Consider the following 144179-nt stretch of genomic DNA (forward strand, 5'->3'; position numbering starts at 1 on the left):
TTATTTTTTCTTTAATTCTGTGATTTTACTCTATTTTGCTGGTTTAATCTCCCTTACATGGTTCTGGTTGCAACACATTTATTTATACTTCTAGCATCTGTGACTCAGCGGCCATCACATAAATCCTACGAGCACTTCAAATGATTAGGGGATTAGTGTTAAGTAGGTAAACTCTTAAGAGTTTGATTTTATTCAAAAGTTTAATTTTGTTAAGACAGCCTAAAAGTACCGAGAAAGAGATTTAAGATGAAACAAGACACATCTGAAGTCAAAGTAAACTTAGCACATTCCTCAAAAAGACTATTTATTAGAACTAGAAGAAGTGTAACTATCAATCCATTCACCACTTTCTTTCATAAAAAAGAAATTGAAATACAGAAATTGGGAGTAATTTATCTAGCTGGTTATATACTGTAATTCATTGCAGAGCTGATTATGAAATCCAGGTCTGCTGATTCACTGTCCAGGGTTCTTTCTAGCTTCTTAAGACCTGAACATGTAGAAAGAGAGAGAAGCATTTCAAAAATGTTTTTCCTTTTATTGATCTAACATATTGCATCATTATTCTTGTTCCAATCCCTCAGGCAGAATGGCTGGAGCTGTTCCTTCATCTACATCCCTGTCTCCTTAGTGGTTTATAAACATGAAAGTCAGAGTTGTTATATCCTTAAAGCAAGTTCAGTTTTACATAATGTCCTTAAGTCAAGCATCCTTCCCTTCTTTTTCACTAACTTTTAGCTACAAAAGAGTCTCAAGGTGAGCTAAGCCTGCCCTTTGTCAGCCTTCCCACATATGATGTTAGATTAACTTCACTGAAGCACAATTCTGAAAATGCCACTCTGCTGCTCACTCGCAAACATGCAGAGGCTCCTCACTGCTTCCTCAGACTACAGGTATTTCCTAATCTTTAAGTTTTGCTTTTCTTTTTCCCTTGCCTGAAAACAAAACACAATAAAACCAAAAAATCTCTGTATCTCTCTCCCACTATTCTTGTCAAAATCCTTATATTCATTTGCTAGGACGGCCATAAGAAAGTACCACAAACTGGATGGATTAAACAACAGAAATTTATTGTCTCACAGTTCTGGAGGTTAGAAGGCTGCAATCAAACTTATCAAATTTCCGGAAGCCTGCTTGAAAGAGTTGGTTCCTTCTAAGGGCTGTGAGGGAGAATCTGATCATATCTCTCCCCAGCTCCTGGTGGTTTGATGGTGACATTTGGCATTCCTCAGCTGTGGTAGCAAAAATCCTATCTTCACATGGAGTTCTCCCTGTGTCTCTGTGTCCACATTTCCCCTTTCTATTAATATAAGAACATCAGTCATATTAGGTTAGAGTCTACCTTAATGACTTCATCTTAACTTGTCTATATCTTCGCAGGTCTACAAGTTTTGTAGACCTTATTTCTGAATAAGATCACTTTTTGAGACATGTGGAATTACAGTTTCCACATATGAATTTGGGGGAAAACACAATTCAGCCCATTATAACCCTGTTCGTATTACTAGGCCTTATACAAAAGCAATATCTTCGATGAAACATTTTCCTACCTCTAGGCTGGAGAGATGTTTTCCCCAGCTGAGGCCCTTAGTGGCAATTTTCCTTTTCCACTTTATGACAGATTTCTTGAAATGAGGGACTGTGTTTTTCTTAATTCGCCACTTTACTCTAAAGTCTATCATGCCATCTGACACGGACCAGATATCAAAAAATGTTTGCTGAGTTAAAGAGAAGGTCTTCTATCCACTTGAAGGGGTAGAAGGGATTTTAATGCAGTTGAAATCCGAGTAAAGGTTCTACACTTCTAGTACATATTTACACCATAGTTCTGAGAGACAGTATAATACTGGTTAAGAAAATGGACTTGAGTTCAAATACTTATTTTGTCACTTATGTATGTATTTATGTAACCTGATAACAATTCTCTCAAATTTCCTCATTTGTAAAGCTTGATCCCTATCTTGAAGGATTTGAATGAAAGTTGATTAAGATAATACATTCAACCTCCTAACCAATGGTGAGTAAAAATATTGTTATCTAGGATGGCTACAAGCTTAGAGTGCTGATGACATTTCTAAAGACTTGCAAGAAGTTTTTAAAGACTTTAACATGACTATAGGTCACAGAGAGTCCTCCATACACACAAAGAAAAACTATTTTTAGCCAGATTCATGAAGAGGAAAACAAAATAAGAGACACTTTGTTTAACATTAAGGAAACAGTGGTCACTACTGGTCAAGGAGAACAGAGAACAATTGTGCCGAATTAAGCTACAGATCCTACCTTTGACATTTTAGTCACGGCCACACAATTAGCCAGAAGAGCCGTTTTCAAATATCAAGGGCAATACAAATAGAGTTATTATCATCACTCACTCTTCAAAGCATTGACTTTTACTTTGGGCTGGTTTCTTTGGCAAGAAAGTTTGGCATGAAGCTGCTAAAGTAACGTTAAACAGCAAAAATCTGTCTTGTGACTATGCTATCTTAATAGCAATTTAACAAAACATCTAATTTCAGGCTTAGATGTAAAAAACGCTGAAGCAACCCACCTGAGACTCCCAGGCAGCGTATTTATCAAAAGGAGTTAAAGTCACCTTCTGAATAATTGCCATGGAGGTGTTTTCACGCAGCAGAGAGGCACATTTTCTGTGGATTGAACGATTGATCACTAGGTTCTTGTAACAGGTGCATCTTGCTTCTGGGGCCTTGAAACATGACAGACTGTAGAAAGACTATTAAAATAGCTTTGCTAACAAAGAAAAATCAATTGTTCTCCACAAGGAGGTGCCCTCTGGCACAATCGATATACAATAGTACAATGCAGAGCTGTAAAGCCTGTGAACAGATTTAAGCTTTTGATTAGGTAAAAGGTAGAGAGGGGAGCTGTTTTTCATCTCTCTGATAGACTCAGAGAGATAGAGATGTATTTTGCTGCAAGTTGTATTTAGTTCTTCACGAGTCCAACTTGTTAAAAGCAGTTTTTTTCTTTTGAACATGATCCTTTATAAAGTATCATTTTACCTGTTTTCGGCTCAAGGTATGTTGTGGAGAGTCGGAGTTGGTAAAGGGCATACTTATGAGACTAGTCCAAGAACCAGAATGGAAGGACACATGAGAACAAGAACGCTATCAGTTCCATTGTTAAGAGCGCTAGCTGAAAAGTAGATAACATTTGTGATTTTTCTGCTAAATGTAAGATATATATGAGTTAAGATGTCAGTCAGGTCTTGGTACTTTTTGTGCCTTTTTCTACCAACGAATCAATAATCATCTGTCATTTATAGACATATGTTTCAAGAATAAAAAAAATGGCATTTACAACCTCTATGTATTTTCATAAAGCTTTGCCCGTGTGCCAACAATCTTTGAAGCAGATACAAAACTCAAAATAAAACTCAATTCAGACTGTTCAGAGAGAGGGAAAGCACACTCTCAGTAACAAAGAACTTTATGCTGAGAACATGAAGTGCTTTTTTACTCAAAAGAATGTTATAGCTGAATAATGTGGACAAATCCCATTGAACAATTGTCAGTAACTTTTTATACTAAGCTAGAATGTGTATACATGAACAGATTTGGAATTCAATGTTAAAGATGTTAAATGGTCTTGATTTTATAAAACCAGCAACATAATTGAGCATTTTCATGGAAAATTAATTACGTGTATTGATTGAGTATAAAACAGAAGTAAAGATGTTTTGTAATTTACATGGTGTTGGGGAACACGCATTATTTATTGAGTAATTTTTGTTCAGTATAAATCAGCTTATAAGTATCATTCACTACAACTTCCAATCTCTTGAGTTTGAGTTTAATGAGGTTAATCTTGTCCCTGTGAGGCTCTTTTGGCCACAAAGAAGTCAAGTAAAGCAATGCAATTCTCAGTCCAGGCATCCAAAATAAAGATATGAATCCATATGCAGAATGAAACACTTATCTCTTACCACATCCAAAAATCAAATCAAAATGGATTAAAGACTTAAATGTAAGACCTGAAACTGTGAAACTACTAAAAGAAAACACTGTGGAAACACTTCAGGACATTGATCTGGGCACAGACGTCTTGAGTAATACCTCTAAAGCAGGCAACCAAAGAAAAATTTTACAAATGGGATCACATCAATCTATAAAGCTTCTGCACAGCAAAGGAAACAATAAAGTGAAGAGACAACCCACAGAATGAAAGGAAATGTTTGCAAACTACTCATCTGACAAGGGATTAATTAGAATATACAAAGAGCTCCAACAACTCAATAGGAAAAAATCAAATAATCCAATTAAAAATGGGCAAAGGATCTGAATATACATTTCTCAAAAGAAGACATATAATGGCCAATAGCTATATGAAAAAATGCTCAACAATGTTAGTCATCAGAGAAATGCAAATCAAAACTACAATGAGATATCATCTCACCCCAGTTAAAATGACTTTTATCAAAAAGAAATGCAATAATAAATGCTAGCAAGGATGTGGAGAAAGGAGAACCCTCGTACAGTGTTGGTAGGAATGTAAAGTAATGAAACTACTATGGATAAAAGTATGAAATTTTCTCAAAACCTAAATTTAGAGCTACCATATGCCCCAGCAATTCCAGCTCAGTATAAATCCAAAAAGAAGGGAAGTCAGTATATCCAGCAGATATCTGTACTTCCATATTTATTGCATCACTATTCACAATAGCCAAGATTTTGAATCAACCTAAGTGTTCATCAATGGATGAATGGATAAAGAAATTGTGGCACATACACACAATGGAATAATATATAGTCATAAAAGAATGAAATCCTGCCATTTGTAACAACGTGGATGGAACTGGAGAAAGTTATGTTAAATGAAATAAGCAAAGCACAGAAAGACCAATCTTTTATCTATTCACTCATATGTGGGAGCTAAATATTAAAACAATTGATCTCATGGAGTCAGAGTATAATAATTGATTGTTACCAGAGACTGGGAAGAGTAGCAGGACCTGGGGGATAAAGTGGGGTTAATGGGTGCAAAAATATAGTTAGTTACATAGAATGAAAAATATTTGATAGCACAAGAGAGTGGCTATAGTCAATGGTAAGTTAGTGTATACTTTAAAATAACTAAAAAAGTGGAATTGGAATGTTTCTAACACAAAGAAATGATTAATGCCTGAGATGATGGACACCCCAATTACCCTGATTAATACACATTATATGCCTGTATCAAAACATCACATGTACCATATATATATACACATTTATATATATATGTATATTTACACACACACAAATATGTACCCATAGTAATTAAAAATAAAAATTTTAAAAATAGTAAAATAAATGCCAAAAAATAAAATTTAAAAAATAACAGTCTGAAAGTTTCACAGGGATTGTTAGGGACTGAGTCCAAAATTTGAACACAACAGAATGCTAGATAGTCAAAAACCAGAAGAGAGCTATACGAGTGTTTGCCTATGTACTGCTGCCCACTTCTCAACTGGAACAGCTCAGGCATAGCTGTAAATTATCCCTGATCTGAATCTCCAGAAGAGGGCTGTGTTCATCTCCTACCAGAGATTCTCTCTCTTCATGCGTTTTCCTAAGAAAATACCAAGTTGAGTTCCTCTGGTAGAGGAAATTAATAAAAGAGGAAAGCATAGAAATGAAGGAAAAATATTTGGAAGAGCAGCAGTAAGAGTAAAGCTGTAGGCAAACTTTAATGAATATTGACAATGTAAAAGAAATATAATGTTTTAGGCTTAAAAATATATATAGTTTTAAGGTCACTGTATCATCTAGAAAATGCACTAATTTACATTAGACTTTCATCAGGACTGTCATAATCTCTAGCTTAGATGTTAATATGTCAAGAAATGTTACAGTTGTAAAAATAGTAAAACAATGTGTTACTAATAAGCTAATGGATGTGAAGTTTAAAAATTAAACAAAAGCAAAAGAAGGCTTAGAAGGAGAAAAAATGTACATAGAACACATGAAAGTAATAGAAAATTGCAAGATGGTAAATTTAAATACAGTTATATAAGTAAATACATTAAATGTAAAGGAACTAAAATCACAATTAAAAATGAATATTAAAATACTCTAAAGAAGCTAAACTCAATGCTGCTTACAAGAGACATACTTTCAATATTAAAATTCGGAAAAGTTTAAAAAAGCGTGGTGAAAAATTACTGAGCAGCATTAAAACTCTTGAAGCATTACTAATAGACAAAATAGAATCTAAGACAAGCCATATTATTAAAGATCAAAGAGATATTTCATAATGATAATGGGATCAAGCTGCTAGGAAAATAGAATGATTCTAAATTTGTACACATCTAATAACATAGCCTCAAAATACGTAATACAAAATTTCACAGAAATACAAGGAGAAATACTCAGTTTCACAATTATGTTGAGAGATTTTAAAACAAATCTCTCAGCAACTGATAGGACAGGCATATATATCAGTAGGGATATAGAAGATTTGAACAACATAATTAATTTGATATAATTGACAAATATAGTATATCAAACCCAACCATTGCAGAATACAAGCTAGATTAAGATCCAAGTAAAGGGATTTTATTTTGCTTACTATTACTTATTATAACAGGGAAGTCTGGGCTTAGATCTTTCAGATATCATTAGATCAGATATCATTGGGTTTAAAAATAAAATATTATATGAATTTAAAAATTTTTTCCTAGTTCAGTTCTGCTTCGCTTTGCATATTTGATCTCATTATCTCCTGGGCAAACATACTGTCTTTTTAAGATGTAAAAATATGGATCCCAGCAATTCTGAGTTCCTACTAATTTTTATATGTTGATTTTGGAACCTGCAACTTCACTGAATTTTTATTAGTTCTAACAGTTTAACAATGTTGGATATTTAGTTTGCTCTTTTCTTTCTATACTCATTTTGATCTTATACTTTCTGTACCTTTGTGTACCACACTAGACTATCAATTTTCTGTGTCTCCTTTGGACAGATTGTTCTCTTATTACCCTCTGCTATTTCCTTCTCTCATTCCTCCTCTGTGTTGCTGCCATCAAATCTAAACACACAGTTGGTATCACTACTTTCTCCTGCTATAGCTACACCACTGTGTCTATCCTTTTCCGATGCCAACAGTTATGGTTAGGTCTGCATGCATTTTTGGATTCTATGATTCTCTGGATATGAGATATTATTCACTCTAAAAAAAATTATTTTTTCCTCCAGGATTAGAAAGGAAACAATGGTCCTGGGACTTCACCAATGTTCTTCCTAAGTCCAGAGTGTATTTCCATTTCCCTTTATCTAGAACTAAGTCAATTACTCTAATATTCAATAAACCACCCTGAACTTCCACACTCACCTTAAGTAAAAAGATTTCATTGATTTGTTTTTGCATGATTTCCTTTTATTCAGGAATATGGCTTTGCTATTTTCTCTAAAATGACTTTGACATGGCTCACCTGCTGGTTGATTAAACTTCAACAACAGTTAAAATAATGACACAACAGCAATCCTGTGACCCAGCACGTTCACTTCTAAGAACTTAACCAAAAGGTGTGAGATAAAAATACAAAGATAAATCTATCTGTATTTTATAATAGCACAAAAGAAATAAAAACAACCCAGAAGCAACTAAATGTCCAACATTAAAAAAAATGGTTAAATAAATTGTAGAACATCTATACAGTGAAATATTACATAACTTTTAAAATTATACTGTACAACAATAATCAAGAACACAGACTGTTGTTCAGGTCAATAAATCAGATTATCAGTTGGTTATTCCAGAATTACTCCCTGGTTAGGTAGCAAAAGTTAGGACTAGATAGGATTTCTTGCTCTGAAGATAGAAGGAAAACAGAAGCAAAAGTGGAAACTAGGAATGTTCTTGTGGGAAACTGCAGATAAAGTAAATGAAATTCAAAAGACTTTTCTATTTTCTATCTTTTCTGGGCCAAAATCAATTTAACAGTGTCTTATGTATTAATAAACCTTCAATAATAATATATTTTTATAAGAAGAGCTTCCTCATGGCCACTTGACAGGTTTCGGGCTTCACCACAGTCACCTTCCCTGCGTGTCACACCGAAGATTCAACCCAGGACCTTACCAAGCTCAGGGGGAGGATCAGACGCTTTCAGCAGTGTATACAGTTTATATCCCTCTTCTCTAACCTATCACTATTGGTCAAATGTCATAAGCACGCTTGCTAACCAGTGCAAGTATAGTGGTGAAACAAAGAACACAATTCTTCCTTTAACTTCTCCAAGTCAACAGGTGAAGTTGGGATATATCTAATGTCAGAGCCAAAATGATTGAGTTCTCTTGAGGCAGCAAACAGAAGTTATATTATACCCTCTACATAAGGGCTCATAATATACCTGGGCAAGGTAAAGAAAAGCAAGTCATGTCTGAAACATCCAGTCAGCACAACACAGGATGATCTTTTTTTCTTTTTTTAAAGTTTTTTTCAATATGGCTTCACAAATTTGCAAGCCATCCTTGCACAGGGGCCATGCTAATATTCTCTGTATTATTCCAATGTCAATATATGTGCTATCAAAGCAAGAACCACCCAAGATGGTTTTGCAAATGATTTTTATGGCTTTTACCTTCTGTTTAAGGATGGTGGAGGCAGGGGACAGTAAAGAGAAGTTAGCGCCTTTCCTGGGCCACATGCAAAGGAAAGACTTGCTATAGACTGTCCAGCTCATTTATACCTGTTCCTCTTCATGCCTATATACATAGAAAATTTGGAACTCCATTATCCCACTGTCCTCTTGTGTGCTCATCAAACTAGCTCTGGAACATGATTATTCAATAATTGCTTGATACTTTATTAAAGTACATCTTGTAGATGGTCAAATTTAAATCAGTTATTATTTCGATTAGTTACAAGACACCAATGCAGAATACAGAATACAGATAGAACAAACACAGAGATATAGTTGGAAGGTGAGTCTTAGAAGTCTTCCAAAAGCTGTGTAACATTAATTTCTGCCACTGAAGATGCCTCTGCACATTTGAATGATTCCCATTATATGGCACTGGACACTGATGCTGACCTGCCAAGTTCAAAAAGAAAGTTAATGTAGGCTTAACTGTGTTGACTCATATGCTTATTCTACTAATATTCCTCAGTTGTGTTTTCCAAGGAGCTAGCTAATTTCTACAGTCTCTATTCTTTTATTCTCCATTCACATTTCTGAATGAAAATCTCTTCTGGAGCTCATCTATTATATAATTCTGTGTAATTGAATCTTTAATTTATTCTCTAACAAGGAGTTTTCAGTAGCTGAGCACAAAATGGTAACCAACACATTATAATCAACAAATTCACCTTGTGCCTTTGCCTCTGGTGATTATCTCGAAGATTATTAGTAAATTTATCTTATATTGTCCGTCTCCCCATATCCTATCAGTGGGACTCATGTGGAATTTTATTGAACTAAATAATGTAGGCATCTATGATTTTCTTCATCTGGATGGACTAGTTTTAAGATTGATGGGCTTGATGTTACTATTCAGTCACATCCCACCATTCAAGCTTCAAACACCGCAGTGAAGTAGATTCACTGTGCACAGCTAGGTTACCAGCTTGTCTGTGTCTAGTGACACAGAACACCCACACCCATAACAGCTTATATAGAGTTTGTTACTTATAAATAGGCAACAAATGACAATAGAAGCCTAGGATTCATTGTGAGCCCATCCCCCAATGCTAAGGAAAGCTGTCCGAAAAGGATGGCGTCTCATCTGCATGTGCCCTACCTAAACTGCAGCTGAGGAACCCCAGAAAGCAGCCCACCCTGGGTTTTATACCAGGGTTACAGGATTTTCTGGGCTAAAGCATTGAAGACATCCTATCCTAGAGGGGGGAGGGAGACTGGAACAGAGCCTGGGCTGTTCTGGCCAGTCCCCTGCTATCTCAAGATGTGCATTCTCGGCACATTCTAGAGTTATTCTTGAGAACTGCAAGAGAGAAAGCGGGGAGAGCTGGGTCGGTCCACAACCACTTAGAGAACTGCCCTGCAACTACCACTTACAACTGAATTTGATTTGATATATTTCTTTGTAAAAATAGATCTACTTTTTCATCTCATTCATTTCACTGCTGATGGTATTTATAACTCACATTACAGACTCCCATGATTATGAATAAAATTATTAATAGTAGTCTACTTAGCAAATTCTGTTAGTCATTAAAATTGTGGACTTTTCTGACACTATCCTCAGAGACACCATCAATACATGAATTTTTACCATATTCCTTAGAATGTATAGGTCATACTCTCCTCCTTTTAAAATTTTATGTCTAAATGAACAAACTTTGCATGGCCAAACTCAATTACTTTCCTCAATCCTAGAATTAAGCAAATGAGTTCATTTTTGTTTGTTTTACACCTTCATGTTCTTGACCATGCTCTTTTTTCCTATGAGGTGAGTTCCTACTCGCAGCTCAATTACCAGGTAGCGCGTTTTCTTCTCACTGTCAAAACAGAGGTGTTCACTCCACTTATAGTCTTATATTGGGGTAAGGTGCCTCCCCTAATGTATTATAAGCTGTGAGGACAAAGACCCTATCTTACTCAGCTCTGCATTTTGAAGATCTATTACACTGCATGCCATAGAGATGAAGATCTATAAATGTTAGAAATGATTAGACTCTCTGTCCTGAAGCCATTCAAGAACTGGGTAATTCCTGATCGAGACTAACACCCAGTTTGAAGACTTCTTAGTGTTACTAGTTCACTGAAAGGCAGTGTGAAGGATCAGGACTCAACTTCTTGGGATTTATCCTGAACTTGATGAATATGCATATTCAGCCTATGCTAATCTACTCCTGTCCTAGTCCTACATTGCAGGGTTTCCCTTTCCCAGTGGGACTCAAGGATACAGGTTTGTGGAAGAGAGTGGACTAATCAAATACAGAGACTCTAATTTCTGGCCAGGATCTGGCACAGAGTGTGTGCTGAATAAATATTTGACAATTTAATTATATTCCCTTAGGGTTATTAAGATGTCTAACAGTCCTTGATATATGACAAGAAGTTAGAACAGCAAAGTAACACAGAGACATTTGGATGCCAGATATCTGAGCCATACTTTGTTTCAAACTGCTATACTGCTACTAAATAATCCATTTTAAAAAATACTAGTTTTATAAAAGAAGAACACGAAAGTACTTTTCTCTTATGAATCAATAATACAAATAGCAGTTGTGATTTTCAGTTCCAAACTGAGCTCAGATTCTATTGTCCACTGATAAAACACTACTTAGTAGGCAATAAACTCATTGGCTAAATTTATAAACCAAGTTAATGCTAAACAAGGAGTTTATTATCTTATACTGGTATCTTACTAGTGGCTAATAGGATCTGAATTCTATTTGAAATTTTAAAATCATAACTATTTACCCCAAAAGTGTCACAACTCAAAACCAACATGTGTGCCGAGTGAACCAATTACCCACAATAGGTGAAATTTTTATGCACATGTATGAATCAAAACCTGAGGAGCTGGAAGAATCTAGAAGAGTCATTACAAAACAAAAATGACATTTTAAGATAATACAATATTTGCAGTCCACTGAACAAAATTTTAATAGGAGAAAAGGTAGAAAGATGAAATTTGTGCCTGGAGTTGATATATTACTGCATGCTGTATTAACCTACAATAACTTTAAAAGGAAGACTAAATTTTTTAAGTGTAAAACATTCAGTTCTTCCCCACTAATGAATAAAGCTTGTTTTTGATAAATTTATTCTTTTACTAACTCTTCCTCCTCCGAAGCAACAACTATGCCCTTCCTTCATCAGCACCAATAAGCAGCTCCCTGGGTTAGCAGTTGAGCTTATGTGAACATTCACTTCATTTTTTTTTTTTCTCTCCTTAAATTTGATAGACTTCCCTTACGTGGACCAGCAGAGATTTCATTCACAAATTTCTTTCTGTGTCCTCTGTGCAGAGCATAGAAGAAATTTGATGTGGCTGACCAGGAAGTGTGTTGTCCCCTTGGACTGAATGGAGAAGACATGACAAAGAGCCTGCTGACACTCAGCAAGCCCATGACCGGGAGACACTTGTATTGATTTGTGTAGGAGCTTGGAATTCAGTGAGAGATGCCAGGGTTATCTTTCTACCACATCTGAGGTTCTGAGCGGGGAAACTAAATGTTTTGGCATACAAGTGACGTTCTTGCTATTCCTTCATGTTATGGGCAGGACAGAAAAACGGGATATGGCACAGTGAAAAGATAATTGTGCAAAATAATTTTCAAGGAACAATATGTGGTTTTCTAGACAATGGACCATGAAACTGAAATGTGAGTGGAAGGAAAAAATATACAAATGAGTGTCAAAATATATAAAATCAAAAAAAAAAAGAGAGAAAAGAAAAGAAATATAGAGCACTTTTCTTAAGAAGAGTTGAGAGGAAAGAAGTAAATTAAACCAAGAAAAGCACTGGGTGAAGATAAAAGGCTATATAGGTTGGCTGCTTTTGTTGTCACTGCTACTGTATACCACAGACTTTCCAGAAAGGAAAAATCATATGGATCAGTCTTTCATCATACAAACCACAATCCTAGCAAAGGAGCCTCAGTAAGTTGTACAATTAAATCAACAGCTATGAACACATCTGCTAAATTCACAGTACAGAAAAACATCTTTTGTTTTTATCCTGAGAAAGGCTTGTCTCCAATGGATAGAAAAAGCAACAAAGGAACAACTACCCTGAATATAATAAAAAAGGAATCATAATAATAGCAGCCTCTATTATGTGTTGACCTCTTCCTGCCTAGAAGATGCTATGCTAACCACTTTGTGTACATTTTATCCTCAAATTCCTCTATAAGTCAGGCACTGGTTAAATGTATTTTACTCATGAAGAAATCAAGGCTCAAAAATAACAATTTAGGTTAGTTTGCACACAGTGTTAGATCCAGGCTATGATCCCATGTCTACCTGACTTTTAAGTCTGTGTTCTTAACCATTATGCTGTACAAAATAGGGATAAAAAGTGTTAAATGGCATGATAACAGCAGGAACATTTGGAAGAAAGTGGCAATATTATTCTAGAATTTGTTCTGGCTAAGGAACACAATAATGAGCATTCTCTCCAATGTAGAAAGGCAAACTTGATCCTCTTTGGAAGAGGTAGCTTGGTGAAGAGAGTTAAAACCACCCAATAGACATGGTTTTAACTTAATATAAGCATCATCCTATATTTATAGATAAACTTGAAGGAAAAATGGACTGTTTACAATGGGAATAAAAATGCTTTATAATGGCACAGGCCCATCTTAACCAAACTGCTATGTATCCACAATTCCAATTTTCACATAAAGGAGAAGATATTGCAGGTACCTACACAGCATGCACCACATTCACACCTTTTCCCAAGGTTTTGTAGGCAATTTGGTTAGAACTGACCAGCCTCAGTTCCAAGAATGGGCTATAATTGGAATAAGTAAATTAGAGGAATTCCACTATTCTTGTCTCAGTGATTCACTCATGGCAGAACATGTGATCCAAATTGGTCCAACTAGGGTAAAAGCAAGGATTTGTGTCTGGGGATTTAGAGGAAGAGAAGAGCTCTTTTTCTCTGGAGAGTCTGGTGAATGACAGTGAGACCTTGAACACCAGCAGCCATTTTGCTACCACAAGGAAAGCCAAATCAAGGATGAAGCTGACACAAGAAAAAGGACAGAGTTGGGAGAACTGCAGAATCAGTAGTCTTGATCAAATCATTTCTGAATCATGCACTTCCTCTTAACTTTTATAGTTACCTACACCAAAAAACTACCTTTGTTTTAACCAGTTAAAATTTTTTTATTTTTGTTTTTGTTAACTCAGTCCAATGCACCAATATATAGTGTTAAGAAATCAAACTCAATACCATTCTACATGTTGAAAAATCAAGTTTATATTTGATGATGCCAACTCTTCCCCTTTGAGTTGATATTCCTTCTTGAACTGTTTCCTAGGAAATAATAATTGAACACTTCCTACCACACAAAGTGGTGGTTGTATCAGCCTACAAATTTCAGACATTCTAGCCAAGAATAGGTTGTACCTCTACTGGATGTCTAGAAGATATCTCAAACTTAACATGCATAAAAATGAATGCCTGATCTTCCCCACTTCACATCTCAATTGTTGGCAAGTACACCTTTCCAGTTGCTCATGTGCTGCTACTCTCTCAAACCTTCTTCCTACTTCAGTCATACTGGCCTCCTCCCTGTTCTTGAATAGGGCAGGCATTCACCACCTTAGCATCTTTCCACTAGCTGTTTCATTTCCCTGATATTTGCTTACTTAATTCACTTCCTTGCTTCAAGTATTTTCTCAGATGTCATCTTCTCCATGAGGACTACTCCATCCACACTACTTAAAAATTTTTTCTGCCTCACACACACACACACACACACACACACACACTCCCAAACCCCTTCTCCCTCTATCCTTTCCCATATGATTCAACACTTTCAAATATACTATTTACTTTATACTGTTAGCTTTACTACATGTTTTCCATCTCTTTCCACTGGCATGTAAGATCCACGAGGTATGCATTTTTGTCTTTGTCTTAACTGATGTATCCCAAGTGCTAGAACATGTGGAATGAATGAACGAATCACTCTGCCCACAGCTATCTGTCATAGTTATCCAGTCCTAAGAATGGTGGGCACACCAAGCTATCAATTAAAGATATTTCCACTTAAACTGATTTGGAGGGGCTTCCTGCCATCCCAAAAAGAACCAAATTTAAGCTTAGAGATACCAAATTCCTCTAAACAGATACATGGAGAGTTGGATGACTGAGTAACCCTCATCTGTCAGTCCCTGATGGCAGGTTAACCCATATGCCCATCTTCTCTGATTGTAGTGTGCTCTCCATTCACTTTGGGTTTGCTGTAGTAAATACTCTAGGCTTTACTGTATGAGTCTCGTAGGTTATGCTAGTACACAACAAATATTGAGTAACGTATGGGGTCATCCTGGACAAGAAATCATTATCATACCATAAAGTGTTTTCAAACCAAGCTTGTTTGATATGATCTCAAGTAAATGATCTATTCATTAATTCACTCAATCTTTCACTTGTTCATTCAAGAAATATTTTTGCTGTGCATGAATGAGAGTGCTAAATTATATGATAAATAAAACAAAATATTTGGCTTCAATGATTATAATAAAGTATTTTGGATTTTGGTAAAACTAGCTACAGTATACTTTCTGAAGAAGAATAGTTCATTCATCCTGTGGACATGGTTCAAGAGAAAAATCTAAGAGTATGAAGAAAGTCTTGAATGATGAGTAGGAATTAGAGAATAAAGGAGGAAGAACTGCAAACAGAAGGAAGAACACAAACAAAAGCATAGAAGCATTAGGGGAAATAGTGTGTGTTCAGGAAGCTGCAACTTGTTCTGTAAGACTGGAGGGAAGAAGGAAGTGTGTGGATCTATGTGTGTGGGGGTGAGTGCATGTAATACAGTGAATTCCTCTAGAAAGATAGCATAGGTATGGTAATGAAGCCTTTTGACTAATATTCTAAGGAATCTGGTCTGTCTTTTGAAAATGGTAGCCATTGAAGAGTTTTAAACAGTGGAGTTACAGAATTATATGCAGATTTTAGAATACTATAGGAATGCAATTCTGAAGAACACATGGAAAGGGAATAAAACTGCTGGCAAAGAGAGCAGCTGGAAAGGAACCATCAGAGCAAGACATGATATGGACTATAGCAGAGCAGTGGCAGTAGAAATGGCTATGAAGGGATTGATTCTAGAAGCATTTGCAAATTAGCTCTTGGTAACCAACAAGATGATAGGACAAGAGATGCTCTAAAATGCTCCTTAGATACCTGAATCTGGGAAGGGCAGATTGCCTATAGGAAGAGGAATAAATGTAGGGTAAGGTATGGCACCAGCACAGTAGAACAAAGGGTTGTTCAAAGATGCTTGTTTTGTTCTGCTTTTGGACACGTGATCTTTGAGAAATTTGTGGACTATCCAGTCTGAGATGTCTAGCAGTGAGTTTGAATTAAGGTTTGGAGATAAGGGTAGGATTTAGGTTTTTAGAACACATCAGAATAAGTGGTAGTGGGACCATAGGCTTCAAAGAGATAATCCGAGGGAATGCATAAAGTGAGACTAAGAAAAAACCAAGGAGGCCACCAGAGCTAGAAGGACTCGCACAGGGAAGTGAAGGCAGTGACCCAAAAGGCAAGACAGAGTAAAACCTGGAAGCCTCATAAAGACAGAAAAAGTAGTCAAGTGAAGAAACCTTTATTTATCTCTAGATGTTACACAAGTCATCCTAGAACTGAAATTTCTATGAATGATAATTAAAAGTATTTTCATCATAACATGCCCTCTCCTCACAGAGGAGAAATTGCCCCTTTTGTTCTGGAGTATCTGGTCCATAACAAGAAGGTTCCTTTCAGTTTTCCTTGGTGTAAACTGCCCACCTGTGTTGACAGTGACGGTAGTCAATCTTTAGGTCCTGTTACTATCCTTCCTGTTCTGCTGGTTCTTGCCACCTTGGCCAGCTACACTTATGTTTTGACTGTTCCGCACTCCATCACTTCCAGACCTTAGTCCGCAACTTACCTGATTTCTATTGAATTGCTGTTGTGGAGAACTTTTTAGGGACCAGATTACTTATTCATCCCAGACCTCCATTTTAACAATTACCACACGTGATTTTTGCAATTTAGCAGTTTTAGAAAATTTTGTCCCAAGTAAGTGATTCTTTAAACGACAGTGTTCTTAAGAACCATGTCGGGGCTATTATTAATGTGTCTCAACTCCAAACATTCTAATTAAGTGCATAGTCCTTGAGAAACGTTGGCCCACAGGCTATAATCCCTTCTCTTTACCTTGCCATCAAAGGCCTTTCAAGCTCTGGTCTCAGCCTCTTTCATTAGCCTCATCCCCAGACATACTTCCCCAAATCACCAGCCCTGATCAGCAAGGTCAATGGATCACCTGTAGTAGAATTATGTGGGAATCAGATTCCTGGACATACTCAAGAACTGAATTGGAAACCCAGGGATTTCTATTTTCAAACAAATCCCTAAATGATTTGAATGTTAAAGAGCCCGGCACTAATAGTTCAAAATGTGGAGCAGTGGTGGTTTTCAAGCAGGTTGAAGGTGCATTAGAATCTTGGAAGCTTGATCAGAATGAGCAGGACACCACCAGCTTTTCTGTTGTATCTTTGGGATTGGGGAGTTGGGGTGCATAGTTTAAGAAAGTTTTCTAGAAGATTCAGATAATCCCAGATATTTTCCGTCTCTCTTTCTCCACCTGCCAGTCTGTTATCCACCTGAAATTGTCCATCAAATTTATATTCTCAGATCATATATCAACTCCTCTATAAAGATGTCTCCATATCCACATTCAAGCAAGATTAACTGCTCTCATAACTATACTAAAATACTTATTAGATATTTATAATATCAAATTCCCTACATTGAATTATAGTCAGTGGCCTCTGTGTCTTACTTGTCTACTAAATTGTAAGTTTCTCAAAAGAAGGTGCTGTGTCTTCTTCATCTTCGTTATGTCCAGAGCTTGTTTGATAAACTGTTAAAGTAATTAAGAATTACATGTTTTATAAACACAAAAGAAATCCCTCTGAAATAGTAATAGAGAAATGAATGAGACAAGTTCTAGTGTTGCAATGTTGACCCTCTTTTCTTCAGCAAACTTTGTGTGGCCAGATGCAAAGTAGTTCTATCCGTGTTTTCCTAAATTTCTCCCTATGAGTATCGGTGTGGTGACTACCATCTCCACTATGGGAAACTTTATGCTGAATTCCATTAGCATAAAGGAATGCTTTATAGGCCCAAAGGTAGATTGTTTTTATATATCAAATGCCCATTCCTGCAAAAAGATTACATATGCCCAATCACTGGAACTTAAGCACAGCCATGTGACATTCCAGTGGCCAATCACTGTGAACAGAAATGCTGAACACTTCTTCAGAGCAGAAGCTCTAGAAGCCAGCAGATGGTGATCAAATTCTTTTTCCCTATGTCATAACAGCCATCAGTGTTCTGGCTTGAGATTATACCACTAGAAGGAAGACTAAAACATGATGGCAGCTGACTCATGGTGGATATGTAGAGAAAGAATGAAATTGTGTTTTTGCAAACTCCTTAGCGTAGTTTGGTACATCTTGACTAATAAAAGTGCTCTTGTGAGCATTTGGACCCTTGAATAAGCGTAAGCATCTTAGAGTTTACTAAGCAGGTATGACAATATGCCAATATACTTGAACATGGAACATAGAGACCATTAGGTTTGCTATGGTAAGTTCAAAAATATTTTGAGCTTTTTTGGGGGGAGGACAGGGATACTTAGATATGTGTGTATTGTATGCATGTGTGTGTTTGTGTGTGCGTGTGCAGGGGCTTGGCTGTTACAGTTACTGGGGGACCTCTGGCATGTAGTGTCTAGGTGCTACAGATGCAATATATCTTATAAAACAGAAGAGAGATCTGCCAAGAAGAATTGCCGAGGCCAAATGCCCATTGCTCTGGCAGAGAGACAATGGACTATGCAAACCAATGAAAAACATGCAGATTCAATAGTTGTGTTCATAGTGGGTTTATCAAAAGTGTGTACTGGAATTTGAACCTTAATTCAAATAGGTTAATGAATTTATCAGTTTGTCAAAAATACTCTCATGTTCTTGCCAAACCCTTATTCAGAAAGTCATTACATTTCTGATTTTATGGTACATTCTCAAGGCAATTCTTTAATCAAAGGCTTTTGTCCGGACATACAGTGTTTTCCCCTTATTTAGATTTTAATTGTTACTAATGTAGGTGTAAATTTATTTATATCCAGTTTTTCCAGTTTTATGTTTTTCTTCCATTTAGGAAATATTGATTCTCTTTTGATACAAATCTTAACAGATGTTATACACCTGCAGACTGACTTTATAGCTTCTTTCCCTTTTGTTTAACAATACCATACATGTTTTGATCTTTCATCATAAGTTAATTCTGCCACTTCATCATCCTTGTTGCTATGCTCTGATTTTCCTCTGTACCTTCTTGTTATTCTAGAAAGAAATGTTTCTAGAGAGAATAAAGTCTGTTTTCCAGAAGGGAATTTAGTATTATATTCAGAAACTGATAAATCTTTTTTAACCTCATCTAATAGATCAAACATCATGTTATATCTCTTGGGTGGTACCTGGCATTGTAAACTCATATGCAAGTTGTTGTTTCCTGTCAATCTGTTGCATATTCTCGCTGCATGTTTCTCTCCCTTGTAAGTTACTCTTGTGCTTTACACTTAATGTATGCATTTCTCACTTGTGCCAGGGTGTTGGTATAATTTTACTGGCCTCACTGCTTTTAGTAGCACCTCCCAATTTGGTATCAACTGTGAATTTTATTGGAATATTTCTACTCCCTTCTATTTATTTAATTAGGTATCATATTTAACTTGCACCTTGTAGGCAGTATCTAACATGAAGTATCTACACACTTTAGTGAAATCTAAGTATCCTGAACATGAAAATGTCAGGCAACCAAGAAAACCTGTATTATCTTTTCTATGGCTTTTTAGTATGAGTCCAGACAGATTGGATGACAAAGAATTGGCTTGTCCTGAGACACAGAAAAAGATCAAATAAATGCATTCATGACAGAATTTTAGAGCATGAAGTGAATTAAATGATCTAGTGATATAAGTAACTACTTTCAAAAGCAGCAAAAATCTTTGAAGCCAAATCTATTTTCCTCTTACCCTAAATCTGAATTGATTTTATATATTGTCTGAAGTCATAGGGTGCATTCTGAGTCCTTTATTCCATTTCTTTTTATCAAGCCCAAGAAAGCTGTGTGAATGTTAATATGTTCTGAATAAACCCTGTGATCACTGTAGCACCTTATAATGATGTGTTCCCAAGCTGCCATATCACGGTTGATTATTACTTCTCTTTCTTTGCAATCCTTCATTGAATTTCCATTCCCTGCCCCAGTGTTAATATTCTTGACTATTCGAATTCATTTTAGAGTTCATGAGATGCTGTTTTGCTAAAATCCAAACGTATTGCATCTCTCACGTTGCAGTCATCCACTAACCTCATAATTCAATAATAATAAAAAAAGCAATCAGATTTGTTTGGCATGATTTGTTCTGTGTAAACCCATGCTGCTTATTGTTCAATGGTGCTTAAGTGATAAGTAGTGCTCAATGCAAATTTCCTCATCTAACTTCTCATTTTAGCTCAGAAAAGCCTATAATGTTTTTGTTCATAGATTTCCTCCTGGAACAGGTCTAGTTTCTAGATCCTAAAAAGCAGAGTACAGAAAGAGCATACTAGCTGTATTATAGTACCATTTTTTCTTTTATATTACTCCTTTTCCTATTTATTATACATACATTTTCTTTTTTAGATTTTAAATTTATTACATGATTATTCTCTTATTCTTATTTTCCTGTAAAAATTTTTAAATAAAAGTGTTGATTAGTGAAGGGAAAAGAAGACTATCAGAGTAAAATTTATTTCAAGCATTTCCATTGAGAATAAAGACCAATGCTTTGGTTATAGTTATACAAATTTCTTTCTCTATATTAGTCATGTAATATAAGAAAGATGTAATTGCAATTTATCTCTTATGCATGAATCTCACATATAACGCATGGCTATCATTTCATTTTTATGGATTCTTTCACTTTCACTTGACCATAATTTAAGAACGTGTCATAGGTTGAATTATGTTCCCCCCAAAAAGATAGGATGGAGTCTGAACCCCAGTACTTCAGAATGTGACCTTATTTTAAGATAGAGTCTTTACAGAGGTAAGTTAAAATGAGGTCATTAGGGTAGGCCCAAATTCCCATATAACTGATGTCTTTCTAAAAGGGAGAAATTTGGACAGAGACAGAAATGCATAGAAGTAAGACCATGTGCAGAGAGATGGGGAGACTATAGCTATCTATAAGTTAAGTAAAGAGGCTGGAACATATCCTGCCCTGAGAAGCTACTAACCTTGCCAACACCTTGATTTTGGACTTCTCTCTACTGGGCTCTGCATCTTAAGTGAATGATGCAAGAATGGAAAGATAGTTGGTGACCATTGACTTCAGCAATAGTGACCTGAATTTGGAATATGATTATTTTCTGCTATTAGGAATTTTTTTTTAGCTAAGTTCTTTATATTTCCATTAGTTTCGCCATCTACTCACTATGCTTCATGCTACATTCATTTTCATAAGAATATATCTAAAGTTCATAACCTTAAAATCTACCCAGTTCAGCCTTATATAAACCAAGATCCAATTGTCCTTAATTTCTATAAATTTCCACCATTCCATGACTGAGAAAATGTAAGATGTGGGAATGTGAAAAAAAATAAAATTCATGATAGCTACTGAGGGCCACCACAGATATAGAGGGGGAAAAAGGTTAATTATGTCAGGCCAAGAAGTTTCCTCATTAGGAATACTTGTTGTGGAGAGGTGGTATGATAATTCAATTGTAAACATTTCTCCTGGGAGGCAACACAAGGAGAGCATTTCAATGTACGGTGCAAGTAAAGAGTGAATTTATTTTCCAAACTTTGATAGTAAAAGTATGAATAATATGCTGGGACAATAGGTGTAAGCAGGAACTGTCCCAGGCAAACAGAGACTGTCCCAGACAAACTAGTACTTAGGTAGGTACCCAGTTATGAACTTCCTGCTGCAAAATAGTCACAGCCACGGACAAGTAGATCAAGGACTGGACTCACTCAGTGTTAGAAAGATCCATTGACTCATCTCTACTGCTCTTTCTGAGCATTAATGGTAGGGGTGGGACAGGGGGCCAGTTGTCAGGGTGTGTACCATAGCATCTACCAAACGGAGCCTCTTGGCTTTGAAAATCTCCTAATCAGTTAGTTATTTTTTTGCTTGGAATTAGCTAACACTAGCTAATGCAATGAGGATTCCTAGTCACAACACAATGAGGATTCCTAGTATGCAAATGTGCATAGCAAGTGGGCATTTGATAAATGCTTTTCATCAACATACTGAGGGTCAAGGCAGTCCTGAAGTTAACGATTCAACAGTCTGCCCTGCCTTAATTTTTAGTTAAATTTTCAACATCTTATTGAATTATGTGCCAGATAGTCTTATACTCAGCAATTTATTAAATCCTTCATTTTATAGCAACAGGCATGATTAAACTTAAACACTCATGTGGAATAAAAGTATCCAGGCTTCCCATTGGCATCAGAAATCTTAGGGATACTTCTTTACCTTACTCTTTTTACATGGGGTCTAAACTATGTTATTTGGTATTAAATGGATACCCCATTATATAATCATCCAAGTGTGTATTAGATCTGTGTGAGTTTGTCTTGTTTGAAGACAAGAATCTCTTTTTATAAATCTATTGTATCTTCCATACAATCTATCTATGAGGTGGAGCCTTTAATCTAAACCCAAAGAATATACAATCAACTGATATTTTAGCAATGTTTAATACTGATTTGTAGACGATTCATAGCTGATGATTTTGAAGGATTGAATAAATGGATTTCCCAACATAGAACAAATTGAAATAAATAATCCAGAGTCTGTTCTAGCATGAGTGAATTAATATCCATTCAGTGAATGAATCAGCGCATGATGTTTTTCTCTTTCAGGATCTAAATTATCCAAATGTTTCTTTTCAGATTTCTCCTTATTTTGGTTTTAGAAATACTGCCTCAGTTTCTACATAATCACAAATTTTTGTAAAAATAAGTAAACAATAAATTCAGGGGAAGAAGCCTTTTTCATTTGATTCTATTTCATAATTTTCTTGATATTGAATATCAAAGGTAAGCATGTGAAATAATTTGAATAAAAATTTTATGAGTTATTTGTAATATTTACCATTTACACCTGCAAATCGAGCTCTTCATAAAACAAACAAGTCAGAAATAATAAAAAATTTGGAATGTACCCCATTTGGGCTTGGTATTACAATTGTCCCTCAGTATATATGACATGATGGGTGTGGCTCTAGAACCCCCACATGTCCCCAAATCTGGGCATACTCAAGTCTTGAGTCCAGTCAGCCTTGCAAAACCCTCATATGTGAAAAGTTAGCCCTCCATATTTTATCCACGTTCAGTTGAATCCATGCAGTTCAAATTCATATTGTTCAAAGCTCAATTGTACATGTTTGAGAAAAAAAATTAAGCATAATAATATAATCTTATCTCTTAGATTCTATTAAAGATAGAATTTCAAATAAAAGATTTAATTCAATAAAATCCCAAAAGTTTAATCCAAAGTGAGTGATCCTAAACAAGAAACCTCACTCTAAATGTGATTAAATACCATACTTCAAGAAACAGAAAGAAATAGAATTTCCCTTGAAAGGAAACTATAAAATTTGAAAAGTCATGAAAATATATTCAATTTAAGAAGAAGTTCTTGGTGTTTAAACCAAAAATATGGTGAGGGGTTAGTGGAGAGAGGTGCAATTTATCTTAGTAGTCTAATTTCACATAAATACTGTTATTAGATCTAACATGTTTCGGTTTCGAAATTATTTCCTAAAAAAAAGTTATCTGAAATTATTACTGTCCTAAAAAGTTTAATCATAATCTATAGCTTCAATATGTTTGTGTCTTTATGATATGTTAATCAATCTGTCAGTTCAAACTAAAGAGACATGAGTGAAAAATATTTGTTTGTTGTTGTTTGATGTGGTTTGTTTTAAGGGGCTGTTTCTATCTGTTAAAGTATAATTTAAGAAACCAAGTGATTTCAAAATATCCAGTAAGCTGGTTATCTAAATTAACAACCCAGTAATAATTACTGAAACTATGTAAAATAGAGTTTTACACAATAGTGTTTATATACAATGTTAATCTTTTTCTCTTTAATAAAGCTATTAAACTACAATATAAAATCAAGGCCAATCTCTTAGTAAAGGAATTATAATTAATTTAAATTATTAAATAGCATAAAATTGTATTTTTAAATTTCTAATTGTAAGATATATAATAAAATATCTTCTGAAGTATTTTTAATAATGCTTTAAGAACAAAAAATGTAAATATTTTGGAACTAGACAGTGGTGATGGGCATACAACACTGTGAATGTAATAAATACCACTGAATTATATACTTAAAATGGTTAAAATGGTAAGTTTTATGTTATCTATATTTTACTACAATCTTTTTAAAAGTCTAGATAATTAAAGGAGTTGATATTGTCACATATTTTTCAGAATAAAAAGTATGTTTGTGGTCATTGAAAACATTATAGCATTTTGCATTTTGCAGTGTAAAAAGCAATGTCACATGCATAATCTTGTTTTTTTTCTTCTCACCCATCCTGCCAATTAAATTCACATTAAACTTTCTGCAGGACAAATAGTTTTACTGGTTATTTTAAAAATTAAAATGTTTATAAGAATGTCATATTTCCCTTTTGCAGAAATATGACATTGTTAAAAATTAAGATTTCTTATACAATGCTTTCTATGATTTTTGTTATACTTCCTGCTTTAAAAACCAATTTTTCCTTGTTCTGAATCATGTGACTTTGAATCTCATATGCTTTAAAAGTTTTCTTAGAACTCTTATTACTGTCAGACGTCATGTCTAATCGTGTAAATCATGAGGACAACGTTTATAACTTTCCAAAGGATTTGATGACTATATGTTTCTTTTGGGATCATTAAGCTGTACACTTTTTCAATGGAAAATAACAAAGAGGTATTTCAATCAGTTTGATTTCTAAATGCTTAAAAAGTCTTAAAAAAAAAAACAAACAGCCCAAACTTGTTTGTTGTTGCTATTGGTTAAATGGTGATTGATTTCCTTTTTAGATTTGTCTGTAAGGAATATCCAAAAATGGTAAAAAAAAAATTTTTCAAATCACTGTGTTTCAGCAAAATATGTCATGTTATAGACATTTTTGTCATTAGAAATTAAATCAGGAAAGTAGCGAGGTCCAAGTTTATACAGAAAAGTAGAGTTTATGAATTTGCCTGTGATCACATGACATCTTGACACTTTGGTTTTGCCATTAGCCTCAGCTTTTCATGGGACGAAGCCAAGCAATGTCGGAGGCAGTGACATAAGGCAGGTATCCATCCTGTCTGGCACATGAAAGGCACTGAAATAATTTAGATAGTTCCCTTCCCAAAAATTCTCCCTGATATATTTATTAAAGGGATTATGTGAAATAAAGTATTTAAAGAGATTGGAATGTAGAATTGGAAGAAGATTTATCAGGTGTCCTGGTACCTAAGTTAGCCAGCAAGAGAATAATATGTGGAAATGATAGAAGTAGTACAAAGAGATTACTCAAGTGCCTTGGTCATAAACTATTAAAAATGACAAGATGATTAGAAGGCAGTAAAAAATTTACATGACATTTATCAGTTTTAGATGTGCCACCTTTCAGAGTGATCACGACAGTCCAATATTTTCAACTTCTGGGCTTTTATTTTAGGTTTAAATTTTGAGTATTTTTAATTTGCTATAATCACATGATTTTCATAGCATGTTTTCTCAAACCGTAAGTATAATTTTAATACAACCAAGTGAATTAAAACTTTCTTCCCCTTAGAAACATAAATATAATTTTAGTATGGAATTAAATAATATTAGACTCTATATGCAAAAGAACCTCCCTTACATATGAATTCATAAACCATAACCATTGTATATACACTTTTAATTGAACATTCTAAAATCATCGGTATTTCTACAAAGGCATCCACTAGTCTAATCAAATTCTCTTCTTAAACTATACTTTTCCATAAACTGTTTTTTAAATATGTTTTTCTAAGTGAGTCTTATGTTAAATAAAAAAATCAAGCCCTAAAATTACTAGTTGAGTTCTGAATAAATTGGGTCAAATTTCTTAGTATCACGTTCAACACTAATTTTTTTTGAAACTTGGCTTTTATATAATTATCATAATTGCTTAATATGTACATTTGCCTTCTTTAATTTCTTCCCACCATTATTTTCACCCAAATTATATGTTTTTTATAACTTTCTTCTCCATACCAAATTGCGACTGGAAAATAGCTCACTCATTTCTTATATTTAAGTTTTAGTTTTTCTCTTTTACAATTCCAAGTAATAAACATGTAAATGGCCTTTTTCTCTATAATGTTTTCTCATTATAAGCTCTGAAAAGGCTACATGACAGATAAAGTGGCTCACTTTAGAAACTCCTATGATCTGGCCAAATACTATTTTAACATAACATCAGGCAATATATTTCTTTCCTTGTCACATAAAGATAAGCTGACTCATTTTTAGAATTGTTCTTTTGAGTAACAGAGATATATCCTATATAACATTGTTCTTACCTAATAAAAAATAATCACTTGCAAATGTTAAGATCGCATAGTAACAACTCATTGTAACACCAAAGGAAATTTATTAAAAAAATATAATCTGGCTTGGACCACAAATTTAATTGTTCTATTACTCTGTTATTATCACACCTTATTTTCCCCCCTCATTACATAGTATTTATCTGAGGGTGGGAGAAGGATTTAAATAATCTAAAGGCTTGATGTGATTACCAGATGCTTTAGTGGGATAGAGGAACTTTAGTACAGCAAGCTTTCAAAACTACGCAGAATAAGGGGAGAATATCTCAGTGGTAAACTGAAACATTTCTCAGTACTCTAAGTACTGAGCTCCCTCAATAGAACTTTCCTGTCTATGGGTAAATCAATCAGTATTTTTGCTACAGAACGTCTTCATCTATGTGGCAGTCTGAGTAACAGCCCTGCCTGCCATCCCCCAAGCCCTCCTCCCCATATTCATGTCCTAATCCTGGAAACCTGTGAATAATTTATCTGTCAACAGGGATGTGGCACATGTGATTAAATTAGGGATCTTGAGGTGGGGAGATTATCCCGGGTTATTTGAGTATAATCTAAATGTAATCACAAGTGTCTTTATAAGAGGCTGACAGAAGGAGATCTGACTGTAGAAGAGGAAAGGAGGTTGTGAACATGGAAGCAGAGATTGAAGTGAAGCCAAGAACCAGGGAATGCCAGTAGCCTCCAGAATTGCAAGCAAGACTCTCCCCTGGAGCCTCCAGAAGAAACCAGACCTATGGACATCTTGGTTTTAGCCCCTTAAGGCTCATTTTGGACTTCTGACCTCCAGAACTATAAGAGGATAGATTTGTTGTTGTTTTAAGTTACTGAAGTTGTGGGAATCTGTTACAGCATCCATAGGAAACCAGACCTCCAAGATCCTTCTAGGATTTGAGAAAAATCTGTACTGTCAACTTTAGGGATTTTTATTTTGAAGCATTTATAGCTATAACTTAAGAAAAATCATTTTTCACTAGGTATTTGGAATGTAACATTCTTTGCTGTAATTGATCTATTGGGTATTAGCAAGTCATCATCAAGAGGCAGCAAAAAGTACTGGAGATATTTCTTTTAGTTTCTTTTACCAAGTTGAAAGAAGACATATCATTAAGGAATGATTTCTATGTTTCAGTAGCCAATTCATTTAGAAATTCAAAACACAAGAATCTTGCAGAAATCAGCTGCCAGATTTATTAATCTACCTGAAAATAAAAACATAAAAACACAACCAAACAAAAAGTGGAATAAAAACAGAATTAAAAAAAAAACTTCAGATACATTTTTCAAAAGAGTTTATGATGCAATATTCTGAACCCTTCTGTATTGGAAATATACTTAATGTTGGCCAATTACTTATGTAGTTCAGTGAGTCACTACCTTAAACAGCAAAATATATAGTTTATCTTTAAACATTATATAGTTAGTACCATTTCTGCCTTTGATCTATTAAGATAACTCATGGTCCAATTCTTCCTCACTGACTGACTTGAACTAGACTATTTAAAAGAAGAAAAGAAAAAAGGAAAAAGACCAAAAAAAAAAAAAAAAAGAAAAATCCTCAATACAGTTTTTATTTACAACACATTTTAAAGACCCAATTAAAATTTCTCCTTCAATGTTACCAAATAATCATATATCTCAATTCTCTTTCCAATAAAACTTTCACTCAATATTTTAACATCTGTTTTTATTCTAAGCGCTGTAAATGGCCACATGAGCATAGTGGGGAAAAAAAGTTCTGATTTTTAAGGCATACTTATTAGCCCATAAAGGGCCAAATTATATATGATGTATATGTAGAACAGTCATTGAAATCACAGGTTACATACAGATTTTGAAATTAGAGTGTTTTGATTGTAGGATTAAATGCGAATAAGTATTGATTTTGGTATATAGACTTTTCAACAACTGTTCAATTTAGAGAAATGAGCTGTGACCTGTGTAGTCTTGGAACATGGGTAGCTGCAGGGGATCATCTTTAAGAAATCTTTCCTGTGCTCATCATGAAATGCTTTTATAGGTTTATTTTGGCTTTATGTTTAGGATTTTTTAAAACATTTTCCTAGACTCTTAAAAAAAGGTTGTTTCTCTAGGATATTGGTAGATTGAACAAAACTCACGTTCCTTGCTTGGCTTGAATCTTTTAACAAGCTACTTAGATACTACGATACCATTTCATTATGATTTTTCCAAAGTGAATAGAACAACATATCCTGCTTTCAATATTTTCTCCATATGCAAAACAAAAACAAAACAAAAAAAGCTTTGAAACTTTAAATGTTTAAGTCTTCTTTCAAACAATCCAATCACATTTATAGGAGGGTCCAAAACGAGATGTTGGACAGTATCAGTGCCAGCACTATGTCATACAGCAACTTCCTCAAATTCTTTGACAGTTTGTAAATAAATTTCCATTTCACCAAAAGTTACAAAAGTTTCCACAGTTTCCCTTAGCAAGCTGAAGCTTACTCTTCATTTGTCAATGTGCATAAAAGCTGTTTAGAGCATAGCATGGCATAAGCTATTTTTTAAGCAATAAATGGTTCGAGTCATCTATTTTGTCCTGAAATGCTATCTGTAGTTAACTGCATTGCTTATAAATGGTCATAGTAAATTCAGCATGAAAGAGAATATTACAGAAAAGACAGCAGCAGAAGCATTAGCATTATCTAATATTTATATATGTTATCAACATAACACAGCAGTAAAAGGTTTAAATGCATATCAATGGGTACCATGTCTAAAAATTACTATAGTACCTATTTAGTGTATTGGATATTTTTCTTAAAGAGTGCTTGCTGTAACTAGGACAGCATCATATGTGATTTAGTACAGTTAATTCTTATTGATTAAATAATGTATTTATGTACTGAAGGAAGTGAAAAGGAGACAGATATTTTTTGCTTCATTGTGATCCCAGATTTAACGTTTAAGTGAATATTTCAAAGGACCACGACATGTCATTATTTAACTGAAATGGGCTTCAAAATACTTAAAAGACAGTATGATTTGTATCTAAACAGCAAGGTGGCACCAGATACATGTAATGCTACTGGCCTGTGACTCAGTTTGGAGCCAGAGTCCAAAATTGTGCCCCTCATTTACAGTCGTGGTGATTATTCAACTTCAGAGAGAAATATCCATTTTATGGTTATCCTCTGTGAGTCATATATAAAGCAAAACAAAATAAAACAAAACAAAACAAAAAAACGGCAAATGCAATTGCTAAATACCTTTTTACAAGAGGTGCAAAAACAGTCATTTCTAACAATTAAACTGCCATTTACAGTAGATTGGGTTTTCTTTGTACACCTGCAGAGACTCAGAAATGATGGGGGAAAATGCCCAAGGCAAACAGTCTCCAAGCAGCAGATATTTACACAATGTGAAATTAACTGTACCATAGATACCCAGAGAAAATAAACATTATCTTATGTTGTTACGAAATCAAATAGACATGATATAGCTTCATCATACTTAAAACCTGTAGGACCCCATCCCAAGCCTAAGTAAAAAGTAATCCCTAAATCCCTCTGCCCGCTCACCCATTATCTTCCTGTTACACAGAATAAATGTTTAGGTTACTCCCACCCACCCTCAAATAAAGTGCGCAGTCCATGGCAGACCATAGAATAATGCAACAGGAAAAGCCCCTTTTTGTGTATTATTATTTAAAAATAAAATACAAACAACAAAAATAAAACAAAGATTGAAGAGAATTCAGCAATTCTCTGCATCTTGCAGAAAAAGGAAAAGCCCGGGGGACGCCCTGCTTGACTGTCACTTGTGTTAATACACGTAGCCTTCGTTGTAGGGGTGCGGGTTGCAGCAGCCCCCTTCTGGCATGTAGGCCATGCTCTCATCAAAGTGAGACAGAGGCACCGTGTCCTCCTCATTGATGTGACGTTCCATGTCCGTCTTCAGCAGTGGGCGCTGATTATCCGGAAAGGCCATGGAGAAAAGGGCTTCTGGGTCGCACACAAATTTGTAGACATATCTCTCTCCAGCCACCTGATGATAATACCGCAGAGATGGGGAAAGGCAAGGAACGAAAAAACAAAAGCATGGTTTACTACGTCTTTCTGGTATACTGTTACCTAATGGATAACAACAAAAAGCAACCGAGCTTTACAATAGCACATACATATAGTTTAAAAAAAAGTCCTTACATTGCGGAATAAACTATGGTTCAATTAAGGGAAATGCGAAATGTTAACCTTGAGTAATAATTAATTCATTCCAGATATAGCTGGGAAGCTCAGAAGTTTGCTTGGTTTAATTTAAAGGTAAATGTACATTGTTATTCTGGAAAAAAGAGGACAATTTAATGCAAACATTCACAATGAAATTTTTTTCTCTGTTTTGAAAGATACTATCTATGCTTGTAAAAAGCCTGTACCTTTAAGGTGTAGTGTCTCCCTTCTAAAACTACATTTCTGAAATGGTAGAAAAACTAAACTCACAAATCTTAAAAGAAAAATGTGCTTTGTTCTAAGACCAGACTAGTAATTCACTGATTCACAGAATAAACTACTTTTTTTTTTTTTTTTTTGGCATTGTGTATTCTCACCTAAAAAAGATACATGGCCTTATTTAAATGAAAGATGGATCAAGAGGAGAGCATCCTGGGTCCATCACTTTTAAAAATGAAGACATGATACATTAGACAGAAGTTAAGGATGTGTGTAAAGTGTCAAATTGAAGTAAGAGGTGTAAAACAGTGAAAGGAATTTAAAATACACAATGCATAGGGAGGAAATGAGAAAGAGAAATGTGACAACTGCCTGAAATCAAGGGGAAGTAATATAATTTGTTGGGAATGACATATCCCAAACTTAAATTCTGAAGAGTAATGCTTCTCTGGAAGATTATAAACAATTGAGTGAGACAAATATGCCTTGCGTTAATAGACAACGCTGAGATGCTCAAAACCAAAGGGGGGGCGTTGGTGGACGGATATGGTCTTTGTGTTAACTTTGATAGTCACTTTGTAGTGTGTGTAGAGTTCAGAAATTCTCAAAAGCTAAAAATTATTCAACACTTCCTGTTCCCTTGTATCAAAAGGTATTGTTAGTTGACTAGTTGACTTGTGACTTGGGGGGAACAGTGTGTTCATGCTTTACAAAGTATCTATATATGTCAGGAAAAAGAAACAACTGCCAAAGAGCACTGCTGCTCTGGACTCAAATTTACAACATTTTTTGGCCTGAATTTAAGTAAAAGGAAACACTTTAGAAAATTCAAATAATCCGAATATTCCTAACTTTGAAAGAGTCGAGTAGTTTTTATGAATATGGACACATTTCTTAAATTACCCCTCAGTTCCCTTTTTTTTGTAAAATGGTGACAGAAAGGGTTCCTTGGCAAGCCTGTTGTGAGGTTGATACGGAAAGTCTCTAGCACAGTGCACAGCAAACAGACAAGCCTGGCATAAGTTTATTTACTTCAGCCCTTCAGATGAAGGGAATTAAGTTCTTAAAAGTGAAATGGTGAAATTACCATAAAAATAAAAATAAGCAATATCAGAAATAAAGCTGAGGGAATACATTCTAGTTTTCCTTTCTTTTTTCTCTGTTCAAGATATTTTCAGAAAAAAAATAAAGTCAGTATCCTGCATATGTACGTCTGAGCTTTTTATAACCTGCTTTGTTTTGTTTGGGGCTGCTGCGGAAGAGAGATTTGCTTTAAGCACAGAACCTTTTTTGTCCAACCTGTTGCTATTGGCTATAGTTAAAAATGATGTGATTAATGAATTAAACTATATAACATGCAGTTGAGATAATAAAATCTCTTAAGGACTCTGTGTTTACTCACTGCTTCCTTCTGTTTTCCTTTTGAATAACCATTTTTAAGGCTAATACTGTATTTACTGGACTATGTTAAAAGCTGCTGAATTTAGAACAAAGGCTGATAACCAACCATGGGAAATGATGTCTTTCATTATTAGTAATACAATTGTAATGTGAAAAATGCTATACATTAAGTATGTCTAAATTACAACACTGAGATAGAAAAAACAAGAATTTTGCAGGGGAGATGAATCAGAAGTAAACAAGGATGTAGATTTTGAGCTTGCTTTTCAATGGCTGAATAAATTTTGTTTTGACTTTTAAAATTCCAGAAGTCATACAAGGAAATTGGATACTAAATTAGAAATTACAGATTAAGCAAAAAGAAATAATAGTCTATAATTATACCATTCACAATATAACCACTGCTAAAATATTGGTATATATTTTTCTAGGCATTCCTAAATTTTGAAATAGAAATACACACATGCACTACTCCACTGTTTCTTATTTCTTTCATAACTACTGACATTAATTACCAGTTTTTAATTTTTTTTACATGTTTAGGCCCACTTGGTTATTTTTATTTTATTCTCTAATCTTTTAATTTAATTTTTTACATACACCACGTATGGCTATAGATAGTTCTAAGTCAATGAACAAATGAGGCCATATAAATATGTGGCCTACATGTTGAAATATATCATTCTATATTACATATTTGTGTGTGTATATATATATATGTGTATATATATATATGTATATATATATATGTGTATATATATATATATGTATATATATATGTGTATATATATATATATGTATATATATATATATATGAAGACAGCATAGTTTTCCTTTTGAATGATTATACCAGCATTTATTTAACCATCAGAATGGCACAACATGTGAGAGGGGCAGGGCATTCTAGAAAGAATGTGACTAGCGCAGCACGGTGGAGCACCCCTGTAGACCCAGCTACTCAGGAGGCTGAGGCACGAGGATTCCTGGAGCCCAGGAGCTCAAGGCCAGCCTGCGCAACATAGTGAGATCCCTTCTCTTAAATAAATGAATTAATTAATTAATAAAATAAAAGAAGAAATAATGTGAACAGTGCACTGGAGGAATCGTGGGTGTGTCAAGGTACAGCCAGTAGAATGTGAAGAAGGGTAAAACTTGTTAGGGGCCTTGATTGCTGTGCTAGTTGCAAGTACCTACAGGCTTTTGATTTTTGAATATTTGACCATTAAATGATCTGCCCTTTCTTACATTATACAGTGACCCTGGAAAAGGTCTGTCACACACAATATTTCCTTTTTCTACATTAGCTGATGAATGGGTTGTAAATAGTCGCCTTTGGTAGGTATAGCCTAATAGGGAAAATGTGAGGAACAACAACATTTTTATCTGTAGTTCGGTGTCTATGTTGCTGTTTGATGGCATTTTGGCTTATTCATTTATTAAAATAAGGGGATATATAAATAGAATATGGGATAAGAGGATAAGTGGGAATGTGGAAGTGGTGAACACTTGAGACTATTTAATACCTGGTATGACATCCTGGAGATACACTGTCAACCACTGTGTCTAAAAGCTGAGGTGTCATTATTATCTTATAATAATTTTTAGCTCTCTGTGAATGTTCCCTTTAATAAGAGACTTAATGGTCAAGACACACAAACCAAATATGCCTTGGCTTACACTGATGTCAGGATATGAGATGCACTAAGAGTCACCATTTATTGGGGACTTATATTGTGCCAGGTACAATGCATAATATCTCAAGTACGTTATATCATTTAATAATCCCAGCAACTTTAATGAAGTAAGAATGTCACCATTTAGTAGGAGGAGAATCTGTTCAAGAAGGTGATCCAGTGAGAAGCTAGTGTGCAAATCTAAATCATGACAGCATTATCTTTTATTCCTGTTCAAAACTGCCCAGGGAAACTGCTAAGCATGTGCTGGGAGAGCACAGTTGCTGTACCCCTGCATTAAGGTGGTGGTGAAAATGAGGATTCAGCTATAAATGGGTATGTTGGTAAAGAAAGAGAGGAATTTAAAATGACCCCAGAGTTGAGGTGGAAAAGACAGGAGGAGTAGGTAGAAATAGTTAAAGGTTTTGAAAGCAAGATTCAGAAAACAGAAAGCAAGTGAAAATTTAATTCAGCCTTATCTTTGAGGATTTTAGAAGTTCTAACTTCTGAGGTGGCAAAATCTAGAACACCGATTCCCTGTGTTCTAGGAAACTCAACATTGCCATTTCCGTCTGTTCTATTAAGTTTCATGCAGCATTTAGTATAGCTTTTCTTAGTTTGTCTATGGTGATACAGAATATGCTGCAATCTATAACATGAAACTATGTTCGTAAACCCCAAAATAAACAAAGGATATATAATAAAACTGTAATGTTCCAGTGGATAAATCATAAACTTGGTTCACAGTGAAGGCAATTAGATTTGAATACACATGTGAGGCTGAAGGGTGTAATAGTATCAAATATCCAAATGTTTTATCTTTATTTATTATTTTCTTCTAAAATTTTATAAGTGTAATTCACTTGTTTGAGTTCTGCTTTTTTTTTCAATTTAAAATATTATGGAAGTTCATTTGAAATAAAATATATTGAACTTCATTTTACCAACTACATAACAGCAAATATATATTTTTTTAATAAATGGTTTAGGATGTTAAGCTGTCAGATGATACAACTAGGCAAGATTTCAGAGAAGAAAAAAAATGTTTTTACAAATGAGAACAAGAAATATCTGAATGGTTTAAGAACGAGAATAAGAAAAAAAAAGGTAAGAATTAAGTTAGTCTAAAGTTTTTTATTTTCATTGGACTCTATAAATAAAAGCACTTCAAAATTATATAATTGTGGAGAATGCAGCAGAATAACAACTTCTAGAAATATATAGATGCAATATTAATACTGAAACCACCTTTTTTTTAACCATGTACAGCATAGTAGGAACTTCCAGAAAGCCCATTATTTTGTACATATTATTACACATTTATCTACAATGTCCATGAATTTATAAATAGAAAGGCTTATAATACCAAAACCAAGAGCTAAGCATTTGTTAAAATGAGTGAAAACCTTGCTTCAGCAATGCAATGATATGTGGCTTTTAAAGTATGACGTGCAGATTAATGCGCAACATTTCAATGAATTTTAATGCTGTATTAGCTGCTCACCTTTTGCATAATTCCCTTCTCATAGTAATAGCGGAGTGAACGGCTGAGTTTATCATAGTTCATAGCTGGCCTGTTTTTCTGAATGCCCCAACGCCGGGCCACCTGCCACCAAAACAGAATTACATTGTAGTGTTAAGTATTAATTTGTCAGCATATTTCACAAAAATTAATTAATTACTTCCAAACCCACCAAAACACGTCCAAATCAAAGATATAAGTAAAGTATCAAAAGCTATTGTAATCTGAATTTCCTGTGTCCTGGTTCACTTTTTAAACCAGGCATGCAGTGATCATTATGAAACATCACAATAGAATTCTTTGTCACTATTGTTTTGGACACAAAATTAAATGGAAATAAGGGAATGTGTTTACAACAGGGACGAACAAGCTGCAATTCACCAAAATGAGGCAAGTTTTCCATTCTGAGATATGCTGTTTTTTCCTTCATTTTTCAGACAAAAACTATACATTAAAAACAGCTTAGTGATCTCTTTGTAAAGATGTTTTATTGAGGTTATGATCAATCAAAGAAAAAAGATAGCCTCCTCAATAATATATAAAAGAGTGAACAAATGGCAATGTGTGTAGCAGAGGACACAGTATACAAATTAATAAACTGAACTACAAATAATTTTTATTCCCCGAAGCAGCATCAGAATAAATTTGTAGCCAATGCTAAATGGGAGAATTAAACATTCATTTAGAGAACAGTAATTGGATGCTAAAAATAAGAAGGAAGTGGAAAAGGTCATCATGTATGTGAGTCCACAAACAAAAATCTCTAAAGCAGAATGTCTACTTTGTTGTTTAGTAAAACAATCTTAGAGCTTTTTATTATGTAGCTTTGGAGGAGCGATGTGTCTGATTAAGACAGAGTTCTTCAATAGAGCTTTTAAAAAAACCTCCTTCCTCAATGTATGTATGTGTATATACGTCCCTACCTCATCCCCACCCCGGGCTAGCTGAAGCATGATACAGGATAGCATAGCCTGCTTTTGCTACCCCAGCTAAAGTCACTTGCTCCTTAATTTCCACTTTTTTATTAGTCTGAGCAGAAACTGCAGCTGTCATGCAAACGTAGGCAACTCCAGGAGAGCATTATCTAATAGTAACCAGTGTGTTCCTTCATTTCCATGAAATTCCAAGTTGTTGCTATCTCACATACACTAAAATAGAATGCTTCTCAAACGGATCATTTTGTTTCTCTTCACTTTATTAGCAATAACCTTTCTCCAGGGTTGTTTCTTTTTGTTTTAAAAATACAGATCCTTGCTATTTTCTCCCTCACTAATTTGTATTCTCTGAATGAAGATACAACGTACTTTAGTCACATGCAGCAGTCTGCTTTCTTAAGAGTAGAAGGATGTGATGTAACAGGGACAAGATTATATATTCAAGCAGACAATCACGGTGGCAGGTACATCTTATTTTTCCAAAGATAAACTTCATTTTAATGTAAATGTTCTGAACAATAGTGAAATGAGAGGTGGGGGTGGCAATAAGAAATAGAAGCATTTTCTAAATAAAATGTCTTTCAAGAACCTAACAATGGGCATCAGTGAATCTTTTATAGACATGGTAGCTGAACAGCATGCAAACCTGGAGGGGCTATGAAAATAAATTATTAATATCTCATTAAATTAAACAATAATTTCTGAATACTTATTCATTTATAAATGATTCCTTTTTAGAAACTCAACAGGATGCACCGAAAAAATAAAATACTCTCAACAAACTTTAAGGGAATATTGTGGAGGTCTCTAGGGGAGAGAAATACGATTTTTAATGCCATAAAAGAGTCTGACACTTAGGATGCCAGTTGATTCTCAGCACCGTGGGTATTAGTAGACATTTTAAAACAATATAATGTATTTTTAGAGTTGTTTTAGTGTCATATTCTTTATCAAGTTGAGGGAAATGGGACATTCACATAGGACCCATCCATCATCACTGTATCCAGCACCACTGAAAACCAAAGCATGATTTTCAGTATGGAATGGGAGCGATGGGGGGAATACTTCCAGTGACTAAAGTGAAAACCTAGGCTGTTAGTGAGGACAGTAAAAAGGTGACGGCACTATGGCATTCACCCTTTTTATCAAATGGATAACCAGGATGATGTAATAGTTCAAGCATTATTCAACTTATTTTTAAAATTCGTGCCTGAATATGTAACAGTGAACCAGAAACCATACTCAGAGCCTGGCCATCAGACTTCCTGCTAACTCTTTGAGCTTAACAAGCTTAATATCATCAGAAGACTTAGTTTTACACTGAGTCCTATAGATGCCTTACTATGTGAAGAATTATTTCCTGGAACAATTCCCTAGGATTCATGATGAATTTGAAAACAACATCTAATTATCTCAAATATATAAAAAAAAAGAGATTTTGAAGATTATGTGTTTGCTACAGTTATCCAAACACACGGAGCAAATAATCAGTGCAGGTCTAAAGTCTCACTCAGTATCGTTTTAAACTTCAAGATGAAATATAAATAAATGGAACCCAGGAGTAATTACGACAGGGTGGCTTCAGAGACATGTTTCAAGTGTTGCACTGACAGACACCCAAGGAGCTGCTAGGCAGTAGAAGGAAGAAGATGACCACAGGGCACAAAGGCTAAACAAATTTCACAAACACTTTCCCAAGAAGAAATTTAAACAAGACACCACAGTCATTGCCTGATGGAAGTAATTGCAACAATGAGCAATGCAGCGATCAGAAATGGGATGTTTCATTTTGAACAAAAGCCTTAGGAGACATTCAGTCCTTATTGCACAATTCCCATTGAGTTAGTTATTATTTGGAAATGGTCTACTGACTCTGAATTACCCAGTCTTTTTTTCACTTTATAAGTCTGCTACAAAAAAGTTGTTTGAATGTCTGTGTATGTATTTCTTCCCTGCATGTAAAAATCACAGAAATTCAGAGTTTGGTGGAACTCAATGGTCATCTAGTCAAATCTTCTACTTATTCAAACTTGATCATCATAAAAGTCAACAGTGGCTACATAAAGAACTTAATCACTTGCAAAAGAATTTTCACTCTTCGTAGTGGTTCAAGAACTATTGACATAATTCCGTAATATTCCCTATCTTAAGAAATATTTGGCAAAAATAAAAAATTCTGTTTCTGCTCAGTTTATTTTAATCACAGGTGGAGGGAAATAACTGTTTAACTGATACAAATCCCTGTTGAATGTCCCCATTCCAGCATGAACCAACTCTTGCAGTGATTATTAACATCTTCCATGAGGTGAAGAACATACATTCCCATCATGCTAAAGGGCTTTTAGATTACTTTGTTAAAGTGTTTCTGGTTTTAATTTGTTAGTGTTTCCACATTTTTGTGGTTCTTTCACTTACATGATTTAAGTACATCTACAGAAGAACTAATTTTCTTTGACAGTTAAATTAAGCTTTAAACACACTGCAAAATTCAAACACCAAACATCATCTTAGATAATGGATATTTTCAAATTTGGATACTGAGCCCTCAGTGTGTATGTTTGGTGTGGGACAAGGGAGATACTGCAAAGCTAAACCCTAGTGCTACTCAAGTATTGATATAAACCGAAGTAGACTTAATTTTGAGTTAACCAGCTCCTCTTATTTCATACTTTTAATGCATTCCGGAGTCAGATCATCTCTTAAATTTTAATAAGTGATGTAACTTTATCTTCTGGACATCAAATTAGGGCATATTACCTGATTATGATTGAATACATGGTTTAATAAAGACAGAAAATGTAAGATGGATGGGCCCAGCAGCTTAGGTTGTGGATGTCCAGTGTATATGAAACTAATCACTTTGGGTTCAAAATTTTTTCAAACTTACTTAATCTTTCCATATTACTGAGGCTTAGATCCCATCGCTAACATAATCAGTCACAGGTATGTTAGCTAAAAATCTCCCATTGCTATTCTGGCGGATATGAGCTAAATTCAACTTTAACAGTGAGACAAAAAAATTCATATAATAGTCACCTTTCCACAGAGGTCCAAAATGCTACTGATGAGTTATGTTATAGTAACAATAGTAGCCTTAAGCCTAAAGCTAGTCCTAGGAAGATAAAAATTGAACTGAGAAATGGAAATACTCCATTTGTATGTGGGGGAGTGGGATGGAGATGATAGTTGAACTGTTGGTTCAGACTATGTTCCATTTATCCCTACAGTATTATCTGTTTGAGTCCTCTCATTTTGGTAATTTCTTACGTACTAGGGCAACATTTTAAACTTCATCCCAACCTTCCAATGAGGTGTACACAGTCCAGCTGACTCCAAACACATTGTCACTAACGAAAGGAAACCACATTTCCATCAGACCTATTGTCTCCTAAAACTGCGGCCCCCAACCCCTGGGCTGCAGATCGGTGCCAGTCTGTGGCCTGTTAGGAACCGGGCCACACAGCAGAAGGTGAGCTGCAGGCAAGCGAGCGAAGCTTCAACTGTATTTACAGCCGCTTCCCATCGCTCCCATCTCTGCCTGAGCTCCGCCTCCTGTCAGCTCAGCGCGGCATTAGTTGCTGGAAAATAAGCTCAGAGCTCCCACTGATTCTGCATTATGGTGATTTGTATAATTATTTCATCACCTATTACAATGTAATAATAATAGAAATAAAGTGTACAATAAATGTAATGCACTTGAATCATCCCCAAACCATCCCTCAACCGCCGGTCTGTGGAAAAATTGTCTTCAATGAAATTGGTCCCTGATGCCAAAAAGGTTGGGGACCGCTGTCATAAGAGACACTTAAGGACTGAGAATTTTCAGTTGTGGCCTTGGCATGCCTTTATCCCCCACAGCTGTTCCTCACCCATCTTCTCTTGCACATGACTTTGGTCCCTAAATGCTCATCTCAAACCCGCTTGACAAAATCCAGATTATCCAAATAATGACTGCTAATTTGAAAGAATAATTCCTCCATCTCCAGATGTAGTTGAACTTTAGCAGATACTCCTCCTCTCCCCTAAGGACCATAAACCCTCCTGCCTCCTGCTCTAACTTAGTTGCTCCATTAGAAACTTCTCAAGCTGGGCATTCTTGAATAAAGGCTTAAGCTAATGATGCTCTGGTTGACTTTCTTCAAAATCAATTCTGTAGGATTGTATTCAGCTGAAAAGAATATGCAGTACACTGCTGATTTCAAATGTAGACATGCTTTTTTGCTGCTTACATGCTAATTCAGAAATTTTCTTTAAAGTTTTAAAATTTAAAAAATATATTTTTGGTATATTAAACATATCAGTTTCTTTGCATTATAACAAATCTGAATTTTCTAACTAAAATCTACAAAACTAACCTCTTCAGGCTCAATCAACTTAAATTCCATTCCTCGGCCAGTCCAGGCAATGAAATGAGAATTTGAAGGGTCATCCAGAAGAGCTACCAAAAACTGCCAGAGCTGAAGCGATCCCCGCCGCTGGTACGTGGGTCCTTCCCGATACATTCCTGGTTCTTGTTTGATGTCCCCTGAATTAAAAAGTTTTAAAGTTTCTTTTATTAGAAAAATTATGTTATTTAAATAAAATTTACATGAAATCAATCACTAAAATGGTTAAACCACCACCACTTTATGGGTTTCTATGAAATATAATGCTCCCATTAAACAGGGATTTAACGTAGTTAAATGGTTGAATATAAACCAGCAATCTATACAATCTTGCAGGCAATGATATATAACACACACAGGTCAATATAAACGCACACAGGTGCAGAATAAATCCCGTGTCAATATAAAGGACACACAGATGTCATTTATTTACAAAAATTTTATATAACTATCTTTATAAAATTGATTTCTTTAGAAACCATAGTTGGCAATCACACTTCATTGCTGTTATTGTTAATGCCATTATTCACTGCTCTAAGCAACACTGAAGGCGGGTAATCAATTTTAAGTTCTGGGAATTTTATTTGTACAAATTAAATTCTATAAACTACAACCTGGAAACACCTCACTGACTTGCAAATGACAAACTATTGAAAATTTTAATGCAAATATTTCAAAGAAAATTTAATAAAATATAAGACAAATACAATAAGGAATCTGCACTTTTATAAATTAGAAAAGTCTTGTGGGTAATTCGGGGCAAACTGGATTACCGTCGTACCATCTTTCCTCTACACTACCACTTTTTCAACTGGCAACAAACGAAAAATCCCTTCTTTTTTCTTTAACTCCTGTTTGTATTTCACTCACTTGAATTTAGCTTGCTATTCTTTTTCCTGAAAGTCCAATTTAAAAATGCATACATCAGAGCTTTCTGTGAATGTATATTTTTAAGCAAGAAAAGTTTGTGTTGCATGTATTTGGTATTGATATATGGTGTAAAAATCTGTTAAATAGATTACAGCAATAAAGTTGTTAGAGTTGCAATGCTTCTGGTATAAATCTGGTCATTTATTTTGATTTTACAAATGTGTATATACATACATATGTATATATATGTATACACACACACTCAGCTTTGTGACTTTTGATTATTTACTTCTATCTCCAGCCAACCATCTTAAAAATATGTGGAACTGGTGACATTGGGGATGGAGTATATACGGTCCTACACGTATATCACTGTTAATGCATAAATCACTCCTCTTCATTTAAGAAACAATTCAGACAATATATTCAAGCTGATCTAGTCACATTAAGTGTGAATTATAAAAGAGACTAAATCACAAGCTTTCTAAAACTTTCCTCTGTTCAGTAGAGAGAAATATCGCTCTTAAAATAGTTACAGAAAGAGCAACACTTTAAAAACTGAAACCAAATTTAAAAAAGAATTGTTCAGTCAATAGCTGCTAAAAATCATTGTACTGTTTTGGTCTTAACTTGATATTGATTTCAGTGACATGTTGATTTCAATGACAGTTTTATTTATCTGTTTTTCCTTCTGAGATTCACAAATTTTTTTATGGGAGTAATTGAGAAGTTATACAGATAGAGTGAAAGACTTAAATTTTATAGTCTCTACATTGCTTCTGCCTATAAATGTGACTGATCACACTGACCGCGTAAAATGAAAAGATAACCCCCTCATTTTTCTTTCTTCTTGTTTTCCATTACCTATAAAATACAAGACAAATACTATCTTGCAGTTTTAGTATAAAATTGAAGAGTATTTAAAATTCAAAGGGAATAAATAATCAAGGCAGCTAGTTTCCTAAATATTAGTATGACTGTGGCAAGCCACACTCATCATTCTGAGACTTTTTTTCCTTTAACATGCCCTTACTAATTTTCAAGATTTCTGAAAATATGAAGCTCACCAAAAATGAAAGAAACTGATGAAGGTTATTCCAAGAAGTAGAGGCTTCCTATTTTGGCTCAAGAGAAAAAGCTGTATTTTAAGTATTGTGATGTTCTGCTAATGATGCTAAATAATATAGTTCACACCTCTGAAACATAAAGCTTAGAAATAATACCTATTGTAGAATAAGACTCAAAAAGTGACCCCCATTGAGGTTTTGACCCCTGGACCTTGAATGAATTGAGGAATTTAAAGGGAGGCTAAGGAAGTATATCTTCTCAAGACTTTCCATTCCTTCTGAGAAGTAGTAAAAAGCTCAGGACCATAGGGGAGTCTTCAAGCAACTAATTAGAGATTGAAAAGCAATCTGAGCATGTACTTTGCTGTTTAAATAATGACAATTAAAAACTTCTGAGAGCTCCCAAGTCATTACAGCCATGATCCCCAAAGTTTGTGCAATCAGCTAATCAGAGTGCCCTGCTCATTTCCTGTTAAACAATCAAAGCAGGAAATACAGAGACTTCTTGGAAGAACCACTAAATCAATTAACTGTTCACTTTTTACCCAAGCTTCCTAATAGATGCCGACTTTTGCCACCTTTGTCCAAAAACAATAAAGATTCTAATTTGATACCCTTTTCTAAGATCTGGGAACTTTCCATTGCAACATCGAGTGCTAATAAAAAGATAATGCTTTCCTAACCCCCTTTTAAGCAGTTACAAAGTAATGCTACAATAGCAATGTACAGTATCTCAGAAAAAAAAAAAAAAAAAAAGGAGGGACTAACAATCACTAACTAAATGGGCAGTTATGTTGTTCCTGTGTTCCATAATGCATCTTTTCACAAACAATAAAAGAAAGGAGGCTGCATTAGTCATCAGCGCATCCACAGTAGCATGCGTTCTGCTCTGCTTTGGATCAGCTTTCAATAAATCTCGAGTAACAAGCTGCATGTGCTCAGCAGAAAGCCCCCTCTTGTGCTACACAAAGCTCAGCAAGAATGATGCTCTTTGGCTATATTCCCCAAAATGGTCTCTCTCATAAGACAAAACAAAAAGGTTTCTTAATAGGGAAAGGGGAAAGACAAAATTTGTAATAAGTTTAGCTAGAAACAGTGCATGATAAAGGATGTGCATAGAAATCTTTAAGTAGGGGAATCCATTGTTTTCAGAAGAGGCAAGGGTAATCATTCCTTTCTACAACATCAAACCTTGAAGCACAGTGAAAAACCTACCATCGAATTTTTCTGGGACAACACAGGTGTCATCATAAAACTGCCTCGGGCCCTTTTCAAACATACAGCCTGTGGGGGAAAACAAAATACATTTATTCCTGAGAGAAATGAAGCTCACAAACACTTGAAAATACAAACATTAACACAAAAATTGTGATAGAAAATGACTCTGCCACTTTTCAGCTCTTTGACCCTGGACACATTGTTTAACCTCTCTACCTCAGTTTCTTCATCCATAAAATGGAGATGATAGCTCTTGAAGAGTTTTAATCCCTTGCAGGAATTAAATGATTTAACATATCAAATTTAGAGTGTCTTCTCATACACAGTGATATATAATAATATATTACTACTGACCCAGGCCAGAGCTCATGCAAACATTGAAAAACCTTGCATTTATAATGTATCATTTACTTCTTCAGTTTTGTCTAAGCTTCATTATTCAACAAGAAGAGAGGGAAATCAAAGTGAAATACTAATATTTATCTTGCGTTATTACCCTGAGGCTCTGAAAGAGATTCATTTTATCCCCCTTACTACCTTATAGAAATATTTAGGTAGGTTACCTTTCTTTTCTTCAATAAACAAGATAGTGAAAAACAAAACTTCCCTTTTTTTTTTTTTTTGCTGTAACATAACTAAGTCCTTAGAAAAATGTAAAATATATTCACAGCTTTTCACAATCATTTTCTATCCCAAATATCCTTGACTGTGGACTTTATTCTAATTGTTGTTAGCTTTAATTACCAGGAATAAATTTCATATAGTTTAGTCACAGTTTTATTTCTCAAATGTATAGGTCTCAATGGTGGGTGCATAATATTAACAGCAGCGACAATAATTACATTGCATTTGTGCAAGACTTTTGGTCTCACACTATGCTTTAAACTTCTATTAATATCATTTATACAAAATAACCAATATTAGACCTAGCCTAAAAGAATGTATCTAAGTCAGTCTTACTGAAGAGACATAGAGTGTTTAGGGCAGGAACAATACATATATTTCCAGAAATTCTTTAATGGGGATTATATCTAGATAAAAACCATTTTTATCGGTTACTTTGCAGGTACCAAATTCCCTTAAAGCGAAGCCTTCCCACCACGGTTACCACAAACACATCCACAATAAAAACCTCTTCTCTAGCCCTCTTATGTGAAATTTTATTCTTAACAATTACTTGTCCAAAAAATGTAAAACCCAGGAAATTTAAAGGTTAAAACTTTTAAATCTACTGTGTTTTACTTCAAAACTATTAGTTAGTTCTGAAAAAGCAAAACCGAATATTCCTTGAAGATACATTTCAGTAGAGCCCTGTGAAGGTGGGCTAATCGATAGAAAGTATAAGTTTAGGTTTAAAAGAATGTGATTGTTGGCAAAAAAGAACAGAGAAATCCACTTTTCAGCTGGTTCTATGCATATGGCTCATGTAAATACAAGATATCATGACTTGAAAAATCTTCCTTTTACTTTAAACAGATCATTTTAAAACAATGGTTTAGGGAACATAAATGATTTCTTTCAAAGAATATAATAGTTAATTAAGTGACCACAAACTTGGGATGTCTGATTATTCTAAAAGATGTGTACAAGGAATTTCAATGATGGAGAACTTAACTTCTGTTCTGCTGGGATGAGCCAGGAAGCCTTCTTGCCTCATATAAATGGAGTGGCAGCTAGGCACTTCTGAAAGAGGAAAACAACACTGGTCAAAGAAGAGTCTGGAGCTGAAACTGTGCTGTTATCAATGGACAGGGTGCAGAAGGAAACGTGACAGAAACTGACATGAGTCACCATGAAGGGAACCTGTCAACATGTAACCAATATTTCAGGCAGAGCACACAAAAGAAATGGAAAAGTGAAGAGTTTATATCATGGTGAATACCGACTCTGTTGAACAGGCATATGAAATCAAAGTTTTACCCAAATCAACTTTGCTAAATATTGGCCCAGACAGCAACCCCACATGAATATGATGGTGTCTTTGCAACAGTTTCATGAGTTACAAATATGCCTCAGAATATTTATAGAACAGATTTGTATATCCCATAGTAGTCTATGTACATAGCAAAAGCATTTAATATCAATTACATTTAAAGATGGAACATTTGGAATATTTAAAATACTATAAGTTGAAAATAGTGTAAATTATGATCAAAAGTTTTACCATATCATGCCTTCTTTACAGAAAGTATTATGCAGTACATAATTTTGACCTTACAAAAGGCAGAGTTAACGTCGTTTCCTGATACCTGCATTTATAATAGGGTTGCATTGTAGTTGATCTTTTGGGTTACCAAATAGTTAGCAATCCATTTTAGCCCACCTTTTTAATTAATGGTACTTCATATTAATTTTTAATGTTATTTTGATTTATTGCCAGGCATAAGGTCCCTCAAAGCAGCTGGGCCTGGAAGGGACAGTGCTAATAACTCTGCCATCAGCTCAGCAGCTGCGTGGAGGCTAGCATTTTGTTGTACCAGTGTTGACACCCTGCCACAAAATACTTTTATTGACTGCTGCACACCTGCAGTGTGGCTGTAAAAACAGCTGGCTGGCTCTGGAGGCAGCTAGAGGAAAACACATAGGCTAAATTCTATTACATATAAGTGTGACCAAATGCAGTCTTTTCTTCCCAGAGGGGGAAAAAGGAGGAAGGAAGGAAATACAAACATTTCAAACATTTCTGAGAAACCCGCTATTCAAATTTGAAGGAACACCTTATAAAAAGCATTTTAACATGATACAAAATTAACATAATCCTGGAAAACTAGACAGTTGACATCAAATATAAGATTTGACGGATAATTTCACTAATATGTATCTACTGAAAGAGCTGATTTGTTTGTTGCTGTATTTACTCTGTAAAATTATTCTCAATTTCTATTAATCTATGATATTTTAAAATATATCAATTTAAAATTTGCAATAAATTAATAACTTATATGAGGCTAACACCAAAATCTCCATTATAATTCCAAAGGCCTAAATTGTGATCTAAATTCTAAAAAAAACAGTGAATGCCAATTTAGAAAAAAAAAATCATATATGGGAATATAATTGTGTTTTTGCCAATTCCTGATACTATTTATTACATTACAATCTACAATAAATAAAACTAACATCTAGCTCTTAAAATTGAGACACTTGGCTAGCATTGTTTAAATCCAGTCTATCCTTAAAATTGGTGTCCTTTATACAATTCAGAGAAGCCTGAAAAAATATGGCTAAAAGGAGTTTATTCTCATAAAGTAACTAAAGTCATGTTATCCTAAAGTGATATCAGTTAATTTATGACTATCAGAGTGGGTCAGACTCTAATCAAATTGTAGAAACATTTCCAAAGTGATTATTCAATCAAATGACTAACATGGTTAATTAGGAGCCATAAACATTGCTCTGAAGTTCATCAAAGTAATGACTTGCCCAGAAAAATTACTGCTAATTAAATTGCCTGCTGCTTTCATTTCTACCTTATCTAATAAAAAATCCAACCAATGAAGTTTGGCATTACATTTTAACTTTTTCTAAATGCCCGACTAAGATCCAAACTAGCTAAGTGGCTACTTCAAAGGCCAATGTTTTGTAGCAGGGAATGGAGGCATTACATTTGTATTCCCTTGTGTTTTTTCATGAAGAAAAGTTACAAAATTCAACAACAATAATAAGCTGCAGTTTAGCCTATGCAACAATGTTAAGATGACAGCATATTTACACTGTCTCATCATGCAGCCATGGATTATAACTTTAAGATCGTTAGTACAACACAGTGGTTATATAATCATGCCCCTTGTCATCTAATAGACCTGATGTTGAATCTCAGGACTGACATTTCATGGGAGTACCCCATTGTTATTTAACATCTCAAATTCTCAACCTCATCTGTAACTTGGGAATAACAGCCATACCGTTAAAAGGTTTGCTGGGAGGACCATGTGGGGTTAGTCACGTGCAACATTTCACACAGTATATGCACACAGTAAGAATTTGATATATGGTACTTATTAAAACTAGAATCTATTTTTAAGTGATCCTCACAAGTATTTAAACTGAGTGAACCACAGTAAACCTAGAGATAATTATGTATCTAAATAAGTTATATTTGTATCTTAATTTGCTATTCTTAAATCACATAAGATGGCTGACTTATTGCTTATTAGTGTTCTTATTCTGGAATTTTCTTCACAAATCTATTAGTTTATGATAATTAAAATACACTGATTTAAAATTCATTATAAATTTATCATTTGTAAGGTTTAAGCCAGAATCTCCAGTAGATTGTTTAACTATAGGGGTGCCTCTTTTAAGCTTCTTTTTACAATATTACCCCCTAAAGTCAGGTCCTAGATGACTTTGGCTTAAAAAGTTTCAAATTCAATCTAAAAATTGAATTATGTAAATTTAATTTAAGACAAAGAATTTTATTTATTTCAAAACTTGTGGATCAAAGACCTCTATGACATGCTATTAGAACTGGCCAATTCAGCTTCCAGAACTTTAACTGCCTATAATTTGTTACAGATGAGTTTATGGTGATGAAAGCTGATCTAATATGCTGCAAAAATTCAAAGGAGCAAAGCACTGTTGTCATTTTAATGCACTGGTCAATGTAGGGGAAGTTAAGAAGAGTAAACTAACACTCCAAACTACTCGATTTGATTAGCCTTAACCTTTAGTAATATTACTAAAGCTCTTTTCAAATTAAGATATGCAGGCAAGAACCTTAAAAAAAAAATGTGGCTTTCTCTGTCTCTTGATTTGCATTTTCAAGCTGTGCTGGGAAACATAATACTGATTTGGGAAGCTTTACCAAGGGTTTGACCACTAAGTGCAGTTTGGAATTTGCACATGTAATGCTGCTAGGCACTCTGATTTGCATATTTGCTGCCCAGTAGTACAGAATGGTTTGTCTAATCTTCCAGGAGCTACAGAGACGAAAGATTAGCCATGATTGTCTGAGATAGCTCTACAGAGGTGGTTAAAATTGCTTTGCTATCAAACAGTGTGCAACCTGGAGTTATTTCATATTATAAACTCTAAATAAGCAGAGAAAACAAGTCTCTTTCATTCGAGGCTTCTGGTTAAATTCCTGTAGCAATAAGCAGTGTGTAAGTTAAGCATTGATATCTCTAAGATTAGACAAGAATTCCCAGCAAAACAGCAATAAGTTTGATGTTGTACTTTAATGTGGTTTCGCTTTCATGTAAGTATACAATGCAAAGATAGATTGACAATACACTTGACTCACTCCTTGTGGAAGTGATGTGACAAAATTCAAGTCCATATAAACTTGTATATTGATGATGGCAGAAAATGTGGCATATTAAATATCCAGTGGGAGTCAAAATGTATATGTAAACACACATCTGCAATTATTATGTACCCAGTAAAAAAGAGTGTGGGTGTGTGTACTTCAATGCATACTTCAGAGTTTCAACTAGTTTTTCGAAAACGAAAACATATATCTATTATGTAAAAAAATATTGATTCATATTAAGATCTAATGACACCAATCTCATTTAAGAAAGATGAGCATTAAGACATGTCTTGCCAATGTCTTTTCTGTTAAACTTAGTACTTTACTGTTTTTTGTTTGTTTCTTCTTATTTCCTGGTAATTTCACAGTACATGCTTAAAATCCAAAGGTTTTCTAGAGTGTATAAATAACATGAGCTTCATGAAGATGCATTTAAATGCAAATGCATCACATACATGCTTTTAGTCTGCTTTTCTACTTGTCACATATAAATTTGATGTAGTCCATCAAGAGAAATATACTTTATAAAGTTTCCTTGAAAAGATGCTAATGGGAAGAAAGTCTTTACACCCATATGATCACTCTACTATAGAATAAATCTAAGAGTAATTATAATAACTCCGAAAATAAGGCCCAGTATTAGTATACCTGAATTCACATGAGAAAGAAAACAAGTGTGATTGAAAAAAAAATTAAGTTTTATAAGACCTATTTGCTGTTAGTTATAAAACCCGATGTGAATATAACATCTTATGTTACTGAACCTCATGTGTAGAAGGCAAAAAGTTGGAGATGGTTTAAATCTTAAGAAAGGAGTGATGAATTTAGTATTACCTCATTCACACTTAGATGGGATCTTTCTCTTCAGGGTTTTCAGTAAACTGTGAATATAAATGATGTAAAATCTGCAGAGATATTTCTTTCACAATAGCTCAGATGTACTGAATTTACTGTTGATAGACTTTAAGTACAGGGAGAGAACTATGCTAGTTTTTATAAGTCTACAATAGCGTTTACAAAATCTTAAAAAAATAAAAAACAAAAGAAAAAAGATAGAAAAAGTAAAATAAGTGAATGCAGTGATCTGAATTCAGATGCTTTAAGGCTACGTAGTGTCAAATAACAGGATAGAATTTTACCTACGAAATCACACATCTGGGTTTTTTTTGAGACAGTATCCCACACAAATTATGACCAGATCCAAACAGGATTAGCCTATATGATCTACTAGGCTCACAATTTTACAAGTTTTACAAGTCTGTGATGGTTTTATTAAGCTGAAGTTAAAAATAAAGTTGAAGTGATAGGAAACATAAGCACAACTGTAACTTTGAGTATTTAACAGATATCACCAGATTTGACAACTAACAGAGGCTTAAAAGAAAATACGAGAAAGGATGCCATTAGCTGCCAAAATGGACCACAGAAAAATTCTGAGACAACAGGTTTTAATGTTAAGTTTCAGTCCTGATTTTCTCCCCTGCTGGAATCTACATAATTTGAATAAAACACACCACCAACATCCTTGCCCTCTCACTTTCTTCTCTCCTTGGATCACACAACATTCAGATGACTTGTTCTATTTGCTTTGAACATGAATAATACTAGTAAGAAGTTCAGCATGAACGTTTCCCTATGTCAGAAACAGCATAACAGTACCTCGCCAGACTTGCACAGTATGATTGCTTTAAGAGTATCTCACTTACTTTAAGTTATTCTCTAGCTTCAAATAGCATATTGTTAATTATTGGAAATAATAATGGCATCTTATTAAAGGACTAGCAGTCTTTGAAGAAATATCTAGACAAAATAAAACCGTACCGACGGAAATCCTTTATAATTGCCTACACCCCTAATATGTGCAGTCACTTTACAAACATAAGCATATTTAATCCTTGCAAAAACACTAAGAGATGGGAGCTATTAGCCCTTTTTTATAAATGAGGAAACTGAGGACAAAAGAGGTTACAAAATGTACTCAATATGGCACAACTAATACACAGATGTCAGGCCCAGGATTTAGTATGTTTCCAGTGTCTTATTTTTTAGTGCTAACAATAAATAAAAACAGATCATGCAGATGAAGCAGTGAACTGTAGTGATCCACACACTAAAAAAAAAAAAAAAAAAGTTATCAGAATGGAGAGTTCACAAACAATTCTCTAAATTAAAGAGAATATTTAAATAAATAACAGTAACACATGCTTGTCGTTCTTTTGGTTTTGTTTTTTGATTCTTTTTATATTTATCTTTGAATTACTTCTCCAGACTGTATTAGAAACCACTAAAAAGAAACTACACACACACACACACACACACACACACACAGAGGCACACCCACACAATAAAAACAATAATCATTTATGTAATCTGACTAAAATTCCTTGAAAATCATTTCAAGTTATTCATATCCTAGATGAAAATATTTTATGAAATAAAATGTCTCCCTTTTCCTCAAACCTACTAGTTAACTCACTTAAGTGCAAAAGTCCTTTTAGTGTAAAAAATTCCATAACTATATTCTAAACCTAAAAACATATACTCACGTATATACATATGCTTTAAAAATGTTATTTTCTTCCTTCTTTTGTTCACATTCCTGAAACACACAGACACACACGAAGACATCCAAACATTCACCTTTAAACTGTCTCATTTAATTTCAAATCTCCGTTCCATTTATAACAACAGTTGTATGTGCATTTCACCCACTTGCCATAAGCAGTTCTGGGCCTAAGAGTCCTGGTTGTTTTATTTAAAAATAAAAAATAAAAATCCCACACTATAAATGTACACTCCACCCCCTTCTAATTTCCTTTTTCCAAGTTAGTCCAACTCACAAGCAGATTATCCCTCCCTTCCCCCTTTCCTGCCTGTAAAATCCAAGTTAGACAAACACTGTGAGGCTGAAATGACATATTTGAATGGAATTCAGACCCACCAGTTCCTGTTTATGTTTCTGATTTGAGAATGTTGTCTTCTCATTCACTATACATTAGGAACACTGCGAAGCCATAAATAGTGTCGGGTTACAGGCAAGCAGGACCAATGAGCATTAATCATTACTTCCAGTCAACTGGCAAAAGCAGCAGCTGATGGAACACTACACCCTTCAGCTCTGTATAAATGGACATTCCAGAGAGGGAGAGTGTGTGTGTGTGTGTGTGTGTGTGTGTTTCCTTTCAGTCTCCATTTTATGAATGAAACTCTGGGCTCTATAGTGTCCATTCATGTAAGAGAAATGCTTACAGGGCTCTGCCCCTAGGGATCAATCAGTCATGGGTAAAACTGATATGATTGGTTTAAGACAGCGTTCAGCCTTCCATTAGTGACTTAAAATGCAATCCCTGTCCATTTGACCTGTGGTAATGCATAAAGAGTAAATCCAGACTCTAGTCTCAATTCTCAAATCAAATCACTAGCCAATGCCACTTACTGTAACTGTAGATTTAGGGCATATTTAAGTATTTCTTAGAAAAACTGATACAGTGGACCAGAGTACCGGTTTGGGAGATTTGCAATTTTAACTCAGAAAGAATGAGGAAAACCCATATGAGACACGCTAAGCAATAAAAAGCAAAAGTCAAATTGCGAGGGCAATCCATGACCTCTATTATCCTCTATTAGAATAACAACATCAATTAGGAAGACATCACTGTCACTTTTCACAACTGAAGCACCAAAAAATCAGAGATTAAGTGATCTACTAGTCCACAAATCACTGGCTGAGTAAAAGAAAATTATCTTTAAATGTTAGAGAAACAGATAGGATGTTAACATTTGCTAAAGAATCAATAGCTCATTCTTTAAAGTTCCCAAGTGATTCTCCACTTGAATTTCTTTAAGCAACAGTTGTAGAGTTAGGAGGGGAAAAATGAGCTGCCATGTTCCAGGAGAAAATGTAGCCATAAGTAAATGATGCTTTGGAATACAATAGGGCCAATGGCTGGTCTTTGGGAGTGTTACATATCAGGTACAAAAGGCCAAAATACATGAAACCATAATCATTGCTGCACTGGAAATTATACTAGAGCTGGTAATACTTAAAAACATCTAGAGTTTTTAGAGGGAAAAAAAAACAATTTATGAGCAATTACTGAAATGATTTATGAAGAGTCAGTCCTATACTGAATAGTGTTAAATATATAATGTGTTTTATCAGCCATCTGTAATTTGGTCCTTGACTGCAGAGGAAAGAAAACACTTCTTCCTTCCAGTGATGTGAAACTATGTGGGAAAAAAATTTACAGTCAACAGTCCCTGTGAATATCTCTAAATGACTGATGATGGGACCATTATCATGCCTGCAGAAGAAGGGAAGAGGAGAAACATAAAAATTGCCTAGTCTTTGAATTTAGAGCATTGAAGAATTGTCTACTATGTCATTATGACAATTTCACATTTAACTTCCAATTTATAATATCTAGCAAATAAAGTGGTGAAGAATAAAAATAAATTTATGGCCATATTTTGGAGCTCAAACTTGACACAGGTAGGTGAGAAGATGACCCATATACTTCACCATCCAGAAAAAATATAGAACAGAACAAAATCACTGAAAAGGGAACATATATTGAATTATTACTTCCTAATGTATTTTTTCTCCAAGGCTTTAAAAAAATTCAGTATTCTTTTAGGAATTACTCTTTCAAGAGGTTCAAAAATATATAAATAAAAGATGATGAAATGAACCTGAATATTCTCAAATGCAATATCTCACATTTTAAAACATTTTAACATGTTACATAAGTTTCTTTATTCAATATGTTTAAAGTCTGACAACCCTAATACATGGAATACAAGTTTATAATCATTAGGAGCCAGATATAAAATTCATAACAGATTGATTTGAGAAGTTATGTTCAGTATCTATGCTGAAATAACTTTTTTAGGTGTCAAGAGTTCTAGATACTGTGGTTTTCATAATTTTAGGCCTTCCCCTTTACTTATATAAAATAGAGGCAGGACTCAAGAGAAGACTGTTGTGGTTGCTCAGAAGAGGTGAAGACATACAGTGGCCAGAACTTGGTAACTCTTCCATACTTTTTAAGGGACTATAAGTAGATAAATACTATCCCACTTCCTTACCCCCTTTAGCTATCTAATTACAATCCCAACTGTGTTACAATTTAAAAAATGACTAAAATATGAAAAATAATTTCTTTAATGTAAAAACACTGAACTATAAGTGACATCTGAATGTTCAAGAGGGATAAATCATTGATCATGGTGGGACCTTCCATTTTGGAAATAATGAAACTTTCTAATTTAGGGCAGGCCTGTGATATTCAAAGTAAGTATCAGTTCCCTTTACTTTCTACCCTCTGTGTTTCATTTGACTCTAACTAGCATCTTTCAACAGCTTCCTTTTGTAATCACTACATTCCTTGTATTTCCTGCACAATATTTTCAGTCGTTTAGATGTGCCCCAATTGTTCAGAAAGAGGTAAGAAAAATTTATTAGAAAATATTGTATGAGGTCAATTGTCCTAGAACATATATCTCCTCTTATAAATAAATAATAAGGATTTTTTTTTTTGAGACAGATTATCACTCTGTTGTGTGGGTGAGTGCTGTGGAGTAAGCCTAGCTCACAGCAACCTCAAACTTCTGGGCTCAAGCAATCCTCCTGCCTCAGCCTCCCTTGTAACTGGGACTAAAGGTGTGCACCACCAAGCCCGGCTAATTTTTTTCTATTTTTAGTAGAGACGGGGTCTCACTCTTGCTCAGGCTGGTCTTGAACCCCTGAGCTCAAGCCATCCCCTCCCACCTTGGCCTCCCAGAGTGCTAGGATTACAGGTGTGAGCCACCACATCCAGCCAAGAAAAATTTTTTAAAGTAATATATTTCTGAGATATTGCTATACTAATAGTAACAAATGCAATAGTAACATTTTGGAAATAAACTACTGGGTAGTTTCAGCCTTATGATTTTTTTTTCTTTTGTGCAAGTGAAATCAGTTGATTGAGGCTCTTATAAATCATCTTCAAAGACAAAAAGCACTATTTTTTTGTATTTTTATATGGCTGCACAAAATAATCATGTCATTCTTGCTCTGTTACTCAGTGATTTCATCATATAACTGTCACCTTAAAACCATATTATAAACTCTGCAACAGGAAGTCCAAGCAGTGCTTCCTGGAGGCAGCAGTAGGAATTACTCCCTCACTTTCCTAATTGATTAGGATGAGCATCCACCAACATAGCAAAACACCGCATAATGTTTATAACATAAAAATCTTCCTCTCTTGCCATTTCAGAAACCCAAGGGAATTTAAATCTCTTGATTAAAGTGCCAGCTTGGGTCTATGTGAATACCAGATATATTTGTTAGCTCTGACGGATGACAGTTAAACATATTCCAGTTTTAACATATTTAATATGAGGTAAATATTTTTCAGTATTTATTTCATCATTTTTCTGCCTGCACATAATTTTTCTATGCACTAAGGGCAGATAATCATTCTCTAAATGTACCAGCTTTTCTATTGGCTTCTGTCAAAGCCCTAGGGTAAGAAAGAAGTATATGGGGGGTTTGGCAGGGGTTGCTGCAGTAAAGAATGGATGGATTTAAAATGAGGAAAGGAAGAGATGCACCTTATTCTTCCAAAATAGCTTTCTTTTACATCTGTTTTAGGCACTGCAGTCCCTCATAGTTACTTGTGAAGAATGGAGTGAGTTGACAAAAGTTTGAAAAATACTATTCAAGTTAAGTTGTAAACCACTGAGCTATCCAAGGATATTAAGAAAGAAAGAGTGAAGTCTGATTAGAAGGCTCAGACAAACCAAGTTCATGTAATCAAAGAATTTTAGAACTGGATGGGACATTAATTTGGAACTTTTTCTACTAATCATTATTTAAAAAGAAAATTATTTCTTTTTTAGAGACAGGGTCTTGCTCTGCTGCCCAGGCTGGAGTGCAGTGAGGCAATAATAGCTCACCGCAATCTCAAACTCTTGGGCTCAAGCCATCCTCCTATCTCAGCCTCCTGAGTAGCTGGGACCATAGGTTACAGGCCCACACCCACCATGCCTGGCTATTTTTTTTTCATTTTATGTAGAGACAGAGTCTGGCTATGTTGTCCAGCTTGTCTGGAACTCCTGGCCTCAAGCTATCCTCCTGCCTTGGCCTTCCAAAGTGCTGGGATTATGGGACTGAGTCACCGTGTCCGGCCAATCTCAATTCTTCACCTTTTATGAAGTTTTATTTTTCACAGTTTATGGTATATTTTAAAAAAGAAAGTAGAAGGCATCATAATCTTTATATCATTTGAGGCCTCTATTTTTCTACCTCACAGCAGTAAACACCTAATAATTAGAGTAAAATTTGGGTGCTAACATGAAAGGTACTCAGCCCAAATTAGGGAAAGCACACATGCTCTTATTTCTCTGGATCATGTAGAACTTTTAAAAAGCACACAAAACTAATCAGTCTAGATTATAACAAGGAATTAATAATATATGTAACAAATTGTAAAGTATTTCCCTTTATTATGAACGATTATACAGAAAGACAAACCATGACGTGTGCACTAAACTGAGAATTAGAAAATCTTGATTTTAGTTTTTCGCTGCTTCACAATATATCTGTGTAACTGATGGCAAGTTACATAACTTGTATTGAGCCTCAACTATTTATCTGTAAAACCTGGGTGGGGAGAAGGAATTTGACATCGGTGAGGTTCAGGAGCTTTCAACAGTATGAAAATTTAGAATTCTATGAAACATCTATTTGTGTCAACTTCCCAATTTAAAATAGTACCAACAATATTTGTCACCTGATAAGTATTACCTGCTTCCAAATTGAAAGAAGGCCTCATCTGTGGTGGCAAGAGTGACCCTAAAAATCACAATTAAAAAATGCAAAAACATTTTCTTCGGCAAACACATGACGCCAGGCTCTCTCTCCTTTCCTCCACCTAAGCTCAAGGCACGTGGTGCTTTCCTTCATTTTCTTATTTCAGCCACCTTCCTCCTGTCCCGGAAAGTTCTTCTTTAGCCTTCTACATTACTCCACCACGTGGCTGGGAAGCATCTTTAAACTAATTAGAACAATAGAAAAGGCCTCAAGGGCTTAAACCATCTTTCTAATATATTACCCCTGCAACCCAAACCTAGTTTAAGACTTTTAATACCGGACAAAATGCCAAGGAACGCAGTACTAATGTTGGGATTGCAAGTACTGTGGGGAGATGAACATGAATCCCACCAATTAGCATTATAAATTTTGCCTCCCTCATCTAAGGCAGTCCTGGACACAAACTAATAGAAAGTCATTTAAGCTTGCAATGTATGAGACTATAATATTATCCTTCACTTAGCATTCTTTTCACTTATAGGACTGATGTGATTAACTTGGACACTTGGCTTATTCAACTCTAAATGGGTGAATATTTTTTTAAAATAATACTTATCCTGTCTGGTTAGGAAAGCAGTACATAAGCATTGTTAAAATACAAAGCCCTTTACAGACACAACAGAAATCACCTATGCATCTCTCAGTATTTTTTTAGGATAAATTCCAGAGAGTGAAATTACCCCATCAAAGCATCCGAAAATTATGTGCTGATATTCTCCTAAGTCAAACTTTACTTTCATGTGCCCACTATCCCCCTAAAATAACACTACCGTAAGATATCAGAAAATAAAATAAAATGAAATGAAACAAAATAAAGCAAAATACCAACCAAACAACAAACATATACAACTCTAATAAAATATATTGCTATAAACATCTAAAATATCTGCCTCACTGGGCATTCTGAACTTGCAAAACCTCATACATGGGCATGAAAATAGCCATGACTCTATAACAGTGGGATATTGCATAAGGGATTCTGCATGAAGCAATCCAAATGTAGCATTCAACACATATTTAACCCTTTTTATGTGGTCACTTGTCCATAAGGGTAAGAAAGAAAAAAAAAATCACACTGAATTTAAGAAAACCAACCAACAACAACAACAACAACAACAACAACAAAAATACTGTACTGCTTTGTGCAGCACTATTAGGCTAGAAAAGAGGAGAAGGAAAGAAGAAAAGCAGGACAATAGATGTATTTATTGTATTGGATCTTTTAGAATTTACTATCAAGATAGAATCGTGATCCCACTGTACTGGTTCACCAAATTGGCCCTAATTATCTATTTCTCATCTCCTCACTGTCTTCTGATCCAAGTATTCTCTTCTCCTGAATAAAAATTTCTACTCTACTAACATAATATTGTGCATTTTTTATCTTAAATATATGGCAGTTGAAATTGCATTCCTATAATTATAACTAATAGACCTTCAATTTCCCTTGTCATAATTAATGTCAGGCTGTATTAGAACACAATCATGCTGCCTTTTCCCTTACAAGGCTTCTTTCATTTTCACAACATTCATGGTATATTGAAATAAGCAATAAAGAGTTCTAGGAGCCCTCTGAAAGGATAACCTTTCGATCATAGATGCTGAGTTAACTGACTTTGAAAATAGTTTTTGCATTGTTTTTAAGTCAACTATAAAATATTTCTCAATGTGCTGTTTGTTCAAGATCAATGAGTGAATAAAGAAATCAGTGATTCAGTGATAAATACATTTGATTTCATAAAAGATTACTTAAAATACTCTCAGCAAGGCTGAAAGAACTAATAGACAATAAAACAAAATAGAGATCATACTTGTTGATTTCAATGTATGACAAATATAGATGTGTCAACTTAACTGCAGCAATTTGGTGGCCAGTAAAATAAAATACATTTTGATACCCAAAGATTAATTTTTCATAGGCCCTAGTTACATTGTTACTACATTTCTTTTAAACCATATCCAAAAGATACAACTTTACCATTTTACTGTTCATGCAAAACAGAACTGTATCCTATTGGCAATATCAAAATTAGAATTCAAAGGTGGGGTACATTTTGGCAATTTGAAATATAATTTAGAGAGGAGAAAGTAACATAAAATTAACAGCTTTAAAGATACTAAACAAGTATTTTACAACTCATTTACAAGATGTATGGTACACTTACAATGGGGATGCTCCTCATACCTTAAAAAAAGGATGTTGGACTATACATTTGAAGGTTAGGAGTGAATTTGTGCTTTTGAGGGTCAGACAGTGACTGACTCTGAAGTCCATATTATATATGGCCAACAAATAGTGCAATTAACTCTTACAGCACCAGCTCCTATATAATCTCACAGAATCCTCATTAGAATCTTTAAATCTCTTTTCCATTGGGGTTCACATATCTTCAAAAAAAGTTATACATCCTTAATATCATGCTACATATAACCATATGTATAATATAAATATGAGGAGAAAAACCCTTTCTCCTACTACTTTGTACTACTCTCTAGTTCACTGTGACAAAGCTAGGCTCTATGAATAAACCGTAAATCCATAATATGCTATTCTTCTAATATGCGAGAGTTCTTATTTATGGACCCTCAGAATCGTTGCCACCAATAAATTTTTCTTAAAGGAGTTATAAGCAATAAGTGATCCAGTTCACAAGAATATTACTTTCTGTAAATATTGCTATTAAATAGCATTGCAATGGTAAAATAGAAAAAAACCCCACAGAATCAAGAAAAAAATTGCAATGCTCCTCTCTTGGGCTAACAGCAAGCATAATTTTCTAAAGTGAACTTTTCTTAGGACTGGTTTCATTTCTGGACACTATATAAACCATCAGCTCATGCCAAAACAGTTTGATATTCCAACCTTTCATGTGTAGATTGTTTCACATAAGGGATAAAATCGGAAAGATCCCACCAAAAAATGGCCAAAAGCCACGCAATCTGACACCAACAGTAACCAAAGTGACAAAGGAGGCAAAAAGATGCCGTGAATGTAATTCCATCAAAACGTGGGCCTACCTGAATCATATGCAAAATCTCTGGGTTCCTGTTTAATCATCAGAGGAGGGGGGAAGCTTTGACTGGCTGCACCGCCAACCATGGTGTTGTGTTCATACACTGGGTCGTGGTACTCCTGCTTAAAGCCTTGTGGTGGGAAGGGGATGTTTGGCTCAGACATCTGGCGTTGGTACATAGGACGTCCTTCCCTTGGCATTGTCGGCAAAGGAGGAAAGGAATTACAAGGTTCAGAAAGCTGGCGGCGAAATCTAGGGAATAAGAGAGCGTGTTTCAGATGAAATGGTAACATGGAATACTCTTTAAAATATTGGTTCAGTTTTTCACTGTTTGGTGAACGAACACAATGCCAGCTGAACCAAAGTATAAATCCTTAAAGAACACTAGATTTCTCTTTCCTGGGTCAGTAGCACTATGCTTTTTAATCATATCATAACTTGTGTTCCTCTTCCAACCGGTCCCTTGCAGCACCATTTTAGTATATAAATTAAAGTGTACTTTGAGTAGAGAGAGAAGAGCAATGCACTATTTTGAGGAAATATATGTATACTCTAATGGCTAAAATGCACAGTTCTAAATCAACTACATAATTTACATACCTTCATATGAAAAGGGTCTCAAATAACTATATAGAAGAATGAAAGAGAAAACAGTCTGATCTCAAACTGCATCCTCTTTTAATTCTGTTATCAACCTAATTAACAAACAAACAAAAAACCTACCCAACCAAAATGTACTTATTGGTTTTCCTTCCATTACCATGAGTTACTGAGGAAGCAAGAGAGACATGACTCTTCTCAAATTGGCCAGACTTTTAATTCCTCAGCAATGTCCTAATTAACATTGTGTTCTAGTGAGAAATAAAACTGGATATTATAGGATATTAAATACAAGCCAGTTTGAAAAAAAAACAAAACAAAACACTTCTTTACTGTCAATCAGTAACACAAACCATACTGGCTTCCAATAGCTTGAAACAAAATATCAGGTTAATAAAAATAAGCATAAATATATGGCTGACATCCAAAGATGAAAATAACATGTATGTGGTGCGTAGATTTGGGGCAAGTCAAGCTGTTAGGTCAAGAGGAAGTTCTGAGGCCTGAGCAGATGGCTGAAAGGAAGTCCTATGCTCTGTTGTTCTTGGTTATACTATGTAACGATTAGCTAATCACATCGTTTTGTTCTGTATTTCTCATCCATAATATCATTGACCCACCACAAAGATGTGGATTAATTAAAGATTTAAAAGTGCTCTAAAAATGCCCCAGGAGTGCTTAAAAATAACCTATAAAACATTTCTATGAGCAAATATAAGCTTATTACACCCCCACCCCCACTAAAAGCATTCCTAAGACTTTAATTCAGAAAGTTAGCATTTAATTTCAGTAATGTTCAATGAAAATAAGGTAAAAGCTAAAGAATGGCAAAGCGATTCCTTTAGCATTTCTGAGAACACTCCATCCTGTGATTTAACTCTAGCCTCGCTGGTGGTCACGGGAAGCGCTGAAATTCCACCTACACCTGCAGAAAACAAACTGAGAACGCGGCTATGGCAAAACAGGCTGACTGGCACCGCATTCATTTCCCTTCTCTTGCTTATTTCATTAGCCAAAAAAAGAAACAGAAATTATCATTAAGAACTGTCAAGGAGTGAATCAGAAAATCGTAACTTGAAGTTAAAATAAGAAACTGGCTCACTCGTGAATCCTTAAAAGGAAGTTAATAATACTTGTACTGAAAGCTTTGTAAGGAATCAAGCCATTTGTTTTCACGAGTCGACCTGACTCCAGTTGGTGCCTGCTGGGGACACGTATGTGTGAAGCACACACACTTGCCAGGGAGCTGCACGCTTCGGGTGCCATTCTTAGGAGCCACTGACCAATAGTGAAGAGAAAGGGATTCAAGAAACTTCTGGAAGAGAATTACAGGGTAAAGGGAGCATGCCGATGAGCTCTTAGATAAAGAGAAACGGGGTATAAGTGGTGGAAACACGGAGAAAAAGAGACAGGGCTCCTGCACGGTGGGTTGAGGGCAAAGTGCCAAAGGGCTGGCCCGAGGAGCGGAGTGGGGCTGCGGAGAGGAAGCAGGGTGCGGGCCAGTTGGCCACAACGCATTCCCAGAGTGAAGTGGGGTGCCTGGGCTGGAGGGGACATTCTGGAGAAAAGATCTGTTCCCAGAGCAAATTTGCCATTTATAACTGAGGGACTGTCATTTGTTGGCCAGAGCCCTCTAAGAAATCCTCCTCAGAAACATACGGCTCCAGAGATTTTCCTGGGACTGGCCAGCTGGTACTGTCCTCAAAACTCAGTCGGGGGGCAGTGGGAAAAGACCCCGAGCTTCCCTCTTGGAGTTCCGGGCCGGCTGTTCTCAGTCTCAAATATTTGACCTCAAGTAGAGAAACTAAAATGGATTTGGCTAGAGCATTTCAAGTTAGGTCACCTAAAAACAGGCACACTGCTTATTCAGCAGTCCCCTTCCCTAAGAAACAGCTCGTCTGCGCCCAGAGGAAACTACACGATCTATAATGCTGGCACTCATGTGAAGAGTGAGAGACGCAGTTATCAAGAACGCTGGAGAGGTACCAGAAGTGGACAAACCAAAACTTGTTTTTCTGTTCACACTCTTTTTCTCTTTTAGCCCTGCACAATGTGCATCTGTTGAATGGCCCACCCTGCAATAAGAGTTCTTTCATCTGTATTTACGAAACTGTTTACACAGATGCACATACCATCACACTCTGACAAAGTCTCAAGTCTACGGGGTGAGAAGAAAAAGATACCAGGAAGCATTTAATAACTACAGCACAGGAGGACTTAAGTGATGGAAACAAAGGTAGAAATGATACGGCTTAGTATTGTGAAGAATGCTTTCATCTCATCCCTTTATACCAAAATAAGTCACTGAATTTGAGATTGAGTCTCATGAAAAAAACCTACAAAAAGAGGATTTGAGTGCTTTCTTATTTTCAGAAAGTTACCAGTGGCACAACTTCTGCTTTCCTCTGCTGATCTAGAAGATTCCTTTGGCTCAGTTATTTTTACATGGTGTGTCAGAGCCACTTTTCACTGGCTTATTGTTAAATTTGCAGGTATTTTTTGAGCCAATTGTTAAACACGGCCATTATTAAGAATTAAGTTATATAAATTAAAAATCAAAAATATGTTAAAAACAAAGGCAATAAAAACTCAAAACTCATCACTTCCTGATTACTGCACTGTACTGTACTACTAATTATGCACTTGAGGTTATTTATGTCTACTGTATCTGAATGACAGAAATACTACACTCTAGTGCACTATTGCATATCTCTTTGCAACTCCACATTCAGGGGTGTCACAGAGATAGCTCATAGTCAGCTATGGGGGCAATATTTATATCACAGACTCAGCAAACGCGACAGATAAGGCCTTTTTGTTTTTCTCCCATACAAGTCTGTTAAACATTTGCCAGTGCACCACTGGTTATGTAGAAGTACAAAGTAGAAGGAAGGAGGAATGCTGTATATAATCAACCTTTGTTTTAAGTTGTATATTAAGGTAGTATCTCAGGACCTCTAAAGATCTTCCAGTATTTTATTTAAATATGAATCTCTTCATCTCTAGGAGTCACGAATTACACACCACAGCGTTCTCCCTAGCTCTATGTTCTGGTTCTTGTCTTGCTCCTTTCTAAATGAAACTAATTCAGTCTCTATCTCTTTAACTGTATATTCACAGTGTTCAGGGTCATATGTCTACTGACATTAAATATTCATCACTTGGAAGGGATGGTAAATAGTTTTAATCAAATAAATTCTATTCTGCAAAACTATGTACAGCTAAACCATTCAATATAAGGTAAGGAACCTAATTCCATAAGCCACCTACTAAAATTAGTCTCAACTTTATAGAACAAGTACACGCATATGCTCATAAAAATGGGATGATCTGATTTAAAGTTTAAGTGAAGCAATTTAATTCAGGCAAAGCAAAAGGGACATGTTCAAATGTCAGTAGATAGATTAATTTTCCATTTTAGCAACCAATTTAAATGTTTATAAAAGGAATGTTTATAAATGACCTTCTCCACAAATTATTTATAAGTATAGATAGAGCAAGCTCTTTCTAAAAATAGTTTGCACAGATGTGCAAAATTAATACGCTCGCTCACCTTAAATCTCCTATAGGTCTTCAGAATTGGTAATAGCAATTTCTTCCCAGAGTGCTAAAAACATTTTTTATGAAACTGGTATCTGCAGATTACCTGTGGTCCATGGGGTAGCTGCTGTCTGGTATGGACTGCGATGGGGGGAGGTGAGCTGGGAAGGCCCGATCAGGTTTCGGAGTGTGAGTTGAGTTTGGAGATGCATGATGTAGTGGAGACACTGGAGTACTGGATGGTGTGGGGGGATTGGAGGGCCTCATTCCCACTTGTGGCTTCTGATCATAGGCACTACCAAGGCAACAAAAGAAAAGAGAACATCTGTTTCTTTGGTGCAACTAAAAAAGAAAAATTTCCAATCGAAGGAAAGAAAAAATATTTTAAGTCAAAAAGAAGTTAAAATTTTGTGTTTTTTTTTTTTAATTCCAGAACATGTACACTTCAAAATCACCACACCCTTAAACAGAAAATAGAATAATTAATACACAATCTTGTAAGGGCACAAATATAAAATGTACCTAATATATATTCAAACAACTTAGTATAGGGAAAATCACTGTCAACAAATGCAGCGGTATTATTTCTATCTATTCCTGATGTATCTCTTTGAGAAAATTTGACAGATCTTTCTTAAATCATTAAATAATTCTGACATTATAATTCCTCTATATTCCATAAGATTTTATAACAAGAACTAATATCAGCTTAATAACATGGAGACTATACCTGGCTTGCTTTTATTTGTGGTAGAATTTTAAGAAGGCAATGCTTTTACTTTATTTTCATTGTATTATATTAAATAAATGATGCTTGGCATTAACTTCCTCACATGGGATAATGAAGATTAATGACGTAAATTAAAATGTCTGTGACATATTTAAATTATACTTTCTTGGAGTATAAGAATGAATACAAAATAATGTTATTAAGAATAAAATCCTATTAAAGTCTAACTTCTAAACACAATTACAAAAGAATAAAATAAGTACAGTTGATCTTATATTATGAATTTAAATCATATTCCTTTGTGAAGCTTTCAGAAATGTGATTTCTCTAATTTTTGTAATTAATAATTTACAAAAACCAACTTTTATTTACATTTCTGAGCAACAGGACATTTCTAGGTTAAAATGTTGCATTTCCTTTTAAAAGAAAACAACTTTCATCAATATACATTTTTTTCACTAAAAGGAAACATTTATTTTTGAATTGATATGTAATAGTTTATTATGTTACACCATCAATAAAACAGAATTATATCCAAGTGAAAAAATAATTTACAGAAGTAAAGCAGTATGTGCTGCATAAGCCTACTCTTGCTTTAAAGCAAAGTCAATGGTACTCATGTAAAGAACCTTAGGTTTGGTTCTACCTATGTTCTTTACCAATATTTCTGAATAAAACCACAGTTCTTTATAAAATGGTTCATCTGACTCACTTCCATGAATGAAGGGAAAAAATGATGCATTTTCTGTCCTATGATATTACTTTTCCCCCATGAAATGTTGTACTAAATTATACTGTTTGTATAGAGATGGAAGTATTAGAATTATTGCATATACCATATATCAGTGTGGGAATTATTGGTCCCCAAGAAGAAACTCAAAATATTCAGGCAATTTCTTCACTGTTAATCTATGGATGGCAGATATGTTATATAAAACAGTGGTGATTTCACAGTCACAATTCTGATCAATGCTGAAATGCAGTAACAATTCTATAACAGATTCAATGCCTCAAATTCCTCAATATGTTAAATACTTGTGCTGTGGATACACAGTATTTGTAAAGAGAAAAGCAAAAATAAAACTAAAATATAAAGTAAAACTCAGATTGATAAATATTGTCTTATCTAACCTCAGTATGCTTTAATAGGTAGCTTCTACAAGAGATCTTTTTTATAAAAGCTTTGCAGTTGTAATTGAGCTGGCTCATGATTGTAGGCTCTGATGAACCTCTCAGAAGAGCAAATATGAAAGATAAGTTTGCAAGAACAAATAGGAATAGAATATCCAAGCCTTGGCCAGCTGCCACCATGACACAATTCTTAATTTCTTGCATCTTATATATCTTGATATAAACAGTGTATGTCGTAAACATATGAGGAAATAGAAGACCCTTTTGGATTATAATGTACTATGAACCTGAATTGATAATAACTTATAAAACAGTGCAAATATTTCTAATCATTTTTAGAAGTTTCCCAACTAACTCCTTCTAAGAACTAAGTTTCTACTATAATTGAGAGTAATAATACTTAATAGACAGAGCCAACTTTTTCTCTATGCAATCAAAGACCAATATGAAAAGTAGCAGCATGCAATTTACTGTGAAGGGTTTTTAATGAACATATATGTTATCAAATTTTCTAACAAATGAACAATGTACTTTTACTACACCACCCTTTATTATCATCAGAAGAACAACTGGCTTTTTAATAGATAATAGCCTCTGCTAAGCCTTATGAAATTGTAGTTTTATTGCACTTGTCCATGAACTCATCTTATAGATCATCGGCAAAGCCTGTCAGATAACTAATGTACTGCTTAGACCTGCCAAATGTTTCATTTTTTTTCCTACAATCTCTCTATCTAAAGTGCATAATGCATTCATTCTAATGGGAACTTTCAAAAGCTGCTTGTGCCAAACAAGACCCCTTTTTCAAGCCCAAGATCCATCACTACTACAGTAGAAAAGCAACTAACGATTTGGATGAAAATTATTGCTTTAAAATGAATCTAAGAGTGTGTGATTGGATGGTAAATGGTTCGTTAGAGTTCTGCTAAATGCATTACCTAATTAGCTTGTTACATAATAAAAATGTAAGTCATACAATTTGACTTGAGATTTTATATTATTCTGGATTTTTTGTTTCAATAAGAACCACCATTTTACATACATACGCCTGGTTGCTTTACCTGACATTGTACAGGCACTTTTCTCCATAGCTGAATTTAAAGGGCTGTTCTTGACTGCAGGCAGAGCCGAGTTCTGAACATGGACTGTGGGGTTCTTTCTTGATCTTCAGTGGTAGGCCATGAAAAGCCACTAGAAAACAAAACAAAAATGCCCACAAAAATTAAGCACAGTTAGGAATTAAGTATATTAATTTATTTTACTCTTCTTGTTTAAAATGTCACTAACATTTCATATTAACTTACATATGTAAGAAAAACCACATTTGATGCATTTCAATGGCAGAAAAGATTCTGGCGGTTCTTTGTATACCCCATTTCTGCTTTTATTGTATAATAAAATACATGCTTGAATTTTCTCTCATTACTTAAAGTGAATCACTTGTCATTTGCTCAGCTGCTATTAACAATGCTAAAAGCTCAGTTCAAGAAAGTAAGTTTGGAAAACATTTCAGGAAGACTTCCAACGACAAAAGCAGAAAAATAAAACTGATTAGCCAAGAATCAAAACAGAAGACCAGAATATGATTTTAAGATTACTGAAAGGAAAATCATAAAGGTTTAATGGAATAACAACTACACTGTGATAATAAAATCCAGGTGCAGGTCTCGAGGTAAGCGATGATACTTTGAGCAAAAAACTCAACATCTTTGAGGCCTGTGATCATATATAATATAGAGATCAGGCCAGGAGTGGTGGCTCACTCCTGTAATCCTAGCACTTTGGGAGGCCAAGGCAGGAGGATCTCTTGAGCCCAAGAGTTCGAGACCAATTTGACCAACATAGAGAGACCCCATCTCTACAACAAATTTAAAAAATTAGTTGGGCATGGTGGTATGCACCTGTAGTCCCACCTAGTCAGGAGGCTGAGGCAGGAGGATCACTTGAGCCCAGGAGTCTGAGGTTGCAATAAGCTATGATGATGCCACTGCACTCTAGGTTGGGTGAGAGAGTGAGACCCTGTCTCAAAAAATAAATTAAGTAAATAGAATAAGATAATATAGAGAATAAAGTACCTACTTAGCAGAACTGGGAAGATGAAATGTGAGAAATATGTGGAAGTTGTTTGTCACATGTAATCCACCATAAAAGAATTATTCCATATCAAATGTTTTTACTTATTTTCTGTGACTTATTGTATGGTTATGCTTCTATTAATTTATGCTTAATATATCACAAAGGTTGTATCATAAAATATGAAGACTAAAAATATGTATATGGGAGAATCATAGATTTAAAACTAATAAATAACATCCTAAATATTTTTTATTCCTCTATATGAAACTAAAAAATACATGTTAGAGATCCTATCAGAATAATGAAAGTTTCAGTATAAATGAGAAATTGGTGTCAAAAAAGTAAAAACAGGCATAAGAATGAATTTTGTTTTTATGTTTTTATGTACAATATCCACAAATATGACTAATCAGGCATAAACATAAAAAAGACATACGTTCTGGAGCTTTATTCTAACTTCTACAAAAACTGGAATTAAAGTACAATATGTGAAGTTTGCATTATATAAAGGAAGATATGACAAGAAAAACTTTGTGGTTTATGATGTCGTTCAATCTTGATGATGCTTTTACAGTATTATAAACCCGTATTAGCTTGAATGCCATATAATTTTTAATACAAAATTTGATATTATGAACTCCTAAGCTTCAGAAAAACAAATACTATTTGTTTCTACATGGCCCTAATTTTGATAGAAGTGTTCAAAGGCACTTAGGAGTCATCTGAAACACCCTGGAAAACAAACTTGCCAAATATGCAAATTTTACTTAAATTAGTGACCTAAGAAAAACTTAAAAAATAATAAAGTAATTACATTGGGTGTTCTGTTTCAAACTATTTTCTTAATGTGATGCATGTATGCGTGTGTACACGTACATGTTTAATATGCCTATTTACAGTTGAGAGAAAAGAAACAGAAACAAAAGAGAAATTATATGTATCTCCATATGTCAGGGATGCTTACGTGCATTAACTTCACTAAATCAAACGTTTATAATTTACTAACTTCTGACAGAAAGACTTAAAAATCTCAAGAATCTAACATGAGAAATTATTTGGACTCTGATTTGTACAAACCAACTATAAGAAGACAACTATGCAATAAATAAGATGTGAATACAAACTTGGCATTAGATAGTTTAAGAAATCATTGTTAATTTTGTTGGATATAATAATGGTAATGGTACAATAAAAAGTTTAATGTTAGAGATTCACAAAGTATTTGCAGATAAAATCATAAGATGCCTGGAATTTTCTTTGAAATACTCTAGAAAAAAATTATGCATGTGGGAAGGTATGAATCAAATTAGAAGACTGCTGAGAAATGTAAAAGGTGATTGGTGGGCAGCTGGGGGTCTATTATATTGTTCTCTTTACATTTATCTATGTCCTAAATTTCCAGGATTAAAAGCTTTTAAAATGGAAAAAAAAAAAACACAAAGGATTTAAAGCAGTATTTTATAAGAAAATTGTCTTCCTGTGTATATTTGTGTGCTCTGTATGTGTGTGTATACTACATCTTATAGTAACACATACTGAATGACACAACCTTTGTAATACATTAACCATGCACATGTGGCTTTTTTTAAACAAATAGTTTTTAACTCTTTGTTACATATTTGAACATACATAGCAAAATGTACTTATCCAAGTTTTAGCACTTTCGATTAAGTATTGGGTTTTACATTTTCTTAAAGAAAAGCAGTAGCAACATACAAGGTATTCAATTTAAACTAACAAGTGATACTATACCTGAGAGATCTGATTGAATTTATATGAATAAAAATTGATAAGACCTCTGTACCTAATAAATAGGCATTATGATGCAAAGTTTATACTGATCAAAAGGTCAGGCATATGAGAGACTATTATGTTTAATATTACTGTATTTTAACTCTTGGGGACCATGAAGTAAGAAAAGATTTATGAACAGGATACCAAAAGCACTAACCATAAAAGTAAAAAATCAACAAGTTAGGCTTCATTGAAATTAAGAACTTCTCTTTTTCAAAAGACACCATTAAAAGAGTGCAAAGTAAGCCACAAGCTACAATAAGATGTTTGTAATAGAAGATTTTGAAAAAGAACTCATATATAACATAATAGGAGTTGCTACAAATCAGTAAGACAAGACAAATGACCCATTTAAAAATGGGCAAAAGACTTGGACAGGTAGGCAGTTTATAAAAGACAATATGCAAATAACAAATGCCAAAACAAACAAATGAACAACAATAACAATAAAAATATATGAAAAGGTATTCAAGATCTTTGCTCATCAGGGATATGCAAATAAAACCATGTGAAATTATCACTATAGATCCATTAGGATGACTAAGCTGCAAAAGACTAACATTATCAAGTTTTGGTGAAGACATAAAGCAATGGGAACTTTTATACATGTTGTTGAGAATACGAACCATTATAACCACTTTAGAAAACTTTTTGGCAGCATCTACCAAAGTAACATAAGTCTACTCTATGATCTATTATTTACACCTTTAGGTATATATCCAAGAAAAAGGTGTTCATATGTTCACCAAAATGTGTGAGAATGTTTGAAGAAGCTTTATTCATGATAGCAAAAACTGGAAAAACTCAACTATTCATCAGTGGGAGACTGGATAAATAAATCATGGTATATGCATATAATGGAATGAACACTATGCAGGAATAACAAGTGCCAATTACCTGCCAATACGTGCAAAAACATAGATGATCTCATAGGTATGAAGTTGAGTAAAGGAAGCCAAACACAAGAAGTATGCAGTGCATGAATTTTGAGAACAGACAAAATTAATTAAGAGTGAAAAAATCTTCTGTTGGTAGAATGAAGTGTAATTTACTGGGAAAAAGCACTAGTAACCTTCCATAGTGCTGGAAATATTTTATATCTGTTCTGGGCGGTGGTTATGTGGATATATACATATGTAAAATTCGTCAAGCCACACACTTAAGATTTTTGCATTATAATGAATGTATATACCAATAAAAAGGTGAAGAAAATCTGAGGGGCATCAATGAAAGCTACACAAATTAAGATATTTGAACATGTCTGGCTTCCTAGTCTAGCATGGACATCTGACAGTGTACTTCAACTTCACAGGAGAAATTATTACAGATGGGTAGGTAAAGCCGAGTAGGGGAGGAATGACAAGTCTGGAGCACCATCAGGAATGGTCGCTAATGTTAACAGTAGCCTCCTATCAAAATGTCCACTAGCATTAACCTAGAAGCAAAAGGCAAGATCCATCTTAATGGCTGTATTGTTTGGAGCTTGACTGTTTTCAGATTGGTCCTATGAGCTTCCTGAAGTGACCTTAGAAGAAAAAGCACATCCTAACCTGCTATAACAAAAATACCATAGACTAGGGTGGTTTATAAACAACAGAAATTTATTCCTTGGTTCTAGAAGATGGGAAATTCACATTAAGGTGCCAGCAGATTTGGTGTCTCATGAGGGCCTATCTCCTGGTTCACAGATGGCCATCTTCTCCCTGTAACCCCACATGGCAGAAGGTGCAAGCAAGCTCTCTGGGGTCTCTTTAATATGAGTGAACGTATAAGGCACTAATCCTATTCATGAGAGCTCCACCCTCATGACCTAATCACTTCCCAAGGGTCCCATGACCAAATATCGTCCCATTGGGGATTAGGTCTCAATATCTGAATTTTGGGGGACATAAAAATTCAGTCTATCTAAGGACATAAGGATTTTCAAAGTGCTATCAGAGGCAAGCTGACCCCTACACACAAGATCCCCAAACCTGGCCCACCGTTAAATTACCCAGGGAGCTTTTGAAAAAACATGGATTCCCAGACCCCATTTGTTACAGGTTGAATTGTGTCCTCTCAAAATTCATATGTTGAAGTTCCTGTACCAGTAGCTTGGTATCTGACCTTATTTGGAAAATTAGTTAAATTAAGATGAGGTTGTTAAGGTTGGCACTAATCAAATATGACTGGTGTTCTTATAAAAAGGGGAAATTTGAATATAGAGACACGCACAGAGGGAGACTGTCACATGAAGATGAAGTCAGAGATAAGGGTAAGGCTTCTACAAGCCAAGCAATGCTGACGATTACTATAATAGGAAACTATCAGAAGCCTGGGGAGAGACAAGGAACAGAGTCTCTCCCACTGCCCTCAGAACCCTGCTGACACCTCCATCTTGGACTTCTAGCCTCTGGAATTGTGAGACAACACATCTCTGCTTTTTAAGCCACCCAGTTTTTGGTACCTTGTTATGGCAGTCCTAGCAAACTAAGATACCACTCACAGAAATTCTGATTTACTAAGGCTGGGATGTATGAGGATTCAGTATCACATAAAAATTTCTAGGTGATTCTCATACTTGGGCAGATTTTGAATCCATTGTGATGCTTGACAACATCTGGCTACAGTGGTTCCTGCATTCAAATAGGTCCAGCATTTGAAAACACTTAAAAAAAAATCTAATAATGTCTTCTTTTCCCTTAGATTCCTGCACTCAAGCATTCTTATTAGTTCTCCAACTTTAGCAGTTTGGAGCTCCCCTAGTCTCTCTATAACATGTTCAATATGTGTGGGCCTCTTAATCATTATGAGCCTTTGAAACTGATTTTTTTTCTAATCATAAGCCAAATAAGTAATCCACTGAATCCAAGTTGGCAAAGACTTTTTTTTTTTTTTTTGCTACATGTGAGGAAAAAGAGAGAAAGCTAACCTAAAGATCTTCAACTTTTTGCACAAGAACCACAGGCTACGTTATTTTCCTCATTTTAACTTTCTTGCTTCCTAGAGACTCTATGTCAAAAAAAAAATGACTTCTTTTATTTATTCTTAAATAAGGCTAGCATAGAGACTCCCATCAGAGAGGGCTGAGTTGAAAACATGTTGGGTATTTCATCACAGGGCTGAGAGTCTGAGTCTACTAACAGGCGGTTTTCCAGTTCATTGGCACAGGCACAAGCGAAAGCAGCACATTCATTTTGTGCAATTTGCTTTACCTTCCCACATGGAGTTGGTGCATGTAAAAGGCTGTTAAGTACTAAATTATTCCTTATCAAATCACCATCATCTGGAGTCATGATCAACACTAATTAAATTACTTTCGCTGAACACGGCTCCAGCCTGCTGCCGAGGCTGCTAGGTACATTTCATTTCACTTACAGTACAGTCCTTGCTGGGTCTGGAACAGAGAACTACAGGCATCTGCATTGTTTGTAGTTTTAATTAAAGTGAATCTTTCCTTCTTCAAGTGTATCAAATCAAGTGAGTTAACTCCTTCATTTCATTTGCAAAGAAATGATAGCTCAAAATGATATTATATCCCTATCCCTGACTTCAGACCATTCAGATAATTTATCTATAAAATCTGCAGTCTTCCTCAGGCATTGCTCAAACATATTTTCCATGGAAACCTTTAAGATCCACAACTCCTCCAGACAATCAGATTTGGGGGAGGAAAGGCAGAAAGCACACTCAAGAGATGTGTCTTGCATTTTTTCTTGGATGGAAGCTTGACCTTTAAAACCACATCTTAAGGCTGACTAATGATGACTGAATTCTTCTAACGGTTAAATTTAAGAGCTCCAAAATACCAAAATACCAGGACTTCAAAAAAATGCACTTACAAAATAAACTGAACCACTTCTTAATTCAAAAGTTTACTTGAGGTTATGGTATTCATCATGAAGTGTTTGTTAAATTATTAACTGTTTTCATTTTAGAACTATGAACTATAGCACATCATCTTGCTTCCATTTTTTGCCACCTATATTTTAGAAAGGGGACACAATCTTGTCACCATCATTCTAGAGCACAGAAATGCCCTTAGCTTTCCAAGAGCAACAATGCTTATAAACAACCACGTCTTTGGTTAAGGGTAGATACAGAATATAGAGTCACGTTTGAATAGCTGAACTATAGATGGAGATAATGAATTTAAAATTTGCTCATAGCAATTTCCCAAAAAAATCATGACACTGGAGCATTATTTGTATCCTTATATTAAGAACAGATCATGATTATTATTAACTGACTGGATGATGTTAGTCCAGAGAATGAGCAATGAAATCTGTGAATCATATGTTTTTGTTTCTATTTCTACAGCGAAGATTATGATATCTTGTTAATTTAAAAATGATAAAATGTTTAACTTTAGATGCCAATTTAACAGACTCTGAGTGAGTTTGGAATCCTAACAGAAAACACTAACTACAATGCTTTTTTAAAAACACCTTCAAATTTACAAAACACTTTACAGTTTTCAAAGAGTCATTACATATTCTATTTGATTCTCATCCTTCAGGACAAGAAAATATATTATCATTCCCATTTTACAAAATGTTTAGTGGCATAAAGAAGCTAAGGGTCATGTCTAACTAAAGACCTAACATTAACTTATAACAGGTTAAGAATTAGAGCCCTGAACTTTTGGTTGTCATTCTTGAACCCTTGAGCATATAATTCAAATTTATTTACAGACACACACTTAAGATTTCCTTCATGCATGAGCACCACTATAACATTATGAGATATATCTTTATCCATTCATTCCTTTGGTAATTAATTCATCTATTATACCCCAGATACTATGCCAGGTCCTGAGAGGGGGAGGGAATATAGAGCTATGGAATGAAGATACACAGTCCTTACCATCAAGGTTCACAGAAGTCCACATAGAGCTCTATTTAGTCTTTTTTAATTCCCTAATAAAGATATTGGCAAGTAGTTTTTAACTTTGATTAATTCATGTGTGTGCAGCACATATATTTGTATATATGACCTTAGTAATATATTCTTAGCACTCACATCTAAGCGAAAACTCTTCTCAGAGCATTCGTGCTTGCTTGCTTTTAGGCATTCTGCCTTCTTTCAATTTATTACTGTGACCAAAAGCATTTAAAAATTCACACCACTCATATTCCACTGAAGGAAAAGCGTTGCTATTCAACATCTAAAGCTTCCTCTACACGCTGATAACCAAAATGTCACAAGTGATGGAAAGGTCTCCTTCTCCATGTGGACAGTGAACATAAATACAGCGATAGGTTGTCTTGGCTCTGACCTTTCACTCTGCTTCCCTCCAACCCTTATCATAAGAGTGAAATCAAGTAGCAATTTCTGGTAGTACAAAACAATTACCCTGGGAAGATAAACACATCACATTTTTAATTCTTCTCTAAACAAAATCATGTCTTTGAATCAAATCTGTAGTTTTAGAGGAAATCTAGCTAGGAATACAGTCTTGACGAGAGTCTCCTTACTTTGATGTTGAGATTTCTGGTCTGTTCAAAAATTCTGTTTAGAATAATCTTCTGCGTGTTGCTCTAGAACAGGGGTTGGCAAATTACAGCTCATGGGCCAAATCCAGCCTACCACCTGTTTTTGTAAATGAAGTTTTAGTAGAACATTCTCCAACCCATTCACTTAGGTATAGTCTAGGGCTACTGTGAGCCATAGTGGCCAAACTGAGTAATGCCACAGACCATAAGACCCGCAAGACCCGATATATTTACCATCCAACCTTTCACAGAGAAAAGTTTGCAGATGCCTGTTCCACAATACAGTCTACAATGAAACAAGGAGAAAGAAAACATGAAAGTGCCTGAATGGAACAGTGACACTTGCTAGTGACAGGAGACAGCTAAACTCGTCACAAAGGACACTTAATTTTAATCTTTTAAAACTCTTTGTTTCCTCTGAGTCTCAAAACCAAAAGTGCACTACCTTCTGTAGCCAACTTTAAAAGGATAAACACAAACTAGTTAATAAAAAGAAGACAAAATTGAGACTCTAAAAAACTACAAATTTATGTGTTTTGAGGAATTTCAAGGCATTTACTTAGACCGGGGTGATGTATAACATGGTGAATTTTTTACACCTATCTAAAAAATATAACCGAGAAAGTGAAAACAAATCATCCTTTGGACACCGAAGTGCTTGTAAAAAATTTTTCACTTGGCTATAGCAGCAATTAAAAAAAAAAAAAAAATCACTGTTAAAAGGAGGGAAAAAAAAAAGTAAGTGGCGTACATAAAGTAGATTATTTAAGACCAGATACAGGCATGGCATGAAAAATGCATGCAGCCTTTTATACAAATATATGTAGTTAGGAATACATTCAGTAGATGAAAAGCATTCACTTTAAGTTAATATCAGTTCAATTTCAGGTGATAAATGGATGGCAATGACCTCAATTAGTGCACAGTTAAATACCAGAAGCAAAGGGGAAGGCTTGTGTACAAATAAAGGCAATAGTGTCACATGCTTTGTAAATCCATCTTCCAAGATACAGAAAAGCAGAGGGCACTTCAGCCGCATCTGAGCCACTCAAAGATTCTTTTCCAGTACATTTACCTCTTCCAAGCCCTCCCCATCCCCACTGTGTACATACACCACTCACACATACACACACCAACATCCATTACTAAAGGGCCTAATCTCAGCCATCAGCAGAGTGCCTTTATGGGGCCATTAAACCATTTCTCTTGTTTACAGTGCCTGAAGAAAGATGTGAATTATGGCTGTGACAAAACAAGTGATAACATTTCTAAACTGCTATCAAAATGCAAACTGAAACACATTTAAGGACAGGGACCCTGATTCGAGTTTTCATGATTTTCCATTATTTGTAAGCATCTGAAAATAACATTCACCTCTAATATTTCTGAGACAGGAATTTAGACCATAGCATAGAAAGCTGGTATTTATTTACTTTTCTTAAAAAATATTCTTTAAGTAAAGCAGCTATTAAAAAAAATAAAAAGACACCACAAAGTTTTTAAAGGAATAGTATCAGTCTGTAGAGATCCCATACCTAGTTTGCCCCTGGAAGTTATTCTGGCAACATCAAAGATGTGACTCTTGCCCCTTTCTATGAACCTCAGGATGTTTTAATTGAAGTGGATATTAGACTTGATCATGTTTTTAGGACTGATCCCGGTGTTTATTCTAGTTTCAGAAACCTTTGTACTGAAGGAATCAGAAGTGGAAGCCCAGTGGGCAAAACAGATTAAAGTGGAGCTACTTTTATGGGGGAAGGCAAAGTCATCAATATGTTCCTACCTGCCCCCTGAAGTAGATCCTTAGCACTTGCAAGGAACTTCCAGAAAAGATTAAAAACCAGCACTGAGTCTCAGAAAAGAGACTCATTTCTCAGGAGAGAATGTCAGAAGAGACTTTTATTCAGCAGTTGGTGGGGGGGATACCAAACTCCTATAAGTGACAGCAACTGCACACTGCACTGCAGGGATTCCTAACTGACTTTCCAGGGCTCTACCTGAATAAAGGAGGGATATAGTTTGAAAAAGTCCGGGAGGTGACCGTGGACTTCACACCCCCATGTAGTAGGAGGTGTCTACAGACCTGGAAAACAGTGCTGAAGACAGAGCTAAAATCAGAAGCCCGGATTCCTCGCGGTCTACAGAGTGGAGCCTTCTGATGGATGCTGTGGCCTCATGAGGCAAAAAGAGACCTAAAAATTCAGTCTATTTACACTGCAGAACACCATCATAACATCTTAATCGAGAGACTAGAATGGATAAGTATTCCAGCTTTGGGTCTCTCTCCTCTCTTCGAAGAACTGGGGGGATACCAAGATGTGGCCAACTCTCACTCCCCCGAAGGTCACTTTTTCCCCAGTCCTAATTTTCTAAATCACAGGTTGCCAACATTTCTGTTTCGTTCACAGAGTAGTTTCAAATAATTTCAATTAGCTGTGAGCGTTAAAAAATCAGCTTCAAAATCTTTTTCTGGCTTACAAACCCAAAAGTTCTGGCATCTCTAGAAAAAACACAAAAGCCAGCAACACCGGGCCCACTTTCCAGCTTGGAAAATCAGTCAGCAATTGGCTGAGCCAGTATCACCTGCTCCGTTGGCCCGGACCTGTGTCTTCCTATCTGCCACTGTCCCCACTGTCCCCATCACTCCACTCCCCATATCATTTGCACTGAATTCACTTGATGCACTTATCTGCTTGGCACAGGAGTACCCCGCCCCTGATCTAAACATAGCTAAGAAATCATCAGTGACTGTGCGTCCACGTGTGGACGTGAATGTGTATGTACACTCCACACACAGGCAGCACCTCTAATTGGCAGAAATAAATATAAAACTTGCATTACACTCACGGGTTAGCTATGCAAGTACTCATTCTCAGGCAACAAGGCATAGTGGCAAAGTTAGCAGGCACTTAAATATGCCTGGTTCCAAATCTTGCCACTGCCACTTACTAGCTGTAAGACTGGGCAAGCCACTTAACCTCTCCGTGCTTTGGTGTCCTCATGTCTAAAACAGGGTGTTAATGGCACTCGCCTCACGGAGTTGCTGGTTGGGCTAAATGAGACACTCTGTGTAAAGTGTCTAGTGAGTCCTTAATAAAGTTAGCTGCTGACGTTATTGTTCAAACACAGCCATCAGGCATTGCAAGTGGAAGAGAACACACAGATCCCCCAGACACATAAGAGCAGAATGGTTAAGAACATGAAGACTGAATCTTGCTTTTCCCACTTACTAACTGAAGGACCTCTGGTGAGCTAGGTAACTTCTGTGTTACTCAGTTTCTCCCTCTGTAATACAGAGATTATCACGGACCTTCCTCATGGGATGTGTGTAAGAATTCAATGAGGTAACACACAGGAGGACTTAGAATAATACCTGACCCATGGTAAGTGCTCAGTAAATGCTTATTATTACTATTATTACTCCAACCACTTCCTTAGACAGAAGACAAAATAACTTACAGTAGAAACAGAGCTTCTGGCCTCCAGTTGTTACTTCACTACTTTTTCTATTCCATCTGTTTCCAATTTCTCTTTGTATCAGTCAACTACACACTAACAGCAAAAAATTACACATGGAGAAGGAACTATATTAGGGCAATGTATCCCGACAGAATGAAAAAGAAAAGTGTGGCCTGGTAAAATGAGCACTGGATTAGGAGTCAAGTAATCTCTATTAGCTGTGTGACCAGGGGCAAATGGTGCAACCTCTCTGGGCTTCTGTTCCTGATCTACCAAATAAAGGCATGAGACCAAGTAATCTTTTTTTTTATAGTTCTAAAATGCAATGCCTGGGTGTAAGTACCTGCTTACTGATGTAAGAGAGAGGAGAAAAATGGAAAAGATCTGATCCAAGAATTCTGAAGGCGTAACATTCTCAGGCCATTTAGAAATAAGGGCAGAGAATGCTACATGCCTCAGTAATAACTGAGGGCATCATTGCATTTTGGCAAAGGGTAGTAACTAACATTCATAATGATGACCCTTAATCATCATGAAAAAGCAAACTTGGGTATGAATACTATACTTAAAAAGGAAGGGCACATAATGTACATTAGAAAGCGGTACATGCAAAATGGTTAACATTTTAAAAACCTGATGCTTTAAAATTTGATGACACACACCACCTATTTTCCAGTTGATGTGGGAAAGGAAGGTGTTCTTATATAAATAAAAGAAAAAGCAGAATCAAAAGGCAAAGTTATATTCCTAATTTTAAAAGCATCACAAGCATCATTAATTGAAAAATAAAGAGACCAAATGCAGAATGTGTTGATTCATTCCTCTAAATTTTAAAGCTCAAACTTAATATAATGGTACTTCAGCAATAGCGGTACTAAATGATCCTCATCTTCACAGTCTAATTGCCAGGAGAAAGTGCCCTGGGAGGAAACTGGTTCTTCCATCTGGAAAAGGATAAGAACAGGGAAAGGAAGGCCTAATGTCTGAACAATCCAAATCTAATCAGTTTTGCATTTGGCATTGGCTTCAAATCAGATCTTCCTACCCCTACTGGTCCAGTAGATGGAAAGCAGCACGACACTATTTTTTTGGAAACAAATGCTGTACAGTGAGCCCAAACATACAGTACTTCATATCCAACTGGCAGGAATAAAACCTGAACAAGCTGCAGCTATTTGAGAAACAGATCTAATAAATTGAAATGAAGTTCCCGAATCAAGATGCCCATCCAAATCCACACCTCTGAAAAATTGCTATACTTAATAAATCACCTATTTATGACCTCTATGAATATGGAAAACACCTCTTCTCCAGAAATTGTCCCCCTTTGCTTTAATATGAATCCTCCTGAAGCCCTGCAAAGCTCTAAAGATAAAGATTACTTCTCTGCCTAGTAATTCTGCAATTTCTTTCAAAGAATGGGCAACACGTATTTGGAAAAGACTGGGCAGTATTTGTTGTTCCTAGCAGAGTAGGGCCTGGAAGATCCCAGTACTTCCTGGTGTTTCTCAGGCCAGTATGAAGTTCTGAGGAATGTTACAGCAGATGGGCTGAGGAATGTCCAGACACCAAAGGTGCTCTTGTCCTGGCCACTGAGTGACCATGAAGACAGGTTCCTCCCCCAAGGACATGTAAAAGGGATACTTCCTTCTACCCTGCATCCCAGGCCTCCTCCAGCACTCCAGAACAAATCCCAAAGTGCTATCCTCTGTAGATAATCTGTATAAATCTCTAACAGTTAAGAAAAAAGTGGTAAATGTATTCTTTGAAATCCAGTGCGACAAAAAAGAAAGCAGACCATAAAAATAGACAATAGACAATAGTTGATGCAGACAGTAGCATCTAAAGATATCCTTTTAAAAAGTAAAACGATAAATGTGATCTTTAATTTTCCTTTTTTTTATTAAATCACAAACACAGAAGCTCCAACCTAAAATTTTATATTAATTACTTTAACTTCGGGCCACAGTAATATACAAAACAAAAGTAAGATAATATTGCATTGCCACAGAAGACTACTAAATACTAATATGCATGTCATCACTTTGGAATAATAATTACTAAAAAGGAGTTTCTAAGATTTGTAAGTTTTTCTCACTAGGAACAAGTAGTCAAATAAATGTTATGAAATAAAATATAACCAAACCATTTTCTCCAGCAGTATTTTAAAAGCAATAAAATAAGTAATTAGTGATGCAAATACTTGCTTAAATGAATTTATTACTGTGGCCTTCAGGACCACAGCAGTATAATTTCAAATTTAGAATTCATCTCACATGCATTAGCATGATCTAAACCATTTTTTAAATAAGCCCAGAGGTAAGAGACATGGTACATGGCCTATAGAGTGAAGAAGACTACAACTCCAAATCTACACACCATACTTGTGAGTCTAGAAAAATTCTATTATTATTCCATTTCTTCAAATGTTTGTGCATTACCTGTTTTAATATCTACCCCCTGGAAAGGATCTTTCAATTTCCATTTGGTGAAACTTTACTGCTTGAAAAATTCTATTTTCTTTGGAGTTATCGAATCTTCACTTTTGATTTATAATTTCACAGAGTTTTCTTCCAGTCAGTATGTGAGAAGAACCTGTAATCTGCATGGTCTTAAACTGAACACTTTAGCACCAAAATGATACGCTGGATAAGTAGGAAGCAACCCTCAAATGCTTGAAGTACACCTGCAGCATTCTGATGTCACCCTACTGAAGACATAATTGGGATCAATTCAGACATTTCTAGTCACTTGGCTCCTTGTTCAAAAAAAAAAAAAAAAAAAGCCCATCAGTAGACAATCAAAGATGAAAATATGTTCTGAATACCAGAGCTAGGAAAGTTTGCCCAAAAAAAGAAAGCCAGCTGGCTAGAACCAAAAAAAGTACCTTTCAGTAAATGCCAATAAAACTTTACAAGCTGCCAAAATAACAAAGATAGACCAATTACAAAGGAAACTTTGCAATTTTCCTGACAATAAACACCTTCTTAAAAAGAAATTGTCTGTCACCTGGCCTCAATTGTTACAGCTGTTAATACTAGCTGAGGTAAGTCCCGCAAACACATTTTATTTAAACCAACTACTAATTTGACACAAAGTTTTATAATTTCTACCCCTCAAAAATGTGGAGGATGTCCTTTAAAAATTCCTTGCAATATATAATTCAATGTATATTAGAGGAGTTTCCATGAGGAATCACCTCTCTTAAAGAAAAGCTTCCACTCAAAGTATTTCACCTTTCTAGAAAAATTTTCATTTAACTCTATCAGATTAAGAATCCCCCAAAAAGAAAAGGGAGATGTATGAGATACAAAATACAAAAATAAATACTGTAATTGTGGGGGGGGCACATTTTTTAACCAATCAAGCCCTTTTGTCATTTCTTAACAATAAAAATTAACTTAAAAACATTTACAGCACAAGAGTGATATTTGAATAATGAATTATAAGGTTTCTAGTGACACAAACCCAGCCTTTCTCAATAAAAAAAAAAAGAAGCAAAATAAGCCATATTCTGATTAAAGAAATCAAGCAAGAAAGCCTTGGGATAGACTTAACCATGGTCATGAAATAAACAGTGAAGAGATAGCATGTAAGATATCTAGACTTTACTTTGCAGGTATTGTAGAAAGCATGTGTACAAGTCAGTGAATAAACAGATCACATTTCCCTAGTTAAAGGATATAATCCCAAGAAAACTATTATTGGAATGAAGAATTTTAGAATTATATTAGCATTTCCTAAGTAATTTTTGTGATTTCTTAACATACTCATTTTTTTCCCTAAAAGCACACATCTCTAATTTTTAATTGGAATTCAGTGGGAGTTACCAATCACAAATAAACCAAGTCACATTACAGTATTTCATAAAGAGTTAAAGAGATTACACTTGTCCACCTTCAGAGTCTTCAGAATGAGCAGTTATTGAGAAGTATTCTAATCTAGATATACAATTTGTTAAATCTGATTTGAATACCCTGCATACAATTTATACTAAGACATATTTATACAAAGTTACAATCATATTTGACTTAGTTGATATGATCTCGTGATAAACAAATGTTACAACAGCTGAAAATATGAAATCAAGTATTATACAACTATTTATTAACTATATACACTTGTAACCTATGAAATGTTCTTAATTTACACCCTATTTATAGTACTCCAGAAAGACTTCTTAAATATGTAGACAATTACCCTTAAATTTTTATTACACTTTATAGAGTAGTTGATGAAACTTCCCAGATGCTAGTTCAAAGGATTTCTGTTGTTTTTTTTTGTTTTTTTTTAAGGGCTCTAGGGTCTCCCTACTATGCTGTTCTACTAGTGCATCCTTGAGGCTACATTACAGGAAAAAACTCCATATAATACGATCATTCTGATCCTTCAGGAACCAAGCCCTGTCTGATAGAAACCAAGATATCTCACCTGTTACTAAACCTGATTCCATAGCAATAGTGTCATGGCAACATTCCAATGTATATTTTTTACTTTGACTTGCTAACTGCAAATAAGAGGAAATTAGATTACCACATTAAGCATAAAGTGTAGAGCACAACTAGGTACCAGTGGTGTACAGGTGTTATTGGAAATAGAAAATCACAGCATGGAAGCAATAATATTTGAACATTACAAATCTTTTTACTTCTATCTTGGGCAGAGTATTTTGTCGTAACATCAAAATACATTTCAAGTTATACTAATCTTTGCACAATGCAAGTCTTTATGTTATTCATATTATACAGGGGCACTAAATGGGAAATAAGTTCTGCATTTGATTTTATTTTCACATAAATTTCACTCAAATAAATATCAGTTACTGTGGGTTTTTTAAATTTTAAGAAGTCCAGAAGGAAAATTGCCAAATGTTAAAAAAAAAAATTAAGTATATTCAAACACTCAAGTATTCTAATGTTTAAATGCCTTTTTTAACTATCAAACTTATATTTACTGCTTTGTCAACCTAAAGTACCTATTTAAATGTCATCATCTGAGACAAAATGTAACCGTTTGAGCCTGCCACGGTGGTCACGCCTGTAATCCTAGCACTTTGAGAGGCCGAGGTGGGAGGATCACTTGAGGTTAGGAGTTCGACACCAGCCTGAACAAGAGCAAGACCCTGCTCTACTAAAAATAGAAAAAAATTAGACAGGCATGGTGGTGGTGTGCACCTGTAGTCTCAGCTACTCAGGTGGCTGAGGCAGGAGAATCACTTGAGCCCAGGAGTTTGAGGTTGCTGTGAGCTAGGCTGATGCCACGGCACTCGAGCACAGGGAACAGAGCAAGACTCTGTCTCAAAAAAAAAAAACGTATTTGAGACTCTTAGATATTAGCACTATGCCCATTTGAATGAACAGATATTATAATCTTTGCTATAGATCACAGATTAATTACAGGGGTAATCATTTTTCTATAACTTGGTGATCAAAGAGGATAAAAGACAATGACAACAAACAGCATTGTTGTTTACCAGCACAACACAACGTAGAAAACTTGTATGTAGGAAGGATTTCTTTTTTACATTTCTCTTTTATTTTATTCTCTGAATTATAATCTAATTCTTTAGAACACTGAGTTCTGCCAAAGCGTCTGCTGTTAACTCCAGGTGTAAGGTGCACCAAATACTGTAGCCAGCTGATATATTCAGCAGCTTATATTAGCACTTAAACTCACAAAGAAGATTTATACAGCCCTCCTTTGTAATTGATAGTTTCAAGAAACTAGAAAAATATGAAGATGAAAGAGCACTCTGCTCTCCTTCCAAGTGTGCAAATAGAAAAGATGAGTTTTGGAGAAACACATGGATGCCACCTGCAAAACAATCGTATGATCACAAACATGATAGGCCTGGTTTGCATTCCCCTCCTCGCCCCTTTGAAGTAAATAGGAGCTTTGTAAATTGAGGGTGTGCATAGGGAAAAAATTAGTCAGATAAAGCCTGATTCTCCTCTTCTCTTACAATGCATGCATAAATTCTTAGCCAGTGCATATTTCTTTGAATTACTACATTAGATTACACTGACATAATTTATAAAATTTCTGATATATATGTATTATTTAGCATTTAATTGTTTCAAATGTGGTTAAGTACAAGTATGCCTATATGTTAAAATCTATTTACAAAAAATAAATTATATCCCTTTGTTTTTGTTTTTTCCTCTCTCCACTTTCTCCTCCCCAATAACATGACATCTAATTTCATCCTTGGAAATTGCCAAGCTGGCCCATTTGTTCTTCCGATAAACATCAAATATATCTGATTGACTTTTGCTAATCTACGAAGTTTGACTTACTCTGACCTATCAAACTTCATCCCCACTGCAACCTAATGCACATCTCTATAGTTAAACACTGTTCCCATTCTCTCTTAAGAATAGAAAATGTACATTCCTACTTCGGAGCAATTACCCAACCTAAATCATACAAATCTTAAAAAGCCAACTGATGTGTGGTAAGCAAAGATATATTGAAAATTATAGGTACCAAGAAAGATTAAGTTCCAAGGATCGTCTGTCACCACTTGTGCACTATTTGTCAGCTTGGGCACTGTTCTGCCCCTGACAACCTTAGTTTCGGGACACAGCTCTACCTGAGAGACAGTGTGGCACAGTGGTTAAGAGTGTAAATTCTGGAGCCAGGTCTACAACGTAACTGCTGTATAACCCAAAACGATCCATTTAACTACTCTGTGTCTCAGTTTTCTAAACTGCATTTGATTGATCCAGCTTCAAATCTTTGTTTTCTAAAGGGTATTAGAACAGTTAGGATACCATATTTGTGCAATGAGAATAAAATAGGACATTCATAATTATTAACACCATTACTATTATCATGTTAACAATAAAAAATGCTACCTAACTACAAATTAAATGAATGGTATTTAACTAGGAGATAAAGTGACTTACCAAGTTCACCTAGCTAGAAAATAGTAGAAGGGACATTGAGCATAACTAGTAGGAGTCTTCACTCTTAGCTGCTGTGTTAACTCCCACTCCACCGTACCTTAACTATTCTTAGCATGTTTCCCCTTCTTCCAAACTTCCTAGTATACCTTTTGAAGGCAGGAATCAGGTTTTTTACCTATTTTTATGCGTAAGAATTATATCCCATATAAATAGATAGTTAAGTATTTGTCTATCTGGGCATTATAATTATACACGTAATTTATATAATTTCTAAAATGGAATGATTCTCAAATTAAAACTCTGCCTTAAAAATGGTTCATTCTCTAGTACTATTTTTTTCAATTGAGAGCCATGAATACATTATTTGCCTTTCTTAAAGGAAATATTTAGAGCACTGTGCATAAACAACCCACCACACAAACCAGAGAAAGACCAGGATCACCTACAAATTTATAACATATATGCTGTTACATCTGTAGTATTTCCTCCTTTTGAGTAGGTATTGGACCACAATGGAAAGGAGGCTGATATTCACTTTTTGGAGAACAATCGACAATGAATAATTACATCTTTCTAGGGAAGACATGCTACTAGCATGTGATAGCAGGAATGACATCACAAACCAAACTCTTTCACTGCTAGATCAATGAAATGCAATCATCTTAAATTATTTTTAACTGTATTATTGACATTACTATTCTGAATCTTCATTACTGTTACTGTAGCTTATGACATCCTCTGGCTTCAAAACAGTATATACCTGAGGTAGATATTGATATTGTCTTACTTCAATAGAACTACTGAGTTATTCAATACTCAATATGTGCCAAATCCTTGACATAAAATATCTCATTTAATCATTACATCAACCCATTCACTTTCTTTTTTACTTACGCAGCTCAAAAAAGTTAAGTTATTAGCTTAAAATCATAAAAATGGTAAATGGTAGAACTAAGATTTAAACCTAGACAAACTGGACTCCATAGCTCACACAGTGCCTTGTGAGCTTATAGCTACTTCAAGATCTTTACTTCAGTGCCTAATAATCCTTGAATGCTAGTAATTCCATTTGGCGAGGGAAAAACTAGAATCTATTTTTCTTAAATTTAGCATGCAGAGTCCAATTGTTGAAACTCTTAAATTCTAAGTTGTTTTGTTGTGGTTGTTGATTTTCCTTGGAAGCTGAAAATACAAGAATCTGTTACATATAATAATGATGATGCTAATATTCGTGAAATACTTTGAGTCAAACACATCTGGTCCTGCAGAAGCCCAGCCACTACCTAATAATTGATTCACTGGAGAAGTAGCTGTTTTATAAGGGTGATCTTTGGTCATTCACAATTTAAGCACCCAATTACTTTTAAATGGGCTTCAAGAGGGCCATATCTAAAGCCGAATAGCACTTCATTGCACGTAGTGTTACAGCAAGGGTCCCGTGGATTCATTTTTATTATTTAAATACAGATGATCATAAAATTAGCACCCTTCTAATGTAGTTCTCATCTTGATTATTGCTATTTAACTAGTGAAATTTTTTCTTCAGGCTGAGTGAACACTATAATTATTATTGCTTTGTATTGTAAAGGTTGCATCTTAATTGAAAAATCAACACTTTTTTCCTTTTCAATGAATACATCAACTTCAAAATCAACAAAAACACTGAAGATGCAAGCAATTTTGCTAGACCCACAAATTAGGGTGTCCCTGATCAACCAGTATTCATAACCCATAATCTTAAACGTAAGATGTTGACCGATCCTCTAACTGAGCCTGAATTACAAGTATCAGAATGTTTCCAGCTCAACTTTTTTGTTTATGAATCTCTATGGTCAAAGATACAGTAGCCTTGAACAAACACCACTTCTGAGTTTCTTCTGACAGTATCACTATAGATACGCCCTGAACAATAGTGTGATCAACAGTTAAAGGTCAAGTTGTTCTTATAACTATTTTATACTAATAGTATGTGTAGATATAGCTTATAGGTTGGGAGGTGTAGATATAATTTCTGAGCATGAAAAAATAAAGCAAAAACTGATCAGAAATGAATCCACTCGTGATATAATATGAATGATAATTTGTATATTTCATATATCTGTATATTTTTATACATAGAATAAAAGCTTACATAGTGTTTTCTATATGACAAATATATTATTTATGTGTTTCATATAAACAGACACAATGTTATGCAAACACACACACACATATATATATATTCACTTAGTACTCAAGTCACCCTAAGGGAAGATAATATTATTGTCCCCTTTTTATGCAAGAGTAAACTGATCTCTTGCACAATGATCTTAAGCTGTTTGTACAAATTTACACACCTAGAAAATGGAGATTTGAACTTAAGTGGCTTAGGTCCAATATCCTGCTCTTATACAGTATGCTGTACTAAGTCCTCTGAATAAATCCTATCATGTTTATATTATATAGCCTTAGCATTTATAATATCAATACTATCAGTAGATTGAATGACAATAAAAAAGTAGTATCAGACAAAATGTCAAATGTGATGTTCAATTAATTTCAGCAAATATTAGCAAATGTTTCTGGCCTACTTATATGTTGCCCAAAGATAAACAGTGTCCAAACCAAAATTTAAAAATTCTCTTTTGGGAGCATTATTATTTTGTTAAGCAAACGTTCAGGATTCCTGGAGCTGAAGACCTTTGTATACACAGGACTTAAACACGCTTCTGCAATTCAAAGCACGAAGGTGAAGATTTTCATAGAGTAATAGGGAATTTAGGGGAACTACTCCACCCCTGCTTTCCATATATGTCTTACTTTGTGCATTATGTTATAAATAAGAAGAATTCTATAAATAAGAAACATTTTTGATAAGTCTTCCATTTTTCCTTTATTGTATTATATAAACATACAATTTATGTGTGTATATATTCATGTGGTAAAAATACTTATTACATGTATTTTATTCTCTTGTATATTCATAGCAATTCAACAGATGACAAGTTAGCACATTTTCCTGGAATGTGCGCAAGAAAGAAAGTTACAAGATCAGTCCTCCTTCTGCCATTCAATACTTTTGAGATTTTGAGAACCACAGTAAACCTGTATGAGCCTTGTCCACTCTAGCTACATCCCAGGGTCACTGTGAGAAGTAAATAAGATGTAGGATGCGAAAATGGTCTATGAACTCTAAAATCTAAATCGAGTACAAAAGATTAGTGTTATTATTGCTATTAGTGTGTTTATCATTCAGTCCACAGCACCTAGCACAACGCATATAATGCCTAGTACTTAAGAATGTCTATTGGCTTAACTTACTTTTCATTATGAAAAAAAAGCCATGTAAGAATTTAATCAAAAGGACAAGCTGCATTTTACCAAAATAAAGATGCCAATCTTAAGAGTCTAAATTGTAATCCACTTCATTACACAATTAATGTGAAAATAAGAGCATATCTTTTCCAATTTTGTAATCATATCATTCATGTCTATTTTCCTATGTTTACACAATTATTGAAATTTTACAGAGCAGACTTAGGAGGCATTTTAATACCAATCAGCAAAAACAGGACATATATATGGAGAGAAAGGGAGAGGTTTACTGATGGTCAGAATTTGATGAAAAGGAAGAGTGTAATATTTTAAATAAAATTTATAACTATAGGTGTGCTTATATGTACATCCCACACACATAAATTCACATGTGCACCTTTACATAAGACCTATACGTAAGAGGAAAGGTTTATACATTCCATAAGCCCATTATCCGAACCTTCAGAAATTGCCCTTTAAAAGCCAAGGGCCTAAATTTCCTCTTTGATCAATGGGACAGCTTTATCACAAGATGGGATGACTGAAGTTTATTGATTAGCTGATAACCTTCTAATGCACCAGCCTTTAATCTGCAATAAAACAGTGAATGAAAATAGAGCTTTCAGAAAGGGAAATAGGGTTTGATTATCCTGAAAGAAAACAAGAACGTGCAGCGTCACGGGAAGGCAAAAACATCCAGAAAAACAGAGCAATAACATCCAGTTACTTGGCTTTCTGTACAGACCTGTGAGTTAAGACAACTGCATCACCTGACATTCTGGCCCCAGTGCCAAGGACTAGCCAGTCAAATCAAATCAACATAATAAGGCTGTTGTGTCCATGAGGATAGAGAAAAACAACATCAAATAGCAGTAAAAGTTCACTTCACAGCATGACTGCCATTTCAAAGGAAAAGCTAACATTACTGAGAGGTTTACTTCAATACTATCCATATATCTTGATAGGAATGAGCCATTTTTAACAAAGTCCTGTAGCCTTGATAGTATTTGACAGAACTTTTGCTGGGAACTCAGTAGCTGGAAGGAATTCTAAGAAAAGCATCTTATGGTTTAGGACTAAATGTCAGTGTTCAAAACTTCAGGGGGAAAGGCAAAACAGGGAAATAAATGCTTCTTTCTAATCAAAATTTATCCAGAATTCTGTACTGGTTTATAGATCTTGATAATTAATGGGAAAAATCTTAATAACAGTAAACTAGTAATTATGTGTAGATACACTAACACTGAAAAAGTAAATAAACAAAACTTGGCATAAGATGTACCGAATTCATTCCTTCATCTAACAAATATATATTTGTGCTATCAAGATAGCAGAGTTTAAAATTACCTTTTTAAACAAGAAAATGGGTGAGAAAATTATTTCTTATTTTAGTGTCACAAAGAGAGAACTTAACAAAGAAAAAGTCACTAATAAGTGAAAGTATCTGGGTTCGTATTTTTCTTATTTGTTCTTTTCCCAACACCTGACAAAAGGCACACAATCTTTCTCCTTTTAAAATCAGAAAGCCCAATAACCTTAGTGGATTTCAGTTTTTGATCTTTGAAGTAAAGGTGTTGATATCATTAATCTATAATGTCTTTTCAAACTGCAGCTTTGGGATTTCCATGACCATTTACTACTACACTGGGATTTCCATGGCTACTACTAATCTACTATTATAGTACCATTACTAATACCTCTGCTGCTGCTGCTGCCGCTACACTACTGCCTCAATTGCCCGAATGCTTCCTCTCTTCCAGTGAGGAATATATGCCATGTCTAAAACATTTCTGAGATCAAAACCTGTGCATAAACAAAATGCAAATATACAGTGTTATCATAAACATCTCTCAAATTCTGAATAAATAAGAGAAAGTCTTTCAGGCAGAGAAATGCAAGCACTCTAGTCTAGACAAGGATTTGAACAGTTCCCAAATATCAAGTCCTTCCATCTCGTTTTCCCACAGCTCTTAGCTCAGGTGAGTTCACAGAACATCTTTCTTGGGACAAACCTCCATTAGATGGTTCTCTTGGTCTCTCTTAATATATCATAATTTCATGACAATAATTTTCAAATCCTGTCAATGTCCTATATGAAGAACATTCTTTGTTAGCCATGTAGATTTTTCTTTTTCAGAGTAGAAACAGCTTTGGGACTTTTACAAGCAGTCTAAGTGCTGGCTGTCAGGAAAGCAAGATCTCCATCACCACACAACTATGAGCCGGGGATCTGAGCTGTGTAATTTCAGTCATCACATGCCTTAGTTATTTGATTATTTTATGCCCTGAGATTCCCTTTATGTAAAATGGGAATAATATCAAGTTATTTCAGAGCATTTTTCCCAAATAGAGATTGAGAAATGTATTGTGAGATAGGAATATTGAATAATATTTATTAGAGAGCCCTAATCTGATAACTGAGATTTAGCTCTAATGTTACGTAAATGCAAACAGCTTTCCATTAAACCTCAAAGAAAAATGAAACACAGGAAAATAAAAGAAGATATTTGCATTAGATTTCAAACAATTCAAACCACCTGTGAAAGAATATGTTAAAAAAAGATTCTAAATACTCAAGAAGCTATTCATTCAATCCAATTCAAAATCCAATGAATACCTACAACATGTGACTCATACAAACATGAGTAGAACATGACGTATCCTCTACAAGCCAATCAAAACAGGACTGAAATTAGGATGTAGACAGAGTACTTATTGGCACATGGAAGTTGTTATTTCTGACTAAGGTAATCAAGGAGTAAGGGACATCCAATCTGAATCTTAAAAACAAATACGATCTTAACAAGTAGAGTTGGACAATACTTCTGTATATAGTGATAATTAACATTGAAGTACCTAATTTTCAAAAAGCCATATGATGTTCTTCTTAGTCCCCTATCAGAGGAATTGTAGCATAGGCCAAAGTGGTGTGACTACAGACAATGATAGTCATCATTCATTGTAAATCCAATGGCCACACCTTTGGACAGAGTGCATTTTGTTGAAATAAACATAAAATTAAAGAAACAAAACCTAAGCACATTTTCTTCAGAATTTAATAGATCAGAGTCTGAATACACAATTATTATGCATAGGCATTGACCTTCATACAATTCCACATCACTCAACATGGGATAATACCACTTCACTTATCAGTTACATGCAGTAAGAATGTAAGCTCCATGATAGCAGAGATATTTTTCTGGTTTGTCTACCACCAGGGGACACTAGTATTAACCAGGACCTAGAACAGAGCCTGGTACATAACAGGGACTCAAAACATATTTGTTGAATGAATAAACTTCTAGAGTCTTATAAACCTACTAAACATGTAAACAGACTACAACTGTACAGATGTATGAACTCAATAAATAAATTACTAAACTAAAACTCATAAGTAAAATAAGAATTGTTACTGTTAATACTTATTATTCATATTAAAATCATAAAACTAAAGATAATGGAATGGATCTCAGTTGAAAAAATGCAATCATTCCAATTTTGTAAGCAGAAATGTGAATTCAAGATTCCTTTACAATAAGAGATAAGTAAAGGAGCCATCACATTCAAACCTCTTCTGCAGGATCTAAAAGCCACTCATAACTGGACTGTAAAGCCAACAACTAAGAGTAACTATGAAACAAATCTCTGTATAGTTTAATAATGTCACATCTACAGCAAAGAAAAAAAAAAAAAACCTTCCTTGCTAAACTCTAGATTTCAATAAGATTCCAAAGACTGCATACAAAACCACTGCACAAAAGTACTTTTCTTATCTTAAAAGCTTAATCTGACACTGCATAAACAGGATTTTCCATTTAGTCATTCCTGATATACTGTCAAAAATAATGGAGTTCTTGAGTTAACTTCACCCTTAGCCACTGTCAAATGCAAGTGGTGCTTGTTGGGGTATAATTCCTTTGATTTAAAAAAGCAACAACATCAAACCAACATTTTTACTTAGTAAGACACAGCAAAACTCTCATTAGGACAAAATTCAATAATAGGCAGAAGCAAATATGCTTTGTGCATCTTAAGTAGTTGTTTGTTATTATAAAAAGAAAACAAAATAGAAAAATGATGATATAAATAAAAACCCATTACAAAGACTAAACACATAATTATGACATAAAAGTCCACATGTACTAGTTTAGCTCATATTATTTCTTCTTTATACCTGATTTCAAGAAAGTCACATATTATATGAAATCATAATCCCAATATATACTTATTTCCATGACAGCTTTGGGCTTAGTTTCAAATTCTAATATTAATAAATATTGTGTTTACATTTTTACACATCATGATATATATGTGTATATGTATAAATTAAAAATATTAGAAGAAGGAATATATTTGGTTCTGCAATAATTTCCCACCCTCATCCCTTACTTAGATTTCTTCAATAAATATTTCTGTGGTTGTACCCCTCATAAGTCCAGTTACTACATAATTATATTCCTATTTAATATGGGGTAAGTTTCAACCAAAGATAGCATGGATCACTTTTCTCAAAATAATTTGTTAATAATATAGGAAAGTGAGTCAAAAATATTTGTTGACATACTTTCTTTTTGCATGTTTCAAAAGTTAATTTCTAGAATATGCTGTTATACTAAGGGCAAAACTGAAGGATAAGTAAAATAGGAAAGAAAAAGCCAAAGACGTGGGTTGAGATATAGACTTTTAGCTTTCAGCTATAATGGAACAGCAAACCCCAATTTTGTAGGGTTTTTAATTTTGTTTTGTTTTTGGTTTTTACCTTGGCATGAACTCTGACCTATCTACCTTAACAAGAATGAACTGGTAAAACCAAAAACATTGAAAAGTATATAGTAGAGCATACTTCCTAGGAATTAAGACTGATGAAATTTTCTAGCTATAAGTAATTAGTCCTTTATATAGTTATTTCTACCTACAACATTATTCCCCCATTAATATGTTTTTTATAAAGTACACTTTTAAATTCAAGTATGCATTCATAGTCAGAGGTTATCCTTTCTCTTTTCCTTGAGTGTGGAAAAAGTATCACAGAATCATAATGTGGGCTGGGCCTGAGAGATTTATTTCCCTGTCAACTTACATATAAATAAATAAAGGTTAAGTGGCATGTCCAAGGTCTATGATTTAGATTTTGTTTCTTCTATTGCACTTGATGGATTCCTGGGAAGTTATCCTAAACCAAAAGTTCTTGCAAGATACAGCCTATTTTCCACTGGATTTATATTTTGATTTGAAAAATGTATTCCTTGTGAAAAAACAAGCACCAAACTAAAATTTTTGCCTTGCTGCCAAGGTGGCTGCTAGGCTCTAACCTGTGACAGACATAAGACATATCTGCATCAGTGGAAGAGTAGAGCACCTGATGACAAGAATTCCTAGCAGACACACTTAGAAAGGCTTGGTCCAACATCTTGGTCCTCTCTAATCAGCAACGGGAAGATTTACAATTTGCTAGTTGTGCTTCTAAACTATACGTGATTGCAGTATGACAGAGATCTACAATCAGCAATGACTTTCTCATAGGTAAAAGTAAGAGGAAATAGAGAATAATCTTTGGAATTGGAAAATACACATAACTCTAGCAAAGATGATAAAAAAAGAAACTATTAAGAAATATTATTATTATATAGACTTTATTTTTAATTTCCTAGAATATTTAAATAATAAAATGACAATACATTACTTACATAAAATTTTTCAGAAACTGATCGCCTCTGTTATATAATATGTGTAAAAATAGCAGGGTCCATCTTACAATTTAATTGCAAAAGACTGATACTGTTGTCTTTGTCTTACAAGTAAGTAAATGACAGGATAAGCAAACTGTGTAACCTTGTGTTCTGCGGAAGGCCTGCATCAGAATCATCTAATAGCTCCTTGGAGACTTGAGAGCCCAATTCTAGATCTAAAATGTCAAACTCTCACAGGACAGGAAACATGAAGCTGCACTGGAACAAGCTTCCCAAATGATTCGTATTCATACCCAGGTCTAAATAAGATTACTGGACTCAAGTAGAATTACACAGCTGATTACTGGCAGTAAAATAATTGAAAACTAACTAAAATGTTTATCCATCTTCACAGGGCAACAGGTAAAATCTAAACCTGAGAAAACAGGCAGTTCCAGTATCAAGGGAGGAAAAATGGTTTCCTCCGAAGAGGGCTGTGAGATGCAGAGTTGCAGGGATGGGGAACAATTTTATTTGCATTTTTTCCTACTCTATTAATATATTACTTTAATGAAATCTGAATATATTGCTTTAATGAAAAAGAAAAAAGCAAAGGACAGGAAGACAAAGCAACAGCAACAACAAAAAGCACACACAGAGGAAACAGAATCTTCACCAGCTGGCTGGGGCTTAGATCTCAGGACTACTACCTCAAGTGGAGAGGCATGTGGCTATCCTCGAAATGGATAGTTTGAGTCTGGCTATGGTGACATGTTTAAATATGCTTAAAATTTTTTCTTAAAAATAAAAACAAAACATAGAAATGAGCTTATATTCTTAAATCCCAGAAATGCAATTCTTCTTTGAGTATGTGCTCTTTCTAGTAAAAACAGTCAGAGGAATGAACGAAGACAGTCTTGCTGACCAATTCTATCCAAAAATTTAATCAGGCAAGAAAGGTTTCAAAATTAGTAATACAAAATGAACTTTTATGAAGTCCTCACTGTATATGTAGAAAGAAACAAAAAGGTAGCTTAGTAAAAAGGCAGATAATTAAGAAAATATGTCATAAAAGGAACTTTCCAATCCTGGACAAGTACATGTTAACATAAAGTGTCACCCTTGTAATAGTGGCTCTAAACAGTTGAGTCCACACACTGGTTCATCTTGATTATTTTCAGATGGTACCCTAGTATCGTATGGTAAATATCAGATAAAATACAGAAGTTTGCAAAAGATTTACTTTCATACATATTAGAGAAGAGTCAAGGTTATTACTGACTTGCATTCCAGTGTGTGTTTTTGAGTGTAAGAGAAAGGAGTAGAGTCACAAGGATACTGTTGGGAATTTTGCATATCCCTGGGAGTGTTCTAGGGAGAATGTAAAATGCAAATGTGAACATCATCTATCATGCATCATCTATCATGTGAATCACTGAAGAGAAAAGCCTGAAATGAACTAATGTAACCAAATGGAAACAAATAGTTACAAAAATAACACTTAATTGTTATAAAGAACAAAATGAAAGGTTGTGGATTTAAAAAGATTTAATGATATAACTAAATTTAAAGTATATGATTTAAAATATAAGATTATTGATGTAATTGAATTTAAAATACATCATTTACAAAAATACAGTTTATATACAAATATGCATCTACTTTAAAAAGATAAGGCTCATCTAAGTTTGAAATACTCTTTAATTTCTCTTTTCTAACATGATATACTTCTGGACGATAGCGTATCGTAAAGTAATCCTATTTTTTACAGCAGAGTGTCAGTTATGAAAAGATTTATTGCTAAGAAACAAACAATTTGTTAGAATCATGTAATTGTTTCTTTTAGCCTCATTCATTTCCTGGCACGGACTTGTAGGAAGTTGTTTGTTTTCATTTGATTTTAATGTCTGTACTTGCTTCAACGTTTAGCATCCTTCAAAGTTTAGCAAGCTATAGTGTAACGACATTGGGTTCCAGATTTCTAACTGAAATATTTTGTAAATAAAAATAAAGAATACTCAGGAAAATTTTTAGAAAGTTCCCAAGTGTTATGGTTTAATCTCATTTTCACAATTTTTGGATGCTGTCTTCTCTATTCTTCTACATATATTTCAACATGCTCCAGTCAAATGTATGTTCTATAATCCAGTGTTGAGCAGAATTTTGCTGTTCATTCTCCTAAACTTTATTTAACAAAAGACTAAATCAATAAAAGCAAAAGCAGAAGCATCTTATTTCATTGGGGTATGTAAGGAAATCTGATTATTCTCGTTGAAAAAATAGCCCTGTAGAATTTATAGACAGGCCACCCAGGGAGGATGCAGTTTCTATGTCTGCAAATAGGATCCCTCTGCCCCCATGAAGCATCCCCAAACAGACAAGAATCAAACATTTGTAAAAGGCATTTTGGAGAGCATATAACCTCTCAATTCCAATATGTGATAACCTCTATCCAGATATCCCCCTTACAATCTAATCCAGATGCCCTATTCTTCTTTTTAAATCATTTTCCTCTTGTTCCCTCTTTAGTGAAAACTGAAATTAGCAGGTGGCCATGATATGAAACTTCAAATAAAATACACCTCCATTTGCTCTTTATTACATTATTTCAGATTTAATTTCACCTTGATCTATAGGCTTCTTTTATAATTAGGTGTTTTATTTGCAAGTCTCAAAGCCATAATGGTTAAACTGTAAATATTCACTAATTGAAGTAAAACTTCACCATTTTCAAAACATTTGGCTAAATTTTCATGGTTTCAGCAAGTTTTCCCAGAATGAGACTACATATGTTTTTTAAGGCATGATCATATGTTTCTACCTCAAGAAGGAAATTAGGACTCTGACGACGCTTAGGAGGAAATAAATGCTAAGAGGATGATCATGAATGCGATGACAATTTTACCTATTGTGCTTCTATTCATATAATATGCAAAGCATGCTTAATGTGACATGCTTCGTGAATCCTCAATAAGTTCACAATCTTATCAAAGACACATATGTATCTAAAATACAATAATATAATAAATACAATATACAAGATGCTATAGAATCCAGCTAACTCTGTAGGATAAGGTGGCAAAGAAAGGCCAAGAAAGACTTTAATGTGGTGAAGTCTAAGCTGAGTCTGAAGTAGGAGGTTCAACAAAGTGCAAAGCAACAGTGAAAACTATTAAAGCAAAATGAACACATGATTGAGCAAAAAAGCTTCAAACAGCTCAATCTGTTTAGAGAATTAAAAAAAAGTGCAGAGAACGGGGAAAGTAGCAAGAGTTAAAACTGAAAAGGTAGTCAAGGCCCAGGTTATAGAACAATTTTCTGTACAGCTAAAGAATTTAAAGTTTAAGGAAAAAATTAACGAGGCCATATAGCTGTGTGTTAATTAAACTGCTGCAAAAAGTGAACTGGGAGGAGGGAAAATCGAAGACAAGAAAAACCAATCAAAAGGCTGATCCAGAAGTTCAGTCAAAGCAGACTGTGGGTGTGAACCAAAGCAGTGAAATAAGGATGGAGGAGAGGCCACGGAATTAAGATATTTTTGAAAGGTAGAATCAAAAACTTGGTTAGTAATTGGAGGTCTATGGTAATGAACTGAGGGAGCTGAGGATAAATCACAGGTTTTCAGCTTGGATGGTGACGCCATTAACTTAGAAAGGCACCAGAAGTAGAAGAGCAATGTTGTTCAGGAAAAGTAATGATTTCAGCATTGGCCTTGCTGACTGTGAATTGTCTGCAGAGCATCGCACTGAAGGTTGGAGTTGGTGTTTTACGCCATTGTACAGCTAAACGGTGTAAATGGTGTTTTATGCCAATGTGCAGCTAAAGGCTAAGGGGATGAATCCAGAGGTGTTGCCTTTTTCTAATTTGCACAGGGCCCTTAGTGGTGGATCAGGTGAGGACATCCGGTAGACAGCTGCACAGGGAGACCCAGGGTGGAGATAAGCACACGGGAGACATCGCTGTTCAAAACTGTGCTGACCAGTACAGTAGCCAATAGCCACACCTGTCTAGATTTAAAATAATCGAAAGTAAATACAGTTAAATATTAACTTTTTCAGGCCCATTGGTCCCATTTCATGCATGCCAAGGCCAATGTGGTTAGTGCCTACGGTACTGGGCGCCACAGAGGCAGATCATTTCCAGCAACACAGAAAGTTCTATGAGAAGGTGTTGGCATGGAGCATGTAAAACAAGAGGAAAGATTTGGGGAAAGAACCCCAGGGGAAGAAGAGATACACAAAGAGGAGGGAAGGAAGATAAGTGGAATGAGAAGGAGTGATCCAAAGAGTGGAAAAAAAAAAAAAGGCAAAAAGAATCACACTAGTGTGGCTACAAGAAGACAGTTCAAAGAGACAAAATACTCAAGAATAAGAAAAGCTGAAAGGAAGTCAAATAAGAAGTAAAAATAAATTATCTCTAGGTAGTTTATTTTACCCTGACATTTGATGTATTATTGTAATTGTTACCAATTTCTTCAGATGTAAAATGACTCAATGAGACTAATTCTTGCACTCAGATGACAGGTTTAGCTTTTAGAAAGAATTGAAGTGCCCCACGGGAAGGGAAATGTTAGAAATATGACCATTTTCTTCCCACACTTTAATCAGGCAGGGAAGGCCTTGCCTACAGATACATCATGCTTAGCCATTGTTCTTCTGGGAATGTTTGTGAGGGTCTCTAATTAAGGTCTGTATCACTGCTGAATGGGTTTTCTTGAAAGGGTATGTCAAATACCTGTACTCAGACATCAAACAGCACACAAAATTCTCTGCTCAGATCAAAAATAAAGCTGATAAAACAGTAGTTATGAGGGACTGGAGGTGTGGGAATAGGGAGTTATTGTTCTCTGCATACAGAGTTTAAGTTTGGGATGATGAAAATGTTCTGGAAATGGATAGCAGCAATAGTTGTACATGTGAATGTGTTTAATACCATTGAATGGTACGCTTAAAAATGATTAAAATGGTAAATTTTATGGTATGTATATTTTACCACAATAAAAATTTTTAAAAAAATCAAGCTGAACTGAAACATGTAACATGGGAGAGAATCTGGAAGAAACCTCTCACAACCCTCTACCCCTGGAAAATTTCAGATACCAAACATAAATGTTGAAAGCATTGCCTACAAACATCTGTTACTTGAAGTAATATAGGCATTTGTATTAGATTTATGATATTAAGGTGGGAAAATACGGGTTGGATAAGTTGTAAAGTATTAGGCATCTCTTGTTACTGTTGATATTGCCTTTTCTGATAATGTCAATGCTCTGAAAAAAGGAAACAAGTTAAAGCTTTAAATGTCGCTAACAGAACAAAATGCATTAGGCTAGTTTCATAATCAAGATGGCATTTATAACCTTTTCTTTACTATTTGCTCCTCAGGTCAATAGCTGCAGTTAGCTGGTAGAATGGCAAAGTATAAATATCAGCAGCAAACTCGAGGCAACGATGTTTGTACAGCCTAAATGCTCACTCTGTGATTAAAGGAGGGTGAGTATCCCATGAATCACTCCTCATGTATTCTCTGACAGTCAAGGGACACAGACGGGACCTTAAGAGAAGCCAGTTGCTACTTCTACTTGTGTTATTGCAACCAGGAAGCAGAAAATTTCCAGCTACAATTAAAATCAAAGCAGGTGACAGTTCATGAATGTAAAATCGTACAAAAAGCCAATGCATGTTTGGTCCAGAATTTTTTATAAATTACACAAAAACTACTCTCATAGGGATTTTAACTCTGTCTCCCATCAGCATCCAGACTTTTCTTTGTAGGCACATTGGCAAACTGGAAGTAAACACTTGCACATTCATCATTGCACCCTGGTTCCTTTCCAAGAATATTTACCAAATACAAAGAACAGGACCATCTTTTAATCATATTCAGTCTTCCTTGCCTACTTGTGAAGACCTGCTCAGATATACAAAATACAGGGATTCTGCTCAAAATACAGGGATTCCGCTGGTGTAACAACCTGACAAACCAAATCATCTCATGACTGCAAGCTAAAAATGTGCTCGCACAATGCAAGAACAGACACTAGAAGTGAAAACCAATCAAAGAGAAAGAATGAAAGAAGGAAACAAGAAAGACAAAGAAAAACAGAAGAGATGAGTCATACTATACTTACAACTTTCAGCCTGATAGTCTGGCACAAACTGCTCATCATTGTCAGGTACCTGAGCTGAAGAAGAAAAAAAAAATTAAAAAAAAATTTAAGAGAGAAACTGCCAAGGCATAAGGAATGTCAAGCAAAATCTGTCAAGATCTTTTTAGGCTGAGATCAAACCTATGATTATTTACCAATGAGCTCCTATTTAAAGTGGTATTGACAGCGCTACTTAGGAAGGGAAATAGAAGGGATCATTGATGTCAACTACAAAACATATACACTCGTACGTCAGAAATATGATGATGGCAGGTGTAGTCCCTCTGAATTTCACCTGCCAGATGGAAATAAAAGAGAAGCAAAATAAAAGCTATAGGATTTCTATTTCCTGTAGAGTTGTTTTTTTTTTTTCCAAGAATGGAGCAAAAGGTATTTCGATTCACCCACTGCCAGTGCTTAAGCAGTAGCTCTAAATTAATACAATTTTTTAAGTGATGTGCAGTTATTACACATATCCCTATGCTTTCTTAGAAATGTCTGCTTTTGGTATAGTCCGTCCCATGCAAATTATACCATAATTAAAACTGTTTGCCGTAAATGTGGCCAATCTGCTACAAAGTTTTTAGATGAAAGAACTGTCCTTGATTTGGGTCATATATAAAAAAGTAATATATTTCAATGACTATATTCATAATAAAAATAATAAACAAAAAAGCCATCTTTTTATGCAAAATATTTTCCTGGCAACTATTCAGCACTATTTCATCAGTCCTAATGTCAAATGTCTTCCCTATTTTTAGTAAAGGAAAAATACTGAATAACAAGGACTTAACACATTCAGCAGTAATCAAAACACAAGTGCACTTTTTCACTTCTAAAATGTTTCCATCACAGTTTATTTTTATATTAAAATAACCTATTCTAAACTTACAGACTATTACTAAAATGAGTTTTTACAAACACATACAAATATACACACTCACACATATATACTACATAAAATAGAAGTTAGGCTACTTTTAATTTGGTAAAAATATAATGAACTATCATCCTAATTAATGCTAGCTATGAACTGATTAGCTAGTGTTATTTTAGTAGTATTATATAATACTAAAACTTTTTAATCCAGTCAAATCAGATTAAAACTTTTGTCAATTTTTTTTAAATGAGCCTATTCCATATGGGAAATGCTTATTAAAATAAATAGTCTGTTGAAATTGTTTCAAGGTTAGTAATTGAATGGGTTAACCAAAAAACTAATTAAAAAGGAATTCTATGTAAAAAACAAATCCTATATAAAAAGGAATACAAACTCTATAGAATTAAAGTTTCTTTTTAACAGTTTATCTAATAGTATTTTTTAAAAACAAATATTTGGCTGAATAAAATTTATGTTATATTACGACCATTAACTATTCTATTCAATGATAATCTTGCCTATTATTAAAATATATACAGTTTGACATTCAACTGTTTTCTAACAACTTTTTTCCTAACCAATACTTCTTCTTAAAGACAAACTCTATCTCCTGCCACCAAATGAAATCAAACAAATTAAGAACTTTTTCAAGTTATAACTGATGCCTAGGTGATCAGCCTACACTGGAAGAAGAATTTTTTTTCTCTTCATATTCCAATAATGTCTGATACTGTGGGTAACAACTTAAAAGTCAGCAAACTTCAAGTCATAGTTCTATGACATGCTAGCTGTGTAATTTTGGGTAAGTTATTGACCTCTTTGGAACTGCATTTTACTCCTCAGTTTAATAGTGATAATACAGATTTTTTTTTGTGAGGATTAAATGAAATAGTCGAAACACAATGCCAGCTACTCAAGAAATGTTACTCATTTCTTCTTTCCAATCCTCCACCATCCACCCTTTTCTTTCAAGTCATACACAAAAAAGCACTTCAGTCATTACAAGGCCCAGTTTAATATCTTTACTTTTAATGAATTCTATTGGAGAAGGAAAAAAAAAACGCTAAAACTTGTACATTAGAATTCTCTCACCTATTAACACAACGTATCTTTTGACTCTGCAGTAAAAATTTTCTCATAGATTCCTAAGTTATAAGTGGAGGAGTACACTTTAAGTCTTCACACCAAAAAAAAAATCACAAGTGTTTTTAATACATATTAATAAATAACAGCAAGTAAACATTCAAATCCTGCACATTTTTTCCATCATTTCCACATGTTTTGGTTTTCCCTCTAAATCAACAGCTAAACAGATATAACTGTTGAGATGCAAAATTATCAACCACAGCAATTACTATGCTTTTAAAAAGCCAACATTTACAAGAATCTAATAAAAATGTAATATCCCTTTACAGGAATAGTTAAAAATAGCCGGTGAGTAACAAAAGTATATTTGTAATTGAATATGCTGGTATGAATACGCTGGTATGAATGCGCAAAAGGCCAGATTTTTTTTTTCATAGTATCTTAAGACTAATTTCCAACTCCATAATATATCACTGTAAGAGCAGCCTAAAAATCACTGATGGGTGTACAGTGTGTATTGGAATATGTGTAAGAAAAAAAGGCAAAACTTTAAAAGTAGAAGAATCGAGAAGTTATACCTCACAAATACACTGAAAATAGCTGCATACTAACAATTTGTAAAATTTGTGAGTAAGAATAAGAATTTCTATTTCTGTTCTAACTCTTTAACATACTGAATAAATACTTCACACTTATGTCTGAACATATTATCGAATTTTAACAAAAAACATATGACTCACATTTTCACAGAAGCTAATCTTTAGAAATTGAACAGACCAAGTGAAGCAGCATGCCACTTAAATAGACAAAGGCTTAAGTATACCTCTAATTTCAAGTCAGAGTAAAAAGGAAAGCAGTTAACTAAAAACATAAGTTGGATCTAGGCAAGGAAAATATGACAAAGTATTGCCACACTCATATCATACATTTCCTTTTTTTCTTCCATTCAGAGGAATTCTGTGAAGGAGCAGACTACAGCTGCCTGAAAATTTGTGGCAAGCCATACCAACTCCAAAGCTGAAAATTAACAACAGAGGTCAGCCTAAAAAAGAAATGTTTTTTTCACTACTATCTATTATAAACTATGCTTGAAATTACCACCTCCGGGGAATGGAAATGTTTCCCTACACTACATGAGTAAAGGGGAAGGGAAAAAGGAAAAAAGGAGAAGGGGAGAAAGCATATACCAAAAGACCAATAAAAGGCTTTCAAGAAGATTAAGCATGTGGATTTTATTGGTAATAGCTGGAGCGGCTCTATCAGTTCATTGCACATTAATAGACAAGTTGCCATCAAGTCTCAGGATCTCAGCTTTAAAAGGGTGGTATCTGCACTCTCAGCTATTTGCTTTACCTAGATTATTATCCAAAGTTGTTCTTTTACTTTCTCTCTTTTTAGTACATAGCAATACATATTATGAGAAAGAAATTCATAAAAATATTAATCATGACCTATATATGTCACAGAATCACCAATTTCTCATTTTTTAAATATTAATATCCTTTCTTAACTAACATCGCCTTGGGGGTAGGCAATGTTAAATATAGTTCGCCTTTATTTTATGCCTATTTTTAACTTTCAATTGAAATAATAATCCTTTACTTAAAAGGTAAGCATTTAAAATATTCCAAGGTTTGCTGCAGGCAAGAAAAAAATTCCTTTTCCTTACAAACTAATTGCCTGCTGGGTTTTCTTCTAAAGCTAGGAAAAAAGTAGAAATATTACAAATAAAACAAACGTCAAGTAGAAAAGGGGTTAATATTTAATTAAAACCAGTTCTATCCACTGTAACAATGACCTGGAGCCAAACAAGGCGGAAGATGTATGAGTCATTCTTTCTGCCCGTGAATGAGACAGCTGATCTCCTCAGCTATTCCTCAAGACAAGCAGGCAGAACTGGAGTTCTGCCTCCATTCACAAAAACACAGTCCAGCATGAGCCATGTGGCCCAACCACAATCTTTTCATGTCACACCCTTCCAGAGAGCTACAGCAAGTAAACTTGAACTTGCAGTATAAACACATCAATTTACTGCTCTGTCTCAGAGCTCAGATCCTTTAAAAGAATATATTTAAATAAATGACAAATTATATATATAATATAAATTATATATAGAAAACATATACACACACATACATACAGACACATATTCCACCCTCCTTTACAAGGTAACTTGTTACAGCAACTTGAATGTACAAAACTAAGGAAGGAAAGAGAAAGAGAAGGAAGGAAAAAGAAAAACCATTGAAGAAATGCTTTATTTTTCTTGCCGATTATTCAAATTTTTTTAGCCTAAGAATATGGTTGATTATTGCTGAATTTTGTAGCATTTCTCTTTGAATCAAAGGGTTAGAAACAAATTTCTCTGAAGAAATTTAAATTTTATTTTAAATAAAAGTAAAACAACAAGAAAAATGAACCTTTGCACAGTGATATTCTGTTTAATCCTAAAATGAAGCTACAGGCCATGGAACAAAATAATCATGAGTCCACTAAGCCTGGTTTTACACCACATCCGCTTTTAACATTAAAATGATTGTGCCAATGTAAAAGCACTAATTAATGCTGAAGTATAAACATATTTAAACAGACAAAAAAGGAGACTATTTCCTCATGACAAAAACACCTTTAATACTTGATAAAGACATTCTTTCTATATGCTCTAAAAGAAAGGATACAGTAAAGTTTTAGTTGTCTTGAGTCTCAAATTAGCTTCAATTCCTAACTAAAAATTGACCTGCAGTGACTTGAAAACTTAGGAAAAAGCTCAGAGCCAACTAGTTGCTGTTCCTTGCCAAACATTTTCTCTAAAGTTATACTATAAAATGCAAGAAAGTACATATTTCCTATAAACAAAATAGAAAAGCTCAGCAATAGTTCATTTATTAGGAACCTCTGGAAAAACTACCCTATGCTACACCAAATCTAATTTTTTTTATCTTTTTAAAGAAATTCTTCTACTTTGCAAATACACCACAGATGAAAAAACATTTACGTAATTCCAATGAAGATTCAGAAATAAAATACCCTTACTCTATCTGCTATCTTTAAGTTCAAATGGGAACTCTTTCTTTCGTATTTTAGATTATATCCTGATACAACAAAGAGGGGTGGTGCCTACCCTACCCACACAAAATGTGAAATGACTGTTGCTTAATTCTAAGAAATTGTATGGACTTCTATAATTTTATGCTTAATTCTCAATTCCTGTCTTATTTAAATCACATAAAAGAATGTAGTTTTTAAAGCCTTTACTCCTTACTGAACTACACCGGGGGAAAAAATTCATGAGCATATATACAATTTTATGTTCCATTTAAAAAAGAAACAGTAGAATTTTTGAAAAATAAAAATGAGTGCATTATGACTATTGTGTATTATGGATGACATTCTACATAGTGAGTAACAATAGCACATATTGTTTAAGAAACATCATAAAAAATGACTTCTAATATAAATTTAGCATCAGGCACTCAAGTGAATTGAAAAAAAAGTAATGACATCTCTACTTTTAAGTCAACCTGACTATTATTTGAAGGTCACATAATACCAAAAGGAAAAAAGCCTTATTTGCATGAGGTAATAACCTTTGGTGTAGAAAGGCTGTTCTTGGAGATAAAACTTTGACTCCAAGTGTGGCGGCAGCATTAAACTTGACTTATTACAACACCATTGAAAACCATTTTAACTGTTGACAGGGAATCACTGTTGACTTTTTCTTTAATATTACTGATGAAAGAGAACCTGAAAGAACATCTAGACCGACAACAAAATAACAGTCAAAAGAGTAGGTATGTATTTAAATTAGATATATGCTAAAATTTATCATTTCTCTTTAAGTTGTATTAGTAGGTAAGCTTTAATAAGCAAGTTTAGAAGAATGCAATGCTTCCTAAACTCAATTTTTTTTTATATCTTTCTATTTCTGTCCCACCCACACAAGAGGTTCCGTTTTTAACTATGACCTTTAGGTGGTTAAGAATAAGATGTCGCCATGATATTGATAAGATTGATATTTGAACTTATTATTTCATGGGATCAAATAATTGCAATTCCCTTTCTGTCAGTAGCAATCTAATTCAAAAGACAACGAATCAATAAAGAATTGTACATAGTAAAATTATAATATAAAGTAGCTAAGACAAAATATAAAATAGGCATATTCTCTGATTTTTTTTTAACTGCTACTGTGGTCACTAAAAACATTAGCTTTTCAATCTTCTTCAGAAAAAGATGATTATTTTAAATTGTAGTATAGATGTTAAAAACCTTTAAACTGCAGTGTTACTTGGAAAGTGATATAAATATAAAGTTATATTCTTTACAAACATATTTTAGATCCCTGTATCCAGGTATGAAAATTAATTTTTTGGGAGAATGTAAGTATATTTTCAGAGAGCACTTTAGTGGATTGAAAATACTGGTTCCATCCCCACCCTTAAATAGTCCTGCCTTAACTATTCCAACTTCCCCTTAGAGATAAAATACATTTCATAATCCATAATAATTTACTCATGACTAATCCATATGTTGCACTTTGGGTCAAATTTATAAAAATTCTTACAGCAAAAGCCAAATTATATATGCTAAGATATATCATTTCCCAAGTATTTAGGGACTTTTATATATATATTTTTAAACATGACTATCATATTACACATTATAACTAACTTGACTCTCGTGCCTAATAAAATTTTTAGACCTTTTTAACTTCCCAGTGGGATTCTAACTCATGGGAGAAACTTGGTTAATTGCCAATGATCTTTTTTAAAAGGGTCAAAATGTCTTAAAATTCCATGGTCACTTTCTTGGCTATGAAACATTATGAAAAGAAATATGTAAACGGTTCACTTTCTGCCAATTTGGCAATGTTTTAATTTCTGAATGTCCAAAAGAACATAAATGGACAAATCTAGCTACAAATAAACCAGGGTAATTCGGGGAATCTCTTCTTAGCTATTATTGTTCAAGACGTGGGATAGGTCAAGTTAAAATGTTAGTGCAAAATAATATATCTATATTTAATTGCTAGATGCAAAAAAAATGTCTATTAACAAGTAGTAAAAAAATACTCTTCTCACTATTAGATTTCTAAATATCACAATAACAACTTTTTGCTTATATGATTAGACAAATTAATGTAAACTATTTTGAAAATGTTTAAATAATTCTAAAATGCAATCTTATCCATAGTTTGTAAATAATAGCCCACCTGGGTATTCAACAAAACACTTACAATTAATTCTTGAACTTAATTAGGCTAACAAATTCTTTTCTAAGTAAAAGTCTACGTTTCTCCAAATACATCTGTCATTTTCTAAATTGATTTTAAGTCTTCAGATTTTATTTCCAGGTATGTTAATAATCCCGGGTAAAACTATTCTCTGAAGAATTTTAAAAGATAAACTTGGATAAATTATTCAAATCACTTATCCGAGCTATAAGACACAAAACAAGTCAAAAGTAAAAAAATTTACTGAAACTGATTATAAAATGGTAAGAGTCTGTCACAGATTCCACATTTTAAAATTCCAGAAACAGAGTTGCTATGCACATTCAAAATCTGCCAGCAAGTGCACTGACTTGGAATCAATGAGATTTAAACATCTTAAGAACCAATAAACCTTCCAGAACAATTAAAATAGATATTTTAAGTTATTTTGGATAAGCAAATAAATTTCTTCATAAATGTAATGTCCTCACAACTTTCAACATTGCAAAACTAATAGAAAAAAAGTTAGTACAAGAATCTCTGTGCAAATTTCTCATGAAAAAGTTGTTTGAATGTATGGCTTATGTTGCAATAATAAGTAATCTATTGCAGTAAGTTTCATTTACAGAGACAAACAAAATGACCTTTAAATATAACCAAAACTTGCACTAATACCTACCTTTCATTCAAATACAAATACAATCACCCTTTCAAAGGACTCTTAGGAAAGCTATTTAACTTAAAAGATTGATAAAGATTGCAAAAGCTCTTCGGAGAACTAGAATATCAGCAAAACAAAGAAATTTATTGTACATGCTAACATCAACTTGATTAACTGCATTCATGACCACCAGATAAAACACATCGGACAGCCTCAAAGTAGGTACAACACCTGGGTTCCATTTAAAGAGACCCCCTCTCTCTTTTTAACCATCTTAAAAATCTATTCCAAAACTTGCATGTTTCCCATGTAATGTGAACACACAAGTAACACAGTTACACTCAATGCTTAAATATCTATAATTTTCTCTTCGTGTTTTCCACGAAACACATCACAAAATTAATATTTCACATTTTTATTGCCAAATCCAAAAGAAAAATTTCAAATTATGGATGCCAACAAAGGTTCCTCAATATTAGGCATTTCTTAAGTTTTATAAAGCTTTACTGAAGCAGTATCTCTTTATTCCTATAAATAAAGTTGCACACAATAAAAAATATAATAGATTGCATCAGAAAATTTTACCAAAAAATGACCCAAAATAAAAGTAATGCCTTTAAATTTCTTCTTACTATATTAAATAAATCTTAATAAAAGTGATAAAATAGCAAAGGTTAACTTCAACAAACATTACATGAATAGTAACACATAGAAAACATTAAAAAAATCCTCAAATCCCCCAAAGATTTATTTTAAACCCACAGATTTCCTAAGTATTGGATACACACCTAACGTTCTGTGTTGTGAGCAAGGTGGAAAGAAGACACTTGCACTTAAATCTTGAAGCATCCCGTCCTGATGAACCCAGAGAAACTAATTTCTGCCATCAGAAAAGTCCTCCACCAGAACACCAAATAATGATATGCGCTGCTCTAAAGGAAACAGCAAGCCAGCCGGGTTCTGGCTCTAGGAGGTCTCTGGAGGTACAATAATATAAACCTGATCAATTGCAATTAAAATCTGAACAGAGGCTTAGAACTTGAAGTCTTGGTGCATTAGTTCTTGCCAAAAGCAGATGTGATTGTGAGCTGGAAGCAATTTCTCCTGGTAATTTGTGATGACACTGGGTAGTACAGCCCCAGAGTCCCCAAAGACAAACTCATCAGAGGCTCTAATGTATGCATGACACATGAGGTGGCTCTTTTAGAGCTCAATTAATTGGGCTGAACATTAAGACAGCAAGTTCAGGACTTTTTTTTTTTTTCCCCTTCTAGAGTCGCTTTTCCCCTCTTTTAAAGCAATTTTTGCCTTACCTTCTGCAAGCCATGTTTCTTGTAATTGACTTAGATCTTGAAAGAGTTCTAAAAAACAAGTCAAAGACATAAACATAAGATTTGCAAATCTTTAGTCTTCATTAAATGGAAATGTTTATCATGAAATTGGTATTAAACAGCAACTTAATTGAGGAGACGGAGCCAATATAAAAAGAAAATAGGATTCATAACTTAAATATCTCAATAATCCTGCCTCCTTTTGATGCCTATTAAGCAACACTTTAAGAAATTCTTTTAGTCAAATAAATAATAAAGTCAATCATCTTTTCTTTCTCCTTTTTAACAAATGGCTTAATAAATAAGCTCTGGCATAACAAGCAACACACATACACCAGGATTCACAATAGGGCTGAGATGAAGGTGTGTCTATTCAGGAAAACCTTTTTAAATATATTCCACTCTTGCTAAAATAGTACTAGCAGAGAGATTAGAAAGACTGAAAAGCATTTTATTGATATCTTCTGGATCTTATACAAAAGATGTAACACTACATGATATAATTTTCAAAGTACTATGTTTTCAAGTTTAACATGTCAAAACTAAAGAAACTACTTTATATACAAGTTTTTAGAGGAAAATTTCGACATGAGTAGGTTTACAAAAGTCAAAGACTGATAATTCCTTGGTACCAGGTTTATTATCAAGTCCAAACTGTGCATTGTCACGTTGGGGAGAGAGGGAGGTATCCAATAAGGATGAAGATTTGAGGAAGTTTCAGAATTCAGTATAGCTAATTAAAATTGCAAACTGAACTTTGATAATTAAATGTAAGTATATTAAGTTTTTTATGAATGCCAATTTCATATGGCTGAAATAGTTTATAATATACTGACTTCCTACCAGCAGTTCATAAAAAGAATCTGCAACCTAATTTTCAAAATAGTATTATAATTATTAATTAGGCCCTAAGTATGATTCAGTGAACACTTTAAGGTCTATAAACAAGATACTATGATCTCACAAAGTGGTCATCAAAATTACCCATAAAAATTGTGATAATAGTTTATGGTTTTAGTGTAAAGGGGATGGGAAATCAATCATTAATATTGTTTAACTTGAAGTAAAGTAGAAAGAAAAAAGCAAGCAGTGTACATAGCTGATGAATTTGTCTCACTGTGTTAGATATCTTTAAATTGTTATCTTAGTGTCTGAAAGTAGTTATATTCCACACGGACAGGAGTATTTAAACACAAAAGAATGATTAAAAGAAGGATGTCACTGTTAAGTTTTTTATTTCCTTCTTTCATTAGTTTGTGACAGGCTATAAAATATTCTCTAGTGCAAACTGTCACATTATGTAAATTGCTCCAAGTGAAAGTCTTAGTTAAATTCAGTAATTTCAAAAGTTTATTATTTTTAAGATAAGATTGAAGTGTTCCTGTTCTTTATGAGGGTGGAGAGTGTAGGTAAAGAGTGGGGATTCAGCCCAAAATCAAACCTCACCTTCTGAATCATGAGCCAGATCTCTGTTAATGAATTTTCTTTTCCTGACATTTGTTGGTTTCTCGTTACAATTTCTCCCACGCTGACTCTACAAAGGGAAAGATAAAATCCTTTAAAAGAATGTAATCCTCAGATGTCACACACACACAAAAAAAAACATGCATACATAAGTCTACTGGATCCTCTTTCTGAATAGAAAAATAAAAGTTCATAGTATCAATTCTAATATTCATTTTCTCCATTTATTTGACAGTGAAAGCTTATGCTGAGAATTTAACAGCCAGGGAGAACTGTTTCCCAGTGCCGATCCTAACACGCTACTATTTATCAGTCATACAGACATGTTATCTCAGCATCAAAACAACATTAAGCAATTACACTTAAAGTTGTTTATAGGCTGGATCAACGTTAGATTAAAATACAGTGAATTTTATTCTCTCTCGGACAGCCCCCCAATAAGCAAAAAGAGTGGAGAAATGAAAAGAAAAAAAAAGAAAATGAGAAAAAAAAGAAAGAAACAAAAACACCCCATATAAACAAAAAGTGTCAGCATTTGTCTCAACTTCATTCTTTTCAATGTGGCAGACAAACCCAGCCAAAAACTTTGAGTGCAGCAGCTGCTGCTGCCCTCCATCTCCTCTTCCACTCATCTTGGGCACTTTAATCAGAAAAAAAGGGGGCTTAAAAACAAAACTATGCCTTATCCAAATCACTGAAAGGTAAGCTCATTTTGAAGATTGGGCTTCTAGAAGGAGAGTCGCCCTACAGTGGCAACAAAGCAGATAAGTATCTGCAATCCCAACCCCCTTACCCCCTCCCTTCTCCTTCTTTCTCCCCACCCCCGTCGGAGTCAAGTTTATAAACAGCAACTTTCAAACTGATCACTCACAGTGGTGACCATGTAAGGCACTTGCTGGTCATAAAATCCATCCATTCTGCTGCTCTTCGCAAATCTCAGCTCAGAATTTTATATTTTGAGCATTTAGCTGGAGATTTCCTCGGGATCTGGACTTCTATCAACCTAGAGGGGAACAAGATGGCTTTTAGGCTTAAAAAAAAAATCATGAATGAAGCTCTTGAATTTGCATAGCTAATTACCCTCCGACAGTCCCATTCACAAAAATAACCCTCCCTACACCGCCTCCTTCACCTGGATCCAAAGAGAGCCAAGAGAGTTCACAATTTACATATTTTCGGTAGTAGCAAAAATCCGAACAAGAGCCGATGTATTTATTTACACTCTCGATGTTTCCCTGCGCGGTCGGTGTACCCCGGGCAGCTCGGATTCGCAAACGTGTGCAAAACTAGCAATGGCGATCAACGAGACTTGCTTTGCACCTAACGGGACTAAAGAGACGGAGACACCTCTTTCATAAGGACAGTTTTTGCGCCCCACAACCATGCAATTATCTGGAGAGACATAAAAAGTTGTTGGAAAGACCCACCTGAAGGCCACGCTAGGCGAACGGCTGCAAAAAATTCCCTCCAAATTTAATAAAAACATTAATTATTGCCCAGCACTTCCCCCTTGGAAGCCGAAAGCGCCTCTGACAGAGCTCAATTCGGTGGTTTTTCCTCTACTTCTCCTCCAGGGGCCTCCAATCCAAACTGATGGATCGCTGCCTCCCATTGGCTCCGCGTCTCTTTCACAAGATCAGATTTCGGGCTGTCAATCAGGCGGCTTGCTGCCCCTTCCCGCGGGTCTCCCTTGCCCCTGTGCCCTGGTGGGTGCGCGGCCGGCAGGCGCGGGGTCCGCAGGCTGCAAACGCCACCGAGGAAATCGACTTCCTCCCTAACCCGCTGCTTATTGTTAAGGCGCCTGGGGATACTGAAATCATGTGTATCGAGTCGCCACTTCTCATTACTGGTGTGTTTGGTCCACTATTGGGCTGACTTCCTTCCAGCACTGTTGTGCGGTTCAGGCACAGACGCCGCAGCGCGACCCGCAAAGCCCGCACCTCCTTACTCTCCCGCCCCCCCAAGACCTCCGGCCCCGGTACCCTGGCCCGGGTGGACCGGGAGCCCCGCTCGCGCTCTCTCGTTCGCTCCCATCCCCGTTCCCACTAAGCTTTCGGCCCAAGTTCTTTTCCCGTTTTTCAGCACCCATCACCACATTTGGGTTTATCAAAACATTTTTTTAACAGCCATGCTTAACTAAAATTCTATCCTATCGTTCATGGGACAGGACAATAAATAATCTATGAGGAAAGCACCTAGGAGAAGCAGAGGAATTGCTTATTAGGAGAGGTCGTGTTGGGAGGGAGAACTGGGAGGAATATAGAGCAATCAAGGTGAGAAAAAGTATAGCAAACCAATGTGTCCCGCCGTGTGCATGGGGAGAAGGTACTTCCAGTCCACTGTGGAGGTCGGGAGAGGCAGGGAGGGGCAGAGGGGCTCGGATATCCTAGGGACCCGCACGTTTCCTGAGCTTTTGTTGTGTATACACAGAGGCGGAGGGTGTCACTTACTGTACTTGACGCTTTCACTTCCTCTCCAGCTTTTAAACAGCCTGAGCCCGAGGTTGGGGACGAGCGGTGAGAGGGCTCAGGTTTCAAGAACAATAACTAGAACGTTAAGAAGCGAGGGGCTGCATCTCTAAAGCCACTTGCCCTGACTATGCTCTGGGGCTTGGAGCCATAAAGCGTCACTCAAGAAGCCACGATCCGGCCGGGGATGGGAGGCCGCGGGGACGGCACCAGGGGTTCGATGGCGTTGAGATTCAGTTGTGATCCTGGTCAGCGACCAGAGCTAGTGACCCAAGGACGTTTCCGGCAGCTGTTCCGCCCGTTGGGAAACGTGCTGCAGTTCTCAATTTCTATTTGAAAGTTTCCTTCCTTAAATGCAACGTTATGGGGACGTTAAAATGGAGTGTGAACGCACAACACTCAACTCCGGACTCACCGAGGAGGAGAAAGAGCTGTGTCAAAAACAAAAAATCAACAGTTATTACAGGGGAAACAACCGATAACTGTGGACAGCAAGGACACATACTGTTCACTCCCTGAAACTAGTAAATCAGTTCACATCGCGCGCACCTACACGCATTTTGAGCGGGAACTGAATTTTAACCCGGGGCAGGGAGGGGTTCCGGGCGCAGCCTGGCCCGAGGCTGGAACAGTGAGGCTCTTGGGTATTTTCTGAGGGTGCGACCAGGCGGAGGGCCAAGAACAAGTGTGTCCCCCCACCCTGCACCGCTGGGATAACACGGCCCCAGTAATCTGAGCAAGTTTGCAAAGACCTTCTCTGCAGCCGGAGCCTGACGGGTATCCAGGGTAACCGCAAGGGGCGGAGCTTCGGGTTAGGTCCCCGCGAGGTTCTCCCCACAGCCAATAACGAACCGTAAATTCCCAGCCCATTGTTGTTTATTGCTGACCCCGCAGCGCTCCGCTAGGAGATTGGCCGCTTTAGGGAAGGGGGCGGAGTCCTCCCGCCCCCGCAGCCACCTTTCGGCTCCATTCACAAAATTCCGGCCTTTCTTGGTCACGTGGTTGGGGGCGTGGAGGGGCAGGGGAAATGACACAACAAAGGCCCAAGTTTCCCAAACCACAAAACTTTTTTCTGCCTCGCTACCTCCTCTTTGTCCCGTCCCTGAAACAAATACTAGATGAGGAAAAGGAGCTTTAGGCTTGGGAGTAATAACGAGATTAAAAAAAAAAAGTCTGAAGTTAAAGGAAGGCTCTCGGGGATAATTCCCGAGGACACTGCTTAGGGGAAAAACTGTGCGAAAGTAAAAGAAGAGAATTGAGAGTGGGGAGAAAGCTCTAAGGAAAGACTAGGAGTTTGTGCTTGCTGCCTCGTCAAGTCACTGTTTTTAGAAGTGAAAACTGTTCGATTGCAGATGGATTTCAATTTTCTCAACCTCACGTTCTGTAATGTTCATTTCTACCTTTGATTTATTCCACAGTGTCTTGTTGGTTTTTAAAAGCGTCTTTTAGGAATATTGCAGGTTTTCGCTGGCTAACAATTTTAGCTTCCATTTCCAAAGTCCTCTAACTCCTTCACAGGCCCTCATAAACTCCCTGGATCCTCCTTCCTCCCAAAGGTGGAAGCGCACTCGGGCGCTGTAAGCCTCTGATGCTACCACACATTGCAAGGGCTCCATGTTTTCCCTTTTTTGAATACTTTAAACGAGCTTATATCTTTCAACTATTTGAACTTCATAGTAACTAAAAATGATGTTGTCATGTGAATAAGCGTATAGTCTCACTGCAGTTTTGTTGAAACAGAATAAAATTTTGAGATAAATGTGTCCCTCTGGCATGTGAACAATTGAATCAGCCTCTTTTCTTTCTCTCACTTTTCTGTCCTTTCTCTGCATTGATACCTAAGGAAGACAGTATCTCTTCTGTCCTTTCTGTGCCTCGATATTCAGTGAGACACTTAGCTTCTAGTTTGGCGACTGTTTATTTTCTGTGCTTTGCACTGGGAAAAACCAATAGACCAGTTGCTGAAGAAAGTGGAAGGGCTCGACATTTGTTTTTCAGAAAATGTTACTCTGGTGGAAAATATCTACAGAGACAGCTGTTCTATCTACAAGAGAAGAACATAAAAAGTTGCACAAAGTTTCCACTACTTTTGAGAATGTCTTTAAAAATCAGTTTAGCAAATGCCAGTTCTTTGAATTTGAATGGAAAATTTCATTTTGGCAGGATTTCAGGCATAGAATGGCAGAGCAGAGGCCAAGAGGCTTTGACATTTATTTACTTGTATTTTGAAATCCCATTTGGGTTTTGAAATAAGAGCTCTTGAGAGAAAGTCCACTCCCCCCCTAAAAAAAAAGGTCCATTTTTGAGTTTGGAGAGCTTTTAACTTGTGTATAAAACTATTTAAATCTTTATAGTTCCTTTGCTGTTATTTAGTAAAGTAAAATAATATTCATTAGTGACTTTTCTGTAGTTAACTTATGGTATTATGCTAAAAATGCATATAGTTAAATAAAGTGAATTTTTAAAAGCAGTTTTAAAAAGGAAGCTAATATGGCACTTCTTGTTTTAAATGGTTATTATGATTAAAATCAAATGAAATTTTCTCAAAAGTGAGTAGATTCTTAAGTAAAATAGAACTTTTATAATTTGTTTTATTAAAATACTACGTAAGACAAATTGTTAAAGGCCTGTTTGCACAGAGCTACATCAGTTAGATCAGAAAAACATAGAATATTAAATAGCAAAATTGGCAAAGGAAATGAACAAGTGAAAATAATCCCAAAGGAAAACATAGAGCCCTAAGAGAATGGTGAAATAAAATTAGTGGACTTAATGGGCTTTCTGTGGGAAGAGAAGCAGAAATTTGGGAGACGGGTGGAACCTAGGAAGAAGGTAAATGTATGGAGGAAAGTGACACTCTGTAGAAGATGTTCCCTCTCCCCCTGTCAGCACTGCCATTGTCAGCTGGCGAATATCTGTAAACTCCCTCAAGTAGCGGAAATGCAAACAACTTATAAACCTGATAAAAAAATTCTTGCCTGCACTAAAAGTCAGGATATTATACTGTACACTTAAAAAAGAAAGAATGCTTTTAGCCCATCAAGTTTGAAAAAAATTTATAATATCCAGAGATTCGGATCTTAGGATAAGGAACATACATTGTTGGTAGGAATGTGACTTTTTGTAACTTTTTTAAAGTAAGTTTACAATATCTACTAGATCTTAAAATGCACTGTATCTATTAGACACTAAAATTAGACCCCAAAATTCCCATTTGGGAAATCTATCCTACAAAAATAAAAACAATGTTGCCTAAGGACATTTATTGAAGTATTATGCATAGAGGGAAAAATCTGGCAGCAATTTCAATACCCACTAATAGAGGAATAGATTTAACAAACCCACATCTGTAGTGCCAACTACTCAGGAGGCTGAGGCAAGAGGATCCCTTGAGCCCAAGAGTTTGAGGTTACAGTGACCTATGATGACACCACTGTATTTTAGCATGTGAGACAGATTGAGATTCTGTCTCAGAAAAAAATCTGATTCCAGGGTGGATCCATAAAGTTTCCGATTCAGTAGGCTTGAGCTGGGTTGCAGGAAACACATCACTTGGGAATTTTGTGGCAGGAGATTTTGTTGCAGTTGGTCTGTCAACATTTCTTTGAGAAACCCTGGGTTAGACTTCTGGTAGAAGTCCAAAGGGAGGCCTGCTATGTGTGCTAGTGCAGACATGTTTTGCTTGCCCACATAATTCTGACCCTCATGGGGAATTCAGTGTCAACATTTAAAATTCAGATTACACATAAAAATCCAGACTACCAGTATTGCTTGAAAAATCAGAGAATATGATAACACTGGGTCCAAATTCCCACATAGCAACCATCAGCTGGAGCTGCTGTAAAGGGCTGATGCTCCTCGTAAAGCAGCCTGGGCTCTCAATTTTGCCATGCTCCCCACTCTTTCCCAATCCCTGTATTTCTTGTTTATGTTACCTACCTTACTTTTGTATGATTTGCATGTGACATAGCATGTTAGGCGAAAAAAGCAGGAGACACAATAAGCAGTATCATATGTCCCATTTTTATTAAAAAGAAAAAATAGTATACATAAAGGTGTGTGTATATACACTGAAACATATATATATAACATATATATATAAAAAATCTATCTATCTATCTATATATATATATACACACACACACACACTCTCAACATTTTTTCATTATTGCCCCTGAAGGGGCTTTTTTAGCCATTTTTTATTCCTAGTCACCTTCCTTCCATTACCTTTTAATACCACAGTTATACTGTATATCTGTTTATGTCCTATAGTCCTTTGGAGGGTCACAGACCATTGTGATACCTAAAATCCTCTAACAACCAATTTTCAACACTTAGGGTCAGTATCACCCCCACGGAGAATGTATAATATATACCTATTTTTTTCTTTTTATAGATACTGTATTTACCTATGAATACTGACTTTTTTATGATCAAAATGAATGGTTTGGAAGGATGCACATCTGTCTTTTATCATAATTTACATTTGCCTCCAGTAGGTCAGATTGAAGGTGGGAAGTAAAAGATAATTAAATTTTTTTCTAGTACTAGAAATAGTTTGTTACAACATGCATGTTTCATAGTCGTATTTTTTTTAATCCACTAAAAGAAGGAACAAATTCTTGGTATAAATTAGAGTTAGTTTTACAAGGAAAACAGAAATTTCTATTTATAGGACAGCAATATATCTAGATGGTCATGGGTCTAAACTTTTGAGTGATACATAAAGTTTGGAATAACTAATAAGCAAGGAACAAAACATGAACCCTCTACCTTCCTTTAGAAATAAGATTATTTGCATTTTTTTAGAATGGAAAATATGAGTTTGGTGACTTTAAAATAAACAGTAAAACATTAGCAGACTTTACCAATTTCCACTTCATGTAGTTGTTTTCTGGACAAGAAAGAGAGATGCAAGTGTGGTTGCTATGGTTTCTTCAAATGTAAGAGACAGGATAGTAACTAAGACAGAAAAGGATTCCAAAAGTTCCTTTAAGAAAGAGAATTTTATTATCCTGAGTTACAATTTGATTTAAAACAATTTAAAGCACTAACAATAAAGTTAACCTTTTACATGTATTAAACATTAGAAGAAATACATTTCCACACTGGCTTCCCAAAGTATCTCCTCTGTAAGTTCTTTCTGGAATATGTTCGTTTTTCTCCACTCCTGAAAGCCAAAGTAGCATTAAGGAAACTCCGTTTTGTGGACTTTCAAAGCAGGCATTTCTCCATAGCCCTGCACTTTGCATAAATGTTTATTACTGTCTTTTCATTTAATAAGCTTTTTTTAGGACCTTGTGTTCTTAGTGACTGGCACATAGACACTGTTTAATCCATGTTTTTGATGAATTAATGAATTAATGAATGGAAAGCATGCTTTTGAACTACCCTCCCCTCCAAATATAAACCAATTTCAAATATTAACTTAAGCAATGCTGTGGACAGTGACTATTCTGAAAATGAACAAACAAACAAAAAATTATCAGACATCTAAGAAGTCATGAATATCTGAGGCCAGGCACAGTTTCTCACGCCTGTAATCCTAGCACTCTGGGAGGCCAAGGCGGGAGGATCCCTTGAGCTCAGAAGTTTGACACCAGCGTCTCGAAGAGCGAGACTCCATCTCTACTAAAAATAGAAAAAAAATTAGTTAGGCAACTAAAAAAAAATAGAAAAAATTAGCTGGGCATGGTGGTGCATACCTTTAGTCCCAGCTACTTGGGAGGCTGAAGCAGGAGGACTGCTTGAGCCCAGGAGTTTGAGGTTGCTGTGAGCTAGACTGATGCCATGGTATCTAGCCCAGACAATAGAGTGGGACTCTGTCTCAAAAATAAAAATAAATTAAAAAAAAAAGTCCTGAATATCAGAGTACAAATAAGTTATAGTTAAAAGTTTGTTCTTGTTCTTGAGAGATCTTAAGTGTTCTCACCACATTCCCCCACAAAAAAGGTAACTTTGTGAGTTGATGGATATGTTAATTATGCTTGATTGTGATAATCACTTCACAACCTATATGTACAGTCATGCCTAGCTTAACCATGGGAATATGTTCTGAGAACATTTGAATGATTAATTCATCTTTTCCCTTCATCAAAAATAATTTTTTTAAAAAGTACAATATCTATGCTCCTCTGGCAATATTCCCTATTCAGTCATACCTTACTTAACAATGAGGATAGGTTGAGAACTGAAGCACTAGGTGACTTTATCATGGTATGAACATCATAGAGTATACTTAAACCAAGGTATTATAGCCTACTGCATACACAGCTAGGCTAAATGGCATAGCCTAATGCTCCTAGGCCACAAACTGTACAGCATGTTACTATACTGAGTACTGTGGGCAATTGTCACACAATGGTGTGCATTTGTGCAGCTAAACTTATCCAAACATAGAAAAGGTACAGTAAAAATATGGTATAAAAGAAAAAAATGGTACACATGGATAGGGAACTTAGCATAAATGGAGCTTGCAGGACTGGAAGTTGCTCTCGGTGAGTCAGTGAGGGAGTGTGAGTGAATGTGAAGGCCTGGGACATTGCTGTACACTACTGTAGATTTTATAAATACTGTACACTTAGGCCACACTAAATTTATTTTGAAAAATATTTTTTTCCTTCATTATAAATTAAACAGCTTATAATAACATTTTTACTTTATAAACTTTTTACTTTCTTTAATGTTTGGACTCTTGTAATAACACTTAGCTAAAACACAAACATTGTACAGCTATACAAAAATATTTTCTTTATGTCTTCATTCTATAAGCTTTTTCCTATTTTTGAAATTTTTATTTATTTTTTACTGTTTAAACATATTTGTTAAAAACGAAGACACAGGCCAGGCGCGGTGGCTCACGTCTGTAATCCTAGCACTGTGGGAGGCCTAGGCTGGAGGATCACTTGAGGTCAGGAGTTCCAGACCAGCCTGAGCAAGAGTGAGACCCCTGTCTCTACTAAAAATAGAAAAAAATTCGTTGGACAACCAAAAATATATAGAAAAAATTATCCAGACATGGTGGCACATGCCTGTAGTCCTAGCTACTCGGGAGGCTGAGGCAGAAGGATTGCTTAAGCCCAGGAGTTTGAGGTTGCTGTGAGCTAGGCTGACACCATAGCACTCTAGCCCCGGTGACAAAGTGAGACTGTGTCTTTCAAAAAAAAAAAAAAAAAAACAAGAAATCTAAGACACACACACACACACACATTAGTCTAGGCCTACACAGGATCAGTATCCTCAAGATCACTATCTTCCATTTCTACACCTTGTCCCATTAGAAGATCTTCAGGGGCAATAAGCATGGAGCTATCCTAGCCTATGACAGCAATGCCTTCTTCTGGAATACCTCCTGAAGGAACTGCCTGTGGCTGTTTTACAGTTAACTTTTTCTTTTAAGGTAGAAGGAGTAAACTCTAAATAACTATGAAAGGTAGAGTATAGTAAATGCATCGATTAGTAATAGTTTATTATCAAGTATTACATACTGTACGTAACTGCATGTGTTCTAGTAATACTTTTTATTTTAAACTTTACTTTTTTATTGAGGTAAAATATACAATATATATAATTTACCATCTTTACTATTTTGAAGTATACAGTTCAATGGTAATAAATACATTCTTTTTTTCTCTTGTTTTCCCCTCTCCCCTTTGCCAGAAATCTCCTAGTCTCTGGTAACCACCATTCTACTCTCTATCTTCATAAGATCTACTTTTTTCGTTTCCACATATGAGTGAAAACATGCAATATTTGTCTTTCTGTTCTTGGCTTATTTTGCTTAATATAACGGCCTCCAATTCCATCCATGTTGCTACAAATGACAGAATTTCATTCTTTTTTATGGCTAATTAATATTCCATTATTTATATATTCCACTTTTTTTTTTTTTACTCATTTATCCCTTGATAGGCACTTAAGTTGACTTGGTATTTTGGCTATTGTGAATAGTGCTACAATAAACATGAAAGTGCAGATAATTCTTTGATATATTGGTTTCCTTTGTGCTGTATTTTTGATATGTTAGTTTTGTTTGCACCAGCATCACCGCAAACATGTGAGTGATGCATTGTGGAATACTAGGATATCACTAGGCCATAGGAAATTTTTAGCCCCATTATAATCTTATGGGACCACTGTCGTAAATGCAGTCTCTTGTTGACTGAAAGGTCACTATGCATTGCATGACTGTATATCAAAACATCACATTATATGCCTTAAATATATATAATTTTTATTTGTCAATCATACCTCAATAAAGCTGGAGAATATAAAGAAAAAAGTTTCCTCCTAAAATCATTGTTGAAAGAAAATTAAAAGCTGCACTGAGCTAAATATAATTTCTCTAATGTGTAGGTTTATTTTTTGTGTGTGTTGTTGGCGCAGAAACACATTCTTTGTGATTTCTAAGGATGTGATATTTATGTGACCAACAACAAAAGTATCTGAAGTATATAATTCAGAATCAAAGCTTGTACTAATGTGACCTTTCTTTCTCTCTTTCTCTTTTTTAGTTTATTAAAGAAAAGACTTTGTACTAGATGTCCTTGAGATCTCTTATAAAAGAAATCTCTTGACTTTCTTATTTTTAATCATTGGTTATGTTGAGCTCACTCAGGAAAAAAAAAACAAAACAGTGTAGTGGAAAGAGGATTTGACACCAGACAATCATGGATTCTAATGCTAGCTCCAACACAGGCCAAATTACTTTCTCTCTCTGAGCCTTAGTTTCCACATCTGTATAATGGATATAGATCTATTTTCCAAAATTGCTGTAAGGAAAGAATTTAGCAGATGTATTTAAAGTGCCTAGCAGAGTTGACACTCTATAAAAGTTGTCATTCTTGTTTGTTAGAGCTTTTCTCTAACTTATGACAATGGACCTCTGCTCTCTGGGTCAGCCCTCATTGGCCTGATGCCATTGAGATCTTCCCATGTAATCTTTTGGATGGCTTTTAGGACTGTCCTTGACACCTGGGAATAGCCTGCCATTCTGCCTATGTTTAAAAAACTTTTTTAGCTTCCCTTGCACGTAGGGGCCAATTCCTGGTTTTTAATACTCACCCTGCTCAGACAGAGGATTGACACATCAGAGTCCTCTCCCTGGTCTCTGCTAATCAGCTGACTTGATGCCTGACACAGCACACCAATTATATTGCAGTTAAGATCTCCTTACTGAGTTCAAAAAGTCTAGCACAACAGGAGCATTAGTTTCAAGAAAGTAAAACATAATAGTGCTCCAAAACTGAGCAGTTTTTGAAAAGGGAGCCAAAAGAATGGCCTTATGTCCATCACTTCCTTAAACCCCAGAAAGTATCCCCTAAATAAGGGTCACCAATGATATTTAAGTCAGCTTCTTGGTATTTGAAGAATAATGTGTCTTTGAACTTTGTAATAGTCATTTCACTTCTTTTTGATCTTCCTGAATTCCCTTTTATATTTAAAATGTTCCTTTTGTCCTGAATTTCTTCTCAAGTTTAAAAATAGCCGTTTGACTGCAGTCATTTCATGTGAGCACATCAAAGAAAGCTACAAATCTTCTTTGTATCTGTATGACACTCTAAATAAAACTCAGATTTTTGTTCTTGATTCACTTTTATATTGTTAGTTGAAATTACTCCTTAATTCTATTGTGTCAGGTAACATCAATGCTCATTGGTTTATCAAATATATTTGGGAGAAACACGGTGTCCCTGGAAAATAAGTTATTTATGAATGAGAGTCTTACCTTTGTTAGGAAAAATTTGTATATAACACTCTTGACATCATTTGAGTCAATAAAGGAAGGCAGCATTTTGAGAAAGGCTTAGGAAGCAGAATCTCATTCCTTCAGGTACGTGTATGGATGGGATCTAAAAATAATCTTTTCATTTAGAGTTAAAACAAAGATTTTTTTTTTCTGTATATACACACGTTGTCACACCCACTCCTAAAATCTACTCGCAATTCTTAAAATAATGTGTTAACAGTTAAAATAGAGGAAAAGGCCATGACATTTATTATAAATAGCTCATTACTTGACTCATTTCTGCTATAATAGGGTTATCAGTGCTTAGATTCCGGATAATTCAATCTTAGAACAGGAAGAGGCATCAATAGCTCATCTAGTTTGTTATCCATGCCATAACTACTCTTCTTATTTTCCAACAGATAGAGCCATACTTAATAAGAGCTTGTCAATTCTTAAGCCTTCAATATCTGATCATCAGCCAAGAAGACTCTAAATTATTGTTTCTCAAACTATCAGCAATGAAAAGACCTGTACTAGTTATAATAGAGTTACAAACTAACCCAAAATTTAGTAGCTTAAATTAATTCACATTTATAATTTCACAGTTTCTGTGACTCAAGGATCTAGGAGCAATTTCTGGCTCAGGGTTTCTTTTGAGGTAGCAGTCAAGCTGTCGAGTATGGCTACAGTCATCTGGGGCTGGGAAATCTGTTTCCAAGCTCACTCTTGTGGTAGTTGGCAGGTCTCAGTTCCTTGTTGATTGCTGGCCATATACTTCAGCTTTTTGCCATGTGAGTTTCTCCATAAGGCTGCTGACAACATGGCCTCCCCAGTGTGAGTAAGCCAAGAGAGAGAGGCCAAGATGGAGGCCACAGTCTTTTACAACCTTATCTTGGAAGTGACTTACTATCACCTCTGCCATATACTATTAATCACCAAACCAATCTTGGAACAATGTAAGATGAGGACAACACAAGGGTGTGAATACTAAGATACTGGGATCATTGGTGATCATCTTGGAAGTTGGCTGCAAGACCTTTTTTCTTTCTAACATCTTTAAATCCATCTCAGATTTAACACATTTATTCGCTGTCCTTATTTATGCAAAACTGCTTCCACAATTAGACCTAAGATTCCAGGAGTACAGGGATTTTATCTTATCCATGACTGTATTCCCTTCACCTAGCAGAGTGGTTGCCATATAGCAGATATCCAACAGCTATTTGTTGATGGAATTAAATATGTATAACACACTCTGTTTTTAAAGCTGCTAAAGCAAAGGAAATACAAAAGTTCAAGTTACAATAGCATTTAGGGACTTAACATCTTGGGGTCAGGATAAACTATTATGCTAAAGTTTAATTTCTTTCCATTAAATTCTCTATTCAGCATTCATCATCTATAGTGTATAGGCATTGTGTTGTATTAGGAATATATTGCACTCGTCCCCATCAAATCAAGAGCATAAACTGAAAGGAGAAACAAAACTGCAAAACACCTCTTTAGTAGGGCCTTCCATGATCCCCCTCACATTTCCCCTGCTAAAGAAAAGACGGCAGGACAAAAATGGAGTCACTCGTGGTAAAGTTCAATGTTACCAAACTGAAACTTAAGTTGTTTCCTTGCGAAAACTGATCTTCCAAGAAGTTGGAAGTTGGCTACAAGACCTTTTTTCTTTCTAACATCTTTAAATCCATCTCAGATTTAACACATTTATTTGCTTCCTTATTTATGCAAAACTGCTTCTACAATTAGACCTAAGATTCCAGGAGTACAGGGATTTTATCTTATCCAGAGAGAGAGGATAGATAGTCAAATATCATTCAGCCAACAAATTTTACTTACACCCTTAAAAAGAAAGCAACTTTGAAATGACCAGTCCACTATTTGTTCCTATTTCCTGCTTTCCTTTTCTTTTTTCCTCCCTATAAAGCGTATTGACTTGGTTTACCTCATTGGAGCTCCAATCTACTTTGTAGACTGTATGCTACCTAATTCAAGAATCACCAATAAAAAGCCAATTAGATCTTTGAAATTCAATTGTTGGGATTTTGTTCTTTGATACTGTTAACTCTAGAATATTAATCTGTTTTATTTCCATCATAAGACTCAGCCTGTTCAAGGCAAAATGGAATCTATTACTCTTTTGTATAAATCCTGTCTCAGACTGTCGATGATGAAGTGTAAAATACTGTTTTGTTTCATTTATGCTTTAAGACTTAAGGTCTTACCTCTCAACATTTTGATCATTGTTTTATTTTTACTATGAATTCTCTCTGTCTTCCTAGTTGTTTTTTTTTTTAATTTAAGTTGTAGAGTCACAGTATGAGCATAAGATTCTTGTGTCTGTTCAGTGATTCTGCTTTTATAATTTACATTACCTAATTTAGTTTAGAGCTAAGTGATGTCAATGGGAGTCTTGCATGAATAAGGACTGTGAATGAATCTGTTCAAATTAACTGGAAATTAAAGAGACATTTTCAAGGACATTCGTTCTAAAAATTGATCTGCTTTGCAATTAGCCTCATGTAAAATTATTTTTCAGTAGTCATGGAAATAGCAGGTAGTCCACTAACCCAGGATGAGTAGACCATTTTCTTGGAATTTATAAAAGTTTGGATAGGAGAAGCTTTTTTAAAAAATACAATTTTGGATTACTCTTTAACTGTTCATTTGTAAAATGTGGAGAGTGGTGGAGAGCTGAGAAAACACATTAATTGGAGTTCTGCTCTGTGCTAGGCTGTGTACTAGACACTTCCATAAACCCCATGAATTCTCTCACTGGATCTTTAGAACAGCCCTGACTTGCAGACTAGTGTCCCATCTAACAGCAAAGGAAACAGATGCTCAAAAAAGTGAAAGGGTTCACCCAAAGTCATGGAACCAGAAAGTGGAGGAATAGAGCCCCTCAAGACTATGAAGAACAGTTTGCAGGATAATTGCTAAGGTCTGATTTACAGCACTTTCTAATGTACAGTCTGGACACCTGTGGTTACACAATAAACAGAGGGACACAGTTTTTCAAAGTATGTCTTGTGGGAAGGACATTATCTTGGAATGCTAATAGATGTTATTTGGAAATGAAAAATAAAAAGTTGCCAGTGTAAGTCTGAAAATTTCAGAAATGCTGGGTTGGACACAATTAAACTAATTTTAAACAAAATTAAACAAAAAAACCCTCTGGTACTCATCAGAGCCTTTAATATGTTAATGTTCTCTGTGAATTAAATCTTAGTGTAGGTGGTTTGGTGGGGAGGGTGCCTCCAAGAGAGGAGGATAGGAAGTGGGAGTGAGGTTGGAGACACACTATACCAAACTTTCTGGATGTCTTTGATCATCAATTTTTTTTTTCCCTTGGCAGGGCATCTAAAAGGACTAATGCTGTATGGATGATAGTTTGTGAAATACTTGTGTAAATTATTAAAGGAAAAACAAAGAAGTAATTTTGAGGAAGTTTACCAGTAGAACTTCTAAATGCATTGATTCGATATCACCAGGTAGACATAAAAATTGCCTTTTTCTAGGAAAAGGTTATAATAAGAATGGTAGTAAATTGGTACCAATTACTATTATCTGAAATGATTGCTAGAGGCACATCTTCTTCTCTCTGTCTTTTTCCCCATGTCCATTTTTTATTTTTATTCTATTGTGCCCTAAGTCTATATGTCTATCAGGCATCTATAGTCCTGATGGGCCCACTCAGGAAAATAGAGAAATTGTTTCTCACTTTGAATACCAGGGAGAGTCCTTTGTAGAGATTTGATGGTTCCTCAATAGCTAACTCATCAGTTTACTCAGATTTGGATTGATAAAATTTCAAAAAAGGAAAAAAAAAAAACTATATAAGAGTCAACACTACCCTTAACAGCATTTTATTTTGACAGATTCGAACACAACAGCTATTTTACAGCATGGTGACTGTAGTTAATAACAATATAGTGTAATCTTAGAAAACACTAAGTAGATTTTAAGCATTCTCACCATATAAATAATAACTATGTGAGGCAGCACATATGTTAATTAACTCAATTTAGCCAGTCCACAATGTATATATATTTCAAAACATCATGTTGTACATGATAAAGGTTAATATATTATATTTTATTTGTCAGTTTAGAAAAGCACACAACAACAAAAAGGTGGGAGGGGGCATTATCTCCCTTTGAGTATCAAATAATTTTATGAAAGAAGAATGCATTTATTAAATAAATTTATAGGAGACCATTAGTTTTGACTGAGCTCCGACATTAGGCCCAATTGACCAAACTAAAATGGAGTTATTCATGCTGAAGTTCCAGGCCACCAAGCAGACACTAAGTTGTTTATCTGACCTTAGGAGAAATCAGGAAAGAGATTAATAGCCAAATCCCCAAACAAGTCTGTTTTAGCCAGCATGATAAGAAATTTCCTCTGCTTTAACCTTTACAAGAAAAATAACTTTGGAACTACTAATCTGCTTTTGTTTTCTATTTCTGCTTTCCTCAGCCCTTTTCTGTCTATAAAACCAGGCTTCTCTGCTGGGCTCATCAAAACACTCATTCTATTTTGTGAAATAACGTGTTGCCTGATTCTAGAATAGCAAATAAAAGCCAATTAATATCTTTAAACTAAATTTGTTTTAATTTTGTCTTCTGACACATTTTAGCCAAAATACAAGGGTGCAGAAAGCATATACTTAGAATAAGTTCTGCATATTAATATTAAACTATATAACCTTCTAACATCTGTGTATGCGTTCTGTGTGTATATATTTCACTTTGCCTCATACTTATGAAAACTTTTTTTGTATATAGGCACTTGACTGTGGGCAAGAACTGGGAAACTACTATTAATCCCTAAACTATAGGGATTAATCTCTTATTTGAAACTCTGGTTATTTTTCACAGTGTAGAAGAGAAATTTACACCTCAATACACTGTATATTGCATAATACTCAAAGAGTATGGGACATCACTCTGGAATCTAATACAGTAATATTTCTGCAGAAAAACATACGGATATTCACAAAAAAATTGAAAAAAAATGTAGATTAAAGCCCTATTACCAGTTTACATTAGGATGCATCATCAAAACTACCTTCGGTTTTCAGAGCAATTTTTGACCTCTGTTGTCCACCTCCCCTCAAAATCTGGCTTTCCATTAATCTGGCCCAGTAAAAAAATTTGTATAATTTTTTTTGTAAAATTTTTGTAAATTTTTTTAATTGATCCAAGGTGTATAAAGAAATATGAAATTTGAAAACAAAGGCAATCCTACAATACACAAACTTTTTATCATTATAAAATTATCTTTCTATCTTCTCACTAATTTCCACACACACAAATCCATTCTTAATGTGTAATGTGTATGATCAAAATAGAAGAAGAAAAATGAGTAAGTAGGAGAGAAATATTAGGCACAACTTCCAATTACATTGGCTGTATATATCATTGGTTCTAAAGAAGAATCTTAGAGAAAAAACTACTACCAAGAATGACTGAGAAGACATTTTATACAAGCCAATCCTAAATATTTTCAAGACCTGGGACAAAAGTACCAGTGGAAGCCCGCAGACCACATTTCTACGTAATAACAAAGTGGTGAATTAAGCTAAACCCACAACAGCAAAAGCCTTCATCCCAAGACAGACCTTGTGCTAGAGGCCACAGGAACTAAGCGCTGCACCTATTAACCTGAGCTATGGCTGGGCAGGCAGGGTGGAAGTTGATACAAATGGAGACTGGATCTGCTTCAATCCAGAAGGGGGACTGTCCCAGTTCAGCTCTTCAAAGAGCCAGGTAGGTAGGTTTTCCTTTCCTGCATCTCACTTTTCCTTTTTAGGATTTGTAGGCAGTTTAAAGAATCTACCAAAACTAGATCAGCCCAGGAGAGGAGAGGAAGTAGTTATCTGGGGAACCCAATCTATCTACATACCTCTCATGGGCTGGTTGGGTGTTGCCTAGTTTAGACAAACCTGCCACTCAACCCGTGTTTCCCAGGGCACAAGCTATACTTCTGTCTTCTCCACCATGCACTGCTGTGCTCTCAACCCTGGTCCTCTAGCCTGAGGACATCGTCTTCCACAGTTTTCTCTTTGGTAATTCCTGTTTACTCAATAGGGACCAAAATTTTTTTAAAAAGCCCTTTTTTATGTGAATGAAAATTAAAAACAAAAGAAACATAAAAATATTATTTTTGTGTTCACATGTATATGATATGTGGGACCTTGAAGCACTGCGTCCCTCTTATCTAAGAGTAGAACTCCTTCCAGGCCTCATAATTCTCTCCCAATCCCTTCCAGTCTTCCACTCTTTTAAGAATGAAAAGGGGTGGGAATGTATGCATATATTTGGTATTCATAATCTCATCCTAATGGCTGGCTTGTGTTCAAACAAAGTCTCTAATTCAATGAAATGGCATATCTTTAATGGAAGGATTACAAAGAAATGAAATTTGCATATCCTGTCTAGTAAAATGAATAAAGTATATAGAATTTAAGAAGTGGTTGCTAATATTGTCAGGATGTGGTTTATATACTATTATAAAAGACTTGCTTCCCAAGTGAAGTCACATGTAGGGGCTCAATTTCTGAGTCTATGAAAGAAAGAGTTGAGAATTGTAATGCAAGAATTAAGATAAGTCTATGTGTATATATATATAAACTTATAAATATAAATAACATATTTTAAATATAAAGACACGGTGGAGAGAAAACATATTCATGACATATTTGTCTATTCGTAAAAAGTTTTCCTATAGTTTAACAGCTTAGTTATTTTCTGTAGGTTAAGGAAGCCAAAGATATGATTTCTTTGGTGTTCAATATAAAAATTTCATAGGACACTTCAATAGGAGAGGCTGCATCCACCCATGGTGTTGTTGGGGCTCAGAGCTCAATATCCCAAAGTATAGAGCCTTGGCAAACTGAGCACTTTGAACTGAAAGATATTGGAAGGACCCCTGAACAAAGTCTCCCTGATCTTCTCCCATCATCCTGTCTCCTGCCTGTCTTTCTTTACCTAAGTGATTCATATAAACCAGAACTTTTCTTCCCCAAGGTGGATCATAAATACTAGAAGCCCTCTCCCCTTAAGCAAGACATAAAACCTAGAAAGATTAGTTTCTTCTTTCTCCCTTACCCCTTGAAGACCTTCGTCCCAGAGAGTTCTTGCCCCCATACCTGGAGGAAGAAATGTTACCCAAAGTGGCTGAGAATAATGTGAACAGACGAGCACTGCAGACAAGATTTCCCCCTCAATCTATTACCATTAGATCATATCCTTTTGTCCAAACACATTTCTACATGGCCGTCCATTCTTCATAAAACCCAAGCAAAAAAACAAAGTTTTCCCTGATCTTTGTGTGTTCATTTCTGAAGTTTCCTATATTGTATAAAATTCAGATTAAATCAGTTTATTGTGTTTTTCTCTTGTTAACCTGCCTTTTGTTACAGGCATGTTGGCCGTGACACTTATGATGGGTGAGGAAAGGTATTACATCTTTCTATCCCTAGAGTATTCTCTATTTTGTATCAGTTATTTGTATTATTGCTTCTTTAGAAAATATGAGAAAACTTACAACTTTATTGGCTAAATATTCTTGCCCTTCAGTAATTACAAAGCCAGAAAGGTTTACTGGGAGAATTAATCTATCTGGCCTTAATTGTTGTATCTATTTTCTTCAAATGAAAGGTAAATCCCATAAGATTCTATGTGTTCTAAACTAAATAGTGCTCACTCCATAACTTTGTAGAACTTATTTAATGATGTCTCAGTGTCAGTTTTCTGAACTATAAAATGGAATTACTATCTTTCTATGACAACCTTCCCCAAAACACATGTGTACAAATTCAAATATTTGGAGTTCAAATGAATGCCTTCATCTTAATCTCATTAAAGACTATTACAAACAGTTCCCATTTGTAAAGGCTAATGTACAAAACATATATATGCACAGTATGATTTTATAGTGACTAGACTGATACCCAGAAAATATTTTAGAACTTTAAATTCAAAAGAACTCTGGTACTTTGATATTGTGGGTCTTCTCTCAGCAGTCAGCACATATCTAATAGATCTCTCTAGAAAAGGTTGTTTTTTTTAAAAGACAATCATAAATAAGACAAATGCACTTTTCTTATTTTTAATGAATTGAATAAAACATATATAGACTAAAAGATGATGCTTATTTCAACAGTGTACCGTTGTTTAAAACATTTTCAAATCTCATCCTTTGAAGCTGGTATCAGTGCCGGCCATATATTTTTGTTGAATGATTTTAATATAAGTCTTTAGTGTAGATTCTCTTTGAAACAACTTAAAGTTTTTGGAGGGCATCTTGTGGATAAAATAAAGTGAATAACGTTGACTTTGTTCAATACTGATGTAAGTTGAACTGGTAACATTAAGACCATGTTGTGAGTATTACTCAAATGGATTTTGAAGACAACATGAAAAGGGAACTCTGAAATTGCTAGTTGATGAGAGATTCATTACAGTGACTACTTTAACAGGCAATATTTTTTTACATGAATGACAATGGAAATGATAGGTTTTGGGATATTTGACTAAAGACCAGGTAAATAAAGTATTGGGGAAAATTAACATTATAAAAGAAAATTCAAGTTGGTTGAAGCCTTAGAACCTCTGATTACAATCTTTTTATTTAATTTCAAAATATTAAGGGGGTACAAGTGTTTTCGTTACATGGATACTTTTTATAATGATTAAGTTGGGACCTCTAGTGTGCCCAATACCTAAATAGTGTTCATGTACCCGATAGGTAAGTTTTACTCCTCCCTCCTTCTCGCTTCTTGATTTCCAATGACTTTTACATCTCTTTGTGCCTGTGTGTGCTCATTGATTAGCTCCCAATTATTAGAGAGTACATGTGGTGCTTGCTTTTTAATACCTGAAATAATCAGCTTAGGATAATGGTCTGTAGTTCCATCCAAGTTACTGCAAAAGACATTATTTCCTTCCTTTTTATGGCTGAGTAGTACTCCATGATATATATTAATATATACCACAATTTCTTAATCCACTCATGAATTGATGGATTAGGTTGATGCAACATTTTTGTAGTTGTGAATTGTGCCACAGTTAACATTTGAGTGCAGGCATCTTTTTGAAAAAAATGACTTCTTTTCCTTTGAATAAATAGCCAGTAGTGGGATTGCTGGGTTGAATGATAAGTCTACATTTATTTCTTTATGGAATCTCCATACTGTTTTTCATAAAGATTGTACTAATTTGCAGTCCCAGCAACAGTGTATAAGCATATTTTTGTCTCTGTAACCATGCCAGCATGTATTGTTTTTGGACTTTTTAATAATGGCCATTCTGAGTGGGGTAAGGTAGTATCTCATTGTGGTTTTAATTTTAATTTCCCTGATGATTAGTGACGTTGAGCATTTTTTCATATTTTTTTGGCCATTTGTCTATCTTCTTTTGACAAACTTCTGTTCCTGTTTTTGCCTACATTTTTATGGGGTTGTTTTTTAATTGTTGATTTATTTGAGTTCTTTATAGATTCTGGATATTAGCCCTTTACTGGGTGTATATTTTAGAATATTTTCTCCCATTCTATAGGCTGTGTATTTACTTATTTGATTATTTCCTTTGCTGTGCAGAAGCTGCTTAATTTAATCAAGTCCCATTTATTTATTTATTTACTTATGTTGTTGCTATATTTGCCTTTGGGGTCTTAGTCATAAATTCGTTGCCTAGGCTGATGTCTAGAAGAGTTTTTCCTACATTTTCTTCTACAATTTTTATATTTTCATGCCTTACATTTAATTCTTTTGCCCATCTTGAATTAATTTTTGTATATGGCAAAAGATATGGGTCCTGTTTCATTCTTCTGCATGTGACTATCTAGTTTTCCCAGCAGTATTTATTGAATAGGGCTTGCTTTACCCAATGTATGTTGTTGTCTGCTTTGTCAAAAATCAGTTGGTTGTAGGTAGATGGTTTTATATCTGGGTCCTCTATTCTCTTCCATTGGTCTGTGCCTCTACTTTTATACCAGTACCATGATTTTTTGGTTACTATAGCCTTGTAGTATAATTTGAAGACTGGTAACATGATGCCTCCAGATTTGCTCTTTTTACTTAAGATTGCTTTGGCTATTCAGGCATTTTTTTTTGGTTCCAGATGAAGTACAGAATTATTTTTTCTAGACCTGTCAACTATGATATTGGTATTTTTTTTTTTTTTTGGAGTACACCTATGCTTTCTTTTCATATATTCTGCCAAACATTTTCCAAAACAGTGGTACCAGTTCTAGTTGTATCATATCCTTGTAAAATACCTGGTGTTTTTGTCTTTATTATTTTAGACATTCTGGCGGGTGTTTAGTGATATCACATTTTGGCTATAATTTGCATTTTTCTGTGAACAATGAAGTTTAGCATCTTTTCACAAATTATTTTGATGGGGACTGTGTTGAATCTGCAAATCACTTTGGGGGGTATGGCATTGATTCTACCAGTCCATGAGCATGAGATGTTTTTCCATTTGTTTGTGTCATCTGTGATTTTTTTCATCAGTGTTTTGCAGAGAAACCATTCGCCCTTTTGTTTAAGTATGTTCTTAAGTATTTTATTTTCTTTATACCTATTCTGAATGGTAGTGAGTCTTTGATTTGACTCTCAGCTTCACTGTTATTTGATATGGAAATGCTACTGATTTGTGTACATTGAGTTTGTAATGTGAGACTTGGCTGAATTTATTTATAAATTCTAGAAGTATTTAGGTGGAGTCTATAGGGTTTTTTTAGATAAAAGATCATATGGTCAGCAAAAAGGGATGGTTTGACCTCCTCTTTCCTGATTTGGATACCCTTTATTTATTTCTCTTGACTGATTGCTCAGGATAGGACTTCCAGTACTATGTTGAATAGCAGTGGTGACAGTGGGCACCCTGTCTTTTTCTGGTTCTTAGGGGGAATTTTTCATCTTTTTCCCATGCAGCATGATGTTGGCTGTGGGTTTTTCATATATGGCTTTTTTTTTTTTTTTTTTTTTTTGAGACAGAGTCTCACTTTGTTGTCCTGACTAGAATGAGTGCCGTGGCATCAGCCTAGCTCACAGCAATCTCAAACTCCTGGCCTCAAGCAATCCACTTGCCTCAGCCTCCCGAGTAGTTGGGACTACAGGTGCAAGCCACCATGCCCAACTAATTTTCTGTTTCTATTTTTAGTTGACTGGCTAATTTTTTTTCTAGTTTTAGTGGAGACAGGATCTTGCTCTTGCTCAGGCTGGTCTTGAACTTCTGACCGCAAGTGATCCTCCCTGCTTGGCCTCCCAAAGTGCTAGGATTACAGGCATGAGCCACCATGCCCAGCCCATATATGGCTTTTGTTGTTTTGAGTTGTGTTCCTTCTATGTCTAGTTTATTGAGAATTTTTATCATGAAAGGATGCTGATTTTTATCACATGCTTTTTCTGCATCTATTGAAATGATAATATGGTCTTTGTTTTTGATTCTATTTATGTGGTGAATCATAATTAATGATTTGTATATGTTGAACCATCCTTGTATCTCTGGGATAAAACTCACTCACTTGATCATGGTAAATTATCTTTCAGGTGTGATGTTGAATTCAGTTTGCTAGTATTTTATTGAGGATTTTTGCATCTATATTCATAAGCAATATTGGTCTGTAGTTTTCTTTTTCTGTTGTGTCGTTTTTTGACTTTGGTATCAGGGTGACACAGACTTCATAGAATGAGTTAGGGAGGATTTCCTCCTTCTTGATGTTATGGAACAATTTCTGTAGTATAGCTACAGCTCAGTTCTTCTTTGTAGGCCTGATAGAATTCAGCTGTGAATCTGTCTGGTCTAGGGCTTTTTTGTTGTTGTTGTTGTTGTTGGCATATTTTTAATTACTGCTTCAATCTCACTGCTTATTTTTGATCTGTTCAGGATTTCTATTTCTTCCTGATTAAGGGTTAGGAAATTGTATGTTTCTAGGAATTTATCCATTTCTTCTATGTTTTCTGATTTGTGAGTATAGAGGTTTTCATAGTATTCTCGTATGATATTTTGAATCTCTAAGTTATCAATAGCAATAGTTTCAGTGTAATGTGCACATAGCTCTTCCCTTCACCTGAAACCAAGTTAAACCAATCAATAGAACATTGAATTATACAGAAATAACTTATTTTCATTACAACTTGCTTCAAATTAGAACACTTATCCTGCCTTTCCACCTACCCTTTTAGAGACTGCAGAAAATCAAAACAGGAATAAATGAATTTTTTGTGCTTCTTTAATGATGTAATGAACTTTTGAAAATGGGGCTCATTTTCCTCTGGGATCTCCCTTACCAATTCTATAACTATGGTACTAGGGGTGAATAATAAACCTAATGAGTCACCTTCTGCAGAATTCCTGGAAAAAAGAGAGAGAACCAGCAGTTATTAAACCATATGTGGCAAAAGTAAAACAAAGAATGGTTAGGCCCACTTTGACATGAAATTTATTACCTAAGCCATTTTTTGTTGCTATAAAAAAGTACTTGAGGCTGGGTAATTTTTAAAGAAAAACGGTTTATTTGGCTCATGATTCTGAATGGCTAGAAAGTTTAAGATTGGGAGTTTAATTCTGGTGAGGGCCTCAGGTTTCTTCTACTCATGGCGGAAGGCGAAGGGAAGCTAGCTACTGCAGAGATCATATGGCAAGAAAGGAAGCATGGAAGAGGGAGGATTTGCCAGGCTCTTTTTAACAACCAGCTCTCATGGGAACTAATAGAATGAGAACTCACTTGCCCAGTGCATTAATCAATTCATGAGGAATCCACCCCCACAACCCAAACACTTGCCATCAAACCCCACCTCCAACATAGGGGATCAAATTCCAACATGAGATTTGGTAGGGATAAACAAATTATATTCAAACTATAGTATTTAAAAGAATTTTTAATAGCCAATCTAAGCAGATATAAAAGAATACTTAAAGAGAATTTAGTATTTAATCTTTAAATTTTGCTATAGTAATACACTTTAAACAATTCTTTAACTTAAATTTTCAGCTTCAAGCTTTTACATGTGACCATTGTAGAACAGTTACCAGTTGCATTTTACTTAAAAAAAAAAAGTTAGTTAAGCTCTAAATTTCCCTCATTGTTTAGAGCTTTTTAATACTATTCCATCTTACTTAAAATGAGTTTGAAAAAACTTAAGGGTTTTTCCATCACAGTATTAATGAAAATTATATAGAAATGCACAATCATGGATTTTATTAAGTATCATGGCAAAGTAGTAAACTTTCTGAAATAAGATTGCATAATGGCCCAGCAAAGTGTTTTTATATATAATATTTTGCTTAGATTATAGACAATTATGCAAGGAGGCAAAGATTAGGTAAAATTACTAAATGTTGATTATTTTGTTTAATGGTGTCATTTCACACAGAAAGTCTACTTAAACGTGTAACATATTCTGCAGTGTATTTATATAAACATGCTCCATGAAGTTTCCTTTATGGAAGGGTTTACTGAAACTGATTTTGAGCAACATGTATCAGAGTCAACCAAGGTAATTGTTAAACATTCAGATCTTAAGCAATTTTCTGACAAAATTTATCACTGGAGTCTAAAAATTGTACCTCCTTATTCTTCTGTTTGGAGCAATCAGGAAATGGAATCCAAATCCATTAATATTTTTAAATATAGTTTTGCTCATTTAAATTGTTAGCTTGAGTGGAATCAATGTAACTTCTCACACTAATAGAAATGTAAGTAATAAAGAATAATTATTATGGCCAGTCATATAAACATTCTGTCAAGAATGAAGTCAAAATTAAATATACAGTTTTTCAAGTTCCATAGTGGGAAAATAGAAAATATATTTCTATGTAGTTAATTTTCACTTATTTTCCTACAAGTTACACTGTGTTACAAGGAGTCCTTATAATTTTTTCTTTATAAATGAACTATTTTGACATGCTGTATTCACTTTTAAGATATTAAACATAAATGCATGTATAATAAAAAGTAATTGTAGAGACATGTAGTAGGTAAATCATTGTTCTCAATTCTTCACATCTTTTCCATATATCCATGCACTTTGCCACATGACTTTGGAGTTCCCTCCACTAGAAGCAATGATGTGGGCTTGGCCAAATTATTTCTTTTGGCTTTTGGAAAGTATGAAGAAATGATGAGGTACAGTGACATGCCAAGAAAAAAAAGCATACCCCGGGTAGTTACTGCCTCTTTAGCTTGGCCCCCAGAAAGAACATATGTGAATAAAATCTTAAACCACCTGTCACTCTGTAGCTACCCACTGACCCAGGGTAGTTGAGCTGAACCACAGTGGACCACAGGCTCCTAAGCATGAGGATACATGCTTCTTGTATGCCACTGGAACTCTGTGATTGCCAATCATACAGCATTGTTGTAGCAAGAGAATAAGCTTATTTAAAAGTAAAAAATATACTAGTGCATGATGAAATAAATGTATAAATCATTTGGACAGAGAATTAGTCTGAAATACTTCTGGTCCCATTGTCATTCTTAGCAATATGATTTGAGCAAGTCATTACCATTCTCAGACTTATCAACTCGAGTGATAGTGTTGGGTGGGGTGAATTCTAAGGTCCATATACTTTCAATAAAGCACAAATGCCATTTCATTTCAAAAGTAATTAAAAGTGCCTAAAGATAAGTATTTCATAAGTTGAGTGTCTCTAGAAAATCATTATTGCAAGTTACATGTTACTATCATTTACTCATTCAGCGGTTACATTGTGAGCCAAGAATTATACCAGGTACTATGAGGAACTGTAGGATAAATAGGTGAAATCCATAGTTTTCACCTGTATGAAATTAAAAATCTAGTAGGGAACATATCAATACAAAAAGGAAAATCTAAATGTTATAAAAGTGTTGCAAATCAAGGGCTTTAAGAGGGTAATTTCCTACAGCTGGAGAGATTAAAAAAAGCTCTTGGGAGAACATGGCATTTGAGCTAGGTCTTAATGGACATGATTTCAACAGGCAGAGATGTAATGTCATTTTTTGACAGGAGGAAGGGCATGGAAGCAGAGGAGAACAAGCTATTTAAAATGGTGAGTTTTTCTATTTCAGTGGAGTATACTGTGTCAGTAACATATGGCTGAATAGAGAGGTAGGGGCTATATTATTTGAGTATTTTCATTTCTAAGTTCAGGAGCTCAGAATTTATCATGTAGAGAATGGTTTACTACTAAAAGATTTTAAAAAGGAGAGTGTCTAATTCGTGTTTTAGAAAAATCCAACTGGTAATGTGCAGGAAGAAAAGAGATGAGTAAAACTTAAGAGAAGATGGCTCCAGAATGGCTCCTATGTGGATCTGAGCTTGGATGGGAGTGGAGGTGGGCATTTTAAACAGAAAACCCAGCAATATGCATTTATTTTCTTCCAGGAAGGCAGCATATCGATAAGATAATATGAAGCAGTTACTCAAAAAAGGCTTTATGGTACTGGTGCTAGATTACAAGAAAACAATATTTAAAAACTGAAATTCAAGTATTTGCATAAGAGTCTTGAAATGTTAATGTGCCTAAGAATCATCTGGGGTTCTTGTGAAAAACACAGATGTCTGGACTTCAACTCTAGAAATCTTGAAACAATGGGTGTTGGGAGAGATCCAGGAATCTGTATTTTAATAAGTACCTTAAGTGATAAGGAAGGAGGTGGTCCATAAGTCATTCTTTGTCACTGGTTGGATAACATAATAGTAATAATAAAAGCAAACATTTATTGCCCACTTTCTGTGTACCCAGCACTTGGCTAAGTGCACACACACATTACCTCACTTCATTATCATAGTAAGCCTAAGAAGTGGCTGTTAGTATTATTCTCCAAATTACTGCGAAATCAAAGATTGGGGGGCTTCAGCTGTACTTTGAAAGTCATAGAGCTATTAAGTGATGAATTTAGGATATGAACCAAAACTGCCCAACTTTACAACTCACACTGGAGAAGTTTATGATATTAAAGAGTGTAGCTTTTGTCTTTCCTCTTGTACTTTCTTTTTTCAAAACTTTCAACTGATTGGGACCAGTGCCATATTTAACAAGATTGCCTGATTAAATTTACTCCAGTAAAAAATTTCATTCCTAAGTAGAAAAAGACCAGCTGGAACATAATCAGTCATCATAGTGGGATGCCCTAGATATGAAGATGCCCATCCTACCAAGAATAATACATATGCACATAGCAGTAATTCCAAAATAAATATAGAAAATTTCTACAGCATGTGTTATTATAACCATTTAAGCAAAAACACAAGAACTTTAAAGTGGGACGTTAACATTGCCTTGAACATTTTTTTCCTCCCTGTCTTAAAATTGACATCTCAAAATAAATTCATGATCTTGAAGCCTAAGCATTAATTGTCTAAAAGAATAACCCACAATAAAACATAATAAAAGTCAGATTTAACTTTATTCTTGACTATATTTTGATTCCAACTACTATATCATTTTAGTCCCAAAGGCCACGCATTTACCTTCATTTCCTATGATAATGGAAGCAATAGTAGCTTATGTTTCCTCAAGAGAAAAATGTGAGGTAACATACGTTATGAGTCATATTCAAAGTCCAGTCAACCCATTGCAGATGTTAATTATCCCCACTTTGAGAAACAGGACTAAGGACTGAATCATTAATAGATATTTTCTCCCTTAAGTTGATGAAATAAATAAAAAAACAAATTTCCATGAGTTGAAGTAGCAATGGGTATCTGTTGTCAGCTGTAATTTTCCAGTTTTAAACCTAACAACTCTTCATTGTGATTTTATGTGTTCTTGAAGATGGTGACCGAGGAAAAGTGGTTGTAACACAGTGTCCCTTTAAGCTTTTAAGGACTTTTTATCAGCGATGTTTTTACATGTAGTAATATTTTCCCTTTGTCCCCAGAAGTGAAAATGGCAGTGTTATAAAAAAGTTTCTTTTAATTTCAGACTTATTAATCAAAGTCAATTTATTGAGTTCTTCTTATTAATATTTTTTCTAGGCCTTTTAGCGATGGTTTTTGTTTAAAGTTTATTCATAATAAACTATTTCCAAGACACTCTGTTGAACCAAATGCAGGGCACCTGGGGACACTGATTTCTCTGTTCTCCTTTTCTTTCTATTCGTATCCAGCTGGTTGTGTAACTTCTTATATCATCAAAGAACTTATTAACCCTGAAACAATTAGGGGAAAATAAAAAACCTAATTAATACCATGAGCAGAAAGTTTGAAATATAATAAAGAATATGTATTTGAAAAAAAATCATATGCAAGAGTGGTAGATTTAAAAAATTTCTGTAAGAGAATTATTCATCACAGGTGCTGGACGTTTAACCCTGACAGACGATACCTTGGATAACCTTTCTTCAAGTTCCATTCCACATATATCCTCTGATCTATACTTTAGTACATACTTCTTGATTGGCTCATAATGTGGAGACAGCCTGGCAGCTTTTTATAGAAATGGGAGACTGAGAACAGAATGTCAAAATTATTATTTACCTAAAATATGATTATTTATTGAGAAACCAAAGAAGATCAACTGAAACAGCTTAACACTAATGTGTAAATATAAAAGGTGAATAAAAAATACATACATCTATATCAATAGCATCCTTACAAATAACCAAAAAATAGTTTTAAAAAAAAGAGCCTACTTCTAATAACAACAGAAAAAACATCCAGTATAAACCTAAATTAAATGGACAGTACTTATGTGGAAAAACTATAGAAAATTGATGTCTTTTTTTATATAACAAGTACTTATAAATGGAGAGATATCATGAGAATGTTCAGTATTGCAAAGATGTTGATTCATTCCAAGTGAATCCATTTTTCTTATAAAAATGAACCATTAAGAAAAGGCCCTAAAAATCTGGCTTAAAAAAATCATTTGAGGTAAAATTTAAAATGTATTTTATATCATTATTAATGAATACAATGTGATATAGACACAATCATTAATAGGCAGATAATTGGAATGGAAGAGAAAACCTAGAACTAAGTATATATAATAAGTCAAAATTTAATGAGATAGCTCTTGACTTATAGACAGCATAATTAAATATTTGATATTGGGATAACTGGCTAATCATTTAGAAAACATACATAAATAGTTCCCAATCTCATACTACTATTATTCTATTAGATTTGAAAAAGACTAAAAATAAGAATAGCTAATATCAGTTGGTTAAAAAACTTGAACAAAGAATTTGACAACATATATCAAAAATTTCAAAACACACGTGGACTAAAAATTCAATTCATAAGAATTTATATGAAGGCCAGGTGCATTGGCTCACGTCTATATTCCTAACACTCTGGGAGGCCAAGACGGGAGGATCACTTGAGCTCAGGAGTTCGGGACCAGCATAAGTAAGAGCAAGACCCTGTTTCTACTAAAAATAGAAAAAAATTAGCTGGGCTTGGTGGTGCATGCCAATAGTCCCAGCTACTCAGCAGGCTGAGACAGGAGGATCGCTTGAGCCCAGGTTGCAGTGAGCTATGACCATGCCACTCCACTGCACTCTACCTGGGGTCACAGAGTGAGACTCTGTCTCTAAAAAAAAAAAAAAAATTATATTAAGAAAAACACTGGACATGTGTGAGAATATGTATGCATAGTAATTTAGCATACTTTCTAATAGAGAAAAATTAAAACTGACTAAATGGCCAAGTAGTTGAGCATTTCTTTGACAAATTATGGCACAATCATGCCATGGAATATTATGCAACCATTTAGACTGATTTATTCAATCTTATTTATTCAATTTACCAACATTTTCATGTGTCTGTATATATAATTTTTAAATGTTTACAAATACAAATACCTTGAATGAAATAAATAGAAATTTTAATACTAGTTAGAGTTATCTCTTGGCTGTAAGAACAGTAATTTAATTTTTTCACTCTGTTCATATGAATTGCTATATTTTCAAACATATATATGGTTTTATGCTTTTAAAATTAAAAAGAAAAAATATTCATAATTTCCTCTATTCTGGAAAATGAAACAGGTGAAAAATTAAGAAAATAAATATCCTTTAATGCAAGCTAAAATTTCATTGCCACTCTGATGGACTTCCCACCCACACCAATATTGTGGGAGTGAATTCCCAAATTATTGGTACCAGGACTCATTTACTGAGTTCTAGAGATCTTTCAGTATCTCAGGGTAACACAGAGAAAGTGGAGCCATTTGACTTGGAGGATCCTAGGAGATTTTATTGATTCTGTTACATCTATTTTGCCATGAGAGTTAGGCAGCACCTTTGCATGGGACAAACATAGAGGGTATGTTCATAAAAACTTGAAAAGCCTTAGTATACAGTGTCTCGTCTAGTCTCTTCCAAATTTAAGTTTCTTCAGTCATAACCCACAGAACAAAAGGGAAAATGGAAATTTTTCTGATGTTTACCATGTCACAAGCATCATTAACTCCTCTCCGATATGCCAGGGGCAGTCACCTGGACATCCCATGCCATGCATTTCAAATCTTAGATTATCTTGATCATGTCGCAATGACCATGTGTAAGAACTCTGCAGTCGGTAGGTCTGGATTGAAACTCTAGCTTTGCTGCGTAAGCAGTTGTGCAATCCTGAGTACTCTGTGCATTGGTTATCTCAGATTTTATATGAATTTTTCTGATTTTTAAACGTTAACTCAAGTTTCCTCTGTAAACACTGTGTTATTTAAACTAAGTGTATACATATGCAGCTGAGTCTGGTCCAAAGCCCTCCACATTATCGATTTCCTAGGGCTTTCAGGATAAGCTTTAAATTCCTTGGCTTGGCATAAAAGATCTATCTTTGATCTGACACTGTCTTTCCTCATCTATTGCTTTAAAATTCCTAGGCTGCTTTTAGTTTCTCATACATAGTACACTCCCTTCAATGCCTTTGCATATTATATCCTTCTGTCTAATTTCTATCTCAACTCTTCTCCTTTCCTGAACAGCTCTTCTCATGCTAAGCCAGGCACCACCCTAGGAAGCATTCCCAACTGTCATCTGAGTCTAAGCTGGGTTGCCTTCCTAGATTTTCTCAGACCATTATGTATATTGTTCTATCATATCACTGAGCAAATTATATGGTAGTGGTACATTTATCTCTCCACACTAAACTATACATTCTTTGAAGACAGGCACTATGTCTACTATTCTAAGTTTCTAGCCCCCAATAGATGTCAATAGATTACTTGTGTTTCTGTCCCTTTGCACCTGGCAATGATAAATAAATTCACACTTAAGTGTTTGTTTCTCACAAGGCTTAAGTATGGCTCATTCTCTGGTGTTTGTATTAATTGGAGGTCCCCTACCTTATATCAGTGTAATATAATACCACTAATGACCAAATACTTGTCACTTTATTACGTTATTTCTTCAAGGCCAACTATTTGCTGCTCTACATATTATGCTACTCAGAAGACACATACAGCATGAAGGATTCTAATTTTATGGTCATGAGCATTTTGTTTTTATATTTGCCTTCTTTCTCTCTTTTCTCTCTGGTAGGCTGTCTGTTAAAAGGTACAGAATCTAACATTAAAAGGATAGATAAGAACTCACTTGAAAGGAATATGAGTAAT

The 144179-nt window shown here is 34.9% G+C and overlaps 1 protein-coding gene and 1 non-coding gene across 6 annotated transcripts; both read right to left on the reverse strand.

Annotated features, from left to right (window-relative positions):
- Positions 1-8434: 8434 nt before the first annotated feature.
- LOC123647833 lies at positions 8435-8543 on the reverse strand. The gene has a single exon (XR_006738371.1). It is a non-coding gene; the product is annotated as a U6 spliceosomal RNA (small nuclear RNA).
- A 19862-nt stretch (positions 8544-28405) lies between these two features.
- On the reverse strand, positions 28406-114102 carry ETV1 (ETS variant transcription factor 1). Of its 5 annotated transcripts, XM_045564057.1 has the most exons (14): positions 112839-113222; positions 112544-112740; positions 112283-112414; positions 111394-111481; positions 109930-109977; positions 100760-100813; positions 67014-67143; positions 64198-64386; positions 59956-60203; positions 45440-45508; positions 43823-43891; positions 40641-40810; positions 35333-35434; positions 28406-30353 (listed from the first exon to the last, which is right to left on the reverse strand). In XM_045564057.1, the coding sequence occupies exons 3-14, from the start codon at positions 112325-112327 to the stop codon at positions 30132-30134; spliced, it is 1434 nt and encodes a 477-aa protein (XP_045420013.1). In that variant the 5' UTR covers positions 112328-112414; positions 112544-112740; positions 112839-113222; the 3' UTR covers positions 28406-30131. The 5 variants fall into 5 exon arrangements, with proteins under 5 accessions (XP_045420013.1, XP_045420012.1, XP_045420011.1 ...); XM_045564056.1 differs by lacking the exons at positions 112544-112740; positions 112839-113222 and adding an exon at positions 113862-114102; XM_045564055.1 differs by lacking the exon at positions 112544-112740 and having other exon boundaries at positions 112839-113223.
- Between the last annotated feature and the right edge of the window lie 30077 nt (positions 114103-144179).

This window comes from Lemur catta, chromosome 11, assembly GCF_020740605.2.
Source record: "Lemur catta isolate mLemCat1 chromosome 11, mLemCat1.pri, whole genome shotgun sequence".
NCBI lineage: Eukaryota > Metazoa > Chordata > Mammalia > Primates > Lemuridae > Lemur > Lemur catta.

What these genes read in the sequence shown, in the direction of transcription:
- ETV1 (XM_045564053.1), bottom strand. Translation starts at nt 112,043, where the DNA reads ATGAGTGGAAGAGGAGATGGAGGGCAGCAGCAGCTGCTGCACTCAAAG. An exon ending in AGATTTTGCATATGATTCAG is followed by an intron (nt 45,509 to 59,955) that starts GTAGGCCCACGT and finishes TTCCTCTTTCAG; the next exon opens with AAGTGCCTAGCTGCCACTCC. An exon ending in TGTCCCAGAAAAATTCGATG is followed by an intron (nt 40,811 to 43,822) that starts GTAGGTTTTTCA and finishes TTTTTAATTCAG; the next exon opens with GGGACATCAAACAAGAACCA.